This window comes from Populus nigra, chromosome 3, assembly GCF_951802175.1.
Source record: "Populus nigra chromosome 3, ddPopNigr1.1, whole genome shotgun sequence".
NCBI classification, from domain to species: domain Eukaryota; kingdom Viridiplantae; phylum Streptophyta; class Magnoliopsida; order Malpighiales; family Salicaceae; genus Populus; species Populus nigra.
The window spans coordinates 2,170,362-2,280,063 of NC_084854.1; the positions used below are offsets into that span (position 1 = coordinate 2,170,362).

Below are 109,702 nucleotides of genomic sequence, written 5' to 3' on the forward strand. Positions count from 1 at the left end.
ACGGAAAAATCATGTTAATACCTATTGATTTATTTTTATCATTATTTTTTTTATCAAAATAATATTATTTTTACTTTTTTTATAATAAAAAAATTGATTGACTCTAGTAAACCCGGTCATTCAACCCAACCTGGGACATGATGGGGGTTGACTCTAGGGACAGGTTTTAAATGCATGATAAAAAAAAATAAGCACCAAATATGATAAGAAAATTTAATGAAATTAAACAATAAAGGATGAAATTGCAAAAAAAAATAATAATAATCAAGAAGAGAACTCAAAATAAAAGGAATTGCAATAATAAAAATGATGATCAAATTAAAAAAAAAAACAATCAAATGATTAGGGATTAAATTGAAAAATAAAATTCAATAAAAAATATTAAAAGCAAAATAAATAGGAATCAAAATAATGAGGATCAAATTTGATAAAAAAACATAAAAAATAAAATGCCGAATAATAAAATTGAAAAATAAATAAATCAAATTTGATACAATTAAATGATTGAGAATCACTTCATAACTTTGCAAGGTCAGGACACCTTTTGAGATGGAGAGAAAAGAAGGGGGAGGAAAAAAATTATCGTCAGAATTCCTTTGTTCTATAGAGGCCAACACCACTATGTATAGTATGGCACAATGCTTCAAACACCGTCGTAGAAGGCTACTAATGGCCACCAGGAGGCATCACATGCGACACCTATTTTTTTTTTTAATTATAGAAAGGTCAGAACACCTTTGACTCCACAAGATAATTCCAAGAAAATTAAGGTTAAAAAACCTAAAATACCCCCTAACCTTAGGTAAAAAAAATTGCCACAAGGATTAAATAGTAATTAAACTATATAAAAAATGTGAAAATATGAAAATGCCTACAGATAGTAGTTGTGTTGTTTTTTTTTTCAAGGGCATGATAGTAATTATATAGTGCAATAAATATGTGAAAATACATTTTTACTCCAAAGTTTATGTTTATTTATTTGTTTTTTTTTATCATTGAAGAACTCATTAGTTGTTTTGCTATGGAACACCAATTAGTTTTAGTTTTATTTGTAATATCCAATGAAAGCATTTGGAGAAAAGATCTAATGATTAAATAATGAATAATAGTTATTAGAAAATCCATTTTAAATCTTGTTTTGGTAGTGTGTGTATATATATATATATATATATATATATATTGGGAAATACGTGAACCCGATAAGTAAATGTTCCACATGTATATATAAGCTGTTGGAAAAAATATAATTGGAGAAATTTAGAATCTATATATGACTTTGAAATGATTTTATTGCTAGTATAAATAGAATGTGCAGTGGTGCATTTAGTATTGATGGTGTGTAGTGCCAGCAATAAATCTTCAAGAATAGTTTTTTTTTTTTTTTTTGTGGTGGATTATGTGAAAATATTGTCTTCTGGGGTAGTTCTATATAATAAATTTAACAGTTTTCTGTAAAATTAAATATTTTAATTTATATATTTTTTAAATTGTATTTTTAATTATTTATTTACATTCTTGATTTATGTAATTAAAAATTTATGTAAGCTTTTTAATTTACAAATGAAATTTTTTATTTGAAAAAATAAATTAAAAAAGTTTATATATCTAATTTTTTATTTAAAAAATATATAAACCACAACGAGACACGGATCAAAACTAAACCCACAACGATGGCCTGATCACGTCAAACAACACCAAAAGGCCCGGTAAAAGCCAGCATTACGCTTGATGGAGCCGGAAACCCTACCATTATCGACCAACATTACTGCAATGGAGCACGTTGCGCAGAGCAGGTAAACTGATTATCATTCTGAATTTTACTGCTCTATTGAAGTTCTAAGAGAATACAATGCTAATGCTAATTGCAAAACTAATGATCCACAGCCAGACTGACATTCACTGGTGCCCGAGGAACATCTTCAGTTGTGCAAGCAATGACGTTGGACTGTGCAGCAATAGGTTGCAAAAACACCAGATTGGATCAAGAAGATATTGCCTCATCGGTGGCTGGAAAGCAGACTACTGCATTTTGCAGCAATTCTCATGAAACATCTGTCACTACAGCACCTTCTGTACCTTGTCTCTCAAAGTGAGAAATTGCCTAGGATTTTTTAGCACATTAATTGCCATTTAGTTAAATCCTTAGTTACATTTGGAAAAGGTGATTAATTCAATTTTATTGAACAAATAATTAACCTTGTACTCCATTTTTTTAAGATGTTTCTGCACTTAAAGAAACTGTTTCACCAATCCAATATAGTCTTATTCCCTAAAAGCTGCTAGTGTTTCTAACTATTGTTCGTCGAAGCATGGATTTCGAACCCCGAAATTCTAAATGCAGAGTGAAATGGGAGCACTCTGTAATCTAAACTATAGGATTCCTGCAAATTGTAATTTACAAGATTTATCCATAATATGCATTGCAATTTGCTAATTGCTAGTGTTTATGCAAATATCAGACCCACTGTCTCAGTTGCTAGTGCTAATTGCTAGCACTAAGTTTCATGTGCCAATTAAATTTCAATCAATTAGGAATTAGGCACTCAAATATATCAGTACAAACTCATTCTTAGAAGTATAAATTAGACCCCTTCGCTAGCCGGACTCATTCAGAACCTGACAAAACAAAAACCTGACCTCACAAAGCTCGGTTCATGATCAGCACTACTATCAGGAAAGAATAGACTGTAGGTGAACTTGTATTTCATTTTATACTTTCCATTGGTTTGAACCATGTTGAGGACTCTCACTCTATAAAACTATGGTCTACGAATCATTCTGAAAGCATATGTATGTACCCAGTAGTCATTAAGTTTATTCGACCGAAAATAGTCACTTAGACTCACAAAATTCCTATACGAAACTCACAACCTGACATTTCATAACTTTCAGAGTCCGAGTTCGTGTGGGCATTTTTGAAGTAGATTGCATAGTTAACATCTTTTGATTTAGTTCTTAGTTTAGTCCTTATCAGAATCCAACTAGATTTCCTTCCTTGTATGCAACCCTATTCAGATTTATCTCAGTAGGTCTGAACTTGCTCAAATTTAGTGAATGCAGAAGGTTGGTAGTATCTAGTAACTCTATGCAGAGATAAGCATGAAAATAAATTATGATTTTGTTTAATACCCTAGATGGTAATTATGCTTTGTTAATATCTGAAAACTTAAATGTCCAGATAAGATTGTTTACTACACAGATTCCTGTCCTTATTAGCCAACTTGCCATAACAAATCCACTGTGGGGTTGAACAGGACTGGAGTCTTGGTTGACCATACACAAGTAGTTTAAGCAAAGATAGGGCTTCTGCATGCAAATGCAGGAAGTGATAGACATCTGCAACTCTTAGAGGCTGAGCACAACTTGGACAGCAATATTTTTTTAACCTTTCTTCAGATATAATGATGAAAGAACAGTTTTATTTGCTTAATTATGCCACATGGTGAATTTGACTTGACTGGAAACTGAAATTGCCTAGAATCCAATGCACTCCTTACCAGTTTAGATAATGCCAATGTGCACAAAAAATAAAAGTAACGAAAGTGAGATAAATTAAGTTGTAATTGGACTAAATTTTTTTCTAAATTTGCTGTTACCGGCCAAAAAATTAATCAACCTTGGTAAATTTCATGGACATAATTAGATTTGGTTAGCTAATATGTTTTATGCCATGCCTTGCATACTGTCTTAGTCTCATTTCTCAGACTGGAGCAATAGTTTCAGAATCCAAGGTAAACAAAATTTAGATGACAAAAACTATAATTCCAAGTATATCTAGCCAAAATGGTCAGGATAAGTTTGATGTTCAAAAATGCAAATTCTTGTCATGAATCATACCAGAAACCAGGTGCAAATTAATGTCCAGTTTAGGCTAATGATGACATTAAAATGGGAGGAGGCAAACAAGGCAAGTCCACAACAGAACCAGTAGTGTCACTTGTCACTTTCTTAATTCTTTAACGCAGTGGAAGTTACAGAAAACCTACTCTCAGTAGCCAACACCCGTTGTCATCAGAATTTAACCAAGAAGAGATTAGTAAATGGAGGGTGTATGATGATTAAGGGAAAGAGTAATAATAGAGCGTGTAGCTTACGTTCTTCCACATGTGGCATAAAGTCTCAGGCAGCCTTATTATAGATTTTCGGGAATTCTATGGAGGATTTTCTTTCGCACCTATATTTTCGATGGACCTGCTCAATTCAGCTGATTCTTATTGACATTTCTGCGCCTGAACTTAATAGGTTACGCAATTTGGAGAAAAAAAATTAGGCTATATTAAGGCTGCTTTCTTAGTGAATTCAGACCATCATTTCTATTCATTATTCCACACACACACACACTATACTACCATAATGGCCTTTATCACAGTTGACCAGTTACATGCTTATCATGCCATTGATCGAGAGGTCTTTTCTCGATTGGTGATAAATCTTAAGCGAAACCCTGCTGAATCTCTGCTGGTCATAGCTGTGTGGCTATGGCTGGAAGACAAGCGTTATCCTAATGTCATAGCAAAAATGACGGGCCTAGCGGATACTGTGTTGAACATCGTGGCCAATGAAGCTGCTCTATGCTTGAATTTTCTAGAATCCACCAACCTTCCGATCATACCTAATGGTGGTGGCCTCCCCTTTACTTCTATAGTCGTTGGAAAGGACATTTCGTTGGAAATGTTCCTTCAGAATAAATTTACTGCGATAAGCAGAATAAAGAATTTTCTTAACACAGTTTGTGCTCGTATATTCACTGATATTTTGCAGTGTGTTTTAACAGGCACATCACAATTGATTGGAAACCAACCTCTTGTTGTTCCTGGTTTTCCTCATCCAGTATTTGGTGATGTCACTATACTGGCAAGGTCCATTGACAATGATTTTCCTGCAGGAGGACTCTGGGGTTGGGACCCTGCTCTTACTGTTCCCGAGAATGACAGGACAATGTTTCTTACTTTCTCAAGGGGTTTTCCTGTGACGAATGAGGAAGTGACAGAACTTTTTACAAGTATCTGTGGTGATTGTGTTGTTAATGTTCAAATGCAAGAAAATGCTCAATCTAATGAACAACCTTTGTATGCAAAAATGATTATGCGCACTGTCACAGCTGTTGATCAGGTCCTGTGTGGGAGACGTGTAGCAAAGTTTCGGATCAACGGCAAGCACATATGGGCTCGGAAGTATGAACGCAGGGAGTAGTTGGCGTGAGGGAGCCTAATTCTATGATTGCATAGGATTGTGGTTCGCCCTTTGTTGTTGCAGAATAAAATCAACGTTTGGCCACAGATTTGTTTTCTATTGTGATATTGGTTCTCTCCTAATTTGGTTTGTTCAACTTTTCTCCTAAAACTTTTTCCATTTGTGTGTTATTGGCATGCATTAAGAATTATATCGGTTGCCATTACTTAGTGTCGCAATTAATTAATCATAGCTTATTTCAGTAAGAAAAGCTTGTGCTTGAGGAAATGAACTGATTTTCTCTTTCAAGTCCATGTTGATTCCTTTTCTGAAAGTATCTTACCATCAGATAAATACAATTGTGACATTTAGCTGTAAATTGTTGTTCAATGCAATGGCTAATCAATTGACTTGGGACAATTATGATTGTTAGGCAGTAATAGTACTCGTTGAAAATAGTGGCTAATCATCGATTCACCAACAACTATGATAGTTAACCATTACTCTGTCTTTGAGAATAGCGGTTAATAAACAAACAAGAAAATCATGATACTTATCCATTAACACCAGATGAAAACAGCAGTTAAGACAATTTTGATTGTTAGCTATTGATTAGTTGTTGAAAAAAAGTAGTTAGTCTGCGGTTGGTAAAACCATTAGCATCCATTTTTTGCCAATTTTGTGCAATAAGTACATTTGATGATTGATAATTTCGGCCTACAAGTTCCATCCAGTCCTTGAATCATTTGGTGAAACATATCAGTTCTCCAAATAATTTCACTCATTTCAGCACGAGTTCCTGTCCATATTTTAGAAATGATGAGAAGCCAAATGTAGGAAGAGAATTTCTGAGCACCAGGTTTCCTTTCTTTCTTGTTAGCTGTTCATTTTTACATTTGTAGTTATCCTATTGAATATCGGTAAGAGCAGTTCGCATTCTGGTACTGATTTGGACTGTACTTGCTGAAAAGAATTCATTTCCAGTAGATTATTTGAAAGACAACTAGCTGAAAATGTTATTTTAGTTATGCCATTTATCAAAGAAAGGTTAGTCCTTGGCAAATTGATAGTTTGCATGTGTCAAATATATGTGATTGTGTGCATTGAATAAAGAGACTTGTTCAGTTGCCATTGCCTGCTCCAATGCTCTCCTGAACCTGTTGTTTTTCAGTGCTTAGTCCAAAGGTAGTCACGTCCTGGTCCTATTCATTTTCTATTCAGTCATTTTTCCTATTCTGGTTACCACCTCTTTCTCATCTCTTACCTGAGACCAATATGCATATGGGACACTTCTATGATGCTCTCAGGACTTGCCGCACTTTTAGCTGCTGAACTATCAGGTCTAGTTAGGCTTGTTCTGTCTTTTTTCTCTCTCATGCAATGAAATGATTGGCTTCTTGTCTTAGTTTCTTGATCATAATTTTTACTTATGTATAAAAATAAGGACTTGTTATTTTGTTCAGAATCAATATTGATTGCCAATCGATAAATTGATCTAAGTATGTGTCAACATGGATAAAGTACAAGCCAATTTTGTGGTTTCAGAAATGAATATCCATTTGTTAGTATTGAAATATTCAGTTTCACACTCATGACAACCCTATGCTATTGCTGATATCAGTTATCTGGACAGAAAGACAGACATTGTGTCATCCAGTATTGTCTGTTTCCTATGATGAATTCATACTGGCTATGTATTTGGTTAATGACAAGAACATGTTTTTATAGAACATAAAATTTGATCAACGTGCATTCTAGAAAATGGACCCTGTTTCGATGCGTGTCTCTGGAATCTGGCTCGGAAAAAAATATCTACAGAAGTTTCTTGATAATTCTTCTTCCTGAACTGATAAGACCTGGGTAAAATAAATAAGGTCGAAACTAGAAGTAGTTTAGTTTATTATTCCCCTGGTAAGTTTTTTGTTTGTTCTTCATGTTGAATGAGCTTTTGTCTACATAAATTTCAATTTTTCAAAAGAATGCAGATGAGAAGATGAGGACTGATTGCATTTCTTGGGTCTTTAGTATCAAATTACTTCTGGCCGCTCACAACTTTCCAAATGCATGCAAAAAGAGAAATGTCTATTGTCCAATAATCTGAATCTCTCCTCAAACATCATTGTTTACAACTAGAAAACGATACTACGTTGACGGACACTTCAAGTATTAATAGAATCAAGTCACAACTTATGTATATCTAAGAAAAGATAAATAAGGTCTTGGGCTCTATTCTATAGCCACACCATTGGCTATTCCTCTCTTCCTAATCTGCATCTTTCTCCATGAAGCAACTCTAAAACAAGCTTCTGTAGACCTCAACGTGAAGGAGACATCCTTCCCGTGCCCTTTGTTTGATGCTGATAGCTGTAATAGTACTCTGATATGTATGGGCTCAGTAAGTTTTGGCGACAGGCACTTATAACTTACACGGAACCACTATCAGGCAATTCTAAGTTGACGCAACCTGTGCCTGCTGACCAGATTGGCAGGGTTGTATTCCATCAGCCTGTGATTTTCACCTTTTCAAATCTGTCTCTGGAGATGGAATGCATTTATTATGGCACAGAATAATAGTCCTCCTCCTCCCAATAGCAAAGGCTCATATCTTGGAATTCTGGATAAGTCAACAGAAGGTGAATCTCTATTATAACTGATGAATAAATTAGGTTCTCGATCATGTGTTGATGTTGTGCATCTGCATAGTTTAGTCCATGACAAAACTAAATGTATCAGGTGGCAAACTCATGTAGCTCAATCCAACTAATTTGACATTGAGATTTGGTGTAGTTGAATTGTTATCTACTAGCTGCAGTTGATTGATCCTAATCAAGAACTTAATTCATACTTAATTCATAAGAATATTCTCACTCTTCGAAATAGATAGATGGTGTCACTCGACAAATAGCTGTGGAACTTGACACTTGCCTGAATGAGTTTGATCCAGAAGGAAAACATATGGGCATTGGTGCAATAAGCATAACAAATCCAGTTGCAGCAAGAGTATCAACAACACAGGAATTTACCTTACAAGTGGAAGAGATATCACAGTTTAAATTAATGATGATAGCTCGGAAAAGAAGCTCCAAATTATTGTTGCATATGCAGGGAATCCACTAATGATCCTGAATCAGTCTATTGACATGTCAACATGGGCTCTGAATTCTGTTTGTATAGGCTTCACATCCGCTACAGGGCCTTTCTTGGAGTCTCATGAGGTTCTGAATTGCACTTTCTGATCAACACCATTGCCAGAATTCAAGAAAGCTCTTGAGAAAGAAGATGGAAAAAGGATCATCTTGATTATTGTCGCGGCAGATTGGCGGTACTGATACTATTCACTTTACCGCCTGCTTTACAGGATTTTAAGGAAGAGAAAAGAGGAGTAAAAGGAGAGCTGGTATTGAAAGCCGGTCAATGAGAGCAGCAAACGCACCTAAAATGCATGCATGTAGACAACTCTCAAAGGCTACTTGCAAATTCTGCAGAGAAATCGTGTTAGGAACTGGTGTATTTGGAAGTGTTTACAAAGGTGTCGTTTCTTCATATCCTCCTATGATCTTAGCAGTAAAAAATATCTCAGAAACTTCAAGACAAGGTCAGCTTTACTTGTTTATTGCTTTAAAAATTTCCAAATGATTCTGTAATCAGAAACAACAGTCAATTCCAAGTGCATTATAATGAGTAGGTGAAAAGGCGTATTTGGCAGAATTATGGGCATATGCGGCACAAGAACATAGTGCAACTCCAAGGCTGATGCCACGAGCGCCAGCAACTTCTTTTAGTTTAGGAACACAAACCCAATGGAAGCCTTGATTGCTGCATCAGCAAGCGCTTTCTTGACTGGAACACTAGGTACAAATATTAACAGGCCTGGCATCAGCATTACTTTAGCTCCATGAGCAGCAAGGTCATCCTATCGCTCACTGAGATGTCAAGCCAAATAATGTAATGTTAGATTCTGATTTTCTCATTATGGAAATTTCAGCCTTGCAAGATTGCTATGAAGCGATTCTGCAGTTACAACAGTGCTTCCTGAAGTAGCCTACACAGAAAAAGCTACCTCAGAATCCGATGTCTACAGTCTTGGTATGGTTGTAATAGAAGTTGTGACAGGACAACGGTTCTAGGGTATTTTCGAAGAAAATAGTTTACTAAATTATGCATGTAGTTTGCAAGGAAGAAATGCATTGCTTGAAGGCGTCCACAGAATGCTAGAAGGAAAATATGATGAGCAACAAGTGAAGAAGGCATTACTTGTTGGCCTGGCATGCTTGCATCCTGACACTAAGGGTCGTCCAACTATAAGAAAAGTAGAGCAAATTTTGTTGAAACCCAATGAGCCTCTAATGAAGGTGTCTGAATCGCGGCCAACTGCAATTTTTGTGCCATTATATTCCTCTGCGTCGACCGCAAGGTCTACAGCTGTTTTGGGTCTAAAAGTGACAATGCCTTGTTGCAGTCAGCCCCTGAAGAGGGTGCTTCATAAGATTATTACCCACCATGAAGATTGTGACATATAGAATTGGGTTCTTGGGGGTGTTAAAGACAGAATTTTACTCCATTCTTGAAATTTCTTATTTTTCATCTTCATTTTGTGCATGCTTGTAGTTTTTAATTTGGTCATGCATCTCTTTTGTACATGCATATATAAGTGTGAAAAAAAGAAATGCAGGAGAGGGCAGGATGCTCCATAAGTTTATGTTTGTTTAGAGTTGACCTTACCCAACACATACCATGATAATGATGAGTTAGATGAGTTGTCATGAATCAATTAAGATATATTTTTAAAAATTTTTTAAATAAAATAATATTATTTTTAAAAAATCAAATTGATTTTTAATTGAGTTGACAAGGTAATAAGTTGACCTGTTGGGTCATATGGGTTTGACCGGGAATTTTTATTGTAAATGAACAATAAAAGAGATTTTATTGTGATCTAAATAATAAAAGAGGAGATTAATTTCTTTCAAATAAAATTAAGAAAATAATGTGCTGTAATATATTGACAGAAGGTAAAAGAAATTCGCATGAGAGAATGATAAAAGTACGTATATTAAGATAAAAAGAGGAGGGTGTTTGTAGGGTGGAGCCCAGGGGAGGCTGGCAGGGCCCGACCCCTGAAAAGGAAAGATCTTGGTTTTTCTTGAACAATTTAATATTTTAGGGACAAAACTTGTAGAATTTAAGTTTTATCCCCTCTCAAAATAATATTCATAATCTTGACTCTTCTAAAAAGATTTCGAGTGTGTTTGGCAGTGTGATTGCGGTTGCTTTTTAAATAGCTTTTCGTGTCAAAATACATGCCAATAATGTTCTTTTATTTTTTAAAAATTATTTTTGACATCAGTACATCAAAATGATTTGAATACACTAAAAACATATTAATTTGAAGTTAATTAAAAAATAAAAAAAATTTAAATTTTATCAAAAACGCTTTTGAAACGCAGAAACAAACAGGCTCTTCATGGCTCCAAGTGTATTTTATCATATTTTTGAAACTTGGTCCGGTCTGACGGGTTCATCTAGAAAGGGTTAAAAAAAGAAAGAGAAAGTAAAAATTCGGTAAATCCGATGTGGCCCGGTGACCCTGTCAAAAACTCGATTGCAAGTTGTTAACTTTTTTTTAATTAAAACGACATCTTTTTGATTTTTTTAAAAAAGAATTAACCTGGCGACCCGATGACCCGATCAAAACCTTGAACTCGGGATTTGGATTGAACCAGGTCTGAAAACTAATGTATTTTATATTGAATTGATTAAATCAAGAATCATATAATTTACTGTTTTTAAAAATAATTGTTTTTCATGGTTTTGCCTATGAATTTTGTTGTTAAAAGTATTTTTTCATGGTTTTGCTGTTAGTTTTTTTAAAAAAATATATCTTTTGTTTGTAACGTATTTTACACGTGATTTGATATGTTCATAGAGTTGATGGTAATTTTCAGTATAATATTTAATCATGTATATAGTTGATTTAGTAAATTTGAAAGAAAAAAATTACAAAAATGATAAATTAAAAACATAATTATTTTGTAAAGATAAAATTAAATTAATTAGAATATAAAGATGGGTTAAAAATTCATTTTTAGAGAACAAAATGAAAAGTTGAAAATTTTAAAGTTAATGGATTGATTCCCCCTAAGATTGAAAGTAAAAACTTGCAAGACTTTAGAGGCCGAAATGTATTATTGAGAATTTTAAAGGGGTCTAAAGGAAAAAAAATGCGTTTGCCGGGAGTCGAACCCGGGTCTATTGCTTGGAAGGCAATTATCCTGACCGTTGGACTACAAACGCTTTCCGATATTGAGGCTACTACAATATATATTAAGAGGTAATATTTCGACAACAAGAGGTCCGCAAAGAAACAAACAGCGAGACCGGCAGAAGCCGGCTGTGTTGTTGGAATATTGAAAACATGGTCCAAAGACACTGACGTCGAAGTAAAAAGAGAGGCACAATACACCAAATGGACAAGCTGGTCAAGAATCCAATCAAATTCGTGGCTAGAAAAGTCTTTGGACTGTCTTTCATGTTTCTGCCTTCCCTTTCAACATCATCAATATTCAATTCCACTCTCCAATCACTCAGACTTAGAGACCCTTTTCTCATCTCTATCTCCAGTTATCATTTTGCTAAAATAAAGAAGTCTTTGTGCTAAATCTATGAGAGAAAGGCCTGAAGATTTTGTATAGTACTTTCCCATGTAGTAGTATTTATTGTTTGCTTGAGGTTGTTGTCAGGAAGTGAGTTTGACTGCTATACTAGAGAAAATGTGCTCTCCGTATTTTGTAAATATGAACCCTTTTGTTAGTTTTGTGATTTGGATCTCTCTCTTCAGTTCTTTCCATAGTTTTCATGCCTCTCGAATGCAATGCAATGTGTCTTTAAATGAATCATGTCCTGCTTCATTGTACTATGTTCCAAATACAATGAGAAGTCTTGATGAAACAGCTTCTTTATTCAATGTGGATAATGATGCAGTAAAGAGAACTATTGATGGTTTCCTGATTACGATAAATTGCAGCTGTCTGGCTGAGCACAGATTCTTCACTTGGCACATGGATTACAAGGTCCAAAAGGGGGATACATGGAACAGCATTTCGTCGAAATTCGGGTTCTTTGTGGTGGTGGCAATGTCAGAAAAGGTGTTGATTCCATCGGTAATTGTGACTCTTGATGTTTTATGTGGCTGTTCTAACAACGCAGACATGGTAACATACAAGGTTCAAAATGGAGATACTGTGTTTACAATCTGTTCTCGGTTTAAAGCTAATGAAACTAAGACTGTCTTATTGAATGGGCTAGACAATCCAGACAGTATCCACGAGAGAGATATTCTGTTTATCCCCACACCAGGTGAGAGAAGTAATTTTTGCGATTGTGATTGATGATTAGTACAAAGTAAGATCATTTTTTTGTGAATATTTATTTTTTTCTCTGTTGTCAAATATACTCTTAACGCTTAAACTTGTATGGAAGAATGACTCTATGTGTGCAGCCCTTGTGAGACAATGAGTAAATATAGGTTAAGATAAAGGGGTTCTAATATTTCTGTTGTTTCATCTGATAAATGTCAGTATCTTTGGCTGGTAACTTGAACATAGAGAAGAGCTGCCCTATGAATTACATGTTGTTTGAATTGCTCTTTGGTCATTATTTAACTGTATAGAGTTAGTACTAAAGAGAATATGAGGTAAAGTTTTGCTAATTGAAACCCTTTTGTCTTCTTAGAAGGTTACATTTCTTAGTTTACAGTTAAAACTTCTGGTATATGTGCAGCTGGCTTCAGAACCTAATTACATCTTTTTTTGTTTTGCATGGATGTTTATGTGCAGCTGGCTTTAATAACCTTACTTCCATTGATTATCACAACCAAGGTCAGTCATAAACTATAACATGTCTAAATTCAAGGTGAACCACATCATGTTCTCTTAATCTCGTGGTCTTGAAGCCTTCATATATATATATATATATGCTATTAAGATGCTAATCCTGACTGTAAAACGTGCTTCTGTTAATGAATGAGTGGAACCTCTCTTAGTAGAGATATTATATTTACATATAGTACATTGTCATTGTAAGTTAATTTTTTCTGCCTTACAGATATGAAGACCAAAAAAACATCAAAATCTCGAATTTTTATTGTGGTTGGAGCCATTTCAGCTGCTTTAGTTGTCGTACTATTGTCGATCCTACTTGTATTTTGGAAAAACCATATGAAGAAGCGAGCTCGACAACCGATAGCTTCCTCAAGGAGATTGAATTGCTTGCACTGTTATCTTGCATCATGTCCTCAGCATAGAAGTAAATACATTTCATTGTGGAGCATCTGAATTTTAAGCAATGGATTTTCTTCTCTATTCCTCCTTTTTATAGTACAGATGGAACAGTGTAGCAGAGCCTTGTTAAAGACTGTCTTATCCCTATAAGGTGATTGATTCATGAGATATTTTGTTGCAGAATCTGAAGAAAGCATGGTTTCTTCAATCGGTTCAGACAAAGCTACTGTTTTACCGTACAATGAAATACGTGAAGCCACTTCCAACTTTAGCAGATCTTTAATAATTGGCCAAGGATCTTACGGATTAGTCTACCTCGGAAAACTACGAGAAACTGTAAGATAGCCAATGTGCCTAAAATGACCCCCCCTAATGTTTGTGCAAGACTTATTCGTTTGTATAGAAACATTTTCACCATACATGCTTCTTTGCATATGTATGTAGGATGTGGCCATCAAGCAGATGAAAGATACAAACTCCAAAGAGTTTTTGTCAGAGTTAAATATTCTTTGTAAAGTTCATCACATAAACTTGGTAAGGTTCTTTTTGTCAGAGTTTCTTCAATAATGCCCTTAATTTAGATGTCAAGATTCACCATGCATACTTTTGTCAATTCTATATATTGCTGACCATTTTTTTCCTACTTCTTTCTAACATTTAATTAGATCAAGCTTCTTGGATATGCGGCTGGTGGAGAGTCCTTGTTTCTTGTTTATGAATTTGCCCAAAACGGTGCATTGAGTAATCACCTGCACAATCCTGCATTAAGAGGTTTGGAATTCCCAACTTCTTACAGCTAACGATCGAATTGCTTTATGATTTCAAATTTTTTTGGAATTGGTTTGTGTCAAAATTACTGTGATAACAATCTTCTTTATCACATGGTTGTCAGATTGTGTATCATCAGTTATTATGCATTATATGTTGTACAGCTTATGGTAGCAACAAGAGTTGAGTGGAATGCTTAAATTTTCTTTAAATGATTTTTTAGTAGAAAGGCATGTGTGAATCTAGTATGTCAGCAACCGGACCGCTATGCTTCAACTCCAAATACCTGTCCTTCAGCTCGATGCTCTTCACCATTGTGCTTCAACTGCATTTTGAGATTCTTATAACTTCGCACCTTTGTGCCTCGCGAATCTACATTGATGCTTTGAATTCTCCATACCTTTCGATGGAACTTCGTACTTCTATGCTTTTAAATTCCTTACCAACCCTTTGTCCTTCAATATCATATCTTCATGCCCCCCTCTCCATTTTTCTGTTCTCAACTCCATGCCTTTTTGTTTCTACTTCATACCCCTGTGCTCTGGTTTTATTCTTTGGTGTCTCGGATCCCAATCTTTTGCCTTCAACTTCTTATCTTTCTACTTCAATTACAATCATTTATGCTTCATATCTACACCTTAGTCCTTTCACCGCTAGACCTATATGTTTTGATGCTTCCATACCTTTTCTTGTTAGGATTGTTGCCATTATGTGCAGCAATCATAGAACATCTGCAGCCTATCTTCTAGAAGAGGATGGCTGCCATTACCATTGTCAAAGAGGGATGCTAGGTGCAGCCACCATTGTTGAATGAGCTGGAGTTTGACAGTCACCAATGTTGACAACAAAGCAAGAAGAGCTGCCATGAAATGCCTATAAATAGAGGCATTATGTGAGAGCAAAATGAATAGAGTTTGGTGAGTGCAGTAAAGAGATCAAGAGAGAAAGAGGGGCTGCAATGGCAGCAGCCTTGCTGCCATTGCAGCAGCTGCAAGTGCAGTAAAGAGCAGCTCCTCTATGTATGTTGTAAATCTTTCTTTATATATCTCTAATAATATAGAATCTCCCGTGGATGTAGGCGTTTTGCCGAACCACGTAAAATATTGTGTCAGTGTGCTTAAGCCTCCTATGAGCAACTATCAGTACATCACCGGTCCGCGCATGGGGTGCCGGAATTCGCCCAACAATTGGTATCAGAGCTGATGGTTTAAATGGTGTTTGATTTTTGCTCAAAAATAAAAGTTCTCAAAATGTTGTTTTGACTATACCACTGTGTAGAGGAGGCCGAGACTAAGCTACTGGTGAAAACGGCGTCAAAATCGGACGTCGGACATGGCCGCACTCTCCATCACTCTCCGGCAAGGCGTCTGCCCACGCGCGCAGACGCGCCCCACGCGTCTTCTTCACCCGGATGAGTTGACCCGACCCGAATACCAGTTGACCCGACCCATGTGACTGACCCGGATAAGGATGACGTCAGCATGACGTAAAAGTGACATCAGCATGCACAGTAGACATGCCAGGGATGACATCAGCATGATGTAATTGTGATGTCAGTATGCACAGTTGGCATGTCATGTCATATCAGCGACCAGTCATCTGTCATGTCATCACAGCGGGACCCACTTGCCACATCATCAGCCGCGAGCCGAGATGAGCCGAGCCACGAGCCGAGGGATAAGATTCTATGCAGCAAAGTCTACGTGCAACCGGATCTGAGATTGAATCTGGGCCGTTCATTAGGCCAGAATTGTTTTGATCAAATCTTAGCCGTCTGAAATGCGATTTGAATGATTTCAGACTTGTTTCCAGCTAATTTGATCGTTCCGGATACAATGGTACAGTCCGATCGTTGAGATTGGAGACTGAAAGTGACGGTGGTGAATTAACAAAAGAGATTGCCCGATCAGGAGGCATCCGATGGTCTTCATGGTGGTCGATGGAGATGGAGAAGAAGAAATCGCATATGTTTGCCCAATTACATGTGCTGAACTGCTAAGTGGGGAGAATTTTAATTGCCTTGAGGGAAGGCAAAATTGGGACACTCTGGACACCCGGTTATGTGGACAATTTGAGGTGAAGAGTGAAAATTGACGAAGACCAAGCTTGACGAATCTAAGAACTGGTAGTCTCGCCAGATGTTGAGAAATCATGTATTAAACCAGTATATTCCAGATCACTTGTAAAGAAAAGCCGCAACAAAGCTAGCAAATGGTTGTATATACAGAAAGGCAGTACGATGGATAGATATGGCCTGAGAAGTTCTGTCTAGGAGATTGGGTTTTAAGCGGGACTAGTGTGACCCCTCCAATCTTTCTTGGGAACTTGCTTAGTGGAAGGATTATCCATACGATACTATTTTCGTATATATAGCAGTTTGTAATGAAATGGTTGAAGACTAGCAAGAAGACGGCATAAGGGAACAGTTGGGTTCCGTATGTTCAAGGATCTGATGAAGTGGTGATTTCTCCAATGAAGTTAGATTCGATGACTGTGATTTCTCGAGGGAGAATTGATGAAGATCCTGATAATGGAAGAGAAATACAGTAAGGGGATAAAGATTGGCAACCTACTTTGACTTGGACAGGTGTTGTGACAGGATGAGCTGCTGTCAAACATAAGCAAGGAATAGGGAGAAATCTGGAGAACAAAAATTACACGAAGGCACACGGAGATTGTGTAGGAGTACCCGTAGGATCCAACGAGGTACTGTAATGAGACAACAGGTGCAAGGAGAAGAAGTGTTCCCAGATAAAGCTCAAAGCAGAGACTGTTAAAGTTTGTACAACAGAAAGTCTCTTATGCTCTTGATGAAGACAACATGCGAAGACCTTTCCAATGCATGCAATGATGGAAAGAGAGCTGTTGCAGAGGCACCTAATTGAGGGGGTGCAAACGCCTGTGATAAAAGGCGACCGCCTATGATGAAAGGCGAAGACACCAAAGAAAATTGGTGTAGGTAGAGCTGTCAAACAGAAAGGCACAGAAGCTCCAAACATAGAAATCGAGGTGGAGCATTGCGAGGAGTATACCGCAAGTTTCTCTTTCTATGTGATTAGTAGCAGTTATCTCTCCCATAGTGCACATGGTGGTAGAGAATTTTGGAGCCACTTTAAAGCATCTCAGCTGAAGGAGGATGCGACCACCTCATGACAACAGGTGAAGACACCTTAGAGAAGGTGTGAGGGCTATGATAGGAGCCCCAATTCAGACCGCCGCATGACGACAAGCGGAAACACCGAAGGAGAAGGTGTGTGGGCCACGATGTAAGCCCAGTTCAAAACGCCCAGAGCCAATGTGATGGCTAGACATGAGTGGACAGGTGTATAGCCAACGAAGTGGCTATGATGAGTATGGAGACAAATGTAGGATTGACTTTCATGGATATTGCCCCCATGCTAAAGATCAATGAGCTAGAAGACATTTGCCTTGGACAATAAGTGTGTGACTTATGGAGCACTAAGACGCGGCTGCTATAAAGAAGCAGAAGGGCATGCGCAGGTTCCGGGAACGAGTTGACTCTTGTCAAGGTGGTGAGCTCGGTAATGGCATTATAATACTCAGAGTATGAAGACAGATATGGATCAACCTTTAATGGGCTGCCCCCATAAGCGAAGGTGGAGAGCTACCTGGACTCTTACGACTAAGAGCGAGAGACTCACGGAGAAGTAAGGCGTGGTTTCTAGGGAGGAACAGAGGGCAGGCGCAACTCCTGGATAAGTAGACTCTTGGAAGAGTGGTGAGCTCGTGATCATATTGAGATACTCAGATAATGATTGTCGCACTTGGAAAAAGAAATTTTCGTTTGAGGGGGTGTTGTAAGCCTTGGTGTAAGGTTTGATGAATCATTCCGAACCAAGCATGGTTGATACGCTCGAAGGGGAATGTTTTCCCAGAGACAAGCGTTAACACTCTTCAGATGAGATATGGGAGACCATCTGGTTGTAATGATCCTTTTGTGTGAGAAAAGGTGTGCTTTGGTGACTCTGGTGATTGAAAGGTTTGGCAAGTACCTGGAAACTTGGCCAAAGACGCTCTCGGAATGGTAAGCTTGAAAGAACTGCAGAATGCAAGCATGTGCTGAAGAAGTAAGAGAACAATTGCCCATATAAATGGCAAAGGGGGTGATTGTTAGGATTGTTGCCATTATGTGCAGCAATCATAGAGCATCTGCAGCCTATCTTCTAGAAGAGGATGGCTGCCATTACCATTGTCAAAGAGGGCTGCTAGGTGCAGCCACCATTATTGAATGAGCTGGAGTTTAGCAGCCACCAATGTTGACAACAAAGCAAGAAGAGCTGTCATGAAATGCCTATAAATAGAGACATTATGTGAGAGCAAAATGAAGAGAGTGTGGTGAGTGCAGTAAAGCGATCAAGAGAGAAAGAGGGGCTGCAATGGCAGCAGCCTTGCTGCCGTTACAGCAGCTGCAAGTGCAGCAAAGAGCAGCTCCTCTATGTATGTTGTAAATCTTTCTTTATATATCTCTAATAATATAGACTCTCCCGTGAATGTAGGCGTTTTGCCAAACCACATAAAATATTGTGTCAGTGTGCTTAAGCCTCTTATGAGCAACTATCAATACATCACCGGTCCGCGCATGGGGTGCTAGAATTTGCCCAACATTTCTGTTTCATGTTCATATATTTGTGCTCGAGGTTACTATATGTTCTTCTATCTAACACCAAGAATATGAGGGTTTAGTTATGATATTTTGCCGTAATTGGTAAAATAATGCAAAACTCTACAATCGAACGAGTATGAAAATACTTCCTGATTACATGCATGTGTGTTCGTGTATGTGCGTGTGCGTGTATGTACTTTTGAACATATGCATCTTAGAATCACTGCTTTACAACTAATTATTTTTAAGTATGGTATTAAAGCACCTGTTCATAATAATTCAGATTGTTTACAAGTTAGTTATTAAGCTTTGATGCATTTGTAGGTCATAAACCTCTCCCTTGGACTACACGAGTTCAGATTGCTCTTGATGCAGCTAAAGGTCTTGAGTATATACATGAACATACAAAACCTTACTATGTCCATCGAGATATCAAGCCAAGCAATATTCTCTTAGACTCCAATTTCCACGCAAAGGTAAGTATTATTGTAGCAGTTTTTAATGGTGGTTGGCGAAATACTCTGGATATTGAGCGTTTGTATAGAGGGAGAGATTCATTCCTTAAATTTTGAGCACTTGCATATAAATTCATCTTCTTTTGTTTAGATCATCTCCACTATTGTGGTACAGTTCTGGTTGATTTGATCTCATTTCCAGCCCTTTAATGTTCAATTTCTGTCCCCCTAGATTGCAGATTTTGGGCTGGTAAAGTTATTGGAACAATCACCAGATGCTGGAGGTGCAGTGGCATCTAGAATTGTTGGCACATTTGGTTACCTTGCACCTGAGTGTGTACTTAAGCTCTCATTGATGATTTTGGTTTGATCTTGTTGCTATCATCATCCGTTCATCTACTGATGTTTCAATATATATGATCCATTAAGAAACATAATTTTCCCTTGAAAAATAGGTATGTTCGAGATGGACATGTGACCGCAAAGAGCGATGTCTATTCCTTCGGTGTTGTTCTTATGGAATTACTGACTGGTCAGCCAGCATTAAGTAAAGATGCAAGTCCTGAAAATGAAAAGCTCAGTGAACATCGTTCTGTGGTGCAATACGTGAGTATGCTCATTGGTTCTACTCTTAAATAAGGTTTCCATAAGAACAAGAAACGCAAACCGGTGGCCAGAGTTTTTAGGCTGGTTTAAGTAATTGATCTACATATGCCATTTACCAGTTAATTTTGGTTTATATTTCTGTTGATCCAGATGCTGTCAGCATTGAATGATAGCCAGGACTCTTTCGACGAGCTGGCCAAATGCATTGATCCGAACCTGACCTCCTACGACAAAGATTCACTGTATCAGGTATGAATCATTTCCACCTTTTCTTGTGCATTTGAAGTTATGCGTGGCGTGTGGTTACTGTCTCGAAATAAAACAAAGACAGAAACAGTGGAGACCGAGTGAAAATGTCTCCGAAATTCACTGTTCGAACAGATTTATTTTTAAATCTGTCTTTATCTCTTCAATCAAAATTGTTTTTCTCCTTTTGTATCTCTTCCTTCTATCTTGAGATACTAAACAAACGCAACATATATGTAATGTGGGAAGAAACTATTTTAACTATCTAAATCTCTTATCTTTGCATTGCCTGTTGATTGGCCTAAGAAGCTGCTCTAAATTGAGTTTTTTGTCGAAATGTTTCAGCTCTTTCATTCGAACTCTTCTCTGACTTGACATGTTTTCTTGTTTTGACATTCTCTAAGATGGCCCTCTTGTCCAAGGACTGTGTTGATGACAATTGGAAACGGCGTCCTGATATGAGTAGAGTTGTGTTGCGCCTTTCACACATACTTTCAAGCTCCAGAGAGTGGGAGGAACTATAGTTCGATTGCCTCGCAGGGTGAATTTATATTTTATAGCCAAAATCTGCAAGGCATTTTCCAGGACGTTCAAGACTTGGACTTATTTTGTACAAAAATCTACTCATTTTCCTTGGTGTATTTTCCCTTTTGTTTGTTGATTAGGCATCTAGAGATCGTACAATTTACAGTGCCTTCGACAATTTGTCAGGATTCCTCAAGCAAGGTAGAATAACTTCCACGCATGTGTCATTAGAAAATTGTTACAGAGATGTTGCATGCAAAGAATTAATGATAAAATACGACAAGACCGTGTTTCTTTTTGTTATACATAATAGGATTTAAATCACAGTTTTTACACTCAACCTATTAACTCGGCAAAATTTGATTCATCTCACTAGAATTTGAATGACTCGGTTGATTTAATTAAATCTACTTTAATTTTGAGTAAGGTGATTGGTTCGAGTTAACTCGACTCCTCCTCATTAATAAATACTTTTCTCTAACTCAATTTCTAAATTAGATATAATAAAAGAAAAGATTAATTAAATTCTTTTAATTGTTTTTGCAAAGTTTGCGTACCAAACATGAAGTTTTGTTAAAGAATCAATTTAATCTGAAAGTTTAAGCTGTTACATAAGATTTTAGGATATAATTTTATATTATTATCTAATACATCTCTTCAAGTGTTTAATTTTTATTAAATAAATAGGGATGGTGATTGAAACTCGTAACCACTTGGTTATCAAGACTTTGATACCATATTAAAAAACTGATTCAACCCAAAAATTTAAGCTGTTAAACGAATGGTATTAATGAAAAAAAACTTGCATATATTTGTGTTATTTTGTGATTGTTTATTTTATAAGAAATAGGTTAAATGATATTTAGAAAGAAAAAAACTTTGCCGTCTCAAAAAAAAAAAAAAGATCAAGAGGCTTGGAAAAATATTTGTGGAATCTTAGGCTTGACTTGGTGCAAAGACTTTCGTTAGAAAATCTATGTTGGGGGCAATTATTCAAACATATTAAAATGGATTTAGAAATTATATATTAAGTATTGAGTTGTAATTATTTTTTATTGTAAATACACATTTAACCCAATTTTGAGCAGTGGGTGAATTTAATTATATAGGTTAAAATGCATACTTTTTTTCATGAATTTATATTATATGAAACAGTTTATATTATATGAAACTCGACTAATAAATATTCTAATAAGAATATATTTTAATTGATAAAAGCTAGAGATTTTTTTATCTTAAATTATCTTAACATGTTTTTAATAAAGTTAATTACTTATTATCTAGGATAAAGGTTAAATGATATTCTGGCAAAAAAAAAAAAAAACTTTGCCTGATGATCATAGAGAAAGTGGCCTTTATTTATTAATTAATTTAATTATTGTGACAGGGACTGGAAGATAGAGATTAGAGAAGGCATCGATATACGAATATGCTAAGGAGAAAATGTCAAAGTGACAAAAGGAAATTTGCAGAGACGAAGAGAACTTGAAAGGGACAAAAGGCCACTTTACAACTTCCAAATAAATTTCAAAATGACGAGGAAATGAGATTTTGGAGGAACTTCTAACTAAGGATATGTCGGAAGCATTCTTACGTAATAATATAAATTATATTTTAATATTTTATCTGATAGTTTAAACTATTAGATTGAGATGATTTTTTAATATGATATCAGAGTCTTGATGACCAAGCAGTCACGAGTTTAAATATCATCATTCTTATTTATTTAATAAAAATTAAACACAAGATAATATAGGTCTATACAAGTTTCAAGTCTAAAAAATTTTCACTTGAGAGAATATATTAGAGAATAAGTTATTTGATAATACATGCTCTTCAATGATATTTATACATCTATACAAGTTACTGAAGGTAGGTAAGGGCTAATAATAACTTAGTCTTTATATTTTAATAAAATTAATTGGTTACTCCTTCGAAAATGGATTTAAGAGTATATGATTAAATATATAATTTCTTAAATCAACAAGGAGCAGTAAATTATTTTAATTAAACTACAAGGACTGAGCTAAGATTAACCCGACCTTACACACTCTTGTTGTATTCCGAACTCAGCTTTCCTAGCCTCTTATAAAAAACAAAATGCAATTAAGTCCCACGACAACTTCTGATTTTTCATTAAATATAATGGGTGCAAAGGGATGAATTATGGTTGTAAAATCCAAACCAGACTCATAGGTTGATTTGGGACCGGCTGATTCTAGAGCGATTTAGGTTCAAAAAACTAGAAGAAAAAAAAAACTAATAGAGTACTCACAAACCGACTTTAGTCTGACTTAGTCAAAACCTAATCCTCAATTCATTGATTTTTTAATATATATATATATATAAAATTTTATTAAAATAACATTGTTATGATTTTTTCAAAAAAAATTAATAATTAATCCAAATCAATTCTCCTGACTCGTGATCCCGAACTTGCTCGTGCCTTGCTACTATGTTTTGAATTGGAATGCAGTAATTTGAACATGTAGGAAGTTTACGTTTTAATTGAGAAGGGTGGTATTGCAATAAATGGCCCAAAATGTTTTAAAGTTTTATAATTTCTTACACTTGGATTATAACAATTTTAAATACCTTTTAAATAAAAATTGTTTGCAGTGAATCAGATCAGTGGCAGTGCAAGAAAATGTTATTGAATCAAGTGTTGGGAGGCATTTACGTTCTAAAATTAATAATTTCTTCCCTTTCTTTCTTAACATTCAGTATCGTCTGACGTCCAGTTTTTTAGTATAAAGAAGAAGAAGTCTCTCCCTAATTGCAATATTAAATAGATCGCTTATTTCCAAGCTGATGTATCTAGTATTTATAAGGAATTAATTCAACCGTAGCCTTATCTGCAACTATAAATAATATTAATTATCATAGTTGTTGAACTTGATTTAATTAACTTGATTAAATTCCATACAGACTCATAATATTAAGAATTTAAAAAATAATAATTTTAAGCAGTGTAGCTCAACTGGTCAGATTCTAGATTTGTTCCCAAGATGTCACTAGTTCAAGTCTCACAAGTCTCAGGACCACTAGAGGCTTATATAGTCGTTAACTTCAGAGTTCGTGGGATTAATCGAGATGCGCGCAAGCTGGCTCAAATATCTCGTTAATAAAAAAAAATTAAAAAATATCATAACAATATGGTTTCAATTAAAATAAATGGCTTTGAGGTTTCAACTTATAAACTTCGTATTCAGATACTAAAATATATATACAGTATTTAAAGTTGGGAAATGCATATAACTTTAATTGTGGAGCTCGAGACTTGATAAATCTACGTGAGAACGTAACTACTTCGTAATTCGAGAGAGACCAAAACACAGAAAGCGACGCAGCATGCAGTAGCAGAATTAACACGGCATGAGCTCAATTGGTCTCTTCTTTGTTGTCAGCACAGAAAATCATTGAGACATCCATGCATGTTGCTGATGATGATTTACAATAACTTGTCTCTGTTTTTTATTATTAGGTTTTGTTTGGTTTTATATTTTAAAAATATTTTTACAGAATTTTGAAATTTTTTTATTGTTTTTACTTTAAATTAATATTTTTTTAGTGTTTTTAAATTATTTTGATACGCTGATGTCAAAAATAATGTTTTAAAAAATAAAACATTGTTTTAATACATTTCTAAGTAAAAAATACTTTAAAAAAAACCACATTTTCAAAAACCCACTAGCATTGCGGCTTTTTAGTTGCTATTTTAGAATAATGGATTTAAAAAGTAGATTTTTAGTTAAAGCTAGTATAAAATAGGTTTTTGTATAGAAAAATAAAAAAACATGTAATTTTAGCTTCTATAAATTAAAATTTAAAACACAAGCACATGAGATTAATATAAAAAAACAAAAATTATTTAATTAACAAAACAATTTTTTCTATTTCTACATAATTGGATATAAAACAGGAGGTATTATTATAATACCGAACCGTCTCTTCAATGGACCGAAACATGTTCTGCTAGTAGCGTTCGAAATAAATGGACGGAAACGTAGCCTTAAAAATAAAGTCTTAAGAGTGTCGAGGAGATTAGCCAAATTGACCAATTGCACGGTTAACAAGCCTTAAATGCGACAACATGAACTAATCGAATCGATGAATTAGTTGTGATCAATGCGTCGAAACATCACCGACATTGGTGATCGAAATGTCGATTCAAGTGCGCAGGTGTCGGTCATGGCCCTGTGTTCTTAGCCGTGGTCCCTTGGCTGACCCGAGATGGTGCCACCACTTCAATGCCAAGGAAACATGGTTATAAAACACTCATTGATTGATGTGTTAACTCCTGTTTTCAATTTCTATTTAAAAATAACTGAAATGATATTCAGTGTTGTCAAAACTATATTTTATGGGAATTTGAATATTTTATCAGCTTAAAACTAATTTTGTTATATTTTTTTTTTGAATTTTCAAACAAATAACATTTTATAAATCAACTGTTACCGAGCTATCAAATACAACTCTTAAAAAAATCAAGTATTTTCATCAAACTAATCTAAATCATACCCAGGATTAATGAGACATTACATTACTTAGTCAAATCAGGCCAAGTCTTGTAAGTTAGAACACTGTCTATGGCTAAAAATGGTCCAAATCAGAAATTTGCCATGGCTATGCATCCATAATAGAATATTCTCATCACGCCAGTGTGAAGGACGAGACTAATTCAATGGAGGCTCCATGCATTAAAAAAAGTCTAAATTCTTAACTTGGTTAGGTATTTTTCGGTGGAATATTTCCCATTTGTTACCAAACCTTTTTGTTTTTGTCCCTTACGTACTCTCTTGTTTTCAACTGTTTCGACGCAGCCTCGAAGGCAATATTCACCTTGATAGTTGCCTGATGCCCCCCACCCCACCAAATATGACAAGAACAACCCTTTGTACTCAAAAATAATCTTTATTATTATTAATCAACAGCTCAACATGTAAAATACTATGCTTTCTCCTTATTTTCCGTGCATGTTTGATGTATATTGTTTTTTTGCTTTATAATTTTTTTTTAATTTTTATTTTTGATGGTATACGTCAAGACCTTCAAAAAACACTAAAAAAATATCATGATAAGATGGTATGTTGAGTATTTTATTTTTATTTTAAAAACACCATGCATTAATTAGCGCTTTAATCATCACTGCATGGATTGATTACAGAATTAAAAACTTGATTGCAGTTTTTTTTCCACCAATTCTCTGTCTTGTACACTACTTCGGGAGGTGATGCCTTCCCTGGATCTTCCGGTCCCGGAAAGGTGCTTTTCTGGAGTTCCCGTGACCTTCGAAATCTATGAGGTTGGCAGCATGGCACTTTCATCAACTTAGTTCCAAGATCAAAAGTCATGACAAATTAACTATAGAAAGCTTCAAATCCCAAATGAGTGGCAATTCAAGGTTTAAGTTGTCACAAAGATCCATGTGGTTTCATTCTTGTTAAGTTACATCTTCAAAGTACAATCTTTTAGTTAAAACTAGACCATTTGCGCTATGTTAATGTTGTATGAATTTAATTTTTTTTAATGTGAAAAAAATATTGAAGTATTATTAATATTTTTTTAATAAAATAAAATAACATGTGAATTGACCTGAAATGACTTGGTTAACTTGGTAGGTCCAAAAACATCAATAAAAAACTGATAAAAATATAATTTGACTAAAAAATTAAGGCAACATCTTGTTTTAAATATCAAAACGACACCTTATTAGACCGACTTGAATCAACTCGAGTTAACCTATCAAATTCATTACTCATGTCATAAGACCCTAATAACCCTATAGAAAATAAATAAATAAAACTAAACATAATTCTCAATTAACTCAATGTTGAATAATAAAATTAAAAACAAAATTCAACTAGAAAAGTAAGGCGATTCAACTCGAGTTAAACCGTCAAATTAAGGTTATAAAACTGAGATAATCCCGTAGAAAACAAATAAAAACAAATTATGAAGCTCAATTCACAATCAAAATAATATTAAATGATGAAATTAAAAAAAAATCAATTAAAAAAGCACTTGAGTCAATTGATCAAATTTGTGACCCAGGTCATAGGACTCGGATAACCTCATAAAACACAAACTGAAATAAATTATGAAACTTAATTCTCGATCAACCCAATATTAAAGGATAAAATTAAAAAAAAATCAACTATAAAAATGATAAAATGAACCTGAGTCAATCGGCCTAACTCATGACTCAGGTCATGAAATTCTGATAACCTTATAGAATGTAAAATAAATAAATTATAAAGCATAATTTTCAATCACCCAATATTTAAGTACTAAATTGAGAAAAAAACCAAACACAATAAATAATTATAGTCAACTCAAATTAATCTGTCAAATCTAGATCAAGAAATCATGATAATTCCATAACATGTAAATTAAAGAAAAAATTATAAATTTTAATTCTCAATCAATTTAATATTAAAAATAAAACTAAAAATAATATTAATTAAAAAATTAGAAAAAAACTTAAATAAACCTAATTAACCTCCAAATACTCACAACCTAAATCATAACTTAAAAAAAAAAATAATGCAATTACCCTATTCAAAACACGAGTTCATCATGAAAAAAACCAAAACGACAACGAGACCCACAGCCATGAAACCATTGGGTTTAGTTAGGGCACCATCTAATCAACATTTTTCGAAGGACCCCATGATTTTGCTGTCAATATCGTTCCTTACCGAACTGATAAGATAATACTTAACCCTGTCCACGCTCTTGACTCACTAAGATTTACTGTGTCTATATATATATATATATATATATATATATATATATATTAAATTGTAGAGAATATCCTTAAATCAATTTACGCATTGCTTGGAATTAAATTATCTTTTTATACAATTTTAAAAATGCATCTTCCTATTGAGAAAGAAAACATAACCACCAAACCAATCATTCTACCATATCCTTTTCTATATGTACCTAAAGCAAACATTTCAAACGATAATAATTACTAAAATATTTCGGTGGTAGTTTTTATTTTTTGTCTAATTAAAGAAAAAAATTTGCTTAATTAGCTAAATAGTTCTAGATACCATATATAATTATTTTTCAAATCTTAATTTTATAAAAGCTAAAATCATTATACATTGATTTTGTAAAATCTAAAATAACATATTTTTTTTTATTAATTTTATACGCAAAAATTTGCTTAACTAGCTAAATAGCTTTGTATTAAATACCATATATAATTGTTTTTCATCTCACAACAATTTTAATCAAGTAAATAGTTTTTAAATTACAACCAAGTAAGTATTTTTTTTAAACCTATTATTTTAAATTACAATCATAAAAATTACAACATCAAACACATACTAAGAACATAATATTAGCTCTTGTATGGAAATTTTATTTGAAATAAAAAGATCGATAGAATAAGAAAAGAGAAAATGAAATTTGACTTGCAAAAAGTAATAAAAATATCTCTGCTTTTTTCTTTTTTTTTATTCATTTTGTTTTTTAAAGTGAATCTCACAGAGTAATTAATAATATTTTATTAGTTGATATTTATTTATATTTAACTAAATATTTTTTCACAGTAAGAAACGTTGCGTAGTGGTATTCAAAATGTTGAATAGAACTATGACTTGCTTTTGAATCAAATTCATTTGGTTTTGAGACAAGAAATTGTGCCGGATTTGAAGGTAGACCATGCTTAATCTCCACACAATTAACCTTAAAATTATACGATTAAACCATTAATCAGAGCCAACACTGGCATTAGCTGGCACATGTTTAGATACAAGCGTGCCTTGTGTTAAGTGTTAACCCAAGGTTACACTATCATCATTTTTTTTTTCGTGAGAAAAACAGGTCGGTAATTATTGGAAAGATAAGGGCTCATTAGGAAATAAAATAGCACCAAATGGGCAATTACTTGACACGCGCACGTCACGGTAGTTTGCAAGGATAGTCAACACCACAGCACCAAACACGATGCTGTCTCACGTGATTCCTCGTGTTTTTTTTGACGGAACCATTGTTTCCTGCAATAAAAGCGTTTCCTATCGTAAATAAATGTATTTTAAAAAAAATTATGGTTATTTTTTAAAATATTTTTTATTTAAAAATATATTAAAATAATATTTTTTTATTTCAAAAAAATTATTTGTTTAATATTAGTACATTAAAATGATCTAAAATATTAAAAAAATATTAATTTTTTTAATAACATTTTTAAAACATAAAAACAAATAAGACCAACCATATCCAAACCAAATAATAAAAAATATAAATATTAATTTTAGTTAGGTGGTTATAATTTTGAACCACTTCATTGATTTAACTGGATTTTTAATAATTTTAATAATACTAATATTTTTTATTTATTTATAATGAACAAGATAATATAATTTTAATATAAATAACTAACTTGAATTTATACGATAATGCAGGGTTTTTTCTCTGAATTAATCTTTGATGCGAATCTTGTGATAAAAAATATCAGGGTCTGGTACAATGGCCTTCTGCAAATAATGGGCTCGTTGTAAAAATAAATATGTGATCAAGATTTTATTTTCTTCTAAAATGGTCAAGAAAATAATTTTATAATTATAGATAAATCCTCCTAGAACTCGTGAATGCTGTCCACTCTTGCATGGATAGATAGGACGAACGGATCTGTGGCGGATATTTCTTTTTTAATATATGCAACGCTAGCAGATATTGCAACTATATATATATAATATGGTTGTGGTTGTTTTTTAAAGTGATTTTTATTTAGAAATATATTAAAATAATATTTTTTTATTTTTTAAAAATTATTTTTTATATTAGCGCATCAAAATAATATATGCAACACTAATAAATATTGCAAATATTTTTTTCAGGTATAAATGTATTTAAAGTGTTATTTGTTGAGTTAAGAATCGGAAAAAAAGTGTTATTTAACTTTAATCAATTTCAGGAGGTTATATAACTTTTAATTTATTGATTTCTTAGTTAATTAAATCTTGTTTGTAAAAAAACCATTAAAAATTCAATCCCGTAATTGTAATAATTTCATAGTGATTTTAATTATGTAACTGATATTGCTTCCCTTGAGTCATTTTTATTAAAATTTATCATTTTCGGTTTACATTCAAGGCGATTTTACACATATTTCATTAAAAACTTGCTTTTAGACATATATAATTATATTATCATTACTAAAACAGTCTTTGTATTTAATTAGGTAAAAAATCTCAATATCGTATTCATTTAGAAGAAAAACAAAAATTATGTTTTCATTATGCTCTTACAGAAAACAAAAGGTATCTCTCTACTTCATATTTTAAAATAAAAACATTCACGTATTTTTTTTTTATAAATATATAATTTTTATATTTTTATGTCTATTTATTTTATATTTTTTACCATAAAAAACTAGTTAAATCAAAGAATTAATCTAGAGAAACCCATTTTTTAAAAAATAATTAGTTGACTACTTCCACGAGTTTAGAGTAAATAGACAAAATTACAAATTTAAAAGTCATCAGTTATTAAAACAACAAAATAAACAAGAACAATATTTATTTTTGTGGTTAGACCACGTTTTTTAAAAATTTTGATTTATTTTGTTTGCTTCATGTTATTTTTTTTATTTTTTAAATTGTTTTAATGTATTGATGTAAAAATAAATTTTAAAAACTAAATTTTTATTTTATGTATTTTCAAGCAAAAACCAAATTAAAAAAACAACATTTACTACAATCTCAAATACACTTTAAGTATGTGTTTGGTATCGTGATGTACTATATTTTTTAAAAGTATTTTTCTCTAAAAAATATATTAAATATTTATTTTCAGTATTTTTTTGTATCAACTTCTTAAAATAACCATAAAACACTCAAGAAGATGTTCGTCATTGAGTTTCAACTTATTTTTTTGTTAAAATCAGAATTGTTTTCTTCAAATTTTTATTTATTTTTTTGTTAAAATCAGAATTGTTTTCTTCAAATTTTTATTAATATTTTTGTATCATCTTGATGTGCTGCTGTTAAAAATAATTTTTTTTTTTAAAATATTATTTTAATACATTAAAAAAAAACACTTTAAGTCTAGTGTACTTTTTAAAAGTATTTTTTACTCAAAAATATATTATTATTTTTTTCAGTTTTTTTTATATCAACTTCTTAAAATCACCATAAAACACTCAAGAGGATGTTTGACATTAAGTTTCAACTTAATTTTTGTTAAAATCAGATTTTTTTTCTTCAAATGTTTTTTTAATTTTTTTGAATCGTCTTGATATGCTGCTGTTAGAAATAATTTTTTTAAAAAATATTATTTTAAAAAACACTTTAAGTGTAATGTACTTTTAAAAAATATTTTTTACTCAAAAATATATTAAAATATTTTTTTTTCAATTTTTTTTATATCAACTTCTTAAAATCACCATAAAACACTCATGAGGATGTTTGATATTGAATTTCAATTTATGTTTTGCTAAAATCAGAATTTTTTTCTTCAATTTTTTTAAATATTTTTGAATTGTCTTAATGTCTTGCTGTTAAAAATATTTTTTCTAAAAAAATATTATTTTAATATATTAAAAAAAAACATTTTAAGTGCAGTGTATGTTTTAAAAGTATTTTTCACTCAAAAATATATTAAAAGATTTTTTTTCAGTTTTTTTTATATCAACTTCTTAAAATGACCATAAAACACTCAAGAGGATGTTTGACATTAAGTTTCAACTTATTTTTTGTTAAAATCTGAATTTTTTTCTTCAAACTTTTTTAAAATATTTTTGAATCGTCTTGATATGTTGCTGTTAAAAATATTTTTTTTAAGTATTATTTTAATACATAAAAAAAATACTTTAAAAAACCACTACTACTATACTTCTAAAAACTCCCTACTTCTAAAAACTCCCTAAATTAAAAACACTTATAAAACACATCAAATTATAATTTTAAACAGAAAAAATACTCATCTAGTCCTATTATTAACATTAAAGAAAACAAGAGTACTAAAAGCTTGTTTGGAAATACAAGTTGTCTTGCATTTTTTAAAAAAATTAAAATTTTGTGTTTTAGTTAAAAATTAATTTTTTTATATATTTTAAATTATTTTAATGTACTGATCTTAAAAATAATTTTTAAAAAATAAAAATATATTATTTTATTATATTTTAATATAAAAAACATTTTAAAAAATAACCGCAATTATACTCTTCCATCTACAGTAACAAACAATGAAATGCAAATAATAATAATAATAATAATAATAATAATAAAAAAGCTCATAAATCTGACAAGTAAAATTGCACAGGAAAACAACTGGATGTTAAAAAAGTCCACTCAAATATCGCCACCTCTCCCCTACATCAACAACTCCAAACCCTCTTCCTCTCCATCTCCACCACCATCTCTCCTCTTTATTTCCTCGCCTTTGGCAAACCCCTATCTCCCAAATCTCTCCACCCCCACCGTCCCAGGGCAGTTCCACCAGATCAACCAAAATGGGCAAGGGTGGATCTCTAAGTGACAGTGTTCTGAAAAAGATCTTGCTTTCCTACACTTATGTAGCCATCTGGATCTTCCTTTCCTTCACTGTTATCGTTTACAACAAATACATCCTTGACAAAAAGATGTATAATTGGCCATTCCCAATATCTCTAACCATGATCCACATGTCTTTTTGTGCCACTCTTGCCATCCTTCTCATTAAAGTTTTCAAATTTGTTGAACCTGTTTCCATGTCTAGAGATGTTTATCTCAAATCTGTTGTTCCCATTGGTGCTTTATATTCTCTGAGTCTTTGGCTTTCTAACTCTGCTTATATTTACTTATCTGTTTCTTTTATTCAGATGTTAAAAGCCCTCATGCCTGTTGCTGTTTATTCAATTGGGGTTTTACTTAAAAAAGAGAGCTTTAAGTCTAATACTATGGCTAATATGATATCAATCTCTGTTGGTGTTGGGATTGCTGCTTATGGCGAGGCTAGATTTGATACCTGGGGGGTTATTCTTCAGCTTGGTGCTGTTGCTTTTGAGGCTACAAGATTGGTAATGATTCAAATCTTGCTTACTTCTAAAGGGATTACATTGAATCCAATTACCTCTCTTTATTATGTCGCGCCTTGCTGTTTGGCGTTCTTGTCTATCCCTTGGATTTTTGTGGAATACCCTGTGTTGAAGGAGTCTTCAAGTTTCCATTTTGATTTTGTCATCTTTGGGACCAATTCTTTGTGTGCTTTTGCTTTGAATCTCGCCGTGTTCTTGCTTGTGGGAAAGACTTCGGCCTTGACCATGAATGTGGCTGGTGTGGTTAAGGATTGGTTGTTGATCGCCTTTTCTTGGTCGGTTATTAAGGATACTGTGACCCCTATTAATTTGTTTGGCTATGGGCTTGCATTTTTGGGTGTCGCGTATTACAATCATGCAAAGTTGCAGGCTTTGAAGGCGAAGGAGGCACAGAAGAAGGCTCAGCAGGCTGATGAGGAGGCTGGAAGGTTGTTGGAAGGCAGGGAAGGAGAGGGAAACACGAAGAGAACTGAATCAGAAGACTAACTTTTTACTATGAAGAGTTTATTTAGCTATAAAGATTGGATGGAGAGAGCATGGAAATAAGAGCGGAAGGGACATATGGACCACCAAGGATTGGTGTGGACGCAAGGGGAGTTTTGTGCTTCTGTTTGCTTTTGCTCAGTGGGCATGCTGGTTCTAGTTTTATGCTTTGTCATATGCTAGTTATGGGTTTTAGTTAGTTGAATGTTAGGGATTTGAGATCTGTGCAATCGGCTTTGCCGAGTTGTCTTTTATCAGAGTAAAAATCTCAAATGCCTGTATTTTACCTTTTTTTTACTTTATTTATTTATTTATATAATTGGTGTCCATGTACGAACATCTTTCATTGATGAAGTTTTAGCGCTTATTTATTCTCTTTACTTCTGTGGATTTTTCTCAATGCAATGCTGTTGTGGAGATGCAATTTCTACATCACAGGTGTATTCTATTGTGGTTTGAATCACATTTTGCTTTCTGTTTGATTTATTGTGCTTTGATCTGTGCCATTTGGCCAGTTCAAGTTGAGCCTCTTTGAGGTATAAAGAAGGGTTCTCTGGAACAGAAAAATGCAATCTTTCTAAACTGTGATCTGGAAAGGAAACGAGTTGGTAACTGATTGATAGAGACAAATCATTGTTTAAGTCAATTGCATGTGGATCTACCATTGCAACTTCTCTTGTGGCATCTACTTCATTTAGAATTGACCACGAACCAAACTGATCCAAAGCCGATCCCTGTAATTCTTGCATGATTAGATACTTAAATCGAAAACACTGGTTCTCTAGTCTTGCTATATCTTGTTGAAATCATCCATGCAAAATGGCAGCTCTAACCATAGTGTCACATGCAGATGATGCTAGTCCTTGTAGGCAAATATCAAGCCACTTTTTCTTGTATTTGCTTATAGAGCTATTCGCTGGAGTGTGCTTTGTAAATTGTCCTGTCTGTCAACGAGTTTTTCCCTTCTCCTGGAACTTAGAAGCTAGTCCTGGTAAAATCCCAGATCATTACAGAGCATGACATGTGCTGTTCCCATCGATTGAGGATCTGATCTGCATCTTTACTCTGACCCTAAGTTGCTTAGTTTATGGAATTTCAAAGAGTTTTTATATCCCTATGAACCATCTGCTACGCATGTTAAAGAAACGGATTTGATGATGAACAATTTGCACATTCCTATCCATAACCCTGAACCTTCCAACCCTAGGGGCCTCAACTTGAGCCCTTGATACTAAAAATCCCTCGTTATCTTGTTAAGTGCAAGGTCATTAATGTTCTACAGGACAAGCCGATGAATCGTCAAGGCCATCGATGTGCATGAATTGTGAAGCCACCGACATAGGTGCTCGTCGATGTGGCAAGAGCTCCCTAGCAATGTGAATTTTCCAAGCAATTTAACCTTTTTTCAGAAAGAGCCTGTATGTCATGATCCTGTGGTCAATTTACTCAAGGAAAAGCATAGGATTGTTCAATCACTTTTCTCAGCCTTTTACGGAAAAAACACGTACAACAACAGCCTACTCACTTGATTTTGTTTCTGAAAGAACTTAAGGGGAAAATTGCTTTCATAAAAAGCAGTAAATATGTGAAGGTGACAACGCAGGTGAAAAAATAATTCACGTGTCCACGGCAATGACGCATGCCCATTCTTTGGCCTGACCTTGCTCACCGACAAGGCTTGCGTGTTTGCTGGTTCTAATTATTGATATTTCTCTTGATTATTGACTGCTTCATTCTAGTGTTACAAAAATCATTTTCTAGTGGAAATCAAGATATGGAGTCTTCCTTCAAGTTTCTGACTAAATCACACTAATGCTTTGCCAACAGCATGAGAATAACATATCTTTCGACAAAATTTCAGAATTTCTGCTGGTTTTTGACATCCCAGCTCCTATCCATTGTCATAGTGGTTGGTTTTTGAAGTGTCTTCTATGAGAAAAGAGGACACCCCTTTGCTATTCCTGAAAACCAGAGATGCTTTCATGTTCTAAATTGGAGAATTTGTCCTGTTTCTGTACATATCCCACTCAAGAGAAGGAGACAAGAGGATCAATCTAGTAGTCCAAACACATTAAGCTTAGAGAGAGAGAGAGATTGCCATGCTAGAACAAGGGACACGGCATTTGCTGTCAACAAGATGCACATGGGAAATGGGATTCTCAAAGAAAAATGCCCAGGGCTTTCAAGGTTCTTTTCTCTGATCTCTCTCAACTCATACATACGAAGATCGAATTGCGCAAAGGCTAAACCATTAACAACTTCAAACCTAGCATGTAAAATAATGATGAAAGTGATGACCACTCTGGATCAGAATGCCTCACTTCCTCTCTAGCTGATTTGCTACAAACCTAATGCTTAAAGGGCATTAACTTAGTGTCATAATGGGTTTCCAATCTAATCACAATTGCACAGATGGCTAATTCTCCTCGTATAGATTAGCACTTAGCAGATCCTAGGTAAGATAGTGAAAGGACTCTCTTGATTCTCAGCTCTGTTCATTCTGAATATTTTCTTCTCTAAACTTTGCTTTCTTTGAGAGACCCCACAAACACAAATGCTCATGATAAGTGGAGATCATTGCCTTAAAAGTACTGGTAATTTTGTAGTGGGAGTAAATCTTTGTCCTGAGCATTATCACCAAGAATGACAAACCAAGAAACGATATATAATTATAGGTCTCTTTACTCACACAAAGCTTCATCATTTTTTTTTTCATTTTCATTTTTATTTTTTTTCTAATAAAAAATTGAAAAAATGTGTTCTTGATATGGTTTTTTTCACTCAAAAAAAATACATCAAAATTACAACTATTTTTTTTTATAAAAATCACAACCACAATTTATAATAATCACCTTGATATTTTGTATTCATAATAATCTAATAGTAGAATATTAATTTTATTTCATTCAAATTAAGAATCATCTTGAAACTATATACTGTGAACTCTAAAAAAAATCTTTATATTGAATGTATAATAAAAATTAAATATATGGCACTAGCAAAATATATATAAAAATTAACTTTAATATTCTGCATTGCTAAAAATGCTTGTATATAAAAGAAAAACTTGTGTTGCTCTTTTTTTTTTCATTTGGAAAACATTGGAAAATTTATTAAAAAAAATGAAAAAACTTTAAAATGTATCTTTCAATTTTCCGTATGAAAAAATATTACATTTAAACAAGAAGATTCAATTTTTCTTTATCCTCCGACTCTAATTTCTAGAAAATTAAAGTATTACTCTGATATAAATAACCCTATCTGTCTTTGAAGATGGCTCCAAGAAAAGCTAATAAATAAATGAGAATCAAGACCTTTTTCTGTGCATACTACGGAATAAAAAATCAATTCTGTTTGATTATTCTCTGAATTATACATAAATGGCATTCACAACAAAGGTACGTTTTTAACGACTACAATCTTTTTTCCCTGTCTAAACCAAACCCCAATCTGGAAGTTACAATGAGAAGAATGCAGAAACATGACTGCAAAATGATGAACTCATGCCAGCAGCATTTTCATCCTGATACTGCAAATCATAAGCACCTCCCACACCTGGTTGTTATGGTCCCTTGACTGTTATCATGGAATATCAAAATGGATCAGGTTTTGGTCCAAACAATCTTATCAAGTGTTCCACAGAATTTGTTCAAATATCTTGCTGGGTCATTTTTTGTACCAGGTGTGTGATCCAGCAAATGGCAACGAGACAGAATGATTGCATGTTAGAATGTTCCAAAATTGTTGTGAGATTAGCCAACCATCAATAATCACGAACCTCTGAGCCCAGATCGTCACCAGAAATCTCTACATGAGCACAGACCATTCTTAAAATGATGAAACCGGTTTCGATCTCTCACTACTATTTCTCGGTTATAAATCTTAGAGATAAACTTGGTAGCGGAGTGGCAATCATCACAAACTCGCAAGTTCTTCACAATCCGAATAAGAGTTCCAGGTGGCGTATTCAGAAGGGCAAAAGCAATAGCCAGCTTTTCACTATGCCTATTTAAAGTATCTTCCTTATCCTCATCATCGATATCAAGCAACACCTCTGTAGTGGTTGGAATATATCCAGCCCTCTTCATCTCCTTCCCCATCTCATCCACCATCTCATATATTTCTTTCGACTGCGCATGTGATTTATCTCCAGCCACAAATTCATAAATTTCGTTGTCCAACTCAATCATAGTGCTCCCAGGGATCTTCTTCATCCCTTTCATGTCCATAGCCTCTCTAATCCTGGTTTTCTTTTCCCAATCGGACATTTTTGCATAGATGTTGGACAGTAACACATAATTGGATTCATGCATGGGCTCGTTTCTGATTAGCTGTCTGGTAATTTTCTCTCCAAGCTTGAGCTCACCATGAGCACGACAAGCATTAATCAGAGTACGCCAAACAACAGGGTTAGGATCAATAGGCATTTCTTGAACAAACTTCAGTGCTTCTTTTACCAGTCCTGCCCTGCATAACATATCTACCATGCATCCATAGTGTTCAATCTTAGGTACAATGCCAAAATCCTTTCTCATTGAATCAAAATATCTTTTCCCTTTATCAACTAACCCGGAATGACTACAAGCAGAGAGCAGTCCGATAAACACAACATCATCTGGGGTCACTCCACTTCTTACCATCTCCTCGAACACAGCAACGGCCTCTACACCACGACCGTGCATTGCTAAACCACCAATTACTGAAGTCCACGAAACAATGTTCCTCTCTCTCATACTCCTAAACAAGTTTATTGCTTTATCAACATCACCACACTTTGCAAACATATCAATCAACGCATTGCTAAGCTCAACATTCTTCTGTACCCTCTCCTTCTCAACATAAGACTCCACCCACTTCCCTAACTCGAGCGCACCTAAACCTGTACACGCACTCAAAACCGAAACCATAGTAATCTCATCAGGACAAACCCCCTTGATTTGCATTTCCCTAAACAAATTAATGGCATCGCTAGACCTCCCCACTCGCACGTACCCACCAATCATTGCACTCCAAGAAACAGAATCCGACTTATACATCTCATCAAACACCTTCCGTGCAAACTCAATCCCTCCTTCCCCACCTCTACAACAACAGTACATATGCACCAAAGTATTCTGCACGTTAACTTCATCACCAAACCCAAATTTCATCACTGCTCCATGAACCGACTTCCCCAAATTCAAGTCCCCGATACCTGCACAAGCCTTAAGAACAAAAGGGTAAGTAAATTTATTGGGCAATTTTTTTCTTTCAAGCATGAGCTTATACACATCAATAGCTTTTGCCTTTAAATTATTAGTTTGGGCATAAGCCCTGGTGATAGTATTGTATAAAAATGTATCATACAAACGGGTATCGGATTCCGGTGAGAACAGGAAGGAAGTAGCATAGTTAATGACTTCAAGATCAGAGGATGTGGCAGTGAATTTGGTGAGGACTAATGGGTTGTTTTGGAGACCTGATTTGAGAATGTGAGTGTGTATCTGGGTTAGTTTTGAGAACGTGTTGCAGGCTTGAAGTAGAGCCAGACAGCTCTGCTCCGCCGCTCTTGTGTTTCCGGCCGCCGTGGTGGGTGGTGGGTGGGGGTGCTGGTGGTTGTGTGGATTAGCAGCTCGGTTTTGGCGGTTTAGATTTGCATTTGAAAGTATTAATTTGCTTCAAAGGTTTTTTATAGTTGGGGCAAACTTTATTTTAGTCCTTGTAAACTATAAAATATTTTATTTTGACCCCACAGATTAAATTTTCTAATGATGACTTTTGCTTTTATGTTTTTCCTCTTGCCTTTTCAAGTTTCCCCCCCTCAACCCTTATAAATGTCATCGTATCCACAAAAAATTAAAAAAATACAGAGGATTTATTTCATATTTCATATTTCATATTTAATTGGCATATGAGGTTTTTAATATTTTATTTTTAAAAGATAAAATATTAAAAATACAAATTAAAAATAAAATATAACAAACATAATTTCAAAAACCGGTCTGACTTTACAGGTTGATACTTGACCAGCCTAGACCGAGTAGAATATCAATAAAAATAAAAAGAAAATTGACTTGGTATGACTTGATCAAAAATTTTAGTTAACTTGTGTCCGAGACAGCTTGAGAAAAACTCAATCAAAATTCAATAGTTTTTTTCTTTTTATTATTTTAAATGATATATTTTTTATATAAAATAATAAAATTAAATTGATTCGGGTTAATTCATCTGATTCATGACTCGAAACTTGTTCCAGTTTGGATTTAAAAACTATTATAACTATTATATAAATAAATAATTATATATCTTAATTTAAATATAAAGATAATTTATAAAAAATAACTAGCATCGTTGAAGATATATATATATTGTAAAGAGAAACTAGAAATGGTAAGTGAAAAATAAATATATTGTAAAGAGAAATTTAACCCAAAACTTATAATATAAAATGAGCCCCATTACCCAACGAGGAGAGGAAGGCTAAAAGTAACCCATGACTCTTAATATATATATTTTTTTATAAATTATTTTTCTTAGATATTATTGATGAAGAATGAATACAAAGTGAAATTCATAGTCTCATAGATATTTAAGATAAATATAAGAGGATTGCATCCAAAGAAAAATAAATAAAAAACCGAAGCAAAAAAATTCTTTATTACTATAATGGTATAAGAGAAAAGAACCGCATTTGATTTAATACCTTTTCTACTTTTAACTAAACACTCTTTTATAAAATATGACACATTTATATGACATGATATATATATATATATATATATATATATATATTTTAAAAAAATCAAGAATAATTAAAAACTAAATTCAATATGCATTTATAATATAAAAATATATTACATATATACATGTTTTGATTTTTTTTTTGTTTTTGCTTTAATTTTTCATTGTATAGTTTTAAAACCCGACCCCGTGAATTGACTCAGGACCCGGTCAACTCGGGGCTGGAACTGAACCGGTTTGAAGAAAAAATAGGGGAAGAAAAAACCCTGTGTGACTCGGCGGGTTGATTCGGTGACCCGGTTGACCTGACCAGACCCGGTCAAAAACCTGGTTGCAACTCGTTGATTTTTTTTTACTAAAACAACGTCATTTTGATTAAAAAAAATTGATTCGAGCGACTTGATCAAAACCCGGTGACCTGATCAAAACTTGAAACTCGGTCCTTAGACCAAGTTGAGTTTAAAAACTATGCTTCATTGGATGATTTTTTATTAGATTTTAATTAGTAAATAATCATAAAAATACCTGAACAATTTAATCTCAAAAACCCTTAAATAAAAACTCATCAAAAATCAAAATCAACAAGTGGTTTGTCTTGGTTTCCATTTGTTATTTAACGAAAACATACCACATTAGAACTTCTTGGAAACTCGAGGTTGACATTGTACAAATGTTCTACAGAGATAAAATTGAACATTTTGTAAATCAACAGGGACTAAGATGTAATATACTAAAAAGACAACCACCATATTTCATCCACGTGTCTAGCCTTTTTAACATCCACGTCACCACCTCCTTCTCCTTCCCCTTCTCCATCACCGCTGTACACATCTTTCCCACTCCCTTCACACAGAAATCAAATCAAAATTTGGTTAAAATTAATCGCTAGAAGAAAATGAGGAGAGGAATTTCTTCACTAAAATCCCTAGGGTTTGTTAAAAAACCAACAATATCAAACAAAATTTTCTTGATTGCCCTTCGCTTTCACTCTAATTCTCCTCCTAGTCTATTGGAGAATTACAAGAATTTGGTTGAGCAAGGGAAGGTACAGCATGATCCGTACCAGGAAAGAGTAGCTTTTGAATTAGAGAAATTGCTTTCTAGATTACAGCAATACGAGAAAGATATGGAGGATTATTACGTAAAGTTGACGGAATGGGAGGAGAAGAGGGAGGAGGAGAGGCTGAAGCTTTTGGTCAAAGAAGCGAAGGAGAAGCAAGAAACTGGCGGAGGAGGAATCTGGACGTCGGTGAACAAGCAGAGGAATCGAATTTTGGAAAAATTTGCTATTTTCGGGTGAGGAATTTTTTTCCAGTAAATTCTGTTATTTTTGGAGGAATAGAATTTTTGGAAAATTTTTCATTATTTTTTCAGCAAATTCTGTTATTTTTAGAGGAATTGAATTTTCGGATTTTTTAAAATATTTTTCTGTAAATTCTGTGATGTTTAGAGGAATAGAATTTTTGGATAATTTGTTTTAGTAAATTCTGTGAATTTTTGTAATGGAATACGTTTTGAATTAGGAAAAAGGGAGCAGAAATAGAACCTGGAGTGGGTAGGTGGGTTTCATACTTAAATAGAGAGAGGAAATTGGATTCACTTGTTGGTCGGAGGCCGATTGTTCCTCCAGCTCCGAAAGGATTGTACATTTACGGCAATGTTGGAAGTGGTATGTTGCTGCTAAGGTTATTCATCTGGTTTTGTGTTGGGAGTTTGAAGTAGTATGTGCGTGTAGTTTGTTTGTTTGTTTGTTCGTATGAATGCAATAAACTTAAGAAGATGATTTCTTTGGTACAGGGAAGACGATGCTGATGGACATGTTTTATAGTGCGACTGAAGGAATGGTGAAACATCGAATAAGGTTTCACTTTCATGAGGTGATTTTCTTGTTTTGCTTTCATGATGTTGTGAAATTTCTTATGATCACTTGTGTATTGGGATAGAGAGCGAAAAGGAGAGCTTAGAGAGTTTAATGTGTTAGATTTTCACTTTGTTCAGATATCAATAATAAGCCTGTGATTTTCCTTAAAGCTTTTGGATGTATTGTATGTTTAATGGGAGACTAATTACTGTTATTTTTATGAGCTGTTCATTAATGCTACTCTGTGGAAAGAAAAGTTTTATTGTACTGTGCTTTTTTTTTGGCAGGCTATGCTAAATATAAATGCACGTATGCATAAGATTTGGAAGAATCAAGTAGAGGGAAAATCTTTGCAGTCAAACATATCTAGTTGGATTACAAATCTGCCCTTTGATATGAAAGTCAAGGAGTGGTTAGTTGCTGAAGAGAGATATAAACAAGATGTGCAGATGAAAAACATTCTTCTTGCTGTAGCAGATGAGTTTCTCATGGACCAGCAAGCAGATGAAAGAGGGGCTAGCATTCTTTGCTTTGATGAAATACAGGTAATCTGAGAAATGTATTAAAATAATAATTTATATTTCCTTGTCAGTCATAAAGTGTTGATGCTTTCATCCTTCTATCCTATCATTATGAACTTATTTTTTAGCTGCCATATCTAGATTGAATCAATTTTTGGTATGGCATAGGTTGAGAATCTTGTTGCATCTTGTAGAATGTTCCGGCAGTCTGTGGTTAACTTTCTTCAAATTTCTACTTGGATTGCTTATCTAGATTTTAGCAACAAGTCCAATATGGGAGTAATGAAAGTTGGTATTTATCTTCCGTGAGAAGCTGTTACAAACAAAATGGCTGATTGAATTTGCAACTCATTTTATGAATGAAAATTTCTGCTTTGATATTACAGACTGTTGATGTATTTGCTATTGTGGCCTTATCCGGAATTCTAAGCAGATTGCTGACTACTGGAACAGTTCTTGTGGCAACCAGTAATCGAGCACCGAGGGAATTAAATCAGGTTTTTTTTCTTACTTCCTTTCCTTTCTGCATATTCATTCCTCTAAATTTTGTTGTCCTGGATGGGAACCTCTTAAGGTTTATGTAGCTTAATAATGATTACCTGACATATTTTTGGATTGCAGCTGGAATCTTCTTTTTATTGTGAGATCTTCCTGTGATTTTTTCCAAACTTTTATACAAAAATCAAATACTGTTTTAAAGCATTGGAAATTTTGTTCACCATGGTCTAACTTTATCTGCACCTGTTGCTTCTTAGGATGGCATGCAGCGAGATATCTTTCAAAAATTGGTTTCAAAGCTGGAGGAGCACTGTGAGATAATTCTGATTGGAAGTGAGATTGATTATCGCCGTTTCATAGCACAAAGATCTAATGACCAGGTAAGATGATAATCAGTTCTAATTCTAATTGCTCCGATGATTATTTAGTCCTAATTTATCTGTCATCTAGATCTGCTTCATCAAATAATCCATTGGACATTCTTTGAATTCTAAAATAGAAACATAGAAAATACCAGATACCTGTCTTCTAACTAGGAAGTTTCATTAATTACCACAAATATCACTTTCCCCCTCTACTTGTTCACTTGTTCTGCCATGTTCAAGAAGACCAAGTGCTTAATGAAGCCTGTGGTTAGCTAGGTGAATCCTGGTTTTCCATCACCCTCTGATTTATTATATATTTTGGTTTTCTTCTCATCATATGAGTTTAAGCTCCCACATTTTTTGTACTTCATCTATGGCTGTTCATCACTTTTTAGGACCACATTCCCCTTCGCAATAAATGAATGGTCTTTCCTTAGTAGCTCAATGACTCTTTTCAGTATCTTTTGTACATATACTAGTTCAGGTTACAATATCAATGATGGTCTCTTATGGAAAATACTTTGAAATGAAAAGTTCAGTAGAAATTGTCTGTCTGTTTTTCAGCTTTTTTATGTAACCAGTGGTTGAAATTATAGATGCATGATGCAGGTTAACTACTTCTGGCCTTTGGAGAGCAGCGCTCTGAAGGAGTTTGAGAAAATGTGGTGTCAGGTCACAAATCAGTTGGGAGGACAAATCACCTCTGAGACTATCCCAGTTATGTTTGGGAGGTACTTCCCAAATATGCTGTATTCATCTATCCACTGCTCTTATGTAATTTAATGTTGCGATTTTGTTTTGAAACCAGAGTGTTGGATGTTCCTGAAAGCTGTAATGGAGTGGCAAAGTTCACGTTTGAGTATCTATGTGGCCGGATGGTATGGAACTTGCCATTTATACTCAGTGCACCCCTCTCCCCCTCATGTTGCTTGATATGAGTTCAGTGAGGCATTGACATTTGCAAATTGATGTAACGAGCCAACAACTGAGCTGGAAGAAGAACACCAGGAATTATAATGAATGAAAAATGAAAAGCAAAAGAGTTCCTCAAAAATTTGAAACCATCTTATCATGATACTCAAGAGATTTATTTCCTTCATGCAAGAGAGTTAGGCATGCCCAAATGTTACAGAGGTTCTCAAAAAGGAAACATAGCCATGATTTAAAAACATCTGAAAGACAAATAGGTTTTCTTTGAAATTCCCTTGTGAAGCTATCAACTGATTAACTATTTTCTTGCTGCTCATCAATGTCAATTTAGTTCTTAAAACTCTATGTCCTTTTCTAATGTCAATCTTGTATGATGGAAAGACAGCCAAGATGTTACATGCCTCTTCTGGTTTGAGATCATTGGTGATTGGTTCTCTATTTCTTATTGTTACTTTTCACCCTTTTGTTGGTCACATACCTTGCTGCCTGATTACATGCAGGTAGGTGCAGCAGATTATATTGCACTAGCAAAAAATTATCACACTGTCTTCATTTCTGATATTCCATTGATGAGCATGGAAAACCGTGACAAGGTACCACTGTTAATTTTCAACACAAGATGTAAACATTGTGTTTGAAGTGCATATAAGACTCGTATAATTCAATACGATGCCAAACATGTTTGATGATAAGGCAAGACCTAGCAAAGGCTTTGTACGTGGTCAAGTAATACAGATATACTGCTTTAATTTTTACGTGGTTAATATTTGATTCAAATTTGGATTATTAAGAGAGAGAGAGAGATTTAGACATATTTTGTTTCTTGAAAACATTTAACCTTTACTGGAATTGTAGCTATTTGGTTTAATGTTCACGCTTCCTTCCACCTTTGCTGAATCATGTACATAAAACCATAAAATATGCATGGTTTCATACAAAATATGTACTGTTATTACGGGATCCCGAAATCTAATGCTGTGTTGCAGAGATGGGATTTTTTTTATTGAACTGCACAATCATATAAGATTACAATGGTGCAATATCTCATCTGTTCTTCCGTTTTTATCATCATTAATAACAAATTTTAACTTTTCTTTTCAGGCACGCAGATTTATCACTCTCATTGATGAGTTGTACAATCATCATTGCTGCCTATTTTGTTTTGCAGCTTCTTCTATTGATGACTTGTTTCAAGGAACTGAAGAGGGTACACCTTTTGACTTAGAAAGGTAGTTTTTCTTTTCTTTTTACTAGTATTTCTAGCATATGCGTTGCATGTGTATCAATAAAAGTGATAAAAATGTTAAAACTAATTCTAAGAGTGAAAATATTTTTCAAGAGTTTAAAATAGGCAGAAAATAGAAAAATGGGATTAACTATTTTTTAGAAATTATATATATTATTGTCTCAGTCTCTTTCTTAATTAGAGATGGGTTGAATAAAACTACTAATAATTAACTTTTTACAGAAAAAGAAAATTTAATACAACTACTAATAATTAGCTTTACTATTAGAAAGGAAGAAAAATAGGTATTAAAATTCCTATTTTAATCATAAAGTTAATAAAATATCAAGGGTAATTTAGTCGAATCAAATGTTTTGATCCAGAGTTTGTGCTTTTATATTAGTTATGGATTATGGATATTTTGAAAGTTCTAAACCTACTGCACCTATTTTATATGTACCTTATGAATTACACATGTTAGCAGTATCTTTGACAATATAGTACTATATTTTTGCTTGTCACACAAAAAGCTGTTGATGTGATTTCTTGAAATTTTTTCATGGAGGCTGTGATGGTGCAAAAATTGTTGACAAATTGATTGAAGTCCCCTGATTTTTTTTTATTTACAATAAGTTTCAGGTGCAACATGGTTGCCACTTGCCACTATCCGTGGCTAAAAAGAGTTCTGCTGTAGAATTTCAAGAGAATATTTTGATGCTTTTATATGTTTGTTCTTACTGAGTATCAAAAAGACTCCTCTGAACTCCATATATGGAAGTGAGATTCACCTCATAACATCATGTGGAGTCCATATTATTGAAATTGGTGATGGGGTTTATTCTTTATACAATACTGGAAGTACATTATATTTGGAGGGCATATTGCTAAACTGGAAATTAAAAGTGATGCACAGCTTGACTGAAAATCAACACTATATCATAGAAGAGGACTAGGTAATGAAAGGGACTGTAATGACACACGGAAAAAAAACAAATCAAAAGCAACACGCAACATATGCCAACATTATGGAATTTTGTGTTATTTGAAACATGAAATGGAATGAGAATCAATTCATGGCATTGAATTGCCCTTTGGTGGTCACCAGGTACAGGGTTGTTTGTGACGTTCATTGATTTATTTCCTTCCTTGAGAAATGGTGAAAATATGATACCATGCTTGTATCAACCCCGGCCACCAACCTCTATTGATTAATGTTCAGTTGACTTCATAACAAGAAGTATTATTAATTAAGATGTCTTCATGATTATATGAGCAAGTTACTTTTATGGCTTCCAGTTTCCAATTTGAAACAGAGACAGAAGGTGGCAAACTTCGCACAAATGTTTTAGCTAAAGGCAATGTAGGCTCGGGAGGTGTACCATCTGGGATAGTTTCTATGCTTTCTGGACAAGAAGAGATGTTTGCCTTCCGCAGAGCAGTAAGTTGTGTTCCACTTTGTCATGCTCCCATCCTCTCTCTGCATAAAGAAACACTGTTAGTAGATATATAAATCTATGAGTTGAAATAATAGGTATGCTTGGAGATGAATCATTAGAATATAAAAGTTGGGAAACTTAATGAGCCCTTCCACATGCCAGAAAATACCAATAGTTGCCTCGTTCCTATATTGCTGATGGGTAGCATGAGCAAGCTGCTGGGTAATGGGGTCCAAATTGATCCAAATAAAATGGAAATTGAAAACTCAATGAGACTTGCAAAAATGAAACATAGCGGGTAGGTTATCTTGAGCGCAACATTTCGTGTACTCTGAATGCATGCAGGGTTGCTAGCTTTTTGCTCATAGATGTGAAATCTTACCTGAAAATTGAACATAATACTATCATAGCAGGCAGGGCATGAGTTTGAAATTCACAGCCTCACTGTATTGCAGTTATCATTAGCTCATGATCTAATTCGTCTATCAGCTTGCATACATGATGTTTAGAGAAGCCAGGATTAAATTGAATGGTGTCTGCAAGCCACTCGTTCATCTTACTGCTGTTTTCAGATACCATGTCCTTTATTTACGAAAAATGATCAGAGATCATATCATTTGGGGTCTATAATATTATAACTATTTAGGTTGTGGCAATTGATGATGATTTGCTATATAAGTAAGTGGATATCATGTAAAAAGACAAACTGCCTATGCAGGCTTCTCGTTTGATCGAAATGCAGACACCGCTGTACTTGGAAGGAGTTCGTAGTCTTCATCCTCATTTCCAGAAGCAACACCAAGGATTTGGAAATATTCTTTCAAGCAACCTGCAAGCTCGAGCTTCATCTTGAGAAATAATTAAGCGTACTTGCAATAAATTAGCCCTTCCAACACAAATAGATGTGATATTGTAATAATGGCGTCTGTACCTCCTATCTCCAATTCATTTGATTATTTGTTATTAAGGAATAAGCACTGACTATTTATCTTGTAAGGTTACAGTTCTAAAGTTACTGTAGTAAGAGAATTGTTGACTCGCCTCAGCGGTGTCTCACTCCTTGCTCCATCTACAATGTAACAATAGCCATGAACTTCAAAAAAAAATAAAAATAAAAAAGACCGGGCGGTCCTGCATTCTATTGATATGGTCAAATGAGCACCTTTATATGAAAAAGGCTCCTTTGTTACATGAATTAAAGCGTTTTAGATTAAACTAGACGTGGACTGTGATACGTTTTGGGTTTGTATTATTTTTTTTATGAGCAGAAAAACAAGAAAAATTATGAATGGTCAGTATAAATTTAAAGGGAAAAAAGGGAGTAAAAAAAAAGACTCACCAATAAAAAATAGTTCTGTCACTGGCATGCACCTCCCCAGCAGGAAGAAAATAAAATTTTTGGCCAACTTGTACTTACTCAACTAGATAATAACAAATAAAACCTTAATAAAATGATGAAAAAACTCAAAGAGTAATTGAGTTATTTTACCACTAAAAAACTTTTAGATGTCAATTTTAAAAAAATAATTGAATTATTCAACTATGTTTAATCTGGTAAAATCAATGAATCATGTGTAAAAACTGAAAATACCGCAATACTATAGTTATTATTATTTTTTTTTTGTGAAAAAAATCAAAATAATGATTAATTACAAGTAAATAATGAAATGTGAGTAGATGCACGGACTTTCGATTTAGTTTTTATTATTATTATTGTAATTGTCCCCTTGCCTCTAGTACTCATTGCAGATATGGGGCGAACGTGAAACTTTGGGAACATTCCAATCCTCAGGATTAGAAGGGACAAGTTGATTATTTTTTTTCATCATAAAAAAAGAAGCTTTATTCATCTCTCTCTAGGTATTATTAGACTAACGGGCACCCACCACCACTGATCGGGGCATTATTGATCGGTAATACTCGAGGAATTGTCCTCTGTGTGGGTTCCATTACCATGCCTAAAAATGATGGTGTGATGTGCCGACCAGTGTGATTGACCCCTTGAAAATGTTTGGTACCAGCTGGGAAGAAAATGGTAGTCCTATATATTAAAAAAAAAAACCTACAAGGGCTCAGAAAATACTATAACATAGGAGTGAATCTACTGTTGATTTAAGCAATATTTTTTGTTATGATTTTCTTATTATCACCTTTCTTCTCATGTGATTTGGTGTCCTTATTGGCTTTCTTCTCTGCACTTATAGCTTGATCAAAGCTTCAACTCGGTTTTGTTTGTTGCAGTTTTGCGTTGGGATGCGCCAGTCACTAGGCATTGAGGGGATCAGTCCGTGAGTAGATATGGCTGGTGTGACTGATTGCTCTTTGGAGGGATTGGGCTGGAATCTACTAGCTTGAACTTGATTGATCATAGTTACATTTTAGGAGTGTGCGGTGCGCCATTTCCTTCTTCGGTTAGTGGGGTGTGCCATCATTGTGCATTAGATGCACACCCCACTTGCGATGTGGTTAGGTTAGCTCTATTCACCAAGGAAGTAGGGGCTTGTTTGTTGAGATTAGACATTTGATTACTTTGATATAATTTTTATTTTTTAAAACCCTGTTGCCTCTTCTCTCATGCCCAAATTTGCAGGGCTCAGTTTTTTTTTTAATGTGGATTGCATAAAATGCAGTCTGCAGTAAAAAAAAAATTAAATTTTTTTTTTAATGAATATTTTTTTGTTTAATTTTTTGAATGTTAATTCTTTTTATTTAGTTAACAAACTTTCATGATATGGATTCTGGATTTGACTGGTTAACCTAACTAATTCTGGGTTAACCCATAAATTTTTTTTTCCTATTCAGTTATCAAACTTTCATAACACAAATCCCCGGTTTGACAGGTTAACCCAGTTAATTCAGATTTTTTTTTCTTTTTCTTCATTAGTATTTTTCTTTATGTAGGCTTTTTTTTCGTTGTTTTTTCTTTTAAATTAATCTCTTTTTTTTAGTAGTTTCTTTTTTTGCTTTTTTTTATTTTTAATTAATTTTTTTTTTAAATTTAGTTTGTTAATGTTAAATTTTTTTCTATTTAGTTATCAAACTTTCATAACACGGATCCCAGGTTTGCCGAGTTAACCCAGTTAATTCAGATTTTTTTCTTTTTCTTCATTAGTTTTTTTTTCCTGTAAGTTTTTTTCCTTTGTTTTTTTCTTTTTAATTAATATTTTTTTGTTTAATTTAGTTTATTAATATTATTATTTTTTATTTAGTTATCACACTCATGACACGAATCCCAGGTTTGACGGGTTAACCCGGTTGATTCAAATTTTCTTTTTCTTTTTCTTCATTGGTTTTTTTCTTCTAATTTCATCTTTAAATATTGTAATTAACTATAACTAAAAGGCATCAACCTTTTTTTCTTCCAATTTTATGACACGAATCCCAAGTTTGACGGGTTAAACCAATTAATTCATATTTTTTTCTTTTTCTTAAGTATTTTTTTCTTTCAATTTCATTTATTTGCGTATTATAATTTGTTTTGTTTATTGTTCATTAAATTATTGTGATCTCATAAGGAAATTTTATTGTATCCCTTCTTGCAAAACATTATTCATCGGAATAATGCTTTGCTTTATTGTTTTTTTTCTTTTCAATTAATCTTTTTGTTTTTAAAATGTTATTCTGTAATATTAAATTTTTTTAATTAATTATCACACTTTTATAACATGACCTTGCAGTCAGACCTATATCCAAGGTTCCGGGTTTGATGTTTAACCAAACTTACTTAAACTTGAGTCATGCAAGTTTAATATTATTATTAATATTATATATATAACTTTTGGGTTAGGTATAGCAAACAGACTCAATGCTCTTAGGTACAACTTTGTAAAAAAACTTAACATTTTTAAATCTTAATTTTTTTAATATTTTTTACGCATAGCACGGCCAGGTTTCTAGTAACTACTGTAAGCATGTAATACAATGCAGGGCTCACAGGTAAAAACAAACTCTGATGAGCATGGGAGCATCCAATCCGCCAAGATTATTGCAGAATTGTGCTTACGCTTGAGTTTGTTAATTTTGGCAATTCTCCTTCAGTTAGCATCACTTCAAAATGCCTGCTAACCATGAGCCGGCCGCTACATTTTGTGATCCCCACCTCTAGTTTAGCACAGTTTTATTCCTCGAATGCCTGTACGTAGGCCTAGCTAGTTGAATATTGTGGCTAGCTCATAATCTGCTAAAGTTTCTTAAATATTGGTGCCAGCTGCAAAAAATCTACAGGTACATAAACGTATCTCCCCTTTAATTGAGGCCAAAACTCGTTTACAACGTGAAAAACCCCTTAAAACATGTTTCATTCGACACCTATCAGATCGTGTTAAGCCTAAGGCATTGGTTTAGTAGCCTTTTGTTGATTTTTTAAATTGGATTATTGAGAAATAAATATAAGCAAGCATTTACTAACAAAAGAGTCTGAACAGTTCATTTTGCCCTAGAAGTCGATCCGAAGATCCACCGTCTTCATCTGCATGAAATAGTACTGTAACTTTTAGCACGTTAATGTTCTTTCCCTCGATCTGCTCAAACACACCAATAACGTCTCCTTCCTTTAAACCATTTTCCTTGCAGAATGCAATCCACCCCTTCGATGACTTAGAGCCATGACTAATGATTCGTATAGGCCAATCTCTTTCATCAGAAACTTGAAGTTTACAGTTGGAAACTCCACGCAAATACTTCCCAACAAATGCAGATGGTTACATTCTGCACAAAAGAAGATTTGAAAATTCAATAACTCGTTAACTTGAAGGGCATATGGTATTAGAGGTTTACCAAATAACCATGGTGGATATTATCTTAAAACGATCAAGATGAATTAATGGATGTTCAGGTTTGAACATTTTGGCTTAACAAATTGCCCTTTTGCTGGCTTCGGATGCTTCCATACAAATCCATTATGATCAATTTCCATCTGTTCAAATTTTTGCACCAACTCATTTTCATCTGCATTTAATTAACGGATTTAATAATCAAAATAAAAATTCTCAAGAGCAATTTCTTGAGCGAAAAAACAGCTTTTGTTGAAGAAAAGATAAGGGACAGTAAAGAGAAGCTGTAGAGTTTTTGAGAGAACAAAAAAAAAAAGTTATTATCCTAATCAATTAGTAAAGACTAAAGAATCTTGTGAAAAAAACATTAAGTTTTTTTATATGGAGTGATAAATCTATAAAATCACTATTCCAACAATGATTTTACTTCCAAGCTACCGGGAAAATCAGATATATCATAACATTTATTACTTGTCCCCGACATGATTACTAGAATGAAAATTATAAACTCTAAAATTTCTTTAAAATTAGAGATTTATTTGGAAAAATAATATACTAAGAAAAAATAAAAAGTAAACAACACCTTCTATTGATACGGTAATCTCACTAGCACAAAAAACTTTTTACATTGAAAATGTAAAGTATATATTAGTGTTTATTTGATAATGCAGATGTAATCGCAATTAAACTCGTTAAATTGAGAAAAATTAGAAGGCTTAATATGAGTTTAATGTGTTACTCACCACCAATATGGATGTAACCCCAATTAGAATCGTTAGACTCAGAGAGAACATATAAACTATCATTGCTTTGACCGGAAAGGAGCACTGCTTTGATGATGAAATCCTTTACATAAAATACAAAAGCATGAAATTTAAAATAAATATTATTATCACGACAAAATTTTTGAACAAATAGCAATGGTTTGGTTATGTGAAGAACATGGAGAACATTAGATAATGTAAATATGCGTTTAGAGGAACATAACATGGTATGCCTAATATGGGATATTAAAAAACCATTGTCGTCACCAATATGCAAGTGATCATTATCCAGATAGGGTGCAGAATCAGTCAGAGTTGTAAGATCAAGCGTAACGTGTTGGTTCACACTAGCGTTCGGGAACCAAGTAGGGGCAAAAACGATACCAACAGCAAGATGGGTAGAGGGTTGGTGATCACTGCTGCGAAGCTGAGCACATTATGGGGCTATGGCCTAAGGAGAAGCATAACTGACACTTGACATTCTGCTCAAAAGACCAATGAGGAGACTACTGCCCACACAAGCAACAGGTCGTCTAGGCTGCTGCCAATGACCTTGTTTCCAGTCCATGGGAGCAAAGGAATGAGAACTATGAAAATTAGACATGTGCTGGCTACTGTACTTCTTGTTGTTGGAGCGCCAGTTACCGCGAGAACGACCTTTGTTACGGCTGAAATTGGGGTTGTGCTGCTGTTGGGCAAGGTGAGCAGAGGGCAGCAGAGATAGTGTAGGTAGCAGAGGTGAATTTGCAGCCAAGGATTGAAAAGAAGTCTTATGCAGAAACTCATGAGTAAGAATATGGTTATGAAGATCAACGTATAACAGCGGTTTTGCCTTGGTCACGAGACTAGTTATCAAGTCTTTAAACTCGCCACTAAGACCACAAAATATATAGATGTTGAAGTCTTCAAGAGAAAGGGGTCGGCCAACAACAACCAATTCATCAAATAATGACTTGACGTGCTGCATGTATGTAACAACCAAACCATTTCTTTGTCGAAGATCTTGAAAAGACCTATGGAGTTGCATAATGCGAGAATTCAATGGAGAAGCTAACGTTTTCTCAAGAGTGCGCCAAACACAAGAAGAAGTCTGACAATCTACCACAAAATGCAGGATGTCCATAGAGAGAGAGGAGAGTAACGCGCTTAAAATAAATTGATCTTGTTGCTTCTAACAAAGAAAAGAGGGGTTGATTGTCGAAGAAGAACCATCAGAACTATTAGAAACATAAAAGGGAGGATACAACACTAAGCCATCGACAAAGTAGAAAACACCTTGACCAAGAAGATATGACTTCATTTGCATTTACCAATAGAGATAGTTGATGTTTGTAAGCTTCAATGCGACCACTTGATGAGTGTTGGACAATGCAACTATAGAAGAAGTTGTTGTCCCTATAATGTGAAGAGGGACGACAGAAACATGGGAGAAGGAACCATGGTTCTGCTCTGCAGGTTGGGGTTGCTGCTGGTGGGAGAAAGTACCATCGACAACAACTTTTGAATGGCTGGCCAGTTGGGCTGCACTGCCGGTTTGGTTGGGGGAGAAGGTGGCAACAACAGCAGAGTTCATAGGGAGAGAGAAGAAGAGTTTTGATTACAGAAAAATCTAAAACCAAGTTGAGAATAATTAGAAAGCTTAACTTATTGGTTAATTAACATTTTCTATATATATATATATATATAATAGTAATGGTAAAGATGACAACACAAAACTATAACTATAATATTTCTTATATAAATACATTCTATATATTCTATAATACGTTAAGGAGAAACGGTGATAGAATAAGAGATATGGTTGGTTGCAGATTCCGAAGGAGGTCAGTTTTTCTAGAACTAGAAAGGATTCTTTTGGGGGGATTCGACCTTAAATTCTCCATGGTTGGTCTAAAAGCGAGCTCCATAAATCACGCTTGGTATCTCTGATTTGTGCCCTTTCCTTTTAGCTTTTTAACCTGTTTTTTTGTCCAAAGTCAATCTGCTTTGGCCCCTCAACTTGTTTATTGTTGAAAAGCTGAGACACCCTTAACCTAGCCCTTCAATATTCCACTGTCAACTCTTTGTTAATTCACACTTAACAGCTTGTTTACCTCAATCTCTTACTGAACTTTTACTGTTGTTATTATTTTCAGTTGCCGAAGAACACTTGCGCGCCAGCTTCAGGATCATGCGCCACTCTACATCAGCTTAAAGCACTTGTTGAATCCTATAATTAACAGATTGTGCAGAATTACAAAACGTAAGGAAAGACAAGTTGTGTAGAAGATAATATTTTATTGATTGCATAATTCTCTTAAATAGAGTTTTTGTTTAACAGAAAAACAATCAAATCTGCTGATTACATAACAAAACAAGAAAATAATAACATAATTTATTCTCAAAGACTTGGTCGTCAAGTAGAAATCTTCCGGCTAATCTTCTCCCCAGCAACCCTCCTGATCTTCTGCAGCTTTTAAGGCATTCTTTCAACAGCACACCATTCATGGTACTGATCTAAAACCCTCGTGCAGGTTAATGTTTTATTTATCTCGCTACTAAAGTGTGGCATTTTATATAGCTGATGTTGTGCATATTAACATGCCTTAACTAGAAGGGCAACCCCACTAGGATGATGTATTTGCTTTGATTTAAATGACCGCTAATTGGGAATGATGGATCTCACTACCCAAAGCATTATGCTTTATGATTAAAATCACATTTTTTGTAGGGTTTTAGACCAATATGTGATATCTACTCTACCACTAATTACGTGATAAGATATAACTAAAGATTGAAGAGTCACTTGGGCCTCTTGGTGCCCATAATCAATCTATATAAAGCCAAAGATTTGATGGCTCTATGGACGGGTGGCAAGGTTTGAATGACATATTTTTATTGATGCTGAAATTAAAGCCAAATTAACATTAGCCAGAAGAACAGACCTTGAAGTTAAGTAGTAAGCATGCGAGAACATGACAAAGATGATGGTGCGCACTCATAAGTTCTTCCAATATTAAAGTTATGGTGGGGATTTGTTCTGGATAACTAAGATTATTCCTTTTAAGGATCGTCACCACTGCTTTGTTTTGACTGTGTTATCATGCTGTGTGCCAAAACATATTCCACTCGTGGGTCAGTGGAAAGCAGAGCTCACAATTCTATGGACAGCTGCGAAGTACTAACTGATATCATAAAACATCGTTTACATTATCATAAAATTATTATTAAAAAATTAATTCTTGACAATGTTATGACTTTGTACTAGCTACAATATTAAAAACAGTGTTTACACGGTTTGGTCTAATTAGAAATATTCTAACAACATGGTTTCATGTCTGGTGCTTGATGGGAAATGTTAGGGGAGAAGATGGAAAGCAGCCATTGCTTGAAGGGTTTTTTTTTTCTTTTGATGACCATTAACAAACTGTGGAATTAATTAATATCTCCATTATTCAAGATTGGCTGCCCTAACGACAAGTCATGTGAACTTTTGTATTCACGGGAGTCCACCTTATTTTCTTGGGAAGAATTCCCATGCATAATATTTCCAAAAAAATAAAAATTCACGAGCTAAGCTATAATCATTTGTGCTAACCCTTAATTGTAGGTTAGCCATTGCTTTTGGTTTTTAATTTGTTAGAAGAAAGGAAAGAGTCCAATAGCTAGCAGATACTTACAAAGTTTCCTGATCATGACGTTTTCTACCTTCATTAAGTCGAAGAAACATGCAATCACGAGAGTTACTGCTAGTGATTTAGACATGGTTCAAGTCTTATCTTAGACAACTTTTATGGATCTGGCATAGGGGAAATCATATTTTAGTCTTAATTTCCAGGCCTTAGAGGCTGTTCATATTGAGGAAGGGTGCGTATTTCTATTGATTTGCTCTATAATCTTTGTTTGAGAATGGTTATTAGTATAATTATATGTGACATATATCTGAGATAGATATTCATATTACAGCATGGAACAATCAGAAATGGGAGTACAAAGCTGCTGCTGCTACTTCTAAGATTAGAGAAACGCCATTTTCAGCTTCTATCTGTCGGATTGCGCTTGATACAGTTCCGGAACATATATATCTTAATTGTTCCATCATATCCTGCAAGAACAGTTTTGATGTGAGTGAAAAGGAAAGTACATATATAAGATCAGGAGGAGGGGGAGGAGTACGTACTGGATATATTCAACGTTGATTTTTGCGGATGGAGAGTATGATACAGAAGAAAAGGCATCATTTGACAAGAGAATAGTAGAAGGACATGGTGATTTTCTGCAGAAATCCACCACCCTAACGTCAATAGTCCCATCCTTGCATGGCTTATTATTTCCACTTAGGCACCTCAACCTGTAACGCCTCCCACAAGCAGCACCATTATCCCACAAACCTTCACTCACAGAAACAAACAAGTTCCCTGGTGGGAATTGATCTTGTCTATTCCCATTACACTTAGTAGCTGCACAAAGATTAGCATAAACCCATAATTGAGGAAAACCAAGTTTGAAGAAGAAACTTGTAGACAACAATAGTAAAGGGAAAACAGGAGAATTTACTCACGTAAATATGGCGGTTCATAAGAAGTAGCAGTCCCAATGTCTCCAAGAACAAAGCCTATTTCATTGCTGAGTACGCTGACGACTATTATTGTTATGGCTATGAGTACCATGGTTATACGAGCTAATTGAGGAAGAGAAACTATAAACTTTGCTTAGTACTTGCTCCCCTCTTCATGCCAGTTGCCCAATTTATAGCTCTTTCTCTCCTCGGGGGGGTGTAGCTGAGAAGGGTAGCCACAATATTGTAAAGTTAAGAGAGAGACGATGCATTTATCATCATCTACCAACAATAAGAATCACGTGTTGATCAGTTAAATTCTTTTTCTAGATGAGCATATATAAGACTGTATATTTGTCACAGGATTCTTTCTTCTTTTTTTTAGAATAAGTCGATATATTAAAAGGCTAACTAGAAGATAGCCAAAAACAGGATTCTTTCCATTGCTGAGATATGAAAGTCAAATTATTTGTCTAGATGAGCATAAGACTGTAAATTTGTCGCATGATTCTTTCTATTGCTGAGATATGAAGCAATTAGTAGTTTAATTAAGTGGTCGAGGAAGTTGTTCAAGTCGTGTTTTTTAAGAATTTAAAAAATAAATTATATTTTTAAATTGTTTTGATGTGTTAATATTAAAAATAATTTTTTAAAAATAAAAAAAATATTATTTTAATATATTTATAAGTAAAAAACACTTTAAACTATAATTGTTACCACACTTTTAAATACCCTCTAAATATATAGTGTAATGCAATAAAAATTATTGGTTGGAAAGTTTTTTATATAATTCGTTTTAATAATGTTTTTGAAAATTCTTGAATTTTTTTTAGTTTTAAATTAATTTAATTTTTTGATGTTTTTAAATAATTTTTATGTATTAATATTAATAATATTTTATATATATATATATATATATATTTCTAAATAAAAAATATTTTAAAAATCAATCAATATTTCAAACAGTAATCAGGCCGACATGATGAAGCACTTTCTCATGAACTAGTTAATTAATTGTTCTCTCTTACTACTTAGTAAAAGTCTAACCGTTATTTTTTCTTTTGCAACTACAACAAATCTTGTGTCATCAATTAGGGTATGGATCATGCAATCAAGTTTCAATTATTTTTATTAAAATAATAGTATATTTTTTTCACACCATATAAATTTAATCAGATTAATCATATTACAAATTACAAATTTATTAAATTAATTAGAATATTTGATTGAATTTAATAACAATCATAAAAACTAAAAGGAATGCTATAAATGATCAAGAGTCCAATTTAAACTTTTCAAGCTAAAATATACATATTTGTAATTAATTAAAAAGTTTAAAAGAGATTAGTATTTTCTGAGGAATTTTCCTAATATTGTTATGGGAGATCATCGATCTCACCTCTTTCTAATATGGTTTTAGATGGATCATTAATTCAACATATATCAATTGATATATTTATAAAAATATATTTATAATATCTTTCTTTAAATTAAAATTCGAGATATATAATAAGCTTGTGAAACCGTTTGAATTATAATTTTTCTAGCATTAATATAGAAGATTATCTAGAGTTAAGTGACTGCGTATAAAATAAGCAATGCTGAACAAAGATAAAGCAAACTGTCTTTTTCCTGCATAAACACAGTTCCTAATTGGTGGAAGTTGATTTATTAATAAGAAATGTTCGAAGTTCATCTCTATCTCTTTTGGGGATGGCAATGTTCATCTCTATCTCCCTTGGGGATGGAAATGCATATCTATGGATTGAGTTTTATATTATTTAAGTCTTTAAATACTATAATTTACGGCTATTAGTATGTAATTAGCTTGATATACATGTAATTGTTTTTTCAAACTTTAAAGTTATTTATTTATTTGGAGTCCAAGTTAGTTAAGATATTAGATCAATATTCATACTCGACACTTCATTTTTTATTTTTGAATTTTACTTGAAACCTGATTAGATGTAAAAGTTTTCTATTCATTCAAGTTGAATATATTCATTAATTTTGAGTGAAATTGTCATCATTATAAATATGGTTGGATGGTTTTATTCATTACATCATATGATGCTTTGATAAGTTAAAAGAAGTGTTTGGAAGTCTAGTAATGTTTGTTTTTTAAAGTATTTTTAGCTTGAAAATGCATCAAAATAATTTTTTTATATATTTTTTAAAAATAATTTTTAATATTAATATATCAAAATAATTTAAAAATATTAAAAAAAATATTAATTTGAAAAAAAAGAAAAAGAAAGAGGAAAGTGGCTTTGTAGTATCAAAAAAAGAAGAAGAAGCTGGGTCTGCATTTTCATACATAAATGTGGGCTGCTTCTTTCTATAAATGTGGGCTGCTTCTTTCTAAGGTAAAGAGCTCATTGCCTTACTCTGGGCTTGAAATGATATATTGGGTGCTTCGCTGTCCCTTTCCTTGTTCTGCTCCCATGTTCAAGCCCATCCTAGCCCTCGTCCCTGTATCGTAAACTTAAAGCTCTGGATTGATTATCTGGATTGGATTTATGACCTTCTTATGGAACACCCAGATAAAAATAAAGACGCCATGAAGCCAAGAGAGGTCTAAGAAAGTCTCTAATGGAAGATTCAGTGATTCTATACAGTCAGGAGATAATCTATCATCATATTCGAGCTTCTTTCTATGTGTTTTGTATATGTTGTTATTCACTGTTGAGTTAGATGTCTCGAGTCACCAGCAGTAAATTGGTGTCTCTTCGTGTTTATACACTTGCATGGCCTTTTGCTGGCCACTGCTGACTGCATCTGTGCTTCAGACGCAACAAATGTCCATCTTTGAAAAATTTGATGAGGTATAAAAAGAGAAGGAAAAGGAGAAAACAAGGGAAATCTGTCGAGAATCAGAATAAACACATGCTTGAGCAAGTAGGGTTGGTGGCAACTCGGCAGGATACCTAACTTTCAATGACTTGGTAAAAATATTTGGCAAGTAGTAAATATTTGGTACGCGGTGGAGAATATTTTTAAAAAAAAAAATTTATTTAAAAATATATTAAAATAATTATTTTTATTTTTTATTTTTACATCAACGTATCAAAATAATAAAGAAATACATTAAAAAATCAATTTAACATTTTTTTCTATCATATGTATTTTTAAAATGTATTTAAAAATAAAAACTATTGCACTTTTAAACACGTGTTTGTAAAGAAAATTGAATCAGTGGTCTCGGTTGACATGCAATTTCTGAGTTTTTTTTTTAATTTACTTTGGTTTTAACATAAAGATATTTCTGAATAGTTATTTATCTCAAATTACCCATTTTGAATTAGTTTATTTTATTTATAAATTACTTGATCCTCATTGAATTGATATTATTTGAAAAAATAATTTATGGTGTATTTTTTTAATGAATAGTTGGGTTTCCCCTTTTTTTATGGAATAAATGCATTCCCATTTGATTTCTATAAAAATCTAAATTCTATTGCATAAATATCATAGTAGCCACTAATTAAGGAGGAACTTCCTAGACCTCCTAATTGCGTTTTATATATATATATATAGTTAAGGATCTATAAATTGATACCATTGGACTATAAAAATTTATTAATCAATCAAGATATTATTTAAACTTTAATTTAAATCATGATCAAATAAAAATATTATTTAATTCAGATTATTAATTTATCGAGATTATACTATATAAAATTGTTATATAAAAAAAAGTTATTAATTTATATATCTAGTGGGACATGTGTGTGTTTTTCCAAAATATATTATCTTATAAATTTAGTAAATCATTAATTAACCCTACCCTATTGATCTTGAGTCGGGACTAGTCAAAAATATTATTCAATCAAGATTATTAATTTACAAGGTTACGTTTTACTTGTCACAAGAGCACACGCTAATTGGTGCTATTAAAATAATTTAATTTCCATGTTCAACAATATTAAATTATGAAGCTATAAAAATAAATATATTATTGATTATATAAATAGAGCTTTCCAAATACATTAATTAAAAGGTCCTTAGAGCATATGTTAGAAAAACTATTAATTAATTTTGTAATTAAACTGATTAACATTTATGCACATTGAAATTATTTTCACCTATCTAATAATTTTCCAAAAATTACTTTCCCATAACTTAGCCTTAAAATCAGCATAGTTCCAGACCTGACCCAAAAATAATTTTTTTTAAAATCAAAACAATGTTTTAATCAGGTTGAATTGCAATAGGGTTTTTAGCCGAGTCACAACGGGTTTTTTTTTATTATTTTTTCTTTAACTCAACTTGATTTCAGGCTCGGATCAACCAGATCCCGGATAAACCCGCCTAGCCAGGTTTCAAGACTATAAAACTCAGAAACAATATTTTATTTAAGGCTAACTTTCCTTGTCTCAGTAGGGTTGCTGCTAGGTTAGTGCTTGCGTTTTGAGTCCAAGTCATTTTCAAGGTGGGTGATCATTCACGCTTTAAATATTTTATTCACCAAGAGTTTGTCTTCAAGGCCTCTCTGCATATCTCAAAGATTTCGAACTATAAAATTGACCAGCCCAGTTTTTTGTTTTTATTATTATTATTATTATTATTATGGAAAAGTAATTTTTCTAAACTCTGATTTAAATGCCTCGAGCTAACTCGGTTCAAGGTTTGAATCATAAATAGTGAGGGTTCATTTGATTTTTTTTTTATATTATTTAAAATTAATTTTTTATTATAATTAAATTTAATTATGATATTTGATATAAATTTAATTAATAAATAAGTTGAATTGATATATTTGGACGATTTTCTACTCTACTCTCATGATTATCATTTTATTTATTTAAAAGTTTTAAAAAATTAAATTGATATTTTTTAAAAAATTAGTTTTGATATTAAATTTTTTAATTTAGAATTGTAAACATGGTGGTAAAGAATTAAAACAATGTAAAGCTCGAGTCTGGGTCAACTCAGATTTATAACCAGGCTGAATGAGTTTTTTTCAACCCAAACCGGTTTAAATTTGAGATTAATTGAATCTGAGTAAACCCGATAAATTTATCCGGATATTAAAACAATGCCTCGAGCAAGGAAAAAAGAAAGAAACCAGTTGCAGGTTGCAGGAGGCAGCAGGGCCGCATTGCTCTGTAGTTTATGCTGTGGATTTGGGGTCTCGATGGGATTTTCAAAATAAATATTTATATATTTTTTGGGGAGGAACAAATTCATTGGACCCTTTTGAGGTCCTGACTGACAAATATTTAAATAGGTCCCCCTTTTTCTTTCATATATGAACACCAGACCCTTTCTTTATTCTTCTTCATTTATAATTGTTTTCAAGCAGACAAAGCTAAGCAAGTTGGATTTTATATATATATATATATATATAAAGGTCTGGTATGAATTAAATCAATTGCTTTTCTTCATTATTTTACTCGAAACGAATTCAATAATTTCAATAAACACAAATAAAATGAGTTGTTTGGAAGTGTGGTTACAGTTATTTTTTATAGTGTTATTTACTCGAAAATATATTAAAATAATATTTTTTTATTTTTAAAAAATTATTTTTGACATCAGCACATCAATATGTTTGGAATGATATCATGACAATCAAAACATACTTTAAACAAAGCAGAAGAAACTTTAAAATTTTGTTTGGTATGAAATTATTTTTCAAAGTATTTATTGTTTAAAAGTATATTCAAATAATATAGTTTTATTTTTAAAAATATATTTTTAATATTAATATATAAAAATAATCTAAAAATACTAAAAACAATAAATCTTTTATAAAAATACATTTCAACAGAAAAAATATGCAAGTTTTTTTTTTAGTTGGAGGCGTGGTTAGTCATGTTCAATATTGGTTTTTTTATTATTATTATATAATTTACTAGGTTAAAATAAAAAATTGATTGAATAAAGAACAAAATATTTGAATGGCTCAAAGTAAATATCCTCAGAAATTCGCAAAATAACAAATAGCCCATAAATGACGAAGCCAAATTACCAAAATACACAAGCAAACGTAAAAGAAGAAGAAGAGAAAAAAAGGGGACAAAATCTTTGAATAGGAAGAGACTCCCTATGACAACAGTCTTCCCCATCACTACCCTTTGCCAACAACACAAAAACCTAACTCCACTCCGCCTTGAAAGCCCCTACTCTATATTATATAAATCAAACCCGAGCAACACAACAAACATTATAGAGAGGGAAGCAAAGAAAGAGAAGGAGAGAGATTCACCAACCCCTCCTCTCTCTCTTTCTAGTTACATTATTTGCTTTCTTCTTGCTCAAAGATCTTGCCTTTCCCTTTTCTTGTTTTCACTGTCACCTCTCTCTCTCTCTCTCTCTCTTGGTTTCTTCAAAAAAAAAAAAAAGTCTCAGTTCTTTTTTTGCAATTTTGCCTTGTACCTATTATTAAAAAATGGATTTGTTAGATGCCCATTTGCTCAAAATCCAATCTTTTCCTGTCTAAAACGTCCGTTTTTGGACTTTTGGGTGCTCATTAAAGCATATAAAAAAAGTTATTTACAAGGTTTTGATTCATGGCTAGGGGAGGAAACCAGCTGTTTGATGATAATAGAGATGGGTTTCTCTGGATTTCGGGTCTGGGGTCTCAATGGAATAGCTTTGAAGATGTGCAATATCTCCCCGCAGGAGGTCTTTTTGCAAGTGTTAATCAAATGGGTATGGGGGACAACGGCAGCCTAAAGTCTCTATACAATGATTTGTGTGTTAAGTACTTGTCATTTGTTGGGGTTCAAGAGGAGGAAGGGGTTCTGAAGAAGAAGAAGAAAGGTGGGCTTAAATTGAAGATTAAGATAAAAAATCCTTCATTAAGAAGGTTAATTAGTGGAGGGATAGCTGGGGCTATTTCAAGGACTGCGGTGGCTCCTTTGGAGACTATTAGGACTCATTTGATGGTGGGGAGTAGTGGACATAGTACTACTGAGGTTTTTAATAATATAATTCAGACTGATGGATGGAAAGGGTTGTTTAGAGGCAATTTTGTTAACGTGATTCGTGTTGCGCCTAGCAAGGCCATTGAGGTAATGAAATTTCTCTTTGGTTTATGTTTTATTCACTGTGAAAGAGATGGTGTTGTGGTTAAATTGATTGTTTGATGTGAGTTTTGTTGGTTTAGTTGATTGGTTTTGTTCATTATTTGATGGCTAGCAATTTTTTTGGACTGGTTTGTGTTTTGCAGTCTTGTAATTGAGGGGCTGAAGGAAGTTTTGTGCTTACTGTAGGCATTTATTGTTTTTCTCTCCTTTCTGTTTTCTTGATGTAATCCATTTTGTTTGTTTCTTGTTCATTGATGGTTTATATGTTTTTCTGAGTGTCAACATCGATGATTAGTTCGCACAGTTTTTCTGCTTTATTCTGGTTGCAAATTGCCTCGCCATTGATAACTTTTCGGTTCGGCTATGAATTGTTTTGATGATGTTATATGGTTGAAGCATGAATGTCCATGGTCAATACTTATTAGCTACCTTTTTTTTGTTTATTGCAGTGAATTTAGAATTCAGGTTTTTTAGAGTTTAATTGGAATGAAAGTTTTAATACAAGTATGAAATTGAAAATAGTAACGTGGAATCAAAACTGATTTTGAGATTACAGATGCACAATGAATAAGAATTTGTAAACCGATAGGTTTGATGAATATAAATGTTTCAAATGGTGGTTCCTTGCTTATATAACAATAATCTACCTTTCATTTTTTTCTCAAAAGAAGAGGCTATATTTTCGCAATTATGCAATTATCTCTAACACATTGCTTGTGCACTAGCTGGATTGGTTTTGGTCTTGTCGATAGTACAGGTCCTTAAATTTTTATCTGATTTTGACCTTACATTCAATGCCTTCAGCTGCTCTTTCTTCTGTATTTCTTTTGCTTGAAAGATGTTGCATCTAATTTTCTATTAGTTCTTAAGTGTGTTATAAACCTTCAAGGGCCATCAACTAATGCCCATATGTTAGGATGAGGGTAAAATTGAGTGGATGAGTATAGGCTAGGATCCCCCTGTTTGACTGCCTCTTATACCTGATCACAGTCCAACTATGCACACCACCAAATAATTGCAGGGAAACTAATCATCTGTTTCAGATGAGTAGATATATTGCACCTTAGGAAAACTCCTGAGCAGCTTTAACAAATTTAGAATGCTAATACCCCTGTGAGCTAGGTGCCAGCATTTACCTGCCTGGCATAAGCTCTTCATTTGGATTGCACCTCACCTGGTAAACAAAGATTGATCTTGTCATCTACTGCATCTTTGTTTGAATTGTGAAATTAACAACCTTCTGCTTTCAAGAATGGACTTCAAACAAGTGACTGATAGATATCAGCCCTCTCTAGAACCGTCATTCTGTTAATTAACTCTGCCTTTTACAGTCTCCTTTGTCCCCTTTTATTTTAAATTAGAGAAGGAAAAATAAGTCATGCAACTTCTGCATATTCAAAGCAACATCCCAGTTCAAGGTATCTAATCTTGCTTGTAACTGGCTTCTGTGTCTGCAGCTTTTTGCATATGATACGGTAAACAAGAAGTTGTCCCCTGCACCTGGGGAGCAGCCAAAACTTCCAATTCCTGCGTCATTAATTGCCGGGGCATGTGCTGGGGTGAGCTCTACTTTGTGCACATACCCGCTTGAGTTGGTCAAGACACGATTAACTATACAGGTGTGTGCAAAACCTAAACCAGAAACTGAAATCTTGTGTGAATGCTGTTCTTTATCTCATAGGGTCTGATGTATTTTGCAGAGAGGTGTTTATAATGGTATAGTAGATGCATTCTTAAAAATTCTCCGTGAAGAGGGCCCTGGAGAACTCTACAGAGGTCTTGCCCCCAGCCTTATTGGAGTTATTCCATATGCTGCAGCAAATTACTTTGCATATGACACGTTACGGAAAGCCTATCGAAAAATTCTTAAGCAAGAGAAGATTGGCAACATTGAAACTCTTCTAATCGGATCTGCTGCTGGTGCCATATCAAGTAGTGCAACTTTCCCTCTTGAAGTCGCCCGCAAGCACATGCAGGTAGGAGCTCTCAGCGGAAGACAAGTATACAAGAATGTGATCCATGCCCTGGCTAGCATATTGGAACAAGAAGGCATCCAGGGGTTATATAAAGGGCTGGGACCCAGTTGCATGAAGTTGGTTCCTGCTGCTGGGATATCTTTCATGTGCTATGAAGCATGCAAAAAGATACTTGTAGAGGATGAGGAAGAAGCATGAAAGGAGCAAATGACTCGAGCGTTTTTCTGTCAAAGCAAAAGGGAAAATTGAGATAGTAGTAATTTTTATTTATACCAAGTTAATTTATCTTGGGTTTTTGTCTCCGTTGAGGTTTTCATTTTTGGTTTAGGAAACGGTCCCACAAAGTTGTTTGGGAAGTTAGAAAACATGAATCGCCTTTGTTTTTACCCTTTTTCCTGGTTTTACCAAATCGATCGGACATTTGCATTTTGAAAAATGTTATTTTATTGGATTGCCACTCTGAACTCTTGGTAGATTAACCTATTCCCACCCTTTTATGCAACTCAGACGCGAGCGGCAAGGTGAGTTCTGACATTTCCACATCCTTGTAGACTCGTTGGAGGAAAGAAACGGAAACATGCAGTCTAATTGACCTCGAAATGAGCATTCCGTGCCGGATTTGACCATGAATCCATCGACCTGCAGTGCCAGGCCAAACCAAGTAAAACGTATTCTTCTCCTCTTTTACTCGTGAGAGAAACTCAACATCGACTTGACCATGAAAATAAGTAAAAAGGGCTTCTCGGTTTTTATGTCCAGATGTGATGTGCCAATATGGCCAGCTAGTAAAAGAAACCAGGTTCGTGCTCCACCAGGGATATATAACTTGGAAACAAATTTGAATTTGCAAAGGCATTGTTATTACAAAAACTCCTAGAAGAAATATCATCACAGCTACTAAACTTAATAGTTCCAATCTAAGATAGGCAGGTTACAGGTGTCCATAATAAAGGAACTCAAGAGAACAAGCTAAATTCATCCTTTCAAGTTCAGTTCTGCTCCTCTGCCTCCGCGGCTTCCTCTGCAGCAGCAGCAGCCATCAACTCATCAAACTTTTCTGTCTTCCCTAGCAATATTTCAATCTGCAAGAGAAAAAATCTGAATAGTCAAGTCTTTCAATCTCTAAAAAACAACTAGTTATTGACTAGGAATGAAGGGCAATTTGCTCAGATCAGTACAATACTACACAGGAGGGTTCCCTCAGGAGGCCTCATAACAGTGCAGATTCGATCAATTTGAACTATAAGCAACGTCTCTAGACTGATGATTAGATCTACATCCCCTGCCGTCTATAGCAATTGATGAAAATAGATATGGCAAAACCCTATTCACATCGCATACTCTTATCTTGTAAATTGAAGTTTAGACCGTGCTCCATCTTCTAAAACAAACCTAGAAATGCATATGCTTATATGTAGTGAGTTGTTTCTTGTAAAAGATATTGATGCTAACAATCCTTGGTTTTCCAAAGAGAGCAATGCAGATACAATTCCAAATTGAAGGTTGGTTAAATCTTTATCTGAAAGGATTCTATCTGCTGTCTTCCCAACAGCATATCTGACAGGTGGTCCAACAAAAGGTTATACTGATGATTTACCTTTGCTTTTGGAACAGGACGCCCTCCTGTTTCTTCCCTCATGTCAACTGTGGAAGTCATTATCTCTGAACATACACACAACACATAATAAGTGATCAAGCTCTCAACAACAGCTAAAAAAGTAAGGGAAAAAAATTAGAAGAGAATAGAAATCTCACTTTTCTCAACGGCAAGTCCATTGTTCTTCAAGATCTCAGCAATGGTAACAACAGTGGCTATAGCTGTACATGTAACAACGTGAATATCAAATTCAACAACCTCTCAAATAACAAGAAATATGACACTAAACTACTAGTTTGACTATATTGCAGCAGTGGCTATAAATTTCACACGAGCGACATAGTATGACTATATTGCGATGCAATTCCATCTTATTTTTTGTGACTAAATAGTGAGTGGTCATATCAGACTCCATTTATAACAAGCCAAGTTAAAAAATAAATCCCCCAGCTCACAATTAGATAAATCAGCACTTAAAACGGAATTCAACAGAAATTACAATTCAACAGACCCATTGTAAAAAACAAATAAATGCACTCCTCAGATGACAGCTAAAGAAACTATACCCATCCCAAGAGCAGAGAGCTCCACTTCATTGTGCTGTTGCATGTACCTCTGCAAAAATTCAACCATCACCAACCATTAAACAGCTAAACAAATCACAAACACAAATACATACCCTTCTTCAGTTGATAAAATCCATTTTCCTTCTCTCTACCGAGCTAAAATTACAAAACCCTCATCCAAACTAAGCATACGAACACGAATCAGTAACAAAATCAAAAGATCCAGCCATATTTTCATTAAAAAAAAACTAATTCTAACGCAATATTATGGACTAATACACAAGCTTCCCTTCATTTATTTTCTCATCCACAATTTCCCCAGCAACAAAACAGAGCCAAGAAAAAAATCCTAAATAGAAAAACCCAAGATAAAAGAATAAAACAGGACCCACCCATGTCCATAACAGCAACAAATCCCTAAAATCAGTTAAAACATGAAAAAATAATTTAAAACACCCTAAACAAACCCAACGAAAAAAAGCAGAGATCTAATTAATTCATTAAACCATCCAAAAAAACACAAAGCTGAATTTTGTTTCCTCTACAACTAATAAATAGAAAGCCAAAAAAAAAGAGACTCGTTTAGAAAATAGGTTGAAAGGGGGAGGGTTTGGTAATACCTTGGCGAGATTAACGTAGAAGAAAAGAGGTTTTTTGGTGTTAGAAACTTGGATTCTGTTCTTCTTGTTATTGGCTAAATCTGTTGTTGCTGCTGCTGCTGCTGCTATGTTTAAGTTGTTAACACCCTCTGTGATTACTTCCATTGCTGCTTACACTGTTTTACTAGATAGAGAAAAACCCTAATTTCACTTTCTCTTCCCAAATATCTCTCTCACACACACACTTTCTTTCTTTTTGTCTATAAATAGTCAAAAACCCTTGACACCGAAGATTTGCTGTTTCTACTCCGCCTTAACTAGGGGTTTTCATTCGGGAATGTGTTTGCATCATACGGTGTCGTTTTCTTCACAAGGTTTGCCCCAAGCCCACCCATTCTTTATCGAGCTTTATTTCAGGCCCAGGTTCTATTCAGGCCCAAAACAAAATGAAAAGGGGAGAGAGAAATTAAAAAAACAAATTGAGCTTGGTGAGGATAATTTTATTATTTTATTGGGTTCATATGTTATTTTTTGCTCTCCTGTTTCTCTCCTCAAAATAAATTTATGAAATAAATATTAGTAGTTAGTTACTTATTAAATTTAGATTTATTATTTTATTTAATAAATTATAATAACTTATAAGGTATTGTAAAATTATATTAACCACTTGAAATTTTGAAAATATTACAAAAACTCCATTTTATACTGAAAACACCTTTAATGTTAATGCCAAGGGAATGGTTCAAAAATATGAAAAAAATTAAATACAAAAAGGAGTTTTATAATATTTATTTAAATTTGAATAAGGTTTTTATAACATCTTAAAAAATTGATCACTATATTTTTATGACATTTAAAAAACAAATTATAATCAAATTAAAAAACAAATTTTATTTAAAAATTGTTTGGTAATACAATGCCAAATGTTTATTTATTTATTTATTAAAATAATGTTTTTTAACAGTTTTTTTTTTAATATTAATGAAATCACCGCATCACAACACTTTATCGTTCTCTAATCATCCTTTTAAAAGCTTTATCCTTTAGATGTTTTAATAATCCCAGCCAAGATAAGGTTTGTAGGTATCAATTAGGGCATGAACACTCAAATGACAAATCATCCTGTTTAATCCACCATCTGTTGCTAGCTTTAATCCTGACTGAGGTAATTGGCATCTTCTGTATTAGACTCCTAATTAGGAGGTTACGGATCATTAATTATTTGGAGCCAGCATGCATTCAATCATATAGTAAAGGAAATGAAATGCAATCTGGAACTCCTTCAGCAGTAGATTAAAATTCAAGAGCCAATTTGCAATCAGAGAGTTCTGTGATAAATTAAAATTCCATGATAAGCAGTCTTACACATGGAAAGAATTTTTTAGCCAAGTACTTCTGGACAATGGATGCATATTTCTATAAACTTTTAACAAAAAAATAAGACCACCACAAAGCTGCACAACAATGGCATGAACAAACTTGAAAAGCCCAGAAGCACCTGCTCGTGTGGGGATGGATAGGAACACCTTTTGGTACAACAAAGATGATATAATGAAAGGGTTTTCTTCTTAAGTGTTTATGTCCTTCACTGTGCCTACCAACCAAGAAATACATCGTTCAGGCTAACCCTTTCTTCATAAATTAATTGACATCACTCAGTAGCTTGATTTCTTGTTATATACATGAGGGTAGGCTCTGAGAAGAGATGGCATGACAAAATGATCCCAAGACAATCTAGCAGTTGATTCCACATTGGCCATTTGCGGCAGCTTTTGTGGAGTCTGAGGTGAAGGGGTCGATGCGCACCCATAGCAAGGAGAAAATGGAGGCAAGGAGAATAGACCAGACGATGACAATTGTTGGCGTACGATTTTGCCGACCCAACAAACCCTTGAGGAAAGGATACAAATGGGCAATGACCCAAATAGCAAAGAAGAGCTTGCCAAAGAGAGGACCCCATGACTGGTATCCACTGTTTATGGCATAGGACACACCAGCCACAATACCCACCATGTTTAGTAAAATGACTGTGGTTGGAGGGATGAGAAGAGATGTCCATTTGAACACATAAAGCTCTGCAAAATCCCCATCTTCATCAGATGCCTTTGAAGTGACAGTGAAGTTGGTATCAATACCTGCAAGCACCTTCAAAAGTCCTTGAAAGACGGCAAAGAGATGAGCTGATGTACCACCGATGACCCAGAATTGTTCATTCCTCCACCAGTCTTCAATACCAACTCCACTCCATCTAAGCTCAAGTATTCCAGTAGTAAAAATGGAGATGAAAAGCAGAATGAACCACATGCTGGCATAGTTACTTATCTGAAAAGAAATTGTAGCAAAATTATTGGTTTGTTAATTAAGATCTGAATAGTATGATCAACTGGTACCAAAAGAAATGAAACTGTCACTTGCCTCAGGAATAATAAATTTTCCACTGACAAGGCAAACAGCGGGAAGTACACAGTAAGCAAGGAGTGGAAGAGAAGTTAGTGGGTACACGATGGTATTAATATATGCTAGCCTCTCCAAAAGCTTTAATCTTCCATTGTATCCATACCATATGGGGCAATGCCTGCTCAGTAAAATCTCAATAGATCCCAAGGCCCATCGAAGAACCTGGTTCAAACGATCAGAAAGATTGATAGGAGCAGACCCCTTGAATGCTGGGCGAGGAGGCATGCAATAGATTGATATCCAACCACGAGCATGCATCTTGAACCCAGTCAAAATATCTTCTGTAACAGAACCATAGATCCATCCAATCTGGCAGATGACAAAAAGAATTAGCTAACATATAATAAACAAAACCTGACCGGATTAAGCAATTACTACTGAAGGACTGGTGTCACATCTGTATAGGAGTCTGGTGCTACTTTAGTGGCTGGCAGTTAGTCAGACAGACGATAAAGCAAGACTGACCTCTTTGCCCCATTCAGTCTTGTCTTCATATCCACAGCTAATAACATGGATAGCTTCTTTCAAAAGAGTCGCAGGATTGGTTGTCGGTGGAATGCCTCCCTGTTCCTGGAAGGTAGCTGCAATAAAAACTGGTGACTGACCAAAACGCTTTTCTAAACTCTTCTGCGACATAAGCAGTGACCTCTCATCATCATATCCTGCAAAAGAGAAGGAATGCAGTTAAAAGAAAACATGCTATGTAAACTTTTCTGTAATCATTTGTAGTTTCCACCACCAAGTTTAATCAAAATCATTATTAATCTCAAATTGGGTGTTCTGTAGTTTATCATTACCACATGGCATGAAATATAAGAATAAGGTTAGCATTGTCTAATGAAACTTGCATTGCTTTGTAAATAATTAATGTATATGACAAAATTCAAGGTAATCAAAATGTTAGTTACCAAGTATAAATGAGGACTGACCATGCTCCATCATAAACTAAACTACTGAGATGCAGTGCTAGTACAAGATATTAATTTAAAAGGACAGGTGAGAAAAAACAACTTCTTGCAGAAACCAACCTTCAACACCCTCCTCAATGTCCTCCATATTGAAAATGGGGACGGTGGATTCAGTTCTTTTCATTGCCCTCTTTTTGTCAATATACTTCTTATTACCCCCCCTTCCCTTCTTTCTTGAGCCACAACAACTCTTTACAATAATGTTTGGTTCCAAATCTTCCTCTGTCAAAACCGGATCATAACCATACAGGGCTTGCCGGTTGAAACAGCAACCAGTTCCAACATACACAGGACCCTGGATGCCGTCCAGACCCTTCAAGTTGATCTGCAAGATACAATGACAAAACATGAGCCATCCAATACAACATTGCACAGAAAGGAATATTTTCTAGAGTGATGATAAATCGACTGACTTACATCAAAGAACACAATATTGCGATTGGCATACCGATCATGCAAGTCAATGCCATCAAAACGTTGTGGGAACTGTATATAGCATGTCTTCTTTCCATAGGCAGGGTCCATCATGAAACACATGGCTTCTTTAAGAGCTTTGCTGTTATTGAAGTAGTGATCACAATCGACGTTCAGAAGATAGGCACCATTGGTCAGTACAGCTGAAACTCGAATCTACACAACATACAGACCAAGAAAGATGACATTTTGATTTTAGCACACAAATTGTGGTGCTCTAAGTCCTGAAAATCAATCATCTTGAACCAAACCATGGTACATGCAAATGCAAACTTCCATTTATTTAAGTGAAAAAAGAAAGAGGACAGAGAAGATAGATAAGCTGCTGCTTTTTGATATGCACAAAAAAATCAGCACTCAAATGGTACCATGACCTGTGATGAATAACAATGTATTTGAGAAATTGGAACAAGGGGTCAAATTATACAAGAGGTTAAGATGACAAACCAGTGCATTCATTGCTCCAGCTTTCTTGTGATGCTGGAATCCAGGTCTCTTTTCACGAGAAACATATACAAGACGAGGTAGCTCATTTCCATCTGTATCGAGCCCCCCGCTGTGACCTAAGAACACCTGCTCTCCACCATATGCCAGAAAGGGTAAATTGTAGGGGGGGGGGGGGGGGAACAAAAGCAAGGTGAGTATGAATACATGTAGGAAGGATTATAATACCTGGATCATTCCTGGGTGATCCCTGGGATTATTTCCAGGCCAAGGAGTTCCATCCTGCATTGTCCAGCCTTCTTCTGGCATCTTCTGAGCTTTGGCAACAAGAGCATTGATCCTCACCTTGAATTCTTCATATTCTCTCTGTGACACATAATTATACTCAATCTCATGTATAATGTTGAAAACAAGGAAAAGAACGCCACATATTATACTCAATCGCATGTATAGTGTTGAAAACAAGTAAAAGAACACTAGAACCCACTTAATCCATGTGAAAGACAGACAAAAGTTAGAGAGGGCATGCTTTTCTTCTTGACTCACCTTCATTGCTCGGCGCTCTTTCACAAAAGAAGGCTGTATCTTGTCCTTCAGATAATCAATCTTTTGGGCAAAATAAAACTCCGGGGCCCTAGGCTCAATATTGTGCTTCTTGCAGAAAGGCACCCATTTCCTTGCAAACTCCGCAGTTTCAGAAAGGGCTTCAAATGTCAACATAGCTGAACCATCATCTGAAACATAGCATGATACTTTGTCGACAGGGTAATCAACAGCAAGAATGGACAACACAGTGTTTGCTGTTACAATAGGAGGTTCTTTCATGGGATCCACTGTACTAACAAAGATGTCAATAGGAGCTAACTGTGATGGTTCTCCATCACGATCATATCTGCAAAAGATATAGAATGCAGTTAGTGAAGCAATAAGAAAAATTACTCCTTTAACCAAAATCTATTTACTGATACAATGCATTTAACTTACCTTAATGCTAGCCTGTCGAGGTAGGTCTCGCGATTGATAGGCATCCATTTTGGAAACTGATCCAGAAGCCATGACAAGGCAAACCAAATCTCACAGATAACAGATGTCAACCACAAACCGTATGCATCTTTCACAGGATGAGTTACACGATATTGTAAGAAGAATCCCAAAATAATAAGACGCAGAATGATTACAATACGATAAGGAGTCAGGTGAGATGAAGAAATGGGCACCACACGGCTCAAAGGTTGTCGAGCATCATCAGCCCTGTGACACAAAAAGTGAAATGCAGATACAAAACGGTTAATTGAGTGCATATGAGAAGATTAGTCCATGCTTTTAATAGAATCTGAAAACTAATCCATGCATCAACATGGGCAATTGTAAGTAATATGATTCAAGAGGAAGGAATGATGCAGGATAAATCTTGAAGAAGGGAACTCACATTTGAAGTTCATCTCCATTCGAACCAGTGCCTTCTATGTCCCCCTTTCCTTCAGGGTATCTGTTGGTCATCTGCATGATATTTTTGTCCTGTTTAAGCTTCCAACCTTCAACCCTCTCCTTCCAGTCAACATTGCCAAGGCCATAAGAATTCAAGTCCTTTGACGGATCCACAATTCTAACAAGAACTGTAGCAACAGGTAGCATGATGAACTCAAAGCCATACACACAAGAGAGTGAATTATAAATACTCAAAATCAGGCTGCTTGACTACCTGGCTGCCTTGGATCAATATAAGGGGATGAATTAACATTCCTTTCAGCAGGACCCAAAGGACCAGATGTAGTTCTTACAGATTGATTGTCGGGTGTAGCGCAAGGAATTTCACCAGAAACCTGAATACAGCACCCATATAAGCAGGATATTGCAAAAACAGCACACCTGACATTTATGTTTATTACTCGCTAAAAGGGGGACATGCCCCATAAATTCTCTTTTCCAGAGAGAAAGTGGACTTGTTGAATCAGTAGAAGTTTCAGTTTCAATTATATTTCTAGATAAGAAAACAAGAAAGACCCAACCTACAAGAAACTGGAAGCTCTCAAAGCACAAAACTTGTACTTGTAATACAAAGAATAGATTGTTAGGCATTGTGGTCTTACTTTGCAAACCTGTATGATGGGGCTTAAAAATGATCAAAGCATCAACAGTGATGCTTTGGTTAACCACAACCAAAACTGTGTTTGTGGTCTTGGACCACCACGCATCAATGCCCAAAACACCTTGATCGGACAAAGGTTTAAAATTCCATACGGAAATACAAAATAATGTGGGTAAGTAGAAACGTTTATTGTTATTCTATCTATTTTGCATTACCCAGAATGTGCATATAAATGAACCATAAATTGGTCAATCTGCATACCGGCTGCCCATTTGTGAGAAGGGGAATTGGTTGAGATTCATGTCTAGAGGATGAAGAAAGTTCTATATCTTCACCCTGCCACTGACGCCTTGCCTTGTCAATGCCTTGGGCATAATTGAACTCATTCTCTAGATCATCAACATCATCTTCATCCTCATCTCCATCCACTCGAGGACTCCCTGAAATATCCATAAAACCCCATCTGTTGATACATCACAGAACGACTGCATAACAGAATATAACCCAAAAGAAGAATGAACAAACAAGCTAACCTTTGTGCCTTCGATACCTAGTCTTACACTGAGGGCAAGACTGAGTCCCATCTTTTCGCTCGTACTCATAACAAGGACGGCAAACTGGGAAAGCACACTCATTGCAAGCAACAAAGATGTCGCCATCCTCTGTAACTCCAACATTATCCCCACAAATCTGGCAAGTTTGTCCATTCAAGTTTTTGAGGGGTTTGGGCTGCATTATTCCACAGAAAAACACTGATTAGCATCCAGAAAATAAATATATTATTTTCAATTGCCACGGCAACAAAATAACAGCTAGCAATGTTGGAAATTTACTGGCAAATTAAGTGAAGCAATCAAATCCAAAGCAAGGCACATTACGGGCCCGACATTCCACAAAAGAAAAAGGAAGCAAGATCAATTCACAGGGATTTAACACATGAATAAGATGAAATCAAGAAAATTAAACACGAGCTCTTTCTTCTTGACATACTAGACATTGGAATTGCTGCCCTTTTAACATTTTACATGACATAAGGAACCTGATATAGCTTAAAGCATTCAAGTGATCCCGAGTAGAAAATATAAACATTATCTGAAGCCACACGATCGGAATTGTCAGTTTATCATGGAATCCAGCTCAAAAATAAATAAATAAAAATTCCAAAACAACAGCTTCCTTAGACTTATAGAAGTAGATCTTATTTAAAATTGCCATTAAAAAAAAATTAAAAATCTCTCTGATGTAAACCACTACTGATCTTGGCAGACACTGTAATATCAAGAATAACAAATGGGGCCAAATCTCCTTAAAGGAATCAAGCTGAAATCAAGATCAAACTGGACACTCATGTTCACAACGACCAACAACTAGATCAGGTGATTGCTAGTCAACGTAACAAAACAAAGCAGAATTATAAAAATTAACAAAACCCCATCCAAAAAAATTCACTATCGCAAAATTCAACACTCGGATCCACACAAACACACAGAAATGCAACCAAAACAAATCAAACCCAGAGAACATAAATGAAGGAAAAAAAAAGCTTAAAGTAAAGAAGACAAACCGCACTATCCGAATCATGTCGAATCCGAACCAATTCATTCCTCCTGTAAGACCCAGCAACCATACCCGCATTTGCTTCCATCTTTTCTTTCTTCTCTCAAAGTCAATTCACACCCTCTTTTCTTAAAAGAAACATAGAGATAGGGCGATGGATCTGTGAGTGAAAAGGTAATGAGTACTGTGAGAGTCTTCGCCCACTCAATTCGCCATCTCTGTCTGCCTCTTCTTTCTCTTCTTGTGAGCTTGGTATTAGCAGGCTCTCTGTCTGTCTAGTGTCATGAGTGCTTCTGTTTTTTTATTATCTTCTTCTTTCATGTTTTTTTTTTATATATATATTATTATTATCCTTGTCTTTGTTTTCTTTTCTTTTCTTTTATGTAATGAAAAAAAAGGTTTCTCTTTCCCGCTTGGCTTGCCGTCCGATACAAGCAAGTCCAGCCTCACCTCGGCTTGCTGTCCTTTTAACTGTTCTAGGAAATTTATTACATTTTAAATTTACATTAAAACGAGATCAACATTTACCTAGGAATTGTGTTTTTTTATTTAGTATAAATATCTTATAAAATTATAAAATTCATTCATGAGGCCCATCTTTATGTAAGAAAAAGAAATATGATTTTTGGTGTATCAAATAATTCCCCATGATATTCTATTAAATAATTCAACTCGTTGAAAAATATATATTTTAAAAATACTTTTTAATATATAGCTTAGCAGGAAGTGATTAACTTTAATTTTCTAGAAATAAAGAGTTTCAATGTATAATTTAATTTAATTTAATTATTTAGGGTTATAATATGTAATTAATATTGTTCAGATAAAATTGTTAAATATAAAACTCTTTCAATACTTGCACGCTGATAATTTTAGATGTGTTTCAAATTAAACAAGTAAAATCTATAATCTTTTTTATTTTTTATCAACACATAACTTGAAGGTTCTGTTTTGTTTTTGCGTTTAAAAAGTGCATTTAAACAAATTTAAAAAAATTTTATTTTAAATTAATATTTTTTGATGCTTTTAAATTATTTTGATGTACTGATTTTAAAAATAATTTTTAAAAAATAAAAAATATATTATTTTAATATATTTATAAGTAAAAATTACTTTGAAAAACTAACGCAACCACACTTCAAAACATGATGAAATTAGCCTTGATGTAGCACCTAGATCTAGCATTACACTAGTTCTTGCCTTTTGCTTTTTGCTTTTTTATTAATTTATTTCTATTGTAATGTTTAATAATTTATTAATTTCCCTTTAAAAGACATCTTTATCGCCAAAAATAAACTTTCAAACCAACACGTATTATTTATTTGTTATTTTAATTGGCAATGTGTACCTAATCATAGATATTAACTAAATATGTTATTTATTTTTAACTGTAATGACCACTATTTACTTTACACGGTCTAAACAAAATGTTATTTTATTTTATTTTATAATTTTTAGTTTAATTGCAAGTTAATATGAGGTTTTTTTAACATGGTCAATATCAAGTGGATTTAAATATTATTTTTTTCTAGGATTGATTGAAGTAATGATAAAAGAAAAATCAAATTCTTTTAATTTATCCACTCCCTTCTTTGATAATATTTGTTTTTGCAACGAAATCATGCTTTTGAAAAACAAATTTTAATTTTTTTAATTTTGAATTATTTTAATGTGTTTATATAAAAATAAAATTTTAAATAAAAAATATTATTTAATATATTTTTAAATAAAAAATACTTCTAAAAATAACTAATACCATAATATCAAACACTATTATACCATTTCGTTCATATTTAGTATTTTATTTTAAATGGAGGTTAGGTAAATTTTTAATATTTTTTCTTAACATTAATTTTTTATAATTTTCAATCATTTTGATATAAAAAAAATTTAAAATAAAAAATTATTATTTTAATATATTTTTAAACAAAAATTACTTTAGAAAATAATGTACCATCTCATTTTGAAAAGAAAAGGCGATGCCGTGGATTGGAAAGCCGAGAAGCTCGAGCTGGAGCCGAAGAATACTCAGCTGGAGCCACGTCATAAGCAGCTAGAACGTCTCTTTCCCCTTATAACTAAACTGGTGTACTAATTTCTCGATGACGTGTTGTAATATGATTTGTTTACCCATATAGTAGTCGTTGTCTCATGACTACATAAGTAAAAACCAACCATAATGCGACACGTATCAGTGTCTGTCTGTTGGACTATTGCTAGTCAAGAAAGCGACAAAAATAGTTGAATATGATTTTTGCTGTTAACACTTACAAGGCTGTGCCCAAGGATTTACCGGTTACTGTCGGTAGCTTGGGTTTTCTACTCCAGTGGCTGTCGGTGGACTCCAATTTGTTCATTCCAAATTTTCTACCAATATGGTTTCTCTTTTAAGTATTTATTTTATAGTTTTTTTAGATTAAAACGAATGTTTAACAATTTTATATATATTTTAACTAATTTTATTAATTTTAAAATTAATAATTATACAAACCTCTAATATATTTTTAGAGTGTTTTTTTTATTAATATAAGTGTTCGGATTAACTTGCACGTATCTTGACGAATTCTATAAACTCTGAAGTTAATGATTATATAAATATCAGGTAACCCTGAGTTTATAAGACTCGAACTTTTTAGAGTATTTATTTCTTGTACGGGTGTTGGTATAATTATATTGAGAGATCTAAATTGGTGTTGCCTTTTTTTCAAGAAATTACCAAATTAATTTTAGTTTATTTTCCTTATTTAGTGTTTTTTCTGTTGGAAAAAAAAATTTTAGATTTCATCCTCATATTTCACTCTTAATAATTTTATAACTCAATTGACATTTTTAATTTTTAATTTTTATTTTTAAAAAATCCTAAATTAAATATAAAGTTATTAAATCTAGTTTGGTGCAAGATTTAGGTAACATATTTTGCTGATTAATCTAAATTAATATGAATCAATTTAAAATGATATTATTTTAATATTTTAAAAAAGTTAAAACAAAATTTCAGTTTTTTATTTTAAAAAATAAACTAATTTTTAACTAAATAATAAATTAACTTGTCATGTCGATAAAATCACACCATATCCATTTATACGCGAATTAATTTATAATCCGACTCAAATTAGATACTGAATCAGGGTGTTTAACATTGATTCAATCATCTTCCCTTTAAACTAACCTTTCAGCATTTTCAAAATTACATTTTCTACAAGATAATTGACTGTGTTAGTCTCGTGATAACAAGTTTACTTCCCCTTCGTTTTGTGCCTAACTAAATCAAGAGCCTCTCAAGTGTTTGATTTCACGTTTTAAAAGTATTTTTAAAAATTTAATTTGTTTTATTTTTTTATTTCAAGTTTTTAAATTATTTTGATGGATTGATATTAAAAATAATTTTTAAAAATTAAAAAATATTATTTTAATATATCTTTAACTAAAAAACACTTTAAAATTTAACTACTTGCCGTAAAAACCATGTATATTTATATACACACACTTAACACCGTCTATGGGAGGTAGGGCCACCATCCTCATGACATTGCGCACGTGCCATGGCAGATCTGATCTAAAAAACTGGCAATAAAATTGGCATGGGGCCCAGCAAAAAGGACCAGATTGTCATGGAATTACATGCTTCGGAATCAAGCTTTGTCGATGTCCTGTAGACACCACTTCCATATGTTACTGTAGTTTCAAAATCTTCTCCATACATACCGGAAATATGTTTTTAAAAGTGTTCGGGAGAGGGAGGTGTTTCTTTAAAAATATCTTTCTAGAACTCGACTCCATTCAAACTTCTGAGTTGGTCTATTTTATGTTTTCAAAATACTCTTAAAAAAATTTAAATTTTATTTTATTTTTTATTTACTTTAAATTAATATATTTTTAATATTTTCAAATTATTTTGATAGGGTGGTATCAAATATGATTTTTAAAAAATAAAAAAATTATTATTTTAATGTATTTTAACACGAAAAATTATTTGAAAAGCAACTACAACCACACTTATATAAAGTTTAACAACAAGGTTGCAGCTAAAATGATAAATAAAATTAATTAGTTTTATTGTTGTGCTTAACAAAATATCTAATAATTTATGAATATTATATTTTTATGGTAATATTATTATTGATACTAAATCTCTAATTACTTCATCAGACACATCCCTTAATAAATTATTGAAAATTTTATATAATCAACTTTACTGAAATATGTTTGAAATAGAAGTTGAAATTACTTAAAGAATATTATACATTAGAGCTAGTCAAGCTTGTTATGTCAATGTACCAATCTGTAGTAATAAGAATGTGAATTCAATGTTTGAGTTTACAAAAATTAATAATATTAATATTTTGAAGTTCTACTTAAATAATAGATCTAAACAAAATAAAACTATTCTAATATAAAGACTTGGTTTTCAAATAATTCTCAAAAAACTATATAAGCATGGTGAGCATATGATTCATTTAAATTAAACACGTTCCTTAATAAATGAACAATTGAGAATGTTATGTGATCGATTTTACTGAAATATGTTTGAAATAGAAGTTAAAATTACTTAAAGAATATTATAATACATCATGGCTAGTCAAATTTGTTATATCAATGTATCAATCTATAATAATAAGAATGTGAATTCAATGTTTGAGTTTACAAAAATTAATAATACTAATATTTTGAAGCCCTACTTCAATAAATAATAGATCTAAATAAAAAAAAACTTATTAAAAGGTGGCCTGGTTTTCAAATAATTCTCAAAGAACTATATAAGCATTATGAGCTGATGATCTATTTAAGTTAGATGGTAATGCCCGAAAATTATTAATATGAAACCTCAATTGATTATAATATCATAGTAATATTAATACTAATAGTGTTGTGGTTGATAGGAAAGATGAGAATGGTAGAGATGATGAGGATACTAAGCTAATTTATTTTATTGTGTTAATCAATATATGACATCTCTCTCCTGAATGCGAGGCTGTTATTGTGGATGATCAATTTGAGGTTCTTCTCCTTAATTATTGCTTCTATTTACTTAGCACCATCTTCGAAAAGGTATCCATAGCTCTCTGCATTTTCTGAAATTGGTCATGGCCTTAAAATTCAACCCTAATCAGCACGCCAGGAAGCACACATAATGGCCAACAAGGCCAATGTTCAATGCTTTTCTTCTCCATGCTTACAAACTAACCAGCCCTTTTAGCTAGGTTCACCATTTGCGTTACATTGCACTCATGACATGGTAACTCTAAAATTTAAAGAATTTGCGATGGTGCCCAGCTTCAAGGGGGTAAAAAACATGAAGGGACCAAATTGCCATGTTACAACATGCTTCAAGATCAAGCTTTGCTAAGGTCCTATGGTCATACTACTTCCATGCACGATAATTCACAAAGGCATAATATCATCTGAAAATATCTCTCGTCTAAACACTCCTCTTGTATCTGTATTGCTCTTCATGAAGAGCCATCTGCATTAGCACTATTGCTGCCTCCTCTCCTGCTTGCTGTTGTGTTCTTCAGTATCTGCAACGAAATGTAAAACCATTTCATGATCGAAGAATAAAAACATCAATAGATTTCAGTGCAAGAAATTAGAAAGATTCGAGCTTCAAGCGATTTTTCCATGCACTCTTGCTTTCCTACACGAGTGACCAGACCATGCAATATGGTTTTTGGATGTCATTGGGGTTTTTCAAATCATGCAACCATTAAATGGGTTCCAGAAACAGCCCCATTAAGAAAAACTCAGATAGTATATTGTTGCCCAGTTCAGCCCTATTGCAGATGATGGATGGAGCCTTGTCCAATATTGGCCTACCACCACCAGTCCACCGCCAACTAGAGGTCTTCTCAAAGCCCAAGGAACTCCCACCATGCTAGTGTGCCATGGTAAGTAGGTATCAAAAGAATCACAATACGGCAAGGTTTTGAAAGACAAGTATTCAAATGGGCAGTAATTGACCGGTGACATTCAAATGCACATGCTACAACATTGATGGCAACTGGACATGACCAAGTGGGTATGCTAATTGCTATATACTCGTTGTTAAAAAAATCTATTTATTTTGTGGCTTTATCAGACCTAACATTCCATCACAGCAGCCAAAAAAAATATCAAACAAAATATCAGTCATGAAAACTAAAGATATGGCTATATGCCTCATGTGAGCTCACCTACATACTCCCCGTAATGATAGGTTCATGAACCTCCTTTTCTTTCTTCGAGTCATGCCTTTCATTTTCAATTTCTTCTCTCTTAAATACGCAACAAGATGCCAAGATCCTATATATCTCACTATCATTGCACTCATTCACCGACCATGCATGTTGATTATGTGCATAATTTTATTTTATTTTTCCAATTTAGAAATCACAATGTCATAGCCTCCTGGTAATGAACTAATATTATAGCAAGAAAAAAATGATGCAAGGATGGGACTATGGAAACATACATGTCTAAGCATTTGATTCTCATTCTGCAAGGTAGAAAGCTTCTCTTCAAGCTCAGAATTCTTCTTTTCCAAGTCTTTAACTCGTGTTTCCAACTCAGTCAAGTAAGCCTTCTTCCTCTCCCTTGCTTGCTGGGCTGATACTCTATTCCTCAACAACCTGATGAATTTCCAATACCACCCCCCACAAAACACTAATTATCACCAAATCAACACGATCATTTATTCCTCTGGTTCTGAGCCCCACATTAAACGGCTAGAAGGGGTAAAGCAGTGAACTCAAATCATTACCTCTTTAGCCTCTTGTTTTCTTTGTCAGCTGGACTCCTTCCTCTCTTTCTCTGACTTTGTCCCTCTCCTGCAGGCTGCACTCTGCCCTGACCGGCAATTGAACCGGTCTCTCTGCCAGAGGCTGATGTCCCGGCCGGTTCACCGCTCATCTCTGGCACTCTTCTTATTTCCTCATCACTCTCCATACCTAAAATTAACAAAACAAAACAAAACACAAAAAATTCTAAAATCTAAACATAAACAATGCAATATGAATGTTTCGATCTTTAAGGGATCTTATGAGAAAATTGAAGAAAAATTGGGGACCCATTTGAGAAAATTAATGATTCTAAAAAACCCAGATTGGAAAGATTTTGAGATACTTGAAGATCATGGAGAAATAAATAAAAATAAAAGACTGACTTTACTGCAAGTGATTTCTAGCAGAAATAGCAAGACTTTCATTACAAAAAACCCAGATGAAAATTTTGAAAGTTTGTTTGAAATAACGAAGAAAAGCAATAAAATTTGAAAAATGCAATAAAATTTAATAAAGAAACTGCTTTAATTCCATTTTAAAGTCAAAAGGATATTGCAAAGGCAAAAAAAAAAAAACAGAGAGAGAGAGAGAAATGAGACCTTCTTTGACTTCAAGTTGAGGAGCAGAACTTGAAGATCTCTCACTGCTAGACGGAAAAGAATAAGCAGGAATTGAACTGGCTGCTTGTTCTTGCATTTTTGTATTTTTTTTCTTTAAAGATCAGAGAGAAAGAAGAGATTTTTTTTAATGGCTTCTAGAGAGAGAAAAAAGAGCGGGATATTAATGCAGAGAGTGCACAGAGAGATTTACAACCATTAGATTTGATTTTGATCGGACTATGGAGACATGGAAATCGTGGAAGCATATAAGCCATGACAAGATACGTGAATCAAAGGATTGTAGGGTATAATCGTGGAGAAATGTGGACTGTTGGATTGGGTTTAATCTGATGATTGGCATCGAAGATGGAAGAGGCGTGCAGAGTTCGGACCATATCATGTTTTTTGGCTTAAGGTGGTCGTCTCTCCTGGTTTTGGGAAAAATAAATAAATAAAAAAAATTTATTTGCGTGTTGATATTAGATGCCATGACGAGGTGGAGAATACATATTTTCTATACTTGGATATGTGCATGTGACAATCATGTGCAATCTTACTTGAAATTTAAGTTGAAATCATAGTTAGCTTTTACAAATAAAAAAAATAAAGCCTTTTATTATAATGAGTAAAACAATATTATTTAATAAAAAAATAAAAATAAAATAAATATTTTTTTATATAATTGATCACATCATGGATTAGATTGAGCTTGTAACTGGTTTAACCCAAATCAATACTTTTTTTTATTTTTTCTAACCAAACTAATCTAGACTCCAACTTAGCCGAGTTCTAGATCTCCCACCTTACAACTAGGGACCCGATCTAGCCCGTTGGAATCTAACCTCTCATTTTGACTGATTTAGTTGTTCTGGTGGAGAAGGTGAAGACCAATTCATTGTTCTCTTCGACAAGGAACCATATATGATCTGTCTATCCCTCCTTTGAGAGTTGAAATGTTGGTGTCAAGGGAGTTGGTTTGGCGATGGAAACTTCTGTAATCCTCCTTTTAATTAGCAACTTAATTATGTTAGGCAGGGGCGGCGCCACCTTGTGGTCAAGAAAAACACTTTATAACGTTACTGATTTAACCTTGACCCGTGACCAAAACCCTAATTAAAATATAATAATTATAACAGAAGGTTGGTGTTAGGGACAGACATGTTCGTGATCCATATACGATGGATTCCCTAACGTGTGTGGATTACAGACAATCCAGTTAGAATTGTGGTGCGCAGTGTTATTAAACTTTCCCTGGCGGCTCTATTCAATAACTCACCCACATGATATATATGTTTATTTGTTTTTATATTTTAAAAATATTTTTAAAAAAATTGATATTTTTTTATTTTTTTAATTTAAATTAATTATTTTTTGATATTTTCTAATCATTTTGATGCGCTAATATCAAAAATAATTTTTTTAAAAAAAATATTATTTTGATAATTTTTCGAATAAAAAGCACTTTAAAAAACAATTGCAACAATACTGATATTAAAAATAAAATTTTAAAAATAAAATAAAATATTATTTTAATAATTTTTCAAGTAAAAAACACTTTAAAAAATAATTGCAACAATACTTTCAAACACACGTATAATTTGGGTTGGATTCTAAATTAATTAAGTGAAAATTGAATTTAATTTGACTTTTTAAAAATAAAATTTCAGAATAATATTGTTTTATTTTAATTTTTTAAGTAATACATGTTTTGTAATATGATTTATATAACTTGTGATGTAGATCTTATAAGGTAGAAGTATTTTTATTTAAAAATATATTGAAGTAGTTATTTTTTGTTTTTTTAAATTTATTTTTAATATTAAAATAATTTAAAATAAAAATTAATAATTCTTATAAAAAAAAAAGCACAACGATGACAAGGGCAACAGGTCATAATAATATTTATATCAAACGTGAGCTATGAGGTCAGTGGTGAAGTCAGAAATTTTGATGAATGGAGGGAACACGTGTGGATAAAATAATTACAAAAAATCGATTTATTTTAGTCATTTCTTGTGCTAGAAAATCAATGTATGAATTAACTATCTCTACTTAATTATCTATACTTGTATAATTTAATTATATTTATTTCATAAAATAAAAGAGTCATCATAAACATTGACAACACTAGATCACTTACCTATGGTATAGTAGGATGCGGGTTTAGTTTTTATTCAACATAAAAAAATATTTAAATTTTATTCATGTTTTTTTAAATGAAAAAATTTAAACGATGTTGGGGTTGATCTGATATGATTTATTTGATTTTACAGGTCAAAAACAACTTAGACGACCTATAAAAACATAGTTTAACTAATTTTTTTTTCAAGAATATATATTTCTTTAATGTTAAGAACATATTAAATTGAATTGGGTCAATCCATGATAGCATATCAAATTCGCGACCCGATTTATAAGATTATAATAATCTAATATAAAATAAATAAAAAAACAAATTGAAAAACATAATTCTCAATCAATTTCAATGTTGGGGAATTATCTTAAAAGAAAAATCAATTCAAAACATTACCTAAAAAATCGACCCGGTTTAACTTTTCAAACTGATAACTTGGGTCATAAAACAGAGACAACCCAATAGAAAGCAAATCAAAATAAATAACAAAGTTCAATTCCTAATCAGCCTAATGTTGAATAATAATATTAAAAAAAATTAATTAAAAAAATAGCATAAAAAATGACTCGAGTCAATCCGTTAAACTCATGATCCGAGTCATGAGACCGAGATAAACTCATAAAAAATAAAAAAACTACATAATTTAACTTAGGTTAACCTATCAAAATTGCGACTCTGGTAATGAAATTAAGATAACCTCACACAGAGCAAGTAAAAATAAATTATAAAATTTAATTCCCAAACAAACCAATCAGATCTGATGTTGAACGATAAAATTTATAATGATTAATAAGTTAACCCAGGTTAACTTATTAAGCATTATTCTCATGTCATGAGGTCGAGATAACCTAATAAAAAAAACCAAAATAAATTATGAAGTCTAATTCATAATCAAACATAGTATTAATTGGAAATTGAGAAAGAAAGTCAATTAAAAAAAATAAAAAAACCAAGTTAACTAGGTTAACCCATCAAATATGGGCCATGAGATGAGGTCAACTCAATAAAAAACAAATTCAATGTTGAAGGATTCGTGACCCAGGTTATGAGAAAATAAAAAAAAACAACTTGATTTAACTAAGGTTAAAATTTCAAAACTTGCGAATTTGATTATCTGACTAAGATATCCTCATAGAAAATAAATCAAAATAAATTATGAAGTTCAATTCCTAACTATCCCAATGTTAAATGATGAAATTGAAAAACAAAATGACATACAAAATAACTCGAGTTAGCTCGTCAAGCTTTATTCCCGGGTCATGAGGTCAAAATAAACTAATAGAAAGCAAATAAAACAAATTACAAAGCTTAATTCTCAATCAACTCAATATTAAATGATGGAATAGAAAAAAAAAGTTAATTAAAAAAAATCAAGTCAACTAGGTTAATTTACCAAATATGCAATACATGTCATAATAGTGAAATAACCCAACAAAAAACAAATATAGTATTAAAAGATAAAATAAAAAAATTATCATTTTAAATTTTTTTCGAGTACAATTACAGTAAAAACGAATCGAACTGAAAAAACTGAAAAAACCGAGCTAAACCGGTTTTTATTCTAAAAAACCGAACCGAATCGAAACCAATCAATTTGAACTAATTTATATTTTTTTTATAAAACTAAATCGAATCTAAAATAATCACCTCTTAGAAGGTAACATCAATGTGTGAATGCTGGAGGTGTGGATTAGGAGGTAAATATATAAATTGACAAGTCAATCCATGTTTTTCATTTGAAACGATATTTTTGATAAAAATTAATTCAAAATAAACTTTATTAATTTTGGGACTGCTGAGCAATTCTCAAATTTTAGTAATTTTGGGATTGGATTTGGTTGTAATATCTCATATCATACAACAGAGCAATTTAACCCAATTTAAACTAAACTCCTGGCTAGAATCTAAACCATACTTGTCTTAACAATGACTTTGAAAGTTTGCCACGAGCAAGTCTTGCTGCAAGAAGGTGTCCTATTTTTAGCCGCGGTCCCATGTATGAACCCTCTCAACAAAATCTGTTAAAGATCTTTCCACTTCTTGAATGGTCTCTTTCTCCAGTACCGGGAATATATACCCTTGAATTTACAAGAAGATAATGCCATTTGCATCCCTAGCGAAGTAATATAGGCATCCTTTGCTGTTTTCACATTCCAGTGATTCTCAACTCTCTCTCTCTTTCTCTCTCTCTCTCTCTCAGTTATGGCAGATTATATCTTCCACGGCTTGAATATGACCAAGAAAATTGTATGTTAGCTAAGAAAATTTCGTGGTCGGAGTCTTATAAGCATGGTATGATTAATGCTAGTATCATTTATGGATATTACTTGTATGTCAGAACCTTTTTTCCTCATCTCCACGCATCTCCAGATTATTGCAGCCACTGAAAGCGAATGATTCACATGTTTGGTCTAAATGCATGGACGAAGACAAGGTAGGAGTTGTCTTGTAATATTATAAAGGGGAATTTAACCATATCATATCACATTGAGCATTATACATAAAGGAGTTGCAATCATTGTACGGTATAATACAAGTTTAGCCTAATGGCACTCTCTTTTGCTAAGCAAGAGAAAGAGACATGACTCGATATTGAGATTGCCACTATTATGGTTGCTAAACTACAAGAAGTGAAAGATGCAAGTAGCTACATGACATGACTTCCATAGCTGATCTTCCTTAAAAATCACTTGTTGCTAAAAAGTAAATTCGAAAGCAGTTTTCTTCTTATTGATTTGGATTTGGGGATGCCTAGAGGCTTCCCAAAAGCTTTCGAAGATTGATTCATGGGGGCAATTGAATAACTGCGAGGGAAAGCGGGTGCCGCCGCCTTCAAGTTGCCGGGATCTGTCACGCCAACCACTCGAGCACTCTGGCATGGCCTCAGTTCCTTGTAGTCTACCTTGTCCTCCTTTAAGAAACATTTATCTTCCCATACTACTCCAGATGAACCCTGCCTCCTAAAAGCAGTTGATCTTTGCAAAGTTGCCATGCCTTTAATTCTTGGTCACTCTTATTATCGTACATAGATTGGGAGATTGAAATGCAAGAATAACTCATGTCCAAGGCATATATAGGAGATGGCTGTGTAAAATAATGTGAACGTAGGAAATACGGGAAAATAGGCCATGGGATGGGATCCAATGTGGGGAAAGTATTTTCCCATGCCGGCTAAACTACTCTTCAACTCTTGTTTGAGCAATCTTTTGTCGAGATAGAGACCCACCAATTTTCATTAAAAACAGCATAAGCTATACGATGTTGTCGAGGAAAATTTTGTAGCTATTTGTTGAAATTTGTCGATTCAGATACTAAGGACGTTTTCTAAGCATATAAGCCAGCACAAAGTGAAAAATCTAACTACCTAGACAATTTATCGAAGCATGGTACTACTGCCAAAATCTGGTATTCTCTGTGTATTTTGCTGAAGCTAGAGAATTTGGTTTTCTTGTATTTGGTGTACGAAATTTAGCAGACAATTCTCTCCCCATTTCGGGAGGTTAGGTGAAAGCTAGAGAACTATACAACAAAGGGTTGGGATGCATCCAAGCATTCGCCACACTTCAGTGTCCATTTTCACCAAAAGACACATGCAATCATGCCAAAATCCATAGTCGTTCATATGGGGTCGATTTTTCATTTTACAGTGCTTGCATACACACAAGTGTGAACCTACGACTCCTAACAGAACACCCCTCTACCCATTCATGTTCAAAGGCTTTGACGGCCAGAACTGAGATTTGGTAGCAATCTCTTGACTTTTCTGAACCTCAATATTGATGAAAACTCTCTTTCACTGCTTGATTATGTAAAAATAGCAGGAGTTAATCTGTGTGCTATGGCTACAATACTTTAAAAGTGCCACACTTTTGTTTAACTACGTGCAATAAAGACAGATTGTGACAACCCAATTATACAGCACACCCACGGAAAGCATACAGTATTTCTCATCATCACAGGATTACAAGGTTTCTTATCTTCATACAAGAAAAATTCTACAGCCTTCAAAAACTTACGTAACATGGATATTTTCTTTACATATTTTCTACTGAATTTATCGACATGCCACCATTCCTACTAATACATGTTAAGAATTGTCAATTTGGGATCTGGCAAACTTATTAGCAACTTTGCAACTGCCTGTCAAACTTGCATGTCAAATAAACCACATAGCAGCAATATTATGAGTGGGAAAGAATGATGGTTTTGGTTATTTCCATTGGATAGACAACAGATCATCTCTAAATCAAACTCAATCCAGGAGGCTTTTTTTCTTTTTCTTTTTCTATTTTTGCGAGACTAGGAACAGGAATTTCAATGACTTCTTTGTTTTGTTGTTTTATGGTAAACACAGGGAAAGAGGAAGGGCTTGATACATTAAATATGTTGCCTCAAATGCCATCATCAGATACATTACAGATATACAGTGTTTCAACTTGAAGATACAGTTTCAGGAACAGACCTTTGAAATGGGTTCCGATGTTCAGGAACACCATCTTCAGCACGTTTATCTTCAAACCATTTCACCACTCTTTTCCGGGGCAGGTTTGTCACATGTACAATGCTGCTAATCATTGTGTTCTGCATTGTTTATAGATACAAAGAGGACATAAGGAACCAGGATTTCCCCATATGAATACAGCATAATTGTGAACTGAACAATAAAAACCTTGTGAAAAGTTTGAACAGTATAAGCAGGAAACTAATCTAGAAAGAGTTTAAGAGTAATGCTTAATAATAATTAATGACAGGACTTCCGCTGGGTCGGATTCATTTGACTGGGAAAGAATAAAGATAAAGGTCTGCGTATTGACGACACCCACGTGCATGTAAAAATTATTGAAGGGTAAAACTGTCTCCAAATACTCTGTTATAACCCAATTTTGGCTCGTAGGCTTTTAATTTAATTTTATGGGGATTAAAATTTAAAATTAAAACCATTCTTCTGACAAACCTTGACTGTATGACATTTTTTATGTGTGCATCACATAAATTATAAAATCCATTTCCTATAATTGATTGGCAATTCATATAACTTCTTAGACTATTGGATCCACATTTCTCATAGCACAAAAAATGCAATATCAGTGCAGAGAGCTTTTTTCACAAAAGAGAAGGCTGAGAAAACTAGACTCACAGTGGGCCTCTTAGTTCTTCTATAGACTCTTTCAAGAGTTTCAACATGGACTTTCTTCAGTCTCTTTCGAGCAAACCAACTATCCTGCCTAACATGAACTGGCAATTTCATCTCACTCTCGGATTTTACAACATTCTCCTCTCTTGTTTCTTCAGGAACAATTTCACTTGGTTTAGTTTCCGGCATCACCAGTGTAGGTGCAGGTTCATCAGGTAATGCAGCACTCATCATGACAAGATTTGGAGGAGGGTCACGAAGCAAGTTAAGAACAATAGCCCTATCAAGACAAAGCTCTGCAGCAAGACTTTTAATCTACAAAAAAAGAAAAATAAATTTATAAACCAGAAATATTCGCAATTGCCACTATATTTTGAAGTTTGTCAAAATCACATCGCTGTAAAGACACTTACACCTGTTTTGCGGCGCCCAATTTTTAAAACTCGTGCGAGTCTCCGAAGTTGCCAATTCTTAAGCATCACAGGTCTATCCCCCTCCTCCTCTTCTTCTTCATAACCGTCATTATCCTCAACATCCCCAACTGAACTAGCCATTTCTACCTCAACATCATCATCTCCACCAACTCCTAGTGCCTCCTCTAACTCGCGTTGGAGCTTTTCAAGGTCTTTTTCACTTAAATCACCATCTTCATCATCGCCATCACCCGTTGACAAATCATCACTTTTAAGGTCTTCTTCTAACATACCAAACAATGCCTCAAATGCATCTTCATCTATCTCATCTTCTTCCCTCACTTCCTTCTTAGATACACTTTTCTAAAGAAAAAAAAATCTTTTTGACAAGTAACACAAAATATAAACAAACAATTTTCCACTAAAAATCACTTTAAGCTTTTCAAAATTTCACAGTTTATTAAAAAATGCAAAAAATCATTTCTTCTTTTTATTTATTTATCTCGTCAAGTGAAAATTTATACTAACATTAATCAGACAGATAAATTATTAAACTCACTCGAGCGGAATAAATACAATTGAATTAATTAAAAGATAAACATTGCATTTTCTCAAGAAACAATAAATAACTCTATTCAATTGCAAGAAAAATTAAACACCACTTTCCTTTACTCTTCTTCTCCTCCAATTTTCCCAGTAACCAAACACACATTTTCACCATGAACCATTTCTTTCAATCTTGATATTATCTATTATAAAGTGGAAAAAACTCAAATGGGGTATCAAAAGATTACAATTTTACTCAAATGTCGTCAAAGTTTTCATTTTTTTCTGCCATTTCAACTTAATTATCAATATCCTAAACAAATTATTCAACAAACCTCGCCATAAGCACGAACACACACAAAAAGAGCATGGAAATCTATCAAAGCTGCAATAATAATAACAACTATAAGAGAAGACCAAGAGCTGTTAACAGCTAGTATTGTAAACACGCATTTACCTTCTTTTTCTTTGAAGAGGAAGTGACTGTGGAGTTGTGGTTTCGACGGCGAGAGAAGGCGAGGGTGGATGTAGCAAGAGAGTGAGGTGGAAGAAGGAGATTGGATGGCCTCAGATGGAGTCCATCACTCGAGTGTAAAGATGTTAAGCTTTGAAATGCTGTTGAGGCGCTTGAAGATGACAGAGCGAACGCCATTTTTGCAGCCTTTCTGCTCGGGAGAGCAGATTAACATCTGTGATAAATATCTTTGGGATAAGCTCTAAACGCCTCGTTTCATTCACCCACAGGGTTTCAGTGAATTTTCATTTCCCTTTTTTTTTTTGGATGGATTTTACTGTTTTTTTAGAATATGGTTTTTGTGAAATTAAATTGATAATTAAAATTTCTACAATGATTCGTAAGATTTTATGTTATGGTTAAACATAAATCCCTCCTTGCTATAATTTTTTTCACTTAAAAATATATTAAAACTAATATTTTTTTTATAAAAACATTTTAAAATCAATTTATGTGTTAATAGAAACTAAATGATAATTTTGAAAATACATATTCCACATTGTTTTGATATATTCATAGAAATTTAATTAATTTCTATTGACGTTGGTCTCATATTTTGAAGTAAAAAACAATTAATAAATAAAAACAAATCTTCTTAATAATCATCAAGTAAATTGTTTATTGGATGTTTTGCTATAAAGAATGATAATGATGAAAATATAAATAAAATTTATATTTTTACTTTATAGATATTTAGTTAAAATAAATGAAGTAAAAATAAAAATAAAATGTAATTTTATGAAAAATCACATTCTCGCTTGGAAAAAATGAACAGAGAAGTTTATTTTTTCTATGATTTCAAGTTCGACTCACGTGGTTGCTAATATAATAACCACTGGAGGTCGTTAACTTCAGGACTGATGAGATTAGTTGAGATACGTATAAATTGGTTTAGACACTCACGTTAATAAAAAAATAGAGAATTATGACACTTAATAATTTCTCCACAATATCTATAAAAAATAATTAATAATTTCTCCACAATATCTATAAAAAATAACAGGTAGATGAATTTAATAACCTTGTTTGATTGATATTGTGAATGTTTTTTTAAAAATATTTTTTATTTGAAAAAATATATATATATATATATATATATATATTTTAAATTATTATATTTAAATCACTTAAAAATATTTAAAAAATAATTTAATATTTTTCTAACCTCGCACGTTTTTAAAACATAAAACTATGCTAAAAAAAACATTGGTGGGCTAAAAGTTTGACAAAACGAAGGAGTAGCCCAACCCATGATGAACACTTGGGCCTGCCTGGCGCCTACCGTGTGCTGCCTAATCTATCCTCAATAACAAACTGTCTTAGTCTCCCGGCACAGGCACTCCCTCCCTTCTCACCTTGCAACACACAGTCTCTCAATAATGGCAACATCAACTGCAGCGGCAGCAGGAACATCAACAGCAACAAGAAGGAGGAGGAGTTGGGTAAGCAATCTAACATCATACGCAGCTCGCATCTATTTCTTCATCATCTTTCTCCAGGTCCCCCTTTTCAGGTACTTACTACCTCTGTTTTTTTTTCTTCAAAAATATCACTCTCTTAATCTTTCAATTTCTCAAGATCCACTGTTTTCATTTAGACTTCCATTAGATTAACATTTTACTAATTCCAAGATTAGCTTTAGTTTGATAGGTATTTTTACTCGGATTTCTTGCTTCGCTTTGCTTACTCTATGTTGAAAAAATATGGAAAGGTTGAGATTAAGACGAGTGAAAAAACTAAATGGGATGGGTAATGGTTTTCTTTTTCGATCAAGTAATTGGGTTACAAAACGAGGGTTGACCAATCCATTTCAAGTTGGATTCGATCCCATATGACTTCACCAGCTAAATCAGCGACGCTTATAGCTTTATTGATTTTTTTAATACATATAGTAAGGAAACTATGAAATCGAGAAATTTTAGTCATAATTTGAACTTGGTGTTCGAAGTCGTGATCCGGCATTAGGATTGACGTGATAGGACTGGACTGATATGATGAATTGATTTGTCGAAAGTATTTATTTGTCTAAGTATACAATCGGGGAAGAGAATGTAGAATTATGAGCTACACTTTAGCTTAATTTTTATTTATTTATTATTTTTTGTGTAGGATACCATGTAGATCAGGCATGTGCTCAACGCCAATCCATGTGACATCCTCCCAGTTGATTGCTAGTGAGATCTTTCCTGTTCCTGTAGTGAAAGCTCTTCTCTACCCTGGAGCCGTTGTGAATGGTCTTGTAAGGAACATGACTGTTCCGAGCTGGGATAAGCTGTTGAATATCTATAACTTGACCAGTGCGAAGGAAGCACCTGCAGTAACTGATCTTCAGCGCTTAGAGGTTCTGCTTTTCAACTTCTCATATCCTTTTTTTTTTTTTGAGTTATACAAGAGGAGGGTGACACATTACTTCTTCTTCTTGGCCCTTGGATATGTTTTAAGTAATAAATCGTGCAGACCAATCAATCTTGCAGAAATTTTAAGTACTTGCAGTTTGTATATCATCGTTTTCTTGTTGGGTGATTAATGTGTTTGATAGGAGTTTACTTATTGCTAATGAATTGGGGCTGCAGATAATTTTGTCAAATCAAGTTGAACTCTAAATTCATCTCTAGTGATTTTAGAGATATAATGATTGATTGTTACATGCAAGCTCAATTTTGTCCTTAAATTCCTCCTAGGTTCATTTTTACCATGTAAAAATTGTTCTTACTAAATTCTTACTCCCAGACACCATGGCTTGCTTGTAATCAAAAGCAATACTGATGCTATTTTTTCCTTTATGTGTTTGCATTTATGGAAATTCTTTTCCTTGTAGATTCCTATTCGGATACTGTTTTGAGCATGATTTTACTCTCACGGGCATCAGGCTGTGCCTGTGAGCTTTCTTTATGTCTTCAACAAGCTCACGTTTATCAGTCAGTGTTTCATATCCATGTGTCCTGTTCCAGGTTCTTGCTGGAAGCTACTTTTCTGTGGCTGGAGCTCTTGTTGGCATTCTAAAACCTGGGAGGATGAGCATGTTTGGAACACTTCTTATTATCTGGGGGCTTGTCAAGGAAGGGATCCTGGGAAAGCCAGCGAATACAGATCCTGCTAAGGCTGTATATGTATACCCAACAATGTTGATTGCCTTGGTCTGTGCCTTCTCGGCTGTGAAGTATGATATGAAGAAGGTTGTGAGAAGTGCCCCGCCTCGGCCCATTGCAAAGCCTCTGCAGAGATCTTCAAAATCTAAGCTGAAATGAGATTCACGCTTCAATTTTAAATGATGTTCCTTTTACTGCTAAACTTCCCAGGGTTGATTGGGTGAAATTTTATCTATTTCTGCCAAAAGCATTTTTGAGATCTTACAATAGATCTGATATTAAATCTCAGTGGGAAATATGTTGATCACAAAACTGAGGAATCTATAGCCAGAGTCCAGATCAAGAACCTTATTTGAACTTCTTTTGAATGTCAAGGAGAAATGGTTTAAGGAAATGCAAGTTTTATCACTTGTATTACTGTATGATTCCACATTGCTTTTAAGATTTCAGACTTTCCTGTTCTTCTCCATTTCAACTTGAATCATGAAGGGTGGATAATTTTCTTTACTTCCTCGTTAAAATGTCATGAGCATTTACAGGGTTTCAAGTTTTTTCTTCGAAGGAGGGCTAGCATCTCTTCTCGATTCCTATCGCTGAACCTGAATGAAATTGCAAACACTAGCCAGGCTAACCCTTTGGTGACATTAGATAAAATTGGAAATGTAGAAAGTGCTGGAGCAGGCTGAAGATTAGATGGCCTAGGTGGACACTTGTTTGCTTTGCAATTTGTTAATGGGCAAAGGTAACTTAATATTCGCAAGCAAATTCTGAAATCCCTGCTCGCTTAAAAACAATCCAAATTGTAAAAATTATCCCTCAGATCACAGAGGAAATTATCAATTAAAAGATGGGTTATCATTACAATAGCCAAAAGGTGACAATAACGTCCCCCATAAACACAGCGAAAGGCAGACATTCCTTGCTTTAGCAACCATATACAAAGGCCTGTGAAGTCAAGTAGAGCCTCTCTCTTTTACAATGCGATGGAAAAAATTGAGCCAATGAGAACACGAGAGATACATGAAGAGAAAGTAACAAGCAGAATTCCAGTAGAAAATCGAGCTAGCTACCTCCTCAAGAGCTTGACTTGGAGTTCTAAGTACGCAAGTAGGATCTCACACCACTTTGTTGGCAAGAAAGATAGGTATGCATTATTGTGCTTTGGTTTTCCTTTACATTTGAAGATTATATCTGTATTTTGTATGTATGCCTTCAAGATATTTTCTTCTCTTTGTGCTGAATCTCAACACCAGAAAGTTTCCTTCCCAGAAATATTCTTTACTCTCATTACTCTCAGCTTTTCAAATTACTGGATTTTTGAGAGAGAATAGAATATTTAGCTGTTCTTTCTTACATTACTTGCAGATTTATTAGTGAGGGCTTTGTTCGTTGTGTTGCCAGTAGTCATAGTCCTCTACTTCGATAACAAGTGTGGAAATTGTTGAAGCATTAAGGTGAATAGATGAAAGAAACAAACAATGATACTTCGATCAACGTCGAAGAACTAGCAGCTTCAATGAGAGGCGAGTTAAACAGCTTGCCTTTTCTGCCTTCACAGTGCTGCATCCACACAGTTCCTAAGCAGCTGCATCCACACAGTTCCTAAGCAACTGCATCCATTGAACGAAAAGGCTTGCACACCTCAACTGGTCTCAATTGGGCCACTGCACCATGGCAAAGAAGAACTAAAACCAATGGAAGAGCATAAAAATAGGCACCTTCAAGATCTTCTTCAAAGGACTGACTTAAGTCTGGTGGATTACCTTAGAGACATAAAAGAAAAGGAAAAAAGATTACGCGATTGTTATGCAGAAACCATAGAATTTAGCAGTGATGAGTTCATAATAGGGATTTTAGTGGATGCTGCCTTCATCATTAAAGTCTTGTTGAGTTATTATTTCAAAACAATGCGACACGGAAAGGAAAATATCGTGTATTTAATAAACCATGGACGATTCAAGATATAAGGCTCGACATCTAGTTACTTGAAAATCAGCTTCCTTATTCTGGAGGATCTTTTTGGTCCTGCAAAAATAACCTTGCCGTCTGGTATAGGTCAAAGGCTTTTCATCATCAAGCTTACCTGTGAGTTCTCAAAAAATATGTGAGACTCGGAGGACATGGAAGAGAGATCTCAGATAGTAGAACATCTAGTTGACTTTTTGAGAATTTTCCATAAACCTCGGTCGAAATAAAAAAGAAACAACTCTGATCATACCCAGTGCAACAGAGCTGCATCAGGCTGGTGTCAAGTTCAATTTCGGTCAAGCAAAAACTTGTTTAACATAAAATTCAGTGATGGGGTTCTAGAGATACCCAGATTGCAAATAGTCGGTGCAACAGAGCTTTTATTCAGGAATCTGGTGGCATCTGAGCAATGCTATTGTTCTAAGAACTACATAAATGACTTTGATCATCATCAATCACCTTGCCAACACTGCTAAGGATGTGGAATTGCTTGTTCAAGATGGAACTGTTCAAAACTAGCTATGGGGTGATGAAGGGATGTCAGCTCTTTTTCATGGCCTTGTCAAAGAGACTTTTGTCGTTGTCGATCATTTATATTCTTCTGGTCTTGTTCAAGAGCTGAGTGCATATTGCAGAAAACCATGGCACAAGTGGCAGGCAACTTTAAAACAAGATTACTTCAATAATCCATGGGCCATCGTTTCTATTATCCCAGATGCTATACAAGCAGGGTGTTCTATTTTGTCAGTGTATGTACTACCAAACTGTTTTTCTTTCTGTTTTAAGTTGCTTTGGGTTGAGCAGTATGCCAAGTATTACCTTGTGAGTGCAGTCTCTGTTCTGTTGTCAATGTCTCATTTTGTCTAATGACATTGTGAGTTTCTGTAAAACTGCAGCCATCATCTATCTTAATATATTGCCAGTAATGATTCAAGTAGTTTTTGCCTGATCTAGAAGGAATACTGAATATAAAAAGAATAAAAAACATTACCCCCTCACAAGCTGACAGTGTAAGAGAAGGAACAATATCGGCTTCCTCAATAATGCTGATATTTATAATCGATGCTTGCAAAGGTGTAAAGGTCATGGTTCGGGCTCACAAAAAATTGAAGCAGACAAAGAACCCATGTCCTCATGACATTTCTTAAGTTAGTTGTTGCTTTGCAAGTTCAAACCGTGAAGGAAAAACACCCGAGAACTTATCCATTCCTTTTAGAGTCACTGCAACAATTGTTCAAGATTCACAACTACAGGTGAATGAAAAAACTATATCTTCTTAAAGATTAAAAAGCTGGAGACCACCTTCCTATACCATTGCTTTCAATTAATAGAATCAAATGGATAGAGCACAAATGAAGGAAAGAGTAACTAGCTGATTTTGAACAGAGCACTCATGCTTCTAAGGACAGATTTTAAAAAGAATGATTATGCCAGGTATAAATCCTTCCCATCTCCTCATACATGGCTATATGTGTTTCAAAAAGAAAAGTCTGCCATCACATACCTCCTTCATATCTTCTTCGGCAGGTTTTATTTTCATAATTAAGAAAAGAGGACCTTAAGCTCAAGTGAGATAGCTCTCTTACACGTTTAGAATGCATAGAAATCTAGTATTGTTTCCAGATGATAAACTGACAAAGAAGTATAGGGCAGTGGCTTCCATTGAAATACTGAACACGCCATATTAAATGAAATAGTGATCAGATTCCATTATAAAATTATTAAGATTAAAACTGATTTGGAGAGATACCAGTTTGTTCAAAGACTAATCCCATGTACAAAAAATCGGTTTCCTCTATATGTGAGTGTCCTATCCATGGCCCCAACACACCATAGATGACCTTGCAGCTCCAGAACTCCTTTCATCCCTGCTATTTCCCATACGAACTTGAATACTCTAAGAGCCCTGTCTAGCTGCTTCATCCCACTCCAAACCATCTCCTCCTCATCTGAAGTCAAAATCCTTCCCATGCTCAAGAGGAATGCACTCTCACCACCACCACCATAAATGCCACCACGTACGTCAACTTCGATGTCTCTAACATGTCCATAAAGGTAATACAATAGAAGTGTGAACAAACAGCGGGAAGAGTGACCCAACGTATTGGAGAGCTTCTTCTGAACCAGGTTTTCTTGATGTTGAACGTCCTTGTATCCAAGACTTTTATCAATTGACACATCCTTGATTTGAGACAAACCTTCTTTCATGGCTTCAAGCTTCCCCACATGATGAACTGACCACTTTTCACTTTTCAAACACTGAATAAGATCATGAAACATCTCAAGAACATCCTCCCAGTCACCACAACTAGGAGGATAACCAACACGTTTAGCAGGTGCAAGCCTCATCCACGATGTGGAGTCATGCTCAGACGAAGTATCCATATCACTTAAGAACTTTAAACAGCTTGAAACAATCTGATACCCCATGTTGTTCCCTTGGCCTAAACAATTATAATTCAATAAATCCATCTCTGATTTCAGCTCATTTAGTATCTCCTCCAGCGCAGCTCGCCAAATCCGATGCTGTGTAACCTGTTGGCATATAGTGAAACGCACTACCTTCCTCTGTTGTGCAGATACATTAAGAAAGTTACTAACTTTAGTAAGTGAATCCACAACCATTGGCTCTCTTTCACTTGATTTACTAAAACTGACACCTGGGTTCCTACATTTTCCATCAACTAACAACCCCTTCACATTTTCCGAAACTTTTTGCTGAACCGATGGAGACCCAACAAAAAACCTTACAAGTGACTTCAAAGTGTGCATCTTATTCTGAATGTACTCATCAACAATGACAGACCCATCATTGACATTCACTAACCTTCCATCAATCATATCCACATGTTTTAACTGGTGGGTCAATTCTGTTATCTTTGGAAACGCTTTCTCATACCATTCAATAGGCAAAACCTCTTCTTGGGTTTCTCCGGATGAGTGAAACAACCTCAAATTCAAATGGATAACTCTATTTCTCTTGTATTCAAAGCACTTTGCACCGGTGAGAAACTTCTGTACATGTCTATACACCATCATTAGCTAACAACCTCCTCTATCTAATAATAAGTAAACCACACAGCAGGAACACTAACAATGTTCACTGATAAGATATTGGATTCTTAAAAATGGGTCTTCAATTTCATCTCCAAAATCAATTCTTTTAAAACTGAAGCTTTCTTTCAGACATTTTATCGAACAAGTTGTGGACCACAAATCCAGCATACAAAAACGTGAGCTATTATGTGATAAAGAAACACTAAGAAATAACGAAATTTACTGTAAGGAAACAGTTTAGGATCTTGAATGAATGGAGAAGAAGATTAAAGCGCGAAACCTGAACTAAAATTGCTGTCGCTGTTGTTTGAATTGTATAGCCGTTGATGTTTTGATCTGGATTTCTCATACGACGGAAATTGATAACTATGGGCCATCTATTCTTCAGACCCAAAAAAGTGGGTTCATGATTTTTTTCATGGGCCGAAAAAGCACCATTATGCCCTTGAATGGATCAGGTATGGGCCCATAATCTTGATTGATTTAAGTTCTTTTTAGGCTTTTTCTTGTTTAAATTGATTTTGAATTTGGCTCATTTTTTCTTCTTATTCGTTGGGAAGAAAACATAATGTGAGAAAACCACTCAAACTCACATGAGCATGTTCTTCTAAAGTTTTTATGCAGATTCATGAGTTTAATTTTCAAAACTTAATTTAATTATGAATCATTTCATAAGCCTTAATAAAAAAAAATTAACATACAAGGTGTGTGTGTGTATATATATATATATATATATATATATAAATAAAGAGAATATGAATAAGTGAGTTTGCTAAATGTGAATTGAAAGCCATATGTATATAAAAAATAAATTATAATTTATTTTAAAAAAATACAGAACTTTAATAAATTTATTTTACATTTTTATTTTCTAACCAAACATCTTTCTATCTCTTCTGTTTCAGGACACTAGCAAAATGAAACATAAAATTGCATTCCTCTGTATAGCTAAAATTTTATTTTTATTTTTATTCTTGAAAAAAAATCAATAGATTTTAAATAGTTATCAATTAATTTTAAGGATGATTGAGAGTATGTTAGCGGTTGTTTTTCAAAGTATTTTTTACTTAAAAATACATCAAAATAATATTTTTCTATTATTTTTTAAAAAAATTATTTTTTACAGCAACACATTAAAACGATTAAAAATAATAAATGTTTTTTTAATCAGATTTCGATGAAACACAATTCTAAACGTCATGATACTATTTTTGTTTATATCTTTTTGATAAATAAAAAATGGATGATTTGAGCAATACCACCCATCATCAATTATCTTTTCTTTTATATATATATATATATATATATATATATATATATATATATATATCACTACATTGTGCCAATTTATGGAGTTTGATTGTTCATCAATTTCCCAAGATTCATAGAATTTTCCCAAGAGCATGTGAAATGAATTCCCTCGAATTATGGCAATAGCCAAGCCGTGTGGAGGTGTGTAGAAAGACTAGGTAGCTAGCTAGCAAGCTACAACATGTTTGGTTCATAAAAGGAAGTAAAGGGAAAAGCTTTAATAGGATTGGAGCATGCTTGGTTTTATAAAAGCTAGAAAAAGGGAAAACTTTTATCAAAGTTAAACCCATTTTAATTCCTATGCCTTGAATTGGATAAAAGCTTCTCTTGTTTTTGCTTCCATTGACCATCACAGTGTTGATAATTAAATCTCAACTCTTGTACTTAATCCACTGCCATTGTATATAGTTTTTCATAGCTTTTAGGGCCCCAGCTGACATTGATTAAAGATGTTGGTGTTCTTCTTTTCTGAGCAATACCACCCATCAATTGTCTTTTCTTTCTCGGATTCAATTGCATAGCCATTCATGGGATTTGATTCTTCATCAATTTCCCAGGATTTCAAGAATTTTCCCAGCATATAACTCGCTAATTGATCATGCCATTGCTTCGATCGATATTTCCCCATTCTTGTAATCAGAAAATCTAAAATGATCATTTACTCCCAAACCATTGTGAGTTTATTCTATTCATCGATCCGAGGCCAATTTCTGTACGTTTATCAGAAATTTTACCTTTGTATACTCATCTTTTTAAAAAGAAAAGGAAAGAAAGTGGATCTAGCACTTCAAGTCCTGCCCTTCGCAACTTAAAAAGCAAATAAAATTAACAATGCAACTCTCCCAGGTAATTATTTTTTCCCATAAACCGAGAGAAATTTTATAAATAATATAGTGACAAGCATGGTATACCTGGGTTAACTTGGTGGTGATGAGACTTTTATATGTCTGGTTTCAAGTTAATTAGATGAAAGTTTATTGTATTAAACTTAATTGACCTGACAATTTAATTCGTGATTTGATGAACCTAATTAAATTTTAATAAAAATTTATTTTTTAAAAAATAATATTTTATTTTATATTAACAAGAGTTAAATAGATTTAATCACCTCTTGTAATAATAAGCCATAACCTAGCTATATCAAGTTTTATATCTATAAATGGAATTGCGAGAAACAGAAAATAAAATAGAAGTGAGCAAAACCAAGCCTAATACCACAATAATCTTTAATCACGTAATTTTACAGATCAAAGAGTGATATCCTCGACGTCGTCTTCTCTAGAAATAATTAAACACAGTACTTTCTTTACATTTCCATGGTCACTCAAGCTTCAAACTTAAAGTAATGTTTGCTGATCAAGAACTACACAGTGAAACCTTCTTCTGAAGAGAATGTGGGCATGCAATCATGGTAAACGCAGTGAAAACATGGCGCATAAACCTCTGAAAGAAATAAGTACTGCACCAGCAACATGGACATGCACCAGGGTGACATGATTAAATGAGCAAGTACTTGACTTCACTAACATCAACAACAAGGCAGATGAAGTAACATAAAGCCAAGCTTAAAGTGAAACAAAGAATCTTGCTAAAAGCTATACAATGGAGTGTAGTAGCAGACACTAATAAATGTGTGGTTACTTTTTGACCAATCAATTTTCATGTTAAACGTATACCCAAGAGGTCAATGAGGGAACCCATGAAAGGTTAGCCTTAAAAGCTTTGGAATCAAAGCTAAACTTTGGAATCCTATGTGAAATATACTTTTAAATATGTTAGAGCTGATGAAATTCGAAGTTCATTAGATTACACAAAGCTAACCCTATCCGTTAAATATTAAAGCACATAAAGTCGAAATATATATATATATTAAATACCTTACTTTTCCATTGTTGCCAAGCACAAGAGTACTGATAAGTGGTTAATTTTTCCTATTTTCTTTTTGCAGATTAAATAAGATCTTTGAACTCGAGATGATCATCTCTTAAGAAAATGAGACACGCAAATACCCGTTGAGGTGTACTTTACTAGTCTTTTTTTACTAATTAGTGAAACTATTTATAATAATATAATCAAAATTTAATTTATCAACATTTTTTCCCATAAACATATGTATTTGACATTAGCATCATATGTGCGAAGGCAAGATTAGGGTTTATATAAGAATATAAGAGTATCACACAGTAACAAGAACATAAACTAGAAAGAATGGTTGCAGAAAACATCATGGAGTATTGTATTGTATAACTTTCTATATCAAGAAAGAAGAGAACATAAGTATGCATGGTGATCCGGCCAAGAGAGGTGCTAACAACTACTCTTGTATAAGCTGGTTGCTTGTACATAGAAAGGAGTCAATGATCCATGTCATTCGCTCATCATTCGCTTGGTCAACTAGGAAACCAATAAGAGATGTTAATGAGTCAACATATTTTATCCATATTTTGCAAACGAACTTTGATAATTTAACTTTTTATATATGTCTAGAATAAACTAAATGATATCATTTTGAATAAAAGATAAAAAATATTATTGGAATCGATCCAGTCAAGTTTCATTTGGGTTTAACTGAGTCAATTAAGATATAAATTGGTACGTCGAGTTATCCATATTTAACAAAGTCAACTTTTTAAATGGATTAAAAATAAACTTAGTTTGGATTAAACTTCAAGCTAATAAATTACAGGATCAACCCATCAGAATGAACCGAGTTAATATTATAAAGGAGAGACCATTCTTGTAGATTGCTTAAAATTATTTAAACTTGAGTTTTAGTTTAGCATCCTATGTATATAGCCTTGAAGCTATTTGCATCCAATTCTCTTATAGTGTTATGGTGGAATATTTTTCATTCTTTAGAAGATATGATGCTTATATTGTAAATTTAAAGCCTAGCTAATTAAATTCTCTCAAAGATATCCATTGAATCTAAAATCCATTAATTCTCTTGCATTGGTTTAACCAAAAAGATCTGTGGTCCATGAAACAACTCCTTTTAATTGCTTTTGCAGAGATATGGAGAATGGTGATTAATTTACAGTAATTTTAAGTCAAATATTCCTTGGACCACTGTAAGGAAAAGCAGTCTTGTAAACCTTATACTAGAACATTGCCAGGAAAAAAAAAAAGAAATTTAGTACTGGTAAACATAATATAACTCTATTAACAAGGAGAGGGATTTCATAATTAATTTAGTTAAATCAAGCACAACTTAGACTGAGCGACAAGGGCTTCAACCTGTCTCAAAACACAAAGACATTGATACCAAGTACAGAACTACATGTCTATATTTAAGGAGCCTGACAAATTACTAGCTAATGATATATATAGCTCTCCTTGAACTTAATTTCACTCCCATGATCCTTCTAAAGCTTCTCAGCTTAAGAGTACAGCTATCCAAAAGAACAAAAATAGAGGTAATTAAGAACAAAAAGATGAATCCAAGATTTCTCATGAGCCTTCTTCGTTAATTCCCTCCTTGCAGCACCGCAGGACCTGAAATTTGGATGATGAACAACAAGTGTATGTTAGCTGAATAAAACTGAAATTTGTATCATCACATGAAAGCGCGCGCGCATATATATATATATAAGGGGAAATCCTTACACAAAAATGCTATCGATATCGATGATTAATACGAAGACTTGTTGCTGCTAGATTCTCTTGGTGCATTGCATCTATAGCATTCAGTCCTGCTAGCAAAGTTGTGCTCGTTGCAACCGGACCTGTGAAATTTAAGTTAAGAATATGGAGAAAAAAAGTGCCAAATTAAGTATTTTTCAGATTTGAAAGGTACAAACAAATTAATATGCATCAACCTGGTGCAAATCCAGTCTCCGGATTTCCAATTACGGCTAGAGCCACTGCCTCCGCCTCCGCCCCCGCCTCCGCCGAAGCCATAACCTCTCATCCGTGACATCTCAGCATCAAGTCCACCACCAGAGGATTCATCCTTGGACACACCACACTTGAAGCAGCTTGAACGACTAGCAAAGTTGTGAGCTCCACAATTGCCAGCCGTGCAATACCAATCACCAGGCCTAACATCAGGGCCCGTAAATCCGAATGAGCCCCCTGATGATCTTCCACCGAAACTTCCATAGTGATCTCTCTCTCCGGGCCTTGGATCACCGCAACGCTGGCATGAGTCCCTCCTTTGAAAGTTCAAGTGCTGGCATGACCTGCAATTCCAATCTCCTGGTCTGCTCATCTTCCCTTCTCCAAAATTCCAAACCAGTCAGTTAGTGCATTAAGGAGATGCATGCTACAGTTTTTATAAACATATTTGTACTGATAAAAATTCTACGCAGAATTAATGTGATTATGAAGCATGGTTTAGTGCTACATGGAGCTTGAATCCAAATACCAGGAGAGAAAATGTGACCAACATACAAGTTTTTAGGTCCAAAAGAAGATGGACAAAGGGCCTTACCTCGAGAAAGCAGAAAGGAGAAAGATAGGAGAATCAACACGTACCGAAATGAAGTGTAACCTAGCTAGTAGTTGAAAGAGCAATAGATTGTTTAAGGAACTTGTGATTTAAGTGTTGGGGTTAAGGCTGTTTATATACTTGTTTTAGACCTCGATAATGGGGTAGATTGAGGTAGGCAGAAGAGGGTTAGGCTTTCTTTTTCATATTCTTCACTTTGCTTCCTTACGCGATGTGTAACGGATTGATAAAAAAAATAGATTTTGCAAGCTCTAAGATTATAATCTTAAACTTTAGAAAAAATTATCTTTATATATATATTCTAAAATTTAATAATTTTTAAAACGGTTATGAAAATAACTTGTAAATTATTTAAATAGATGCTAAACTAATCCAAGTTGAAGGCAAAAAAAATCCTAAAATAATTATTAAACAAAGAAAATCATGAAACATTTTTTTAGGTGTAATTTGAAGATGTTCTTGATCTTGGCTCGGGTTGACAAAAATTTTATCCCATCTAATAATCAAATATAAAATTATATATGTTTTTGTCAAAAAACTTATTTATTAATATGGATTTTTTCTTGGACTTGAACTTGTTCATCTTATTTATAAATGTATTTATTAAATGTTTTGAATTATTTTTTAAAAAAATAAAAGAAAAACTAATTAAAACACTCAATTCAAGGCTAAGAAATTATGACATGATCTACGTGAATATAATCAAGCAGTCATCTTACATATATAGATTTATCATCGTGACCATTGTATCAGTAATGAGATCTAATGTACTTAATAACATAGTTTAATTTGATTAATCCAAATTCTGTAACAAATTTATCTGTCTGGGGCCTGGCTTATGTTTATATGGATTAAAGGCCCAGTATAATATAGGGCTAATCCTCCTCATGAGTAATTAATTAATTTGATTACATATAATTGCATAATGATAACTTTTTCTAGAACTAAATTAAAATAACCATCCAGATGATGACCCAATGATAAGAATTTGGGATCAAGAGATTTGCACTCTCGATGGTTTCAGGTTCGAGCCATGTGGTTGCTCATATGATGGCCAATAGAGATTTACATGGTCGTTAAGTACTTTAGGGCTCATGAGATTAGTCGAGGTGCACGCAAGCTGACCCGGACACCCACATTAAACTAAAAAAAAAATTAACATAAAAAAATAATATGTTTAATTGTATCCTTAATTATCAATAACCTATAATTGCCTTGGCTACATATTAATTAGCTAGGGTACGTACTTATTATTATTTTTTTCAAAGGCAATGACATGATCATATATAACCAATCATCAAGTCCCAGCAAGTGCTGCAAAAAGCTACAGCACTAGTGAAGTTGCCCTGGAATTTGTTCTTTAATAATTGAAATCAGAATTCCATCGCTGTAATTCCTTGTCTAAATAATTTGCTACTCTCTCAGAATTCACATATCAATCATTGCTACAATATAAAGCACGATGCTCCTAGGTAGCCTGCGGCCTATGCCTATTGGCATGCATATCAGAATATAGATCAAGGAGTTGAAGATTTTGTGGGATTTATGAGACTCGATCTCTAGAACTGCATCTGCCCCTGTGCATGTCCCCACATAAAGTATGTATTGTAACCAGTCAGGACAACATAGCCCTACCAAAATCTTTTTATTCCTGTATACAATGAACCAGATGAAAGTAAAACCTTTTGACTATGGCATTTTAGGGCTCTCTAGCTGCTTGTTTTCTTACAAATAGAATGAAGGGATCCATGCAAGTAGAGGGATCGGGGAATATTGGTCTGAGTTTGTGGGTCAGGATTGGATAAGGAGGAACAAAAATCACAACTTATTACCAGACAAATTGAATATTCTACGTGTGTGTATATATAAAAAAACATTGGAGAGAAGACCCCACTTCTTATGATCTTATCTTAGAATAACAATCTAAGAGGTCATGTCTCCTTTCAATAATATACTTGCCAGCAGTCACTATATAAGAAAAATGGTGCTTCCTTTTCAATTTTGAATATTCCTTTTATATTTTGTACTTCTTGGGACTTAATTAATTGTGGAAGATAAGTCAAAAGGGTTCTAACACAAAACCCCAATTTCTTCCTTCACTTTTAATTTCTGAATTGTGGATGTATGTATGTATGTATGAATGAATGAATGAAAGCTTTGATTTGATTCTCACAATAGTGATTATTACAGGAAACACATTAAATCACCAAGCAATACCAATTGAAATTAATTATGATTATACCTGCTAAGTATAATTAGCTAGCTAATATAGTCATTTGAAGTCAATTTTCCTAATTGTATATGATCGAATTTTACTTAATTATATCTAGAATGAGATGGCTATAATATTCATGCCCTCTTACAATATGTTAGTATGTATATTCTCTCACAATCTAGTCTTGGAATTGAAACGTGTAATATCTCTTAGGAAACAAATTATTTGCCAATTAGGCCAGCTTGCAAGCTTGATCGATGTTTGAACATAGTTGAAGCAAAAGTAAAAGTTGCATGGCTAGTTGTAAGTTGTAAACTTCAAGGAACGTCCTTTTGCATTCCAGTTAAATATTATGATCCCCTCACATTGCTTGGGGAAAAAAAACAGAGCACTAGGGCTATATGTAGCTGTTAATTATCTGTTCTTCTCTGTACGTACAGTATTTGATAGGAAGCTGGTTCGAAGGGGAGAATTAGTGATTAATTAATTGATTAGGAGAGAGTAAGGTTAAAAATTAAAGAAACAGAAATTAAATGGTAGAGAGTTTCGATAAAGATAGTCGATGATGGAAGAGAAGTCTTCGAGGTTTCAGATTTTGACCATCTTTTCCTTTTCTTTTTCTTCATCTTCACTACTGCAATGGCTTTTTCAATGTCATTTTCCCTCGCTATAGCTTCTCGTAGTTAATATTATTCCCAATCCTCTCTCGAGTTATATTCTCTAATGCACATTCCCTCTCTTTTAAGAAAGAGAAACAAAACCAGTTACTGATAAAATTAAATCGAAATACCATGCAAGGCAATACACACACACACACACACCCAGCATTTTCTTGGGGAATGTTAAAGAAGGCTGTGGCAAAAACTGTGAAAAAGCAGCAAAAAAGCAAGGGGGATTCGATTCTCTTTGGGAAATGCTTCCATGCATGACCATGA

At 33.8% G+C, this 109,702-nt stretch overlaps 14 protein-coding genes and 1 non-coding gene across 20 annotated transcripts; 6 read left to right on the forward strand and 9 right to left on the reverse strand.

Moving 5' to 3' along the window:
• The first annotated feature begins 1,621 nt into the window (after positions 1-1,621).
• On the forward strand, positions 1,622-5,398 carry LOC133689254 (uncharacterized). Its single transcript, XM_062109056.1, has 2 exons — positions 1,622-1,793; positions 1,885-5,398. Exon 2 carries the CDS (start codon positions 4,354-4,356, stop codon positions 5,191-5,193), a length of 840 nt encoding a protein of 279 aa, XP_061965040.1. The 5' UTR covers positions 1,622-1,793; positions 1,885-4,353; the 3' UTR covers positions 5,194-5,398.
• Positions 5,399-11,394: 5,996 nt separating this feature from the next.
• Positions 11,395-11,466, reverse strand: TRNAG-UCC (transfer RNA glycine (anticodon UCC)). Its single transcript has one exon. It is a non-coding gene; the product is annotated as a tRNA-Gly (tRNA).
• A 197-nt stretch (positions 11,467-11,663) lies between these two features.
• Positions 11,664-20,891, forward strand: LOC133687965 (lysM domain receptor-like kinase 3). Its single transcript, XM_062107319.1, has 11 exons — positions 11,664-12,528; positions 13,008-13,049; positions 13,276-13,476; positions 13,633-13,787; positions 13,896-13,985; positions 14,117-14,222; positions 19,168-19,319; positions 19,531-19,631; positions 19,754-19,904; positions 20,055-20,153; positions 20,555-20,891. The coding sequence occupies exons 1-11, from the start codon at positions 11,943-11,945 to the stop codon at positions 20,672-20,674; spliced, it is 1,803 nt and encodes a 600-aa protein (XP_061963303.1). The 5' UTR covers positions 11,664-11,942; the 3' UTR covers positions 20,675-20,891.
• An 11,069-nt stretch (positions 20,892-31,960) lies between these two features.
• LOC133689558 (probable sugar phosphate/phosphate translocator At5g25400) lies at positions 31,961-33,572 on the forward strand. The gene has a single exon (XM_062109455.1). The coding sequence runs from the start codon at positions 32,146-32,148 to the stop codon at positions 33,193-33,195; it is 1,050 nt and encodes a 349-aa protein (XP_061965439.1). The 5' UTR covers positions 31,961-32,145; the 3' UTR covers positions 33,196-33,572.
• Positions 33,573-36,526: 2,954 nt separating this feature from the next.
• LOC133688279 (pentatricopeptide repeat-containing protein At4g21065-like) lies at positions 36,527-40,743 on the reverse strand. Its single transcript, XM_062107707.1, has 2 exons — positions 40,682-40,743; positions 36,527-38,847 (listed from the first exon to the last, which is right to left on the reverse strand). The coding sequence occupies exons 1-2, from the start codon at positions 40,741-40,743 to the stop codon at positions 36,987-36,989; spliced, it is 1,923 nt and encodes a 640-aa protein (XP_061963691.1). The 3' UTR covers positions 36,527-36,986.
• LOC133690147 (uncharacterized) lies at positions 40,728-47,793 on the forward strand. The gene is made up of 12 exons (XM_062110358.1): positions 40,728-41,208; positions 41,436-41,581; positions 41,710-41,789; positions 42,061-42,318; positions 42,681-42,791; positions 43,050-43,172; positions 43,767-43,888; positions 43,966-44,035; positions 44,588-44,680; positions 45,189-45,316; positions 46,609-46,750; positions 47,467-47,793. The coding sequence occupies exons 1-12, from the start codon at positions 40,808-40,810 to the stop codon at positions 47,599-47,601; spliced, it is 1,809 nt and encodes a 602-aa protein (XP_061966342.1). The 5' UTR covers positions 40,728-40,807; the 3' UTR covers positions 47,602-47,793.
• An 8,383-nt stretch (positions 47,794-56,176) lies between these two features.
• Positions 56,177-57,084, reverse strand: LOC133687831 (EG45-like domain containing protein 2). The gene is made up of 3 exons (XM_062107164.1): positions 56,825-57,084; positions 56,444-56,723; positions 56,177-56,368 (listed from the first exon to the last, which is right to left on the reverse strand). Exons 1-3 carry the CDS (start codon positions 56,931-56,933, stop codon positions 56,362-56,364), a joined length of 396 nt encoding a protein of 131 aa, XP_061963148.1. The 5' UTR covers positions 56,934-57,084; the 3' UTR covers positions 56,177-56,361.
• A 5,757-nt stretch (positions 57,085-62,841) lies between these two features.
• LOC133689590 (adenine nucleotide transporter BT1, chloroplastic/mitochondrial-like) lies at positions 62,842-66,288 on the forward strand. The gene is made up of 3 exons (XM_062109502.1): positions 62,842-63,840; positions 65,313-65,474; positions 65,556-66,288. Exons 1-3 carry the CDS (start codon positions 63,337-63,339, stop codon positions 66,027-66,029), a joined length of 1,140 nt encoding a protein of 379 aa, XP_061965486.1. The 5' UTR covers positions 62,842-63,336; the 3' UTR covers positions 66,030-66,288.
• A 329-nt stretch (positions 66,289-66,617) lies between these two features.
• LOC133689591 (uncharacterized protein At2g34160-like) lies at positions 66,618-68,901 on the reverse strand. The gene is made up of 5 exons (XM_062109503.1): positions 68,615-68,901; positions 67,995-68,043; positions 67,587-67,649; positions 67,429-67,493; positions 66,618-66,913 (listed from the first exon to the last, which is right to left on the reverse strand). Exons 1-5 carry the CDS (start codon positions 68,756-68,758, stop codon positions 66,821-66,823), a joined length of 414 nt encoding a protein of 137 aa, XP_061965487.1. The 5' UTR covers positions 68,759-68,901; the 3' UTR covers positions 66,618-66,820.
• A 1,003-nt stretch (positions 68,902-69,904) lies between these two features.
• Positions 69,905-76,890, reverse strand: LOC133689604 (cellulose synthase A catalytic subunit 1 [UDP-forming]). The gene is made up of 14 exons (XM_062109528.1): positions 76,590-76,890; positions 75,559-75,754; positions 75,287-75,465; positions 74,639-74,759; positions 74,366-74,552; positions 73,921-74,187; positions 73,483-73,828; positions 73,165-73,302; positions 72,940-73,065; positions 72,436-72,648; positions 72,079-72,343; positions 71,516-71,712; positions 71,009-71,359; positions 69,905-70,915 (listed from the first exon to the last, which is right to left on the reverse strand). The coding sequence occupies exons 1-14, from the start codon at positions 76,668-76,670 to the stop codon at positions 70,328-70,330; spliced, it is 3,255 nt and encodes a 1,084-aa protein (XP_061965512.1). The 5' UTR covers positions 76,671-76,890; the 3' UTR covers positions 69,905-70,327.
• A 4,760-nt stretch (positions 76,891-81,650) lies between these two features.
• On the reverse strand, positions 81,651-84,164 carry LOC133688698 (transcription factor HY5-like). The gene is made up of 4 exons (XM_062108273.1): positions 83,937-84,164; positions 83,319-83,505; positions 83,031-83,187; positions 81,651-82,101 (listed from the first exon to the last, which is right to left on the reverse strand). Exons 1-4 carry the CDS (start codon positions 84,031-84,033, stop codon positions 82,033-82,035), a joined length of 510 nt encoding a protein of 169 aa, XP_061964257.1. The 5' UTR covers positions 84,034-84,164; the 3' UTR covers positions 81,651-82,032.
• A 6,148-nt stretch (positions 84,165-90,312) lies between these two features.
• On the reverse strand, positions 90,313-92,871 carry LOC133688300 (protein OVEREXPRESSOR OF CATIONIC PEROXIDASE 3). The gene is made up of 4 exons (XM_062107736.1): positions 92,621-92,871; positions 91,618-91,980; positions 91,208-91,519; positions 90,313-90,651 (listed from the first exon to the last, which is right to left on the reverse strand). Exons 1-4 carry the CDS (start codon positions 92,813-92,815, stop codon positions 90,502-90,504), a joined length of 1,020 nt encoding a protein of 339 aa, XP_061963720.1. The 5' UTR covers positions 92,816-92,871; the 3' UTR covers positions 90,313-90,501.
• Positions 92,872-93,987: 1,116 nt separating this feature from the next.
• On the forward strand, positions 93,988-96,235 carry LOC133688192 (uncharacterized). The gene is made up of 3 exons (XM_062107593.1): positions 93,988-94,190; positions 94,787-95,018; positions 95,629-96,235. Exons 1-3 carry the CDS (start codon positions 94,057-94,059, stop codon positions 95,923-95,925), a joined length of 663 nt encoding a protein of 220 aa, XP_061963577.1. The 5' UTR covers positions 93,988-94,056; the 3' UTR covers positions 95,926-96,235.
• A 3,131-nt stretch (positions 96,236-99,366) lies between these two features.
• Positions 99,367-101,147, reverse strand: LOC133689270 (uncharacterized). Its single transcript, XM_062109077.1, has one exon. The coding sequence runs from the start codon at positions 100,771-100,773 to the stop codon at positions 99,493-99,495; it is 1,281 nt and encodes a 426-aa protein (XP_061965061.1). The 5' UTR covers positions 100,774-101,147; the 3' UTR covers positions 99,367-99,492.
• A 4,087-nt stretch (positions 101,148-105,234) lies between these two features.
• LOC133689134 (uncharacterized) lies at positions 105,235-106,709 on the reverse strand. Of its 6 annotated transcripts, none has more exons than XM_062108898.1 (4): positions 106,579-106,709; positions 105,921-106,317; positions 105,709-105,827; positions 105,235-105,597 (listed from the first exon to the last, which is right to left on the reverse strand). In XM_062108898.1, exons 2-3 carry the CDS (start codon positions 106,310-106,312, stop codon positions 105,734-105,736), a joined length of 486 nt encoding a protein of 161 aa, XP_061964882.1. In that variant the 5' UTR covers positions 106,313-106,317; positions 106,579-106,709; the 3' UTR covers positions 105,235-105,597; positions 105,709-105,733. The 6 variants fall into 6 exon arrangements, with proteins under 6 accessions (XP_061964882.1, XP_061964884.1, XP_061964880.1 ...); XM_062108900.1 differs by having other exon boundaries at positions 105,921-106,312; positions 106,579-106,707; XM_062108896.1 differs by having other exon boundaries at positions 105,921-106,320; positions 106,579-106,700.
• Positions 106,710-109,702: the final 2,993 nt, after the last annotated feature.

What these genes read in the sequence shown, in the direction of transcription:
- LOC133689254 (XM_062109056.1), top strand. Translation starts at nt 4,354, where the DNA reads ATGGCCTTTATCACAGTTGACCAGTTACATGCTTATCATGCCATTGAT.
- LOC133687965 (XM_062107319.1), top strand. Translation starts at nt 11,943, where the DNA reads ATGTGCTCTCCGTATTTTGTAAATATGAACCCTTTTGTTAGTTTTGTG. An exon ending in TCTGTTTATCCCCACACCAG is followed by an intron (nt 12,529 to 13,007) that starts GTGAGAGAAGTA and finishes GTTTATGTGCAG; the next exon opens with CTGGCTTTAATAACCTTACT. An exon ending in AAGTTCATCACATAAACTTG is followed by an intron (nt 13,986 to 14,116) that starts GTAAGGTTCTTT and finishes ACATTTAATTAG; the next exon opens with ATCAAGCTTCTTGGATATGC.
- LOC133689558 (XM_062109455.1), top strand. Translation starts at nt 32,146, where the DNA reads ATGGGCAAGGGTGGATCTCTAAGTGACAGTGTTCTGAAAAAGATCTTG.
- LOC133688279 (XM_062107707.1), bottom strand. Translation starts at nt 40,743, where the DNA reads ATGTGTACAGCGGTGATGGAGAAGGGGAAGGAGAAGGAGGTGGTGACG. An exon ending in GTGACGTGGATGTTAAAAAG is followed by an intron (nt 38,848 to 40,681) that starts GCTAGACACGTG and finishes AAACCTTTGAAG; the next exon opens with CAAATTAATACTTTCAAATG.
- LOC133690147 (XM_062110358.1), top strand. Translation starts at nt 40,808, where the DNA reads ATGAGGAGAGGAATTTCTTCACTAAAATCCCTAGGGTTTGTTAAAAAA. An exon ending in CACCGAGGGAATTAAATCAG is followed by an intron (nt 42,792 to 43,049) that starts GTTTTTTTTCTT and finishes GTTGCTTCTTAG; the next exon opens with GATGGCATGCAGCGAGATAT. An exon ending in ACACCTTTTGACTTAGAAAG is followed by an intron (nt 45,317 to 46,608) that starts GTAGTTTTTCTT and finishes TATGGCTTCCAG; the next exon opens with TTTCCAATTTGAAACAGAGA.
- LOC133687831 (XM_062107164.1), bottom strand. Translation starts at nt 56,933, where the DNA reads ATGGTACTCATAGCCATAACAATAATAGTCGTCAGCGTACTCAGCAAT. An exon ending in TTATGAACCGCCATATTTAC is followed by an intron (nt 56,724 to 56,824) that starts GTGAGTAAATTC and finishes ATCTTTGTGCAG; the next exon opens with CTACTAAGTGTAATGGGAAT.
- LOC133689590 (XM_062109502.1), top strand. Translation starts at nt 63,337, where the DNA reads ATGGCTAGGGGAGGAAACCAGCTGTTTGATGATAATAGAGATGGGTTT. An exon ending in CGCCTAGCAAGGCCATTGAG is followed by an intron (nt 63,841 to 65,312) that starts GTAATGAAATTT and finishes CTGTGTCTGCAG; the next exon opens with CTTTTTGCATATGATACGGT. An exon ending in AGACACGATTAACTATACAG is followed by an intron (nt 65,475 to 65,555) that starts GTGTGTGCAAAA and finishes TGTATTTTGCAG; the next exon opens with AGAGGTGTTTATAATGGTAT.
- LOC133689591 (XM_062109503.1), bottom strand. Translation starts at nt 68,758, where the DNA reads ATGGAAGTAATCACAGAGGGTGTTAACAACTTAAACATAGCAGCAGCA. An exon ending in GCTCTCTGCTCTTGGGATGG is followed by an intron (nt 67,650 to 67,994) that starts GTATAGTTTCTT and finishes TTACATGTACAG; the next exon opens with CTATAGCCACTGTTGTTACC. An exon ending in GTCCTGTTCCAAAAGCAAAG is followed by an intron (nt 66,914 to 67,428) that starts GTAAATCATCAG and finishes TTTCTCTTGCAG; the next exon opens with ATTGAAATATTGCTAGGGAA.
- LOC133689604 (XM_062109528.1), bottom strand. Translation starts at nt 76,670, where the DNA reads ATGGAAGCAAATGCGGGTATGGTTGCTGGGTCTTACAGGAGGAATGAA. An exon ending in GACATGATTCGGATAGTGCG is followed by an intron (nt 75,755 to 76,589) that starts GTTTGTCTTCTT and finishes GGAATAATGCAG; the next exon opens with CCCAAACCCCTCAAAAACTT. An exon ending in TAGGTATCGAAGGCACAAAG is followed by an intron (nt 75,466 to 75,558) that starts GTTAGCTTGTTT and finishes TGGATATTTCAG; the next exon opens with GGAGTCCTCGAGTGGATGGA.
- LOC133688698 (XM_062108273.1), bottom strand. Translation starts at nt 84,033, where the DNA reads ATGCAAGAACAAGCAGCCAGTTCAATTCCTGCTTATTCTTTTCCGTCT. An exon ending in GAAAACAAGAGGCTAAAGAG is followed by an intron (nt 83,188 to 83,318) that starts GTAATGATTTGA and finishes GAAATTCATCAG; the next exon opens with GTTGTTGAGGAATAGAGTAT. An exon ending in AGAATCAAATGCTTAGACAT is followed by an intron (nt 82,102 to 83,030) that starts GTATGTTTCCAT and finishes ATTTCGTTGCAG; the next exon opens with ATACTGAAGAACACAACAGC.
- LOC133688300 (XM_062107736.1), bottom strand. Translation starts at nt 92,815, where the DNA reads ATGGCGTTCGCTCTGTCATCTTCAAGCGCCTCAACAGCATTTCAAAGC. An exon ending in CCTCTTCAAAGAAAAAGAAG is followed by an intron (nt 91,981 to 92,620) that starts GTAAATGCGTGT and finishes TTTTTTCTTTAG; the next exon opens with AAAAGTGTATCTAAGAAGGA. An exon ending in GAAGAACTAAGAGGCCCACT is followed by an intron (nt 90,652 to 91,207) that starts GTGAGTCTAGTT and finishes TAAACAATGCAG; the next exon opens with AACACAATGATTAGCAGCAT.
- LOC133688192 (XM_062107593.1), top strand. Translation starts at nt 94,057, where the DNA reads ATGGCAACATCAACTGCAGCGGCAGCAGGAACATCAACAGCAACAAGA. An exon ending in CTCCAGGTCCCCCTTTTCAG is followed by an intron (nt 94,191 to 94,786) that starts GTACTTACTACC and finishes TTTTTTGTGTAG; the next exon opens with GATACCATGTAGATCAGGCA. An exon ending in CTGATCTTCAGCGCTTAGAG is followed by an intron (nt 95,019 to 95,628) that starts GTTCTGCTTTTC and finishes GTCCTGTTCCAG; the next exon opens with GTTCTTGCTGGAAGCTACTT.
- LOC133689270 (XM_062109077.1), bottom strand. Translation starts at nt 100,773, where the DNA reads ATGATGGTGTATAGACATGTACAGAAGTTTCTCACCGGTGCAAAGTGC.
- LOC133689134 (XM_062108898.1), bottom strand. Translation starts at nt 106,312, where the DNA reads ATGAGCAGACCAGGAGATTGGAATTGCAGGTCATGCCAGCACTTGAAC. An exon ending in GGAGACTGGATTTGCACCAG is followed by an intron (nt 105,828 to 105,920) that starts GTTGATGCATAT and finishes TAAATTTCACAG; the next exon opens with GTCCGGTTGCAACGAGCACA.